Consider the following 142,968-nt stretch of genomic DNA (forward strand, 5'->3'; position numbering starts at 1 on the left):
CCTTCAGAACAGATTGCAGAAGCAGAATGACAAGGTAGGAAGATCTTTTATACCTGATGGAGTAGAGGGGTACTGATGGAAAACCTGAGATATCTTTGCAGATAAAATAATGCCTAAGCTACCTAAGGCTACCTTAGCTCCTCAAAGATTTGTGCTTCAAATGATGAGGAGCTGTTCCCAGGAATGGAAGGAGGCCGTTTCAAATAATGAAAAGTTCAAGGCAGGCAGTTTCCCAGCACAGATGCCCTTTCCCTCCCACAGAACAATGAAGTTATGAGGACGTGGATAAGGAAGGGGTGCTGTTTTTTAGGGGTGGTGGTTCTCAGCAGGGCACAACCTGTGCAAAGGAGCCCTCCCTGCAACAAGCTCCCCTTTCCCATCCAAAGGGGCGAATGTGAGGATATTGCTGCCATTACTTCAGTATCACACCCACCTTCCCTGCAGACAGGGTTAATCAGAACTGTTATTCATTACTCACAGTAATTAACAAACACTTTTTCCTAGGTAATCTGAAATGCCAGGTGCACAACACACTGTATGTTCCTATAGTGCAGGATCAGCAGTCTGCTTAGCTACTTTCACTACAATTTGTCAGCATCATCATATTATTTTGCATGCTAATTGATTAAAATCACAAGATACTCGGGGACATCAGGAAAATTCTGGGATCAGGAGAGTTTATGGGTGGGGAAGAGAAGCCTTATTTAATCCCCACAAATTGTATCTGAGGAAAACAGCAAATGCTTCAGCTTGCCTCTGAACACCCATTCAAATCCCATATTGGTGCTCAGTAGCCTAAAAGGTCAAAGGATGTTTTTTTATGTTGTACATACAGTTAGTTTCTGGGGTTGGACAGACACCTCCTCACCAAGGTGGTTCTTTTCCAGCCTGACTCCAAAGAGAGTCACAGCCTGGTTTTTCTTTTTTGAGAGCTGCACCCCCATTAACAGCTCATCAGCCTGGAAGAAGACAAGGGGAATTAAGGGAACTGGCCGAGGGATCCTCTATTACAAAGCTGGTGGGCCAGCCACGGAGGACGCTGAACCCTACAAGGAAACACTAGTACTCATTTACAAACAGAACTCAGCATTTTTATTCTTTGATTGACTTCCTGCTAGTTTTGATATTTGCTACCACCAGAGAAGAGCGTAAAAACACAGTACAACATTGTTAACCAGTTAGGAAGGCTGGAAGGGAAAGCAAATCCCAGTACAATTGCAAGTAACTTGGTGGAGTTTATAATTAAGATTTTTTTTGAACGGACCAGCAATGAAGCAATAAATATGCTGCTGCACTGAACCAACAACAGGATTTAATCACTAACTTTGTGGTTTATTGCATTACAGTTTAAAACTAAATGTTATCCATCATCATACATTCACCAACCAGGTAAATGACACTTTTTCATGTTTTATGCTAAATGGCTAAAATTATGCAGTAGCCAAACTAGACTAGGACTAGTAGAGGTAGATATTGAATGGGCAGTGCCAGGCAGAAATATTTTGTGAAAGTACTTTGTCTTTCATTATGAACAGTTAGCAGATTTAACACTTTTAATTAAAACAAACATCTTAGGGGTGCTATTCTAAGATGCTTTGGATTTTGTAGCAGTATTTCTCTTGCAATATTACAAACTCTTTCATATTGTCTCTCGTAAAGTGGACAATTTTTGTCCTTCCAGTTTTCTGCCACAATTTGCACGAAGACTAACACACAAAGCTAGTCTTTGTGAACATACTACTGGTTTTGCTTGTACCACTCCAGAACACACATTTACAGCTTCCTTGGCATGGGAAGACTTCATTTATAGCATTTTCAGCTCCAGTCATCTTCCTAGCAATAAAAAAGCCATTTTAGAGTTAATCTAAAATGGAATTTCTATTATGCCAGCTCCTTATAACTCACTTCAGTCTTCTTTTGGCGAGCTGCTCTATCAGTGCTCCTTGCCATTCTCACTGCTGGCTGTATGCTCCTTGGAAAGTGTCTCTGCCCAACACAGCCATTAAAATTAGTGTTTGTAGATTGCAGCTTTCATTTCCAGGAAATATAATCATGAGGGCATGGCTAGAGGTTCCGTAAAATCATACACCCTTTGTGCCTCACTTCATCCCAGGACAGCTGATTGCTGGAAAGCTCCTGGAAGCAAGAGCCTTTTCCCAGGCTCAGCAATGACTTTCCTCCGACTGGGAATTGACCTTTCATTCACGAGCTTATAGATGGCTCAAATCAATTACTCACACAACCATCTAATTACACTATATTTGCACCATTTTCCTTCACAGGACCCCAAAGCACTGTGTTACCACACCAGTAACTCTGACTTCCACACAGTTCAAGCTATTTTACATTACACTTCGGTAAAAATGGCATTTGGAAAGCAAAATTCTTTCGGGGAAAAGATTTCAAAGCTAGCTAGATACTCTGTACAGAACACTTAGGAAAACAATTAAAGCAATCACAAACAAGGAAAAATACAATTTTAATCTGGATCTATTGAGCTGGATTATGGTATCAAGTGGTTTTGTTGGCATTGGTAGTATGTGTCCAAAACAGAACCGTGGCACCAACATGTGAATGCTGCAGGAATGATGGCACCATTGCTCCAACCCTCAAAGGCATCACGTTAGACAGAGACCTTAATTCTTATTTATCTTGCTCACATGATACTGAAATTGTATTTGCACCTCTGGCTCTTCAGGCCTGATCTCACGCTGCCCTCATGGGTGTTTTCTTTCAGGGAAAATACAATTTTATCTCCGAGCTGCAATACCAACTTCCTGAGTCCACTGTTACGGCTGCAGCACCTCCAAACCTTGCAAATCCAAATGCTAAAGGAAGACTTGACAGGCTGATCAAAACCACCTCATCTAGCCCTAGAGAGCTCCCTGGGAAACTTGGAATTTGCTCCCCATGCTAGGGGAAAATCTGGGTGACAAACTTCCCTCTGTTCTGGCTGACACAGCACGCATCAGGACAAGCCTTCCCCCTAGGAACATGCAAATATTAAGAACACTACCGGGAAAAAAAAAAGTTCAATATAGCTTTTAAGGCATTTAATATGCAAAGAAAATAATTACTGAATAGGTAATTTTGAGGCTATTTTACCTGCTTGTTCACACATGCACCTGCATGCTTTGGTCTCTACACGGAGGAAGCAAGTACCTCACCCACCAGCACAGGGAAAACCACAACTTCCAGTTCCCTACAATTTAAGCCCATGAATGACTCTGGCATTGCTCCATGCAATGTCTACCATCTTCTCTTATCTCAGCAGAATTTATTGCCTGAACTTTTTTTGTACCCAGGAAAGATACCCGTATCACGTGTCGTCACCAGTGGCTCCACTGATGGCGACATTTTCCTTCTTCAGTGAAAATCATGAAGAATCACACTAAATTGTGTCATGCCAATGCTCTAGATCACTGACCACAACAGCATTCCCTGCTCACCTGCTTTGGCAGCCAAGCACCAGTGATTACAATTTCAGATCTCAGCACACCAAGGAAAGCTTCCATTGCAGCACAGGACTCTGTGCTACCGAAGAAGACTCACTGCACTGGATTTCAACTTCATTTCCAGCTCTAAAAGCTCTTCCTCAGAAGTTAGTCTTGCATCTAACAGAACAGATGTGAAGATGAAGGAATAACAATTTCTTTGCCAATTAAAGAGCCTCCATTTCCAGGCAAACTCTTGACTTAGTTTCCTGTCCTGGGCTTGTAGTCTTCTGGAAAGGGATGAGTAACCTCTTTAATCCAAAAGCACCATCTCTGAAGCAGTGTGGATGCCTTTCACCAAGGTTATGAAGGTTTTGATTTGGGGAAATCAAAATAGATGTGGAGATGAAGAAGCCTTCTGGAAGGCCCACTGAAGCATCCTTTTCCCCATTTGCACAATTAAAGACAATGAGTAACTTCCAGCTTTCAGTTCATCCATTTCAACACAAACACAGGCAGTGAAAAAGTAAAGGAAATGATCCCATTTGTAGGCAGCACCCAAAACCCCCGGTATCTGGAAAAAAAGAATTTGCTTGATGCAATTCACAACCTGTTACAATCTGAGCACTCATCTGCCTCCAGCTTAAGCATCAGCAGCCAAGAAAAGGGCAGCAGTACTCAAGAGACAGGGCCAGAAGCTCACAGCCCGTGTAGGGAAGACTGAACCATCTCCAGGAGGTGCAGAAGACATGCAGTCCAAGTATCTCAGGCTGCAGAAACAACTGAGATCAAGACATCAATACCAGAGTCGGTCAAAGGCTCTCTAGGTACTCTAGTCCTTAAAAGCCCAGCAGGTAAATATACAAATATAGCAACCCACACTTCTGATGGGAACTGTACTGCAAACATACACAAGGACAGGCTAACCAGGAAAAGAAAGTGGAGATAAAGACACAATAAAGAAAAGCCTGTTGTTCTGACAGTTAGAAAACTACAAACCCCCGTAAGTCTTGCAGGATTTCTTAACTGTACATGTCAATCACTGAATTCCATTATGTGGAAGAGGAAGGCTGTGTATCCACAAAACAGATACTCTGTAACTGAACTCCTGCAGCAAAGAAGGCACTCACTTTGTAAGCTGTAGTTTATTTCTGCTCTGTTTTATATGATGAGCCTACAAAAGAAAACATTTGAGTACTTATCTATATTATTAACACAGTAGACTTATAGACTGAAGCTCGACTTGGAAACACTGGTGGAACTCAAAAGCCGAGTAGCAAAGCATTGTGTTATAGGACTTCCCAGACATTCTGTATTTACAAAGAATGCATTTGCACTTTATACTCAATGACCATCCATCATCAGCAGTGACATTGTTAGCATGACTGGACAGCACAGTAAGCCAGCCCTGAGCTGCACTCCAGCAAACCCATTCACTGTCCAAGTACAACATAGATTGGTTTGAATATTCACACAGTTGTTTTTCAAAACGTTTTATTGCATTATATTTGGTACCTTATGTTTGACAAAGGAAATTACATCTGTAACTGCAGGAATAAGAAGCTGGTCTGTTATTGAAAAAAAAATCTTGGGCCCCTTAAAAGTTACAAAGTCTTGGGCTTGCCTGAAACAACTGAGCAAGAAATATATTCTTAGAAATGTAGGGCTTCAAGTATTACAAACCTGTGACACTGTGGAAAAGTTCCAGAGGTATCTAAACTGCAGCACTTTTTTTTTTTTCTGCATAACGTGAACAAGGCCTGCTGAGGTTTTAATCTATTAGTCTCTTGATCAGTCAAAATGGTAGTCAGGAGTTTTCCTCTTTGCAACTTCAAGCCATAGTATGTTCTCATTTTGTTTTCACTCTACGTGAAAAATGCATGCGATCTTTCTAATTGGTGCCACATCACAGTGCATAATTTTATTTGGTTCTTGCATTACAGTTTTAAAAAGTTTGGCCAACCTATGCCGATAGGTTCATCTCCAGAACAGCAACGCTGATTCTCCCATCCCCACCCCCAGTTTAATTCCAAGAGAGACCATTTTAACTGGTTCCTTCAGGTAAAAACTGTGGTGCAAGAACACCAAACTGATCGTGTACAGTGAATTTCAGAGACACAACAAGCTTATTGAACACACTATGTTTCTTAATTCTGGTTGATATCCGTATGTCCAAGCACCCCAACGTAACAAGTACGTTGCAGGTTTCTCTCTATATTCTGATTCACATTGCATACTTCCTATGGACACAATCATCCCCCGTATCAAAATCAGTCAGATGCTAAAGCCCCATCAACTCTTTGTGCTCAGTGAAAGAATCCAGTGCTAAAACAGCAGTTTTGCTGTCTGAGATAACAGTAATCTCACAAGACAAATTTAAATTTAATATTTCTGCCACACACCTGCTCTGAGGGCTATACACCTCCAGGTCTCATATAAATTAGTTTAAAAACATGGGTGGGTAGGTGAGGAAAAGGGTTGTTTATTTTTTCCTTTTTTCAATTTTAGCAGCTTTTAATTTTTAAGAAACCAAACAACCTATAACCAGTAATATGTTAGATATTTTATATATATACTTTGTCAGCAGGATAAAAAAAAAAGTAAAACTATTTGAAGGCAACGGGGTTTTTTTCCTTCTGTTCTTTGTGTAAGTTAGAACAATTCAGCAGGTGCGTGACAAAAATATTATACACCAGATATGGTCCAACGTCATTTTTTTGCAATAAAGTTGTTCATATTTCATTGGCCAGTTCTTCAGGTTCTGCAGAACTATCTCCATTAACTGTGATCTTCATATCCTCTTCATATCCAGGGGGCATGAAAGCCAAAGCATAAGGGAAAAGCTTATGACAATTTGCTCTGTAAGTTTCAGATGCTTCTTTACAGTCTCCAAGGCTACCGTCACATAAAGCTTCTAATACCTCCATACAAGTCTAATTAAAGAGAAAAATAAAGAAGTGTTATGGTTTCTTAAACGTTCAGCTGAACACTCACAACACAGGTTTAAAACAGCAGTTCTACTGTCTGAGATAAGAATAATTTCACAAGACACATTTAAAAGAGTATTTCTGACACAGACCTGCTCCAAGGGCCACACACCTTTCAACATCAAATGACATTCTATCTAAACAGCATGAAACATCAGTGCAGTCTGATTGGAAAGAATGCAGTTTAAAAAGGGATCTAAAACACAGCTAGGAATCTTGACTGTAAAATTAAATACTAATTTGTTACTTGGTTCTTATTTTCCTAAGAAAAACCCATTCTTGCTAATTGGAAACCAAGAAGCCCACCATTCTTGGGACACATTGACCATTTCAGCAACACATAACATACCTTTCAATCACATCAAATTATTCTGATATCACCACATTTTTCAGATCTATGTAGTTTCATGTCCATTTTTGGTCATGATTTAGAAGAGGAAAAGGGGATTTCCTGTGTAATTTTTTTTTAGTCTGCATTCCAACCATGAGACACCAACCTAGTGAGCTCCACTAAAGCATGGCAGCATTTAACACCTGCCCATGGCTGTGTGCAGGCATTAGCCTACCCAGACAGTCTTTTCCTGCTCCTCTGACATTTAGTGCTCTCCTCAAGGACCCCTTTTGCTCACATTTACTCTTTTTAACATTGGCATCCACCAAAGGTCAAATATATCTGGTTTTACAGCTGCAGCGTGCCCTGAGACAGCTGGTCTTCACTACAATGAAATGTAATAAATTTGATCTCTTTGCACACAAAAATGCCTTTCAGCAAACACTTAGACTCCTGTAGATCCTCCATTTTTAGGGCACTTTTAATTTCTCATCTAGAAATTCAGCAGAAGTCCAGCTCTTCCTTCATGTTGGCACCAAACATGCTTAAACTCAACATTTTCAGTTGTACCACAATGCACTGTATAGGATGTTTATGCACTGCTGAGTTGGTAAAAGCTTCTTCTAGTCTTACCAATTTTGCACCTCCAGAACAACCAAGCATTTTTGGTTACACTTAATCTTTCCCCAGTCCAATTTCCAGAATCCCACTCACAGGCAAAAACCAGCAAATAGAAGGCAAAATCATTTTCGTTTTCTAAATCTATTGATAATCTAGATTAAACTCTTTGAGACCACTCAAGCAGTAAGAAAACCTGAACACAAAATCTAACACTCAAACAAGATAAGTTTATGAAAAATGCTAAACATGTACTCAGAATATAAATGACATGAGTTTGTGTCCCATAGCACAACAGCTAGAATAGAGAAAGGATGTGAATCTTTAACATCCTAAACAAGCTGACAAATAAAGGCAAATTGTCTTGTTTATTGTCTCTTCCCCCTTCATCCCATCTGGTCCAAAAATTCTGCTATGAACTCAAAATTTTTCACAATTAAAGTTCTGTTGAAGCCACTATATTTCCTAGGAGATGTTTTTTGGAAAACTCCATTTTTTGTCCACAAAAGAATAATTTTAAAGTAAACATTTACCAAATTTACTTGCAATAGATCTAAAAAATTGAGTGCACAGACTCCTGTAAATTGTGAGTCAGAACTGACAAGTCCTCCCAGATGAAGGTGGGGGGATGGGGAAAGGGGCATGGAGGCAGTGTCACAGGGAGATTATTCCACGACCAGCAGAATGAAGCAAAGACTCAAAAACTGGTGAGCTTTTCACTTAACTACACGCTAAGGCAGAATTGTGCATATGCAGCTTTTATTAAACCTATGGTAATTCCCACAGCTTGTAGGAAGTTGACCATGGAAAGCCTTCCCAGAGTCTGTGACACTCCTTTTCTTGTGAACAGTTGCCTGTGTGGCAGCCAAAGCTCACACAAACTACTACCTTTTCTTTTGCCCTGTGAATTCTCTCAAGTTTAATAAGTTTTCTCATTTCCTGTAGCAATAATATGGCTTCCACCGCTGCTGTTTTCCTATTGTCACAAAGCTAAATTAATTTAAATGTGCAAAAAGGATATGGAATACTTCAGTTCAGATGAACCTGACACCAGTTTCTTTCACAACTCAACCTTTTTATCATAAGGCACAGCAATTATTTCAGCTCCCTCTTACCTCCAAAATTTGCTTAAAGCTTTCAGAGATAAACCAGAAGTTGTCTACAATTTATAAATACGTTACCTGAAGATTTCTGTTAATAAGGGATTCATCCAGGGTCATTGCCAGTTCCACTGCCCTCTTCTGACTGGAAGGATCTAAATAGTACATCATTTTGGCAGCTACAGGAGGAAAAGTAAGACTCATCACCCAGTGGATGACCAAAACAATCTTATATACAAACATAAAACAGAGATAATATGAGGAAGAGGGGGGACTGAACTCTCCAGCAGCAGTTCAAAATGGAACCAACTTGGAGCATAAAGCTTGATACCAAAGGAGGTAGAAGGGAAGCTCCAAACAAAGCATTAAAACAAACATTCTGCACACATTAGAAACAATAGGGCAGAGGTCCCCACATTTCCATTTCAGCAGCACAAAGAGAAAATGAAAGAAAACCACAGACAACCTGGCAATCATGTTGTCAGAAAAATACAAACAGAGAAGAAAAGCACTCCAGAGCAAAGGAGTGACTGTTACATCACTGGGGCTGATACTGTGATACCAATGCCAGAGAAGCACAGAAAATGCAGAAGAGTAAGGCAGAACAAGGAAGAAGGCAAAATACCTGATAACCTATGTGGCAGTGAGTCATAGTTCCTTTTAAGGAAAGCTTCATTGAAGTTCTTTGGATTAGTTGCTCCAAAAAGCCGATTCATTTCTTGGTTTAACACTGTTCTAACAGCATCAGGCAGATCCTTACTTTCAGATACTGTTGGAAAAAAGAAGTTGAGGTGAGTACAGGTAATCACAATAAAATATGATTTATGTATTTATTTTAGCATTTTTCATGTTTATAATATAACTGGAAAGTATCTCAAAGGAAGATGCATGAAACTTGAAAAGGTAAATACTGGATGTGGTCAGAAAAAGCTTAACTGTGGCATTTACCTGATACTTAGAAAAAGCCAGAGCTTTTTTACATTAATATACTCTCCCCTTACGAATTAAAACCTATTAGGCTCAGAGGTTAATGTCATACAAGTCTGTTCTTAAACATGTTTACTATTTAGCCCCCACCAGAAAGAGTGACCTTTGGGGCAGGGGAAGGGAGAGAATTCTTCCAAACTTTACCAATAAGGACAGAATTCTAAACCCTCTCCTTGCATGTTGAAACAGGTTGTCAGCAGAAAAGCCCAATTCCTCACTCTGCCATTTCCATTTCTTCACTGCCTCTCTCTTTCAGGCTTCACACACTGCTCACAGTCTTAAAAACTCTTAGCAATACTGGAATGACTCCTAAATCCAGATGCAGTCATAATAACCATACTTAATTTTAGCATGAATCAGTTTTCAAATATATGCTTTAAATATTTTGAATTATTTGGGCTAAAAATCAATGACTGAAGGTTTGGCATCACCTGGCAGTGTGCACCGATGGAGTCCTACAAACAGATACATACCACTGCTGAAAAGATGAATCATACACTCGTGAAGCCAAGGATGACTAGAATCAATAGCAAAGGCTCTCTTTACAGACTGAAGCATCAGAAGGAACTTCTCTGGAAAGAAAAACCAAGTGTTGACAAGTGTTCAAAAACCTGAGGACTACTCAGGTTCAAAAACCTGAGTAGTCCTGTTAACTGTGTTAACAGGACTACTCAGTGCTTGAAATTAGAACAATCAGAAGAATTTACAGCTGAGTGTGCCACAACAGCTACTTTTAATAACCTTAACCAGTGAATTAAGTGGATAATCAGCAAATGTTCAAACTTTGGTTTTCATATACTGCTCATTGCTGGAGTGTTGGTCCAGTGAAAAGTTCTGTGTCATGACAGGGATGGGCTCCTCACACCTCATCAATAACTGCTGCTTAAGTTCCAATATACACCTTTACAATTTGCTCGCTTTCATTAAGTGTTCTCACCTACCTTTTCGAAAATAAATCTCAAAGGCAAAAAGATGAGTCTCTATTTTGTTCTTCACTAAATTCTTCAGGGGTGTTAAAAATTTAATGGCTTCTTCCAAAGGTGCTTCAACCTACAGATTCAAGGAAGTGACACACAACTAAGTCAAAGTTGAAACCTAGTAACTACAACCACAAAAACCAGCTATTGCTGAGTCACATCAGAAAGTTACTCTCCTATGGCAGTGCAGAAGATGCTTAGAACCTCTTCTGTTACAAATTTTACAACTTTCACCCAATGTCTAAACACAGACTATAAAGTCCAAAATATTTGCTTTCTGATGGCTATAAATCACGTTCTGCTATAGAGACACACACATCTTTTCCTTCTATCATACACCGGCAGTGAACACAACTGGAGCTGAACCTGCCTGAAAAGGGCAGCGTGGCTGCCCACACCAACCCACATACATGGGCCTGAGGTGATGGTAAATTACTGATAGGCACCCATGACATTCTGCTCATGTGAGCTTCAGACAGGTTCCTAAAAGCTGCCAGGTCATGGTGACAGTACCAGCCAAAATACCAACAGCAAGCTGGAAGTAATTAGATATTGAGAGGTCTCCTGACCCTAGCTAGTGTAATCCAGTAAATGGACAGCTTCCACACAAATTACTTCTGTGCATAAGTTCTTTACAGACAACTATCTTGCACACAGAGGTTTGGGATTACTCAAACAAGAACTGTTGTCCTGATTTTTTATTAACAGAAACTACTCTCTAAGAAGCAAATACAATTTTTTGTGTGCCAAAACCAATTCAGCAATGATACACTCGAAGTGATACACTTAGTTGCAAATACTTTCCTGCTGTATATAACTACAGCACCTTTTATAAAAAACACTTGCATCACTTCTATGTGCCGCTGATTTTACACACACATTGTGCACATTAACATTTGGAACCTATAAAACCCCATTTCAAAGCCATGCCTTTAGTGCCAAGGATACATATCCAAACAAGTCTAGGGGCAGCTGTTTCAGGAAAACTATTTGTGACTATGTGAAAAATGGTATTTTGGCACCAACTGCATTTGGAAGTGTCTATACCATGATTGTGATATTGAATTTGGAATTATATTATGCTGACATCTGTATATTACAGACATAACTAGACTTGCCAGTGAAATGCATTATACAGCTGCAACTATTCCTTATAATCTTGGGGACTGGCTGGATTTTTCACAGCTATCCCATAACATCCCTCTACTACAGAACTCAATTTCAATACATGCTGTTGTTGCATTTCCATCTTGACTAGCATTGCAATTAGTTCTGCTTCTTGCAACCAGTGAACTACAAAATGGAAATACCAGCAATAGTCTTAGTAACTAGTCAAGTTTAAGTCACTTGTTTCCTGGCTACAGAGTGAAGTTCACTGACTCAACTTTCAAATATCCCTTCAAGAGCCTTTCCCTCTCTATCATTTCCTTATCTTTCCCTCACATTTTTTTTAGTGTTTTCCTGCTCCTTTGAGGTGTAACTTCTGCTAAAGGAAGAGTCTTCTGAGTCACCTCCCTTTTATATCTCTCTATAGTATGAAATCCAGATCTCTAAACATATCTCAGTCTAGTCTATTTACTATTACAGCTTCTTTATTCCTTTTTTTCTCCCATTCAAAACATATGCAAACAAATCTTGTTAAAGCATTCAGTGCTTCAATATCTCCTCTTTGACAGACTGCCAACAAAAGAGGATCAGGGGGCATAAAAGAGTGAATGATAATCACCTTACATACTGGATAGAAAGACTTCTACACAACCAACCAGAAATAGGGTACAATCAACAAGTTAGTGCAGCATGGAGATAATTCCACATGTAGCAAATGTTTATGACTTCAATTATTGCTTCTGAAAACTAGGCACAAAAGCTGTGATTTCCACACTACTGACACTGTATCTAACCAACTAGCCCTAGAAAGGAATTCTTTTTAAAACACTGCCTGTGAAGAGATGCCACACCAAAAAAAATTACAAGTTATTTGAATAGCTTTTAAGTTTTATGTGTGCTTACTACAACTTTTCTAGAAATTTCTAAGACTTTATTATTACATTGGTAAGCACCTTTGCCAGTTTCTCAGGGATAAGTTCCTCTTTCGGTCCTCCAATTTCTTCATCATCATCATCTTTCTTTTTTTTCTGATTCCTCTGTTGCTTTTCCTTCTCAGCATTTTTCTTCTCCTCCTCCAGTTGTGCTTTCTTCTGGGCTCTTCTCTGCTTATTTCGTAGCTTCTTTAGCTCCTTGTCAGACATATTTGCTGTACACACACAAAGGACAAAACCACACAACACTGATGTCTCGTATTAACAGCATCAAGTAGATGTCAGACAACATCACCTTTTTAAAACCATATCTACTAACAAGCAGTGCTCTCATTGCCTTTGTAAAAGCTTATTTACTATGGATAGATTGTTTTATATTCTATGCTGATGCTTCATAATTCACAAATTCCTTAGTGGAATCAGGGGACAGAAATTAAAATAATAGTATAATGAGATGAATAGTACCAAAACTTGACAAGTTCCTCTTAAAGGATTCTCTCATGAAGGATCCTTTATTTGTACCATTTGAGATGCCACAAGACATAACTGCTTAAGCTGCTCTCCAATCAGAAATGTGAGGGGAAAAAATAATAAATAGATGATTTAAACATTATTTTTACATCAGAAGCAAGAGATAAAATTTAAGTTGCTATCTAGTGAAATTTCTGTGATAAAATGCTTAGAAAAGCTACTACCAAGCACATCTGCTTCAATCTCCTATTCCACGGACCAACCAACATAAGAATTCATGTTTTTGCAGTCATTCTCTAACACAAACATTTGTACTTAAGAATTACAATTCTTACTACAAAGCCATCATTGTTTTGTAATAACCACAATAAAAGCACACATGAGTTTAATTTTCAGCAGAACATCTACTTTACCATGCAGTCCAAGCTGCAATTTGCCAACTTTGAGTTGTGTAGAACTCTGGTTTTGGCTACCACAGACCTTCATAAAATACCCACTAATTAGTGAAACTGCACAATGAATAAATGCTGAGGGTTGAATACCTGTATCAGCCTCATGTTCTTTATTTTCATCTGTTAGGGGATTATCATGAAGTTTCAAATAGATCTCTATGGCAATGCGCGCTGCTTTGAAGTAGAAGGGGTGTTGTCGAAGCACATCTTCTAGTTTTAACAAATCCACATAAGACCTAAGGGTGATCTTCCTCATACAGTAAGTATGGAAGTCAAACTGGTCATCCGTGATTTCTACAAAATGCTGTCACAATGTAACATAACATTAGTTAGCAAGTATTAACAATGAGCTACTAAGCTGGACTTTCAAAATAATAATTTAGTAAAAGCCTACTGTTTGACAAATACAACCTAACTATGACAAATGTTAACAAAACTCTCCAAAAATAAAGTTATGGTGAAAAGAACAGAAGGCACCTTAGCCCAGAACCAAAATACATTAATTTCAGTCTCTTAAAACTACCTACCTCTGAGAATTTCTGGTTTAATAGACAAAGGTTTTATAGTCATTGCACTTAAACATAATTTAAGGAATTTTTCTTCTATGAACTGGTCTAATTTCTTTTTCATTCAAAAAACATAATTTTGATTGCCACTAAATGGCAATAAATCCCACACAAATCAGACATGATGTGAGAAAGTACTTTCTTTTGTTCAAGCTCTGCTTTCCACACCATCCAATGTCCCTTTGTTTTTGTTTAAGAAGCAGTAAAAAAGTCATTCCCCTCTTGAACTTCTCCAAGTACTTATGATCTCATATAACTTTATCCTAAACTCAGCTTTGTTTGTCAAATCTCAGGATACAAGAGTAAGCACAACAAGCTAATTGTGGTCTCTTTGGAAGTTATCCCATAGCTGGTGTTTTACTAGCACATTTTTAAGAAGGTGTGACACTCAGATGTAAACAGTGTGACAGATTTACATAATGGAAGAAAAGCACTACTACTTTTGATTTCCTCACGTGTCCTTTCAACTGCTATTCCACACCTGCACAGAAGTTTTTGCAGCATTATCTGTAACAGTTCAGGATTCCTGAGCAGCATTATTTTAAGACCTTTTACTATTTATGCTTAGAATGACACTGACTACACTGCTGAACATTACATTTCATTGGCTGCTTAATCATTTACTGAGAGCAGGTGTTGTCCTTGCAGTTTTCAGTCTGTTTCTGTGATCAGGTATGGATGAAATAATGAAGACTCTATAGAGATGCCTTAGTAATCTCCATGATAAACTCCTTTTCTTGCAAAAGCTGATTATTTGCTCCTACTCTGTTTCCTCAGCCCTGAATCAGCTATTAAATCCATGAGATCAGCTTCCTTACTTTTTTTCTGAGACAGTTTAGATCCTTTACGGTGCAAAGTATGAGACAAAAAGTTCCTCTGAAAACCAGAACACATTTCATCAACTAGACTGCCCCCTTTGCATAACTGGTCCCTCTAAAAGATTTAGAAGGCACTGCTTTTTCTTACAAAAGCTTTGTTGATGATTTCTGAATTCAACATATTTGCTTATCTTATTGCTGAACTTTGCTACACCTTCCATTAATCCAATGAATAAATTAAACATAGCGACTTAAATCCTTAGAAATATTCTTTTTGGTGGCTTAAGTTATCACTTCATTTGTTGACCTCTTCTGGTACCCAAGACAATTTACAAGACTAGTAAGTTAATATTTACAAGACTAATAAGTTAATAATAACTGAAAGTTTCTTATACAAAAAAAACCTTACACTAATTTATTTAAAGGATTTGTGCAAATAAAAACACAATCCTGGCAAATCACAAACTGGTGTGGATTGGAAGGGACCTTAAAGGTCATCTGTTTCCAACCCTCTGCCATAGGCAGGGACACCTTTCACTAGACCAGGTTACTTTGATAATTTTACATCAATTTTTCAAATCAGAGAATATTGCAGAGCTGAGTCCTCCCTGCAGAAGAGCAGCAGTGCTGAATTCCCCTAAATCCTCTCTATTTGCAAAGAGGCACAGCTTCCTACTAAGTTCTGCTCTTTCAGCACTTCTTTTACATCCTCAGCTGTCTGGTCCTTTCTCTAGACTTTAATGTGCTTAAAAAACCCCAAATTCATACCTGCTTCTTTTTAAAGTTGTGGATCCAAATTTTGTTGTTTACCTCACTATGGATATCTATATTTAATGTGCAAGTGTTCCCCCTTTTTAATAAAATTTCTACTTTAAGAAGTCTTTATTTTTGTTATAGCTTCTTTTAAACTGTAGCTTTTTTCAAAAGGAGAACATTATTAATATTTTTGGTAATATTTTAAACATTTATCATGTACCTCTAAAACAGTGCCTTAAGAGTAACTGAGATCTGTCCTTTATTTTAAGGATGGGCTTATCAGCTCATCCACTTATTTTTGGACTTAAAGTGCACATACTCTTCAGTTGTATCTAAATACCCATTTCTTATGTACACTGCCAGAACTAAGATTATTTTTGACAGCTTTCTCCTCTTGTCTGGATCTTTAAGTAACTTTATAAAATCTTTTCATAATACATAGCTTACAATGGCACTTTTAGGAGGAAATGCAACTTTATAAACTTGCCAGTAACCAACATGAAATCCCTCCTGAAGCTACATGAAATGTACCCTTACTGCTCAGCACAGTAACATATCAGCACAGTAAACTTAAACCAGTGTTTTCCAACCTAAGCCGTTGAGCTGAATACGTACTCTCTCAATTTCATGGCATTTCTTAAGTGCTTCTCCAAATTTGTTCATTGCCTTGTAGGCTTGTGCACATTCTGTCTGAAACCACATGCACTGCATTTCATTAAGGTTCTCTACTGCCGAGGTTCCTTCCTAAAAGCAAAAACAGCATTATACAAAAAATAAATCTCATTGGAGTCATCAGCTGCTATTCCTTTTATCTTGTCCTAATTAAAAGCACAAATAAAGAAAATGAATGTTAAATCTCTGAACTGGAATCTTGAAAGTTGGAAATGGCACAGTTAAAACTGACTAGCTTTGTTGATTAATATAAAAATACAGATATAAAAATCTTTGTGACACCTATTGAAAGAGTCACGAAGACACAATGAAGAGCCAGGCAGCAACCATTTCACTGTGACAGTTGCTGATCCTTAGGTTAGCAGAGACCTTCATTCAGTGTTTTTAACACTGTGTGCACGTAAGTAACACATGGCAACATGGAAAAAATGGCAGAAAAGTTCTAGCCCACAACAAGACTGATACCTGCAGGATTTTTTTCCCCACTCAACTAAAACTGCCATCTGCATTTTTCAGGGAACTGCTGATTGAGCTGAGCATCCTCACAGTAGGAGCAGTGGTAGATGATTATTTCTAATGCAATCAGTACTGGAGAGTAAGGCAAGGCAAAAGGAACACTTAACTTTGACACCTTCTGGTTCAAAAAATGGGATTACAGTTGTCTTTCAAATCTGGTATAGATATATACTTGCACAGATCCAAAACAGCCTGATTTAGGCAACTGAAAATGAGGGAAAGAATCTATTTGCAAAATGAGGGAATGCTCTATTTGCATTATGCTTAATCTAGGACTCATCTAATTATTGTTTTTTTTTTTTAATTAAGAGGCCTGTATTTGAGCACGAGATATAAGATCAAATGGAAATAAATAAAGATTCTAAAGAGCAACTTCATCAAATTGTTTCAATATTTTTCAAGTTTAGTTTTGGGTAACTGCTATACTTCTTTTTTACCATCATCTTCGAGCTGCTTAAGGAGGTCAAATTAACCTGAATTCACAGTGGGTTTGCATAAAAACTCTGACAGCTACTGAGCATATATAAAACAGAACTTCCCCTCCCCTCATGTCTGCCTGCACATAGCCTTCATTTCAAACTATCAAACCTATCGAAATGGGGCTACTGCAGGGACAAAAAGTGATGCATAAAATTATGCAATTTCCATAACACAACATTTTTCTTCCAGATAACTGGTCATGTGTAAGAACATGGAAAAATAAAAGAGGTGTAACGTGCAGCTTTCCTTCATCCCTGATAAACAAGGACTTGGGGATGAAATGTTCACACAAGGAAGACACCTCAAAAAGGCTCTCAGCTGTTATTCACACAAAAATTATGTTCCAAGAGACATCTGAATTCTCTAACATTAGAAAAAAAGAGTCATGGGCAACTTTACCAGATCTTTCAAGTATCCTACAGAATCAACATTAAATGCAAAGATTATTGTGCAAAAGTTATTTTCTCAGAAGTTCACTTTAAAACAGGCATGCTGTATTTTTCCTACCTAGCAAAAATAACCAAACCAAAGCTTTATAGAGCCTTCACTTATTCCTATGGAATCGTGCTTATTCAAGATTAATTCAAACCCTCCTATGGATTACCATAACTGAAGCAAGCAACCATAGCTGCTCTGAAACAGAATTTAAATTTGATAGTAAAAGTGACTGCAAAGTTAAAAAAAAGAAAAAGTTATTCCCCAAGGGATTAGGCCCACATTATTCCAAAGACTTCTAGTAAAGTGCAACAAACCCGTGTAAACTTAGAACACATTTCTTCTGCTTCTTTAATGGAGTTTGCTTTCAACATATATTTTGCACATTTGGAGTTGATAAATCTGTCTGCTGTGTCCAAAGCCTGAGCTTCATCCATCCACCTTGCAGCTTCTTTAATATTTCCAGCATGCTATAAAGATAGAAATTTAAGTCAGATTGAGTAATTGTAAAACATGCATGTTTCATCTACCTACTGCTTGATATAAGTAGGTTGGTTTTTTTAGACTTTTAAAAAATAAATGGCTTACTTCAAAAGCAATAGATCTTGGGAAAAAAAAAAGCAGTTAAATACCTTTCCTCATTATAGAATTACTGGTCTTTTAGCACTGAATGTTTTTCCTGAAAATGCCTAAAGAATCAGTTTGGATAATTCCATTCTGATACAACATCATTGTGCACCCTGAGAAATTGTTTTAAGCAGCTAAAAAAACAGGGGGTAAGAACAGATGAAAGACTCTATCTAATTTATCAGTGTGATTTTTAAACTGAGAATTCCCATTTTGCTGTACATTTCTCCTTTATTAAGTTAGAAACCGACACAGTGGCTTTTTCATATGCAGCAGAAAACCCCATCTCAAATAGCTAATACCTTTACCTAGAAACTCACTAGAACTCCTAACAAATGAATAACCATTAGTCACTAAGAATAAAGCCAAACTTACCTTATAGATTTTTGCCTTCACAAGGAAGAGTTCTATCAAAGTGGGAGTACTTTCTATAGCAGCATTTATATATTCTAGAGCCAGGGATGGCAGTCCAATTTTATCATAATGCTGAGCCAAGTAATACTGGACCCAGAGTAAAGTGGTTGGAGGTTCTTCTTTACCATCATCTGGCAGGAGCAAAATGGACAGAGGTTGTTTGTTCAGTTTACTAAAACAACATACCTGAAGTAGAATGCTCTGAACACAGCCACTGAAGTTAATTCTGCCTCTCTATCAGACCTAGGAGAGCTTTCAAACAACTGGCTCCAGGTACATATACGAATTTTAAGTCTATCCAAGACCTAGGCATATACTGCTCCCCTCTCCTTCTGTGTTTTCAGGAAAAGGGAGTTGGTGGGTCAAAAGCAGTTGCACTCTGTTCCAAGTATTTGCTTAGGGCAGTCAGATATGCAAAACCTCCAAGAACACAAAACCTAGTCTCCACCAAAAGCTCCAGAACGACACCTCTCCTTGAAGATTGTACTATCAGTATATTGCCTTTTGTTTGGCATTTCTGTAGTCACAGATTTGACACAGCTTTCAAACTTCAGTTAAATTCAAGTCTTGAAAATAGCATACTTGAACTCAAAACTGCAAAGAGATGACTAAATTTGTGGATTCAGGAAAAAAAGCTTAGAACAGGTGACTATATTTTGAATACAGACTTCATACTTGACAGCTATGGTTCAGTTCTGCATTAGGGGAAAACCAGAAAAAACCCACATCACCTTTGTTTCTTCACTCCCTATTTCCCCACCTCTGAATGGACACACAGTGCTTACAACCAGGCACTACTTCCATGAAGCCCAAGAGTCTCAGCACTCACCATTTGGGTTAAATAACCTGCAGCTTCTTAGAGAGGTTTCATAACCTATCACGAGCTCTTCTATGATTGCCACCTACACATACAAGACGAGACACAGAAAAAATAATCTGTGGGCTATATAGTATTTTATTTCAACTTCAGCTACTTGGTGTTACCCAAACTAGTTATTTTGGTAAGAAAAGTCTGCAATATCCTGAATTACATTACATTTGAGAATATACTCAACCTCAGTTTATTTTTAACAAATTAAGACCAGGCCTCCTTTGGTGAACACTTACACAGGTTAGAATTACTAAATCTTAAGTCTTCTGCATTTGCCAAATTGGCAGATGTATGCCCTACATAGGTACTTCTTTTTTCTCTCCACTATATCAGGTCATCTAAAGCAGTGCTCATTGAGAGAGCACTGAATAAAAATGGTTTCCTTCACTTCTTCAATATACACAGTTACGAGGTAGAACACACAAAAACTGGTTAGAACACTTACCTTCTCCTTGTCTTTATATAATGACCTCAAGGTATTGAAGACTGGTGGGCAACCTTTGCTGAAATTCATCCTTAAGAACTTGTCCAGACATTCCTTAAACTTTTCACCTTGAGAGGAAAAAGACCTGTTGATTTTGTTTTACCAGACATTACTCATCAATTGCAGATTGTTTATACTGTAAAATCAGAATCTAAGAAACACAAATGTTGATCACTACCTGCTCAGCAAAAAATGCACTTACCAGACAAAAAGTTTAATGGTAATCTTCTTGGAACTAGTCCCCTTGGGTATTTAGTCCAGGCCTCCTCATAGATCTTTAGTCTCTCCATCATATTAGCTGGAAGAGAATTTTACAGTTTACTTTCCCCTTCCATTCTGGCAAGAAGGAAAACGGGGGCAGGGAAAGTGATTTATACCTGACTAAAAAAAGAATCAGAATACATAGCAACTATAATATAATATATATAATGGCTATATCCTTCCTAAAGTACAGAATTTCCTACTTATTCTTACTAAACTAATGAATTCAATGACTCCAAGGTACACAGTATCTGCTTAGTCCTCTTCCAGCTGTACAATACTAACTGCTTATCTCTCATCTTAAAAAGAGCTCCTGCCTTACTGCTGTCTAAAACCTTCAAAGAAGGCCATTCAGTTGTATTAGCTACAACATAAGATTAAGATAACAGAGGCAGTAAAGGAAAAATTCAAAATTAAAACTGTCATCTAAGAAATAATTCTCTTCTTTCAACCACACACAAAGAGTATTGCAATTTTATGATTCTATGATTTTAGACAAGACAAGGTAACAACAATTCAAGAAATATTTCCTGTCTTTCTTAAGAAACCCCAACATTATGACGGTATGTACACACTCTAAAAAGCAGAATTTAAACGGGGACTTTTTAAATAATTGTTTTAGTACTTAAAGCAATACAAGCTTTTCATACACATATTAATTTTAAATATATAGAAAAAGCTTATTTACTGGAAGATATCAAATAAATACCTGGCTTAAGTGCCTTTTCTAAGCCTTTGTAGTAAGCCCAGTTTTCAGGATTTCTTTCTTGCAGTCCCTTGTAGACTTCAACTGCTTCTTCAAGTCTGCCAAGCTGAAGCAGGAGTTCTCCTGTGTGAAAAACAAGAGGTTTTAAATTAAGGTAACAAGGTACTAAAACAGTGTAACATTTATCACTCTACACTAAAAGACTGGATAATCCTTAGCTCCATCCAGATTCTAATTTCATAGAAAAAATAAGCATTACATATAACATTACAAACTAGTTGACAGATATGCTTTTACTTTGACAATTGCTGCAGTTAAAGTAAGATTTTACAACTTGGCCCATAATTCCTCCAACTTACTTGAAAGTTTAATGCAAAATGCACGTGGTTTGTTTTTTTTTTTTTCCTCAGTGAAGTGACTGGTTACTTTAAGTGCAGTTTTTACTGCAGAAGGCAATTAAAAGCAGCACATGGAATTTGATGTATATAGCATCTTGAAAACCAAACAAACTGAAGTGCTGCAAATAAGAGAATGGTTCTTCAATCTGGTACTTCATGAAACTAACTTCAGTGTTCTTAACCAAGCCATTGATTAGATGAATGAATTTTCAAGGTTATGCAAACAAGTTTCCTTTTCATGATACTTCAATACAAATTAAAAGTGATAAAGTAAAGATTAGGTCTAACAACTGTATAAGCATCTTTGTTAATGCTGGAACTGCAACAGCAGTAGATTCCCCATTTCACAATAGAAAACTATTTAACAAAGCTTTGCTATTGGCAAATGTTAGGCATGAACAGATTACACATCAGAGGTGAACAATGTAAGTCTAGACTAAGGCAAGATTTTTTTACTCAGTTTAAAGAGGAAAATGCAAATTTACCTTTCTTCTTCCCTATATAACAAAATTAACATGCAATTTTGTCAAGAGATGCTGCTTTCCACAGTTAGAGTAACTTGAGGACTACACACAGCATCTAGTGCCCAGGAAAGCGTCAATAGTTCACTCACTGAGAACAACAGAAAATAAACCTTAAATTCTTTCCCTGAGGTGAAAGTTAATTTTTTCTCCTATCTAACAGCAGCAAATGCCAATACAAGTTTCAGTGTTTTTCAGTGGTACTTCATCCACAGTGGCTTTTGCATGTGTGCTTAAAATTTTTACACACTCATTTATTACAAGAGAGAATACACAGCAGCCAAGCCAGTCCAAACAACACAATGGGAGCTGTGCCCAAAAAAATATTAATCACTTGTACCCTGCTGAAAGCACACAGAGTGCAAAGAGTATTTCCATCCTTTTGTCTGGTAACTTTCTAGGATGTTTTGTGTTTTGCTCTCAGGTTTATTTTTAATCAAGTCCTATTTGCAAAACTTATTTTCATCCCAAACTTTGGACCTTCAAATACTAAGTATGTCACATAGTACATCAACACAGAACATAAAGTATGTCAAAAGATCCTTCAGATAAAAAATAAAGTCACAAAAAAACCACTCCCACCCCCAGAAGTCCCACTATTGCGTTTCAAAAATGATCTGTGATACTGTAGTCTCTATATCCATCTCCTTCTATATGCAAACTAAGATATTCAGCTACTGTGGAGAGTCAGCTGCAATCAATTTCCTTGAAGCACCACACCTCCCATTACTGTCACTACTCAATTCCTAGGTTCCTTTTGCAAGACAGTGAGATTACTATTAGCAGAAATAGGAACTTGCTACATGAACAAACTAGAGTAAAAGGATTTCTTCTCTTTAAACAATCATCTAAACAGATTCCAGTGTGGGCCGAGAACAAGCAGTACCTTCAAAAGTTTGGCAGTTTCACAGAAAGACTGTACAAGCATCAAACAGAAGAGGAATAAAGCATGCTTTAAGAAAGTACACCTGTTAATAGAGCTGTTAGAATGAATTTGTATCACTCTGCAATTCCATCTGTGGAATATAAGCTACACTACTGTATTGATCTGTCATAGTATTATACACCAGGTTTATAATAATACAACAGAAGCTACCCTAGCCTCACTAAAGAGCTGATTTCTACATGCTGCAAGGGTGACTGAGTACATTCAAAAGCCTTCTGCTGTAGCAAAGATGATTCTTCCTTTTCAGCACGTGGCATCCTTGTCAGGGCCACTATCAAAGCTCTAACAGCACGGGGTACACTACTCAGACAGAACTTCAGAACACCAATTTCAGATCTTCCGCCTGAAATGCGTGTTAGCTTAAAAGTTTCAGAACAGCATGTCTGTACCTCACTGATGTCTTACCAGCCTGGGACAAGAGCATGACAGGGACTCAATAAGCTGTGAGACAAGCAGTCCTTTACAACAGCAAAATTAAATTAATTAAGCTAAAAACAAATCTGAGTTCCAAAAGATGGGAAAAGCTGACAATATAGACATCCTATTGTATGCTATGTGTTTAAATGTATCTTCAGAAAGTGAGTGATTACCTTTAGTTTCTTCAACAGCCAGTTTATCACAGATCTGCTTTTCATAGGTACAAAGATGCTCCAAGGCTTCTTTAAAAAGCCCTGCTTCCCGGAGGACTTGATTTTGATAGAGCAGCAGTTCACTGTACTCATAGTCCACTTTATCAGGCGATGTCTACACAGGAAAGCCAGACACAGGATCAGCCTTGTAATTCTAAAATTTGGGATCAAATTCATTTGACTAAAGAAAGTTTAGTCATGCATGAAGTTCTCATCATGAAAGGAATGTTTTATTTTTGGCTTAAGCAGCACTCCATACAGGAATTTCATACTGTCCTCTTACCTGCTGTGTCTTCCTAAATTCCTCTAAAATTTTTGCTGCCATTTCATAGTCTTCCAGCAAATGGTAAGCAATGGCATAACCGATCCACGATGCTCGCTGTGCAGGTCGGAGCTGAAGCAACTGGTATCTTGTTTCCTGCAAAAAAGTAGCTGCTAATTTTCCTGACTCTACTCTGACACCCTGTAGAATCTATTAGGCAATACTCTGTCTTTAATATTTAAGTATTTAAGAAGTCACTGAGAAATAGTTTTCTCTATGCATTTTATTAACCAGAGAAAGAATAAACTTTGAATTGCAATGGTGTTCACTGAATAAAAAAGTAAGCCTTCACAAAATAACAGGTCCAACCAAATCCTGATGAGTCAGACTAATTTTGTTAATCTATGACACACATGTTTTTCCTGTCTAGCCACTTATGAAGAGAACATAATTAAGGATACTTGGTTTGAATTGCAGGAACATTTACCAGTGTTTCAAATTAACCTTGAAAGTACATATGTATTTAAATAATTGGAAGTGTTCTTAGGCAACATAGGTCACGCAAACACATCCCTATTCTTTGGCAAGAGGATAATTACAGCTGGAAAAGACAAGAGATTTGCTTGGTATCATGCAATTTTAATCTGAGGAAAATGCTATAACTTGTTTTGTTATAGACTGCTGAAAGGCATTTTCAAGTAACTTAAAGGAAAAAAGTTACTTCCTATTGAAAATGTCTAAACTGTCAAAAGTAGGGATTAACAAAGAACTAAAACTAGTTACAGCTGTTTTAATAGAATGATGATCACTCAAAGTTATTTTCAAGTAGAAGAGGCTGGAATTTAAAGCAAAGGAAAAAAACCCACAATCTTATTCCCAGTTTTGACAGCAAATTCACATTCTTCAGAGATCAGCATATGATTAGCCATGAACTACTGACTTCTGAGCATCATAACATTTACTCTTTAATGCATTTGGCAACCATGTGTTACTTGTATGTTTAGAGATTACAAAATTTGTATTCACATTTATCCAGAGGCCAATAAAATAGAAATTTGCAAACACATTTCACAAATGTGCATTTTGGCACCTACACTAAATTTCAGCTATCTTGTCTCAGCAAGAGCAAAACCAAATTTCTAAATGAAAAAATCTAATATCAAAAAATCAGTGATTAAGAATTGTCCTGACTCAGGAATAAGTTCTGTGACAACCTGTGCTAGCTGATGGTTCCACACAACTATGAGCACAGAACCTGCTTCTGGGTATAACTAATGTTACCCTAATTTGAAAAGAAAATATTAAATGAAGAGACCAACTTATGTGTTTTAAATAACACAATTTCAGAGGTGCAAGGGAAACCTAAAAAGATGAAAACCTGACAAAAAATGGAGCTGTCACTCACTAATGCCCAAGTAGGCAAGGAACCAAAATATGATGTGTCATGAAGCACACTGCTTCTTCTGTTATTACCTACAGCTAAGAGAAAATGGGGGGCCACTGATGTAAAGGTGGAGGGATATATAGTACAAAGTTACTAAAATACAAACTCCTTTGCCTGAATAAAAGTCAAATTCTGAACACATTGCCTCTTACCTACAGGAATCTTTTCTTGAAAAGAACAAGACTGGAGATTGTCTACAGCTGGGTTATACAACATCAAAAAAAAAAAAAAACAAACCTCAATAAGGCAAGCAATTCTGCACTGAGCTGAAAATGCAGTAACCCTCTGGACCTAACTATTTTTTTTTTAAGTGTCATTAATAAAATCTGCCACCTTTGCTGCAATTCCCTAGATGATAATTAAATGCAGGATGCATACTCACCCTGTACCCTTCAAGATCCCTCATTTGAATCTGTAGCAGAGAAAGGTCTCTCAAGATTTGAAGATTGTCTTTGTCCCATTTCAGTGCATTTCTATAGCATTTGATAGCTTCATCATACTTCTTGTCTGACCTCTGAAGAAGGCCATAGACATGCCAACCTGGAAAACTCTATTAAGGCTTCCTCTGAATTTGAGCAGGGACAAACGAGCTCTAACATGGCAGTGACAGAACAGCTGGCAACAAGCTCTCAAGTTGTTTTATAAGTCGACAGAAACATTACAATTCTTTTTGTCAGAACTTTCCAGATATATGTATACAGTCTGTATAATGTGCTGTAAACGTTACTTTTCATGTACTGGGGGAGGAAATAAAGCAACATGATCTCTGAAAACACTATTAGGCTTGAACACAATTTTAGACAACTGAAGTGCTGATACTTCCTGCACTTTAAGTATATGACCTGTCTTTTAACAGTGTCATGGTAACTACTCATGCTTCCAAAACAAATCACATGCTTAAATGCCCACCATGAGTTTACAGTTGCAGATTAATGATAAAAAAATACACACTACATGCCAGAACAATATGTAAGCTAACTGGGAGTGTAAGGACTGCAAAGCACCTGCCCTTTGAATAGCTTAGACAAAATATTTTTTGGAAATTGAAAATTCTGAGCTTCCAGTTTGAAGTTTAAACTGGCTTTTATTGCTATTCTATAAATCAAGTATATGCAGAAATCAACCTCTTCAATTCATCAGCAAAAGCCCTGTTTCAAAAAGGATACAGACATGACTCTTCAGGTCATTCCTCAGGCCTCTGCGCACAAGTTCATAAGCTTCCTCTTTCTTCCCTAGACAGTTCAATGTTAGTCCTTTCATTGCCAAGGTTTCTAAGAAAGAAAGAAAGAAAGAAAAAGATTAAGTTATTTAATTTTTTACTCATTTCATGAGTTATTCAGTTATTCGTTTTCATGGGTTTTAAGCTCCATATAGCAGCTCTAAACATAGTATAAATGCAAATTTAGATTCAGTTCTCACTATCAAGATTTCATTCTTTTCTCACATGGAAAACTCTACTGTCAGATTATTCACTTAAGTATATCCTACACAGCAATAAACATTTTATATTACTTCCATCAAAATACAAAGTAATGCTTTATTTTAAACCTGTCTGTTCTCCAAGCTTTTGCAGATTTTTTTTTAACTACTCAAGTATTTATTCACAACTCTGATATTTCCACACATCCACCCATATCAAAGTAGTTGCAAAAAACCCACAAAGCATTTCTGAACAGTGCAAAGAGACTTTCACTAAGTATTAAGAGCTGACTAAAAATATAGTGAACGAATAAACACCTTTTTCTTCTTTTAAAATACGACTATTCCTTCAGAAAAGTAGCAGCCCACAGAGCTGACAGAATACTGAACAATATTCAGTCTCTTCCTTTTGTTTTTCATTTTTATATGAGTGAATATCGATTTCCCAGGAAAAGTGATTTTATTAATGCATACTTGTATTAGAAACTTGCACCATGTATCTTAGACTTGAATGATAAAAAATGGGAAGCTCTGACTACTGGTAAGATCTGTCTTTAAAATGACAAATCTTACCAACAGTAAGTGTTTAACATACATGTTTCTGGATGCCCTTACTGCTTTATGGGCAAAAAGTTAACAGTGAAGGGATATAAAACATTAAAATAATGACTGTTAAGTACAGTGAAAAAGAAAGCACATGCCATTTTAAAACTTACCTCCATGTTCTGCAAACTTGGGATTGGAAAGGATCTGTTTACAGAACTTCAGCCCATTTCTATACTGCTTATGTTCATAACACCTCTATGGAAAAACAAAATAAGTTTATTCAAAAAATTTATAGAGTGGAAGTGTTTATGCATGCCTGAAACAAAGCAACAGTACAACTACAGATTTTAGAAAATGTACTTATATTTTAATGAATCCTGCTTATTGAGCTTCCTGTGTTTAAAAATTCCATCCATCGACAGGAAAAAAAGAAAAAGGTTTAAGCAACACCATGAGTTTAAATGAATAAGTGAAGACATATTATCATACAGCAGATTCTTACTTAAGACACCACAGGAAACTTAAGTGCCTGAAGAAATTCAACTCTCCCTTAACACAAAAGCAAACCTTATGCTGTAACACTGGTGAGCATTGAACCCACTTTGGCCAATTATCCTGAACAGAAACCCAACCTCCAACAACCATCCAAGCTGGAAAGACACACAAATCATTGGAACTTGGCTTAAACTACCTCTGGAAGCAACCTCTTACAACATGTATGTCATACATCCAAACTTTCAAAACCAGTATATAGTAACATCTTCCTATACTGGAAATTTAAACATTCTTTTATTGTTTTCTTAGTCCAATTGTTTTGTCTGAGCCTCATTCATTGTGGAAGGTGACCACAATGCACTGCAGCACACAGCATGACCTTTTAAAACCAGTTTTAGTATTTTATTTATGTAAATATACTTCTTGCGCTCATATTTAAATAAAAGCCAGAAGAAATAACATTATAAACACCAATTCATGCATTTTAGGTCACTTCAGCAAATGCTTGGAACCTCTTACATCTAATTTTTTTGTAATGAAATAAACATTTATGAGCCCAGGAGTACAGGAGCACACATTGACTGAGCACCAGCCCAAATCCCATTAATCCTGTTATTAATTACAAAGTCATTCATAACAGGACCTCCCTGACTGGTTGATCCATTCCGGAGGCAGGATGGCAGATGGGGGTGTAAAAACTGGGTACAGCTCAGAGTTTTCAAGTCCTTCTAAATAAGTTGTTGCTCAGGATTCCATCTTTCCTCACACTGCCCTAAAGTAATTATCCAAGAGCATTCATAAGCACATATGGACACCATGTGTCCTCAAACCACTCTCAATGAAAATATTTAGGAAAGGCAGACCCAAGAGGTCTTCCCTTCAAGCTAAAGATTCTAAAAATAAAACTTTAAAAAGCTACATGAATGTTAGAGGAAAGGCTTAAAAAAGAAAATGGCCTATTTACGACTTCTGTGTTTTATGCTGCTCTTCATAATGAAAGATGCTGTTTAATGTCTCGTTTTCTCTTGGAAATACCAACAATAAATTTCAAAGGTGTAAAAAAAATGGCAAAATAGTAAGTGCATGCATTATCTTCTAGTATTAAAGTCATACAGGTAAAATAATATGCCTGAAGACCAAGATGCATCACAAACCACCTATTTTGCTCCCCCCACACTGTCACCACCCTTAGGAGAAAGGGAATTGCTTGCATGGAAAAGGAAGGAGAAGGAAGATGCCCAGAGAGCAAGATGTACTCAAAGAGGAACAGATCAACAAAAGAATTAGATGGTTTAACTTGAGCAGACCTTCAAAGGCTATCTAGTTCCACCCATCCCCATGGGCAGAGACACCCTTCAGTATACCATGTTGTTCAAAGGCCCATCCAACCCTGACTTTGAACACTTCCAAAAGACAACTCCCTCTGTTCACCAAGGACAGGAAAAGTCAGCACTGCAAAACAACATTTTAATGGTTAGGTACGAGGAAATCTGAAAAGGCAACTTTTTTTTTTCTATTAAACTTGACTGGGTATTACTTACACCTTCCAGTCATTATCAGCTTTCAAGTAGCTGGCTGAGTCACTATAATCAGCCAACTAGTCAGAGCTGACAAGACTTTTTTTTTTTTTTAATTGAAACCATCAGTCATAAATGTTACCAGCCAAGCCTCCTCCCTGAAAAGTAGAGCCGCCACTTGCCCCCACCCAGGTAGTTGTGAAAGCAGCAGAACCTGTCACAGAAGTGGTGCAGCCACAAGAACTGCAGAATGTGTCTGCAGTGTACTGAGGCACTGACACAAGCAGATGGGGCACTCTGGGGTTTTGCAGTCTGGCTTTGAGTACAGCTTGCCCAGATGCTGGCTATGAACGTGACATCTTACCACTAAATGGTTCCATTTAATGTACTCTAACAACCAGGCTCTCACCTGGAAGTTTAATCAAAGTCATATGGGATATATGCTAGAGACAGGAAATATTTGCACATAAAATTTTCTAGGGCAATACAGAGCTTATAATGCAAGGTAGTTTGGAACAGAGCAAACTCACTGAGAATTGTAACAAATTCTTCCTTTAGGCTTCATGGAGGAAAGATTTACAAGTTTATATCCATTTACATCTCATAACCCAGAAACTACTTGGATAGGGCCAACAAATTAACAGGAAAAAATCTGGATATACTTTTATCTCAAAAATATTGCTCTATATATAGACATGGCTGTGTATACTCCCCAGTGAAGCATCAAAGGTCTCCTTTGACAAGCTAGTTCTAGATCAAGACAAGCTGGAATGATTTCCTGTATACAATTTCACCAAGTTTTCTAGTTAATACTTTCAAGGTTATTTCTTTCTGTTAATGCAAACACTTCAAATTGTGCTCTTTTATGGGTTTCCTTATTCTGTGTATGTGTTCTATGTGCATACTGTATGTTTTGACAAAGGAAGGAAGGGAACAAATGAAATCGAGGTCACATTTAGTTCTTCAAAAAAGAAGAGACTGTTTCCTCATAGTGGGCCCAACAGCATATTGAGATTCCCCTGCCTGAAGCTGTGCACATACTTAACTCATCCTCCAGAGAGATTATGGGCTAACAAGCTTAAATTAAGGTGTGAATGAGACAGAAGGAAGCCAGGATAGAAGCATATGCAACCATGGCTGGTACAAACATTAGTGAACTTATAGTTTCAAGAAACAGACAATTCAAACAAAAAATCTTTTAACAAAAAAAGAGACAGAAAATATATACACAGCCTGGGAAAGAAGATCCTTAAGCAAGTAAGTAGTTTCTGAGTGAGAGAAGAAAAAAGAACGAGCAATTAAATTAAAAGAAAGAAAAAAAACCACAGAAGCAGGGATGGTGACATGTCAAGTATTCTTGGGACATAAGGATACAGGCTTCCTGGAAACAGGAATTTTATTCATCTGGGTAGCTTGTTTCCTCCCAGATGAATAGTTTGTAGCAGTCATTCCTAGAGCTCCAACCCTTGCTTTAGGACAGATGTTCTGCAGAAGTAACACATTTCTCTGTTCCAGAGATGACTAGAAGAACACGGTTGCCTGCACTCAGCTAAATTCCTGCACATATAAACCTCAAAGCCAGCAGGGAAAGTGTGCTTGTGATGCTTGACAGACAAGTGCTGCAGCTACCTGTGACATCATGCAATGAGAAAACATAAAAGCTAAACTTTAAAAGAGTAAGGTTAAGAAGGCTAATGCTTCAGAAGAACAGAATCTGACTACATCAGTACTGAATCTATTACACATTTCCTGTCCTTCAAAGCTTTCAGTTTATTAAGTTACCATATCTTGAAAGATATCTAACAAGCTTTTCTATACATGCTGTGGCCAGAATTACAACCTATTCTAAACACACCAAGATTCTTTTAACATACCTTAACTAATTTTCCATCTTTATAGTAAGGAAATAACACCTGCTTTAATACAATTGCACAAAGCATTAGTAAGATGAGGCAGGCAAAGTTCAACTCCTTCAAAATCATGCAAGACCATAGGAGGTAAATGACAATTTGCATTTATACTGCTTTCCCCCCCACCAGGTACTTATTCAATGGATCAGAATGCACAGCAATTACTAGACAGACTGACACAGAAATTCTAAGAAAGAGATGGCCCATTCTCTAGAATTCGAAGTCTGAGGTGGAAGGAGGTGGAAGGAGAGCTTGTATTCTGATGTTCTCTAAATTGTATTAAGGCATCTGTGCAGACTCAGTCTCTGGCCAGCAGATGCCTTACACATGCACATGGCTCCCTGTGTCAAATGTCAGTAAATTCCTCCGCATTTCTTCTTTGGTGGCTGCCATGAAGAAAGGTGAAAAGACTCCCACTATTTATAGCTTACCTACATCTAGTCACAACTTGTGGTTACATGGAGTTTGTTCCCCCCTTGCCTCAGCTTTCCAATTTTGAATCTTCTCCTATCTACTCTCTAAACCTTGCTGCCAAACCTCCAGGTAGTGAACACTGACATGGATTCTTGAACAAGGTAACCATAAGGTTGTTATACAAAGGCCATGCTACTGATTACAGTAGCACTAAGAGCTGCTTACAACAGCAGAAATTATTTTCATCCAAACTTAATTCAGGACTGTTTTCTTTATAGACAGTATAAGCAAATACACTGTCACAAGAGCATTTTAGAGATTGTTATATTTTTGAAATTTACACAACTAGGCTCTCCAACTGTTGCTACTGTATTAGGTTAACACAATCTGGCTTTTAGTGGTGGCAGAGGAAGCCACAGAGGCTACTTCTGAAGAAGAAAAAAAAAAAGGTCCTTGAAACTTCTACTATGTCCAGCAGAGCCAATTCCTAAAGGCTCTGATGACTGACATACTGGCTGGCCCAATTAGAGAGGTTAGCAACACTGCTATGATGACATATTTAAGAAGTAAAAGAGGCACACTATTCCTTTCTTCTTTTCTTCTCCTTGGAGGGGCGGTAGAGAGGGCCACTGGGCTCCCGTCTAGCATGGCCACCAGGGTTATGCCAGCAGGGCCCATCTCAGCGCCAGGAGCGAGCAGCCCCATCGCTGAGGCTAGCGCCAGGAGCGCTCAGTGCGGCTGGGAACGGCCGCACAGCCAAGACTGGCAAAGCCGTGGTGGCTGCTGCTGTTTCAGCATGGCTCACAATGAACTAGATTTGCTTGGCTGCTTTTAGCCAGAAGGGCACAAGTGGCAGCGGCAGCTCGTCCTTTTTGGTGCCCTGCATGAAGAGAGGAGCTGAGTGGAGCGGGTGGTTGGCGTGGCTCACACGGTGCCAGTGGGGACCATGTGGTCAGCAGTGAGAGGCACGGCGAGCAATTCCCTGATGCAGAGGTTGGATGAGATCAACCTTTCAGTGCTTCAAAACTCTATAAAACTTCTCAATTGACAGAACTTGGGAATAAATGGGTGAGAATAAATGAACCTACAGACACCAATTCTCTCCCGAGTCAGAGAAAAAGAAAAGGTGAAAATATGTGAAGAGAACAACATGGTGACAACTAAGGCCGGTGCAAAACAGGGAGAGGGAGGAGGAGATGCTCTGGACATCAGAGCTGAAATTCTTCTGCAAGCCATGATGAGGACTATAACAGAACTGTTTCCCTGTGTAATTCATTAATTGCATGGGGGGGATGTAGAATTCACTGGCAGCCTGTGTAAAAAAGGTGCTTGCACTGAAGCATGTGGATACTGCAGAGCTGTGATCTGGTGAGAGGCTTGAACAGAGAGAAAGAACGCTTGCTTCTAGAGCTAGAACGCTTGCTTTTATACTAGAACAACTCATCTTTAAAAGAGTGTACCCCATGAACCAAATGGCCCATGGAAAAGCAGTTGTGGGAAGACTGCTTTGTCCGTGGGAGGGACTTACACTGCGCAGGTTTGGGTGGGACTGCTGCTTGTGAAAATTAGAGCCCCATTGGAAGAGTTCACAGAGAACTGTCTCCTGTGGGAAGGGCCCCATGGCATAGCACAAGAGACTCCTCTCCCCAAGCAAACTGAAGAAAGATTGTTTAGAAGTGACAAACTGACTAAAACCCCCACGTTTTGTCTCCCTGCACTGTCAGTAGGAAGGAGAGAAGGGCTGGAGGAGGGAATAGGTGTTCTAAAGGTTTTAGTTCTCATTATACTCTTTTAAGTATGTTAATAGATTTTTTTTATTTATACCTTTTTAAGTTTTATGATTGTTTTGCCCTTAAAATGCTTCTTCCCAATCCTTACCTCAACTCATGAACTCCTTTTTAATTTTTCTTTCCCTCCGCTCAACTATAGCGGAGGAGAATGGGTGAATGATTTTTTGTGGATGCACTGGCATTTGGCCAGCATCAAACCCATGACAGCTACCTATAAGTAGGGAGTGTATTTTACCTCCAAAGTAATTCTTCCATCTGAAACTAGACATTTTAATGGTCAAATACATGTGTGTCCAACTGAAACTAAAGGCTATTAGTCAAGAGAAGCATTCCTACATGCAGGTATGTCCCTCAGGTTCAAATACACAGCCCACAGCGGACTGGACTCTGCCATTTATACATGAAATATTTTACACATATTCACACCCAGGAGGGTAAATCCTCTTTTATCACAAAGCAGTCTTCACATCCTGCAAACATTTTAAACTAATGTAAATCATTTAATAGCCATCCAGACTTAAATGTGCTATTTATAAGACATTTTATAATAACTACACTGCAGACTGAAGCGTGTTGTATGTTCAGTAACACCAAGAGTTAAGATCAGCTCAACAGCTCTAGCTCAGCATAACAACAGGTGTTACCAGGAGCCTGATTAGAAGCTTCACAGTGAATCTACACTGCCACCAAGTACCACTCGACCTACAAAAAGAATCACCTCAATCACAACATAAAGTAGAAAACTCCCTTTCAAGCAGGAACACTTGAGAATCAATACATAGGTCCAACCTAGCTTATTCAAGAGTGTTTTAAAATTAATTTGCAGCAGTGAAAGAAAACAAAAACCCTCACAGGAGTCTATCCAGCCTGGATTTTGCAGCTGATTAAACAGGTGAGAAGCAGACCCAGGAGTGCTTCATGAGCAAGATTAAGACAGTCACAGAAGACCAACATAAAGGAGAAACCACCTTTGTCATCTCACCTGCAAGCATGCAAGAACTAGAGGTTTTTCCTCAAGAGTAATTATCAAAGACAAGAAGGTACCATCTACTCCCCAAGCTCACAAATGGGAGCACTGGGGCATTATTGACTGCTTTCTTTTTATTCTTACTTGAATCAGCACAAGAAAGAGCAGTGTGAGAATTAAATCAATACAGCAGAACCAGGTGGGTGGAATGGGATCACATTACTAATTGTTATGCCCTTTGAAATTGAAAAGAAACCAAAAATAGTGTGCAATTTCCATTAAAGAGACAGAATTTTAGAAAAACAGTTTGAAGAACTTTTAACTATTTTCTCTTCCAAGACTCTGTGTTTTATCAGGTCACACTTTACTCGAAACTAACACACCACATCTGCAATTTAACTGAAGTAAAATGAATATAAACTACCTAATGCCCCAGTGCTTAAAAACTATCAACCCAAACCAACCAAACAAAAAGCCCCACCAAAACCCCCACAGGAAATCACTTCTCACCCAGAAATATTGCTGTAGAATTAAGCACCTAATTTAGTCAGTGCTGTGACAGACCAGCTGAAGAATATTATTTTCTTCACCAAATGATTGCCAATATTGAGATTAAGCCCCAAAAGACACCAGAGCTGCAAACTGAACTCCTCTGTACTTCACTGTACTCAGCCTCTCTCCTTCAGCAAGCCAGTGTCATCATCAGAGGAAATATATTGCAGACTATTCCTCATCATATACAAGAGTTACCAGGAGAGCACAAAGGCACAGGTGAGCGTTTTACTTGCAAGGCCCCAGGAGGAAGTACAATGAAGAAGGGGCTGCTCAAACAAAACTCACAAATCTGACACTGTTGTCCTCTTCCCTAGGGTTTTGAGGCTTGAGCCGACCCATGATGGAGGAGGAGTTGGACTAGATGACCTTTGAAGGTCCCTTCCAACCAAAATTATTCTGTGATTCCACAACAAACCCTTTCAACTACAGCAGCGTGCTCTTAGAGGACCCCACAGTTTCTCCCGGTGGCAGTCATGGAGGTACACTTGGGGCATCCCATGGCAACACTGGCAACTATGATGCTGTGAGATCTCTGGCAGCAGGAAGCATTGGAATCCCTGGCCTTTGCATTACCTAAGGTGTGCACTTACAGCGCAGGACATACACATCTGCCACTCTGATTCTATCTATTTTTTCCAGCATGGTTTGGAGGCAGTACTTAAGAGATAGTAAACTCAGGTACTGGGCAGCTCAAGGCTGTTTTCCAGCACAATTCCTCTCTCTACAAGTAGAAGAGATCAGGTCAAGTCACTAAGGTGCACTAATTCAAGCTAAATGCAGCAAAGAAGATGCTGGAAGATGGAAGCATTAGGAGCTACTACTCACCATGAATTAGTGGGCTCTTTGAGCACTAACCATATCAAACAGCTCAGCAGCTCCAGGCAAAAGATACTCCACACCGATTCAATTTCATGACAAACACAAGATGTATAAACCCAAGGACTGAAGAAACCACACAAATCTTGCAGCTGTGCTAATGCTGAAAAGCTCTGGAGAAAAGGGGCATAGTTTTCTGCTGTCAAATTGAAACAAACTATCCTCTTTCACTGCTCTGAAGTGTTAATTAATTGAATTGTTCAGTGTAACAAACAGCTTCAACAATTGCCTGGTTCAAGGGATTAATAAATCCTCCTCTGCACAGCATGCTTTACCTTTTGTAAGTCACTGATATCTTCCTAACTAGCAGTGCTTGACAGCATACAACTAGAGGAATAGAAAAAGTTGAAATTCAAATTAGTTAGGAAGAATCTAAGAAATGTGTACCTTTTTATTTAATACTAAGGCAGAAAAAAAATCTGTGCTATGTCTATGCTTTTGAATTGGTCTCATTCCTTTATTTCAGAAAATTCAGCTGGAAACAGGGGTTGACAAATAGTTAACTACAGCTCTTCTAGAAGACTAGAAATCCTCACTTACTGAAGACAGACTTGCTGAAAAAACCCATTATTCAAAATGAGTTCTGTTGGCCTGTACTTGCTTACATTAATCTCCTCTTGGGGAGAGTTACCATGAATTTGGCCCTGTCAACTAAAATACACTGACTTCTGTTCACAACCCTGGAACCCCCACATTCAGGCTTCATCCCTGAGCTGACTGTGCCTCACAAGAGATCCAGTATGCACAGGATATGCTTGGTTTTGAACGATCATCTGAAACAACAAAGCGTATCAATTCAAATTCCAACATGTGGCATAAAAATGTTTAAAGGAGCCTCGGTTGTTCTGGACTCAGACCTGAGCTGAAGTATCCATTTATCTCGAAAAATATTCCACGATACAAAATAATCCAAGATGGAGAGGCTACTAGCATTTTCTACCTATGTATTACACCTAGAGTACTCCTCACCCTTAGCACTGAGGTATGCAAGATGAGGTCTGGTAGCACTGAGCATTGAGAAATAGTTAAATAGGTCTATTAAGATAAGAAAGGTTGTTCTTTAACATTACAAGGTTTGCTAACTTGATTCTGTGATATCACATAAGCCAACAGAAATCCCTGTAACAAGTCCCACTGACCTCCCTTTTAAGGGTGGCAATGAATAATTGTTAATTTTCTCTAAATTCTCTATCAGCAAAATCAGAAAATGCATAATTGCTTACACCCACTCCTGTTGCATTGACACAGTGCTGTTGCAGACAAGAGATTTAAACCTGAGACATCCAGATAAAGTCCAATCAACAAAATCTCATTAAGAAAACCTTTCAAAAACAGAAATAAACACAGCTTCATCAAATTCTAACCAAAATAAAGGGTAGTAGCATATAAATAATTAACTCCCTTGCCCCAATTAAACCCACTTTGGGTTCAATTAAGAGTATCTATAGCCTTAACAATGTAAGACTGGCTAGAATCTTACAGCTGAGGATGTTTTTGTTAATGAGTCTTTTATTTTCACCAGCGAAACAGATAAAATTATGCTGCTCCTCAGAAATTTACAGCAGTGAATCATGTTTCTACAATTTCTGACAGCTCCAGTGACAAAAAAATGGCCCAATTTCATGAACAGGCTTTAGTAACATGTATTGCTCAAGTGAATCCTCAATGGCATCCTAAAGTCTCAAACAGTAATTAATTTCTTAAGCAGCTTTGAGAAATAGTTCTGAAAAATAAAATCAGTGATTCTCCTTAAAGCAGCAAGTCTACCCTGTACTTCTATTCCAATGTTTCTGCCATGACACCATTTCTCTTCCTACTACTACCGAACAAGTAAGGTATTCCTCTTGGCAAAGAAAAAAGAAGTAACTGACATCTCAACAGACAAGCAATTGGAAGAGCCATGTTAGCAATTCTGTATTTCAACAGAAAGACAATATATGATAAAATTCCAGTAGTGATTACTGTACAGCCATGCAAATGCAACAATGATTGCAAACAAACTAATTTACTAGGTTACTGATAAAAGTGAAATTCTAGAAATCAAGTCTAATCTTGAATTATGATGACTTAAGAAGAGATTTCTAAGTCTTGTCACCTCAGCAATCTTAAAGTCAGCACCTGAATTTCTACAGCAGAACAATATTTTTAAAGAATTCATGCTGATGAAAGTATTAGTAAAGGAGAAGCACTGGTCTGTCCAGTTTCAAAGTGCAGGGACGGGGAGTAGATTCTGGAATGAAGAAACAGGAAGATGGCCCAGCATGAGGGACTTGGCATATTTACAGCAGAGGCAGAGAGGTGGTTCAACAGGCTTTTTATCACCAGGAAGTTCCTCCATCACTTAGTAGAGCACTTGTCAAAGGCAGCATGGAAAGGAAGACCACCAGCTCAAAGACACTGCCCTCAAGCACTGCAATGTTAAAGTAAAAATGACCAGGTGAAGGGGAAGTGTCCCCATTGCAGCAGACACTCTGATTAGTGCAATGCCCCACTGGAGCATATGGGTTCTGGCCATGCCCAATCAAGCCTGCACAGCACCTAAGGAAACTGATAGAGATGAAAGATTAATAGCTTCCATATGTCAAAACGGCCATGGCTAATCCCCAGTCCTGAACAGGGAAACTCTGATGTTCACACAATGCAATATACACCAGCTCAGACCAGTTCAGCATCTTCTTCCTTGGTATACTACTTCTACAGCACGGAATAGAGTTGAGAGCCAGTGGAACTGTTTAAACAAGGACTGAACACACACAGCTGCACTGCTTGTTTCCAACAAAAAATATGACTTTTCACTTCTGAAATGCTTGGACTTTTTTCCTCTTTGCTCATTAAAGGCTAAGCTCACTACACATGGTAAAAAAATACTCGGACCACCTTAGTCTGCCAGAACTCCAAGAACTTCATCCTGATGTTTCAAGAGACTGAAAAAAACTCTTCCACAAAATATATGGCACCCCTAACAGCACTATATTTAATTTTTCTTCAAAACCTTTTCAATAAATATATTTAAGTTCTACATCCAAAGAAAACTTAAATAAGTATTATCTTTGGGATTTGTGAAATAAAACTGAACATCACTGATGAATTGTACCTGATGAGATACAGCATACAAATAATTTGGCAAAATTCCAGGAAGGGTTCAGGAATGACTGATTTTTAATTAAATGTAACTGATGAGCAATCTTACATCCTACAACTACTAGTTCTACAGTTGATCCTAAGGGGGGTGGGGGGAGAAGCAAACGGAGTACACCACTTTTTCCATTACTTCACAGTGCACCCAGCCTTCTGTGTACCAAAATGCCAACTTAACCATTACTTCATTCTGCTTACTATTTTACCCTTTCCCTGGCCTCCACCTGAATTCTTGTCCAGTAATTTCTAACTGCCTAGGAATTGTGTATTCAAAAGAATCATAAAGACTCAATTATTTTACATGTTCAAATGTTGAGACCCACTTTTGCTCTAAATTCCTCAGAATCTCTGAGCAGTAGAACATCTACTTGTAGACCTAATAGCAAACAGTTTAAAACTATAGAAACTATATGAGCTAGACACTTTTTTTTAAATGGAAGTGCAAGTTTAAGGAGAATAGTGATTGCTAATCCTGTGGGTGTTTTTTTTATTCAGGCTAATTATGCAGATCTCTTTCCTGCTGTACTACAGGAACTCTGAGTTGTAAAATGTCTTTCAAATGGAAAAATGTTTCTATTAGAAACTCTACATGCCTGTAAAGTGACTAGGGGAGGTTAGTCTAGTTACAGTGTGTTGAACATGCAAAGACAAAGTGTACACACATCTGAACTCAGAATTTGTCAGGTAAGTGGAAATGCTGGCTTGTGAGCAAACCCATTCACATGAGAAAGGTACTGACCATGCAAGATGCTTACTACTGAACAAACAAAACAACCAAACTCTAAAAGCTAATTATTGCCCTTTGCTATGCAAAACTGGGCAGGTTGATAACATTTGTGTTACGGGTCTTAAAAAAAAAAAAAAATGAGGCTTCAGGAATTGAAAACACACACAAAACAGATTGAAAAACACCCCAACTTTATGCTTCACTTGCAAAAACACAAGGCAGTTATGCACTGAGCTCCTATGTTTATTATCTCCATAAGATTCAGAATGGGAATGGGTTTATACTTGTGTTAACAGCCTGCATACCAGCAATTACGTATCTGCAAGGTATTGCATCCTTTCAGTAACACTTGGGCCAGTTCCCAAAGCATCTGTTGAAAAAACCTCATCTAGGCATGCTGAATAGGACACATGGCCTGGCTGGGCCAGGAAGCAGCATGGGTTTACCCAGGAGCACCTCCTTCCTGGCAGGGGGCTCAGAGCTGCACAGGCAGCTCTTCCTACGGCTGTTCAGCTTCCCACAGAACACTACAAGATGTGGCAGAGATAGAAGTGCTACAGTCTCAGAAAAGATGTGTAGAATGAGGAGAGGCTGCAGGATGACAGAGGTGTGAAGGGAAGAGTGAAGGAATGGAAGAGAAGTAATTTTTCTTATGGCCTGCACTTAGGACTTCCTAAAAGATGTCTCACTGATTCAAGTCAAACACATAACTAAAACTTCACAAAGTAGGACCATTATCTGTAACAGGGCATACAAGTAGTTCATTAGCAAAATTTTCAGGGTGATGAAAACCAGCTTTGAGCCTTTTCTATCCACCACGTGTCATAAAGATACCACATCACAAGGCAGTTTTAAATACCAGACTACACATCTGTCTGCCAGGCTCATCCCTGTGAGACACAGGAAAAGATCACAATGACACAACAGCTTTTAGCTTATCCAGATACCTCAAACACCACGATTTTTATTAAAGACCTTCAGTTTAAAAAAAAGTGTAGAGAAATCTGCTTGCACTGGGGCACACCTTTTCTAGTCTGAATCAAGTTATAATGCAAGGGTGCTGAGCCAGCACTTTCTCCAAAGACACTCTTTCCTTATTTGTTCCTGCCCTCCACACAAATACTCAGACACATCCATGCAAAAGGAAAAATTAAAAAAAAAAAAAAGGAAAGAAATAAAAAACCAACCAAACCCGCTCCAACTTAAACATGGACAAGCTCCTTGATTCAGTGTACCCTGTAATCACACAAACCATCCTCAATGCAAAGGAGGATGGATCACTGAGCAGCAAGGCTAGATCTGTCCCAGCCCATAACACATGAAAAACTACACACTCAGTACAAGGTCATACCAACTTGAAAGCATGACTTTCAAATTTTTCAAAGCAGAAATCAGATTTATAATTCGTATTTACTCTTTAACCCTAACTGAAATTGCATGTCTCATGGCCACATGCCTGTGCATAGGGCTTTCTAGTTCTACATGCTCAATTTTCATAAAATATTTTGGAAACAGAAGTGACAGAAGACTGTACACATCCCTCCCACTTAAGTGGCAGAAGTTTACAGAACCTTAAGAGCGCTGTTGCTCCAACAGGACAACAGTACTCATCTTACTTCTGCTCTTTAGAATGACTCAAAATAGTAGTCTAAGTCTCTTTGAAAGACAGCATGAGATTTTTACACAAAACCGACTTCTTCTGAGAGAAAACAGCTTCATCTATATACAGAATCTTGTAAATAAATCCACTGAAGTTGCTCACTAACAAATTTAAGACACTTCTAATTCAACCTAAGCCCTTAGAAACACAATGTTCCTGCAACACCGCATGAAAGCTGAAACAAGTTCCTTAAGATGTAGCTGAATTGGGCCCACTCTGCTGGTATTTGGACTGTAGACCATCTTAACCTCATTCTGAAAACCAGGCTTCTTGCCTAAATTACATCTCATCTATACGCCAGCCGCCACCCAGCAAAATCGATTGACAAATTTCCACAAGAGTTGGCTGCAAATTAAACTTCGGGAAGACTTCAAAACCTTCATTCTTCTCCACTTCCTCCTTCGAAACCCATCTTCTCACCGAGCAACAAACATGGTTATTGCCTACAGCAAAACAATGAGTTACAAAAGAAAAAAAATAAATAAAATAAAGCGAACCCAGGGTGGGTGTTCGGCAGGACAGCGGCTGCAACGGCGAGCGATGAATGAAGCGGCCGCGGGGCATTTCCCAGAGCCCGGGGTGCCTCACCGCGGCCAGCAACGGGACCCGCTGGGCGAGCGGGCGGACGCGGCGGCCCCGGCGCGGCCCCAGCCGGGCGGGACAGGGTGCGGGTGACGGGCGGCGCTGGGGCCGGCCTGCCCCGCTCGTAAGGAGCCGCGGCCGGGGCGGTGGCGCCGGGGCTCCGCTCCCCGCCGGCTCGGGGTACGAGCTGGGGCCTCCTCAACCCGCTCCCCGCCGCTGAGCCCGGGCCTCCCGCTCCGCCACTCACCAGGATGCGCTTGAAGAGCGCGTTTTCCTTGGGCGGCAGGCTCACGGACGGCATCCTCCCCGCCGCCGGCTCCGGCGCCGCCGAAGGGTTCCGAGGAGGAGACTGAGTGGGCGGGCGGGCGGGCTACGTCCCGTCCCCGCCGCTCGGCCGCCGCCGCCGTGAGCCTCCCCGCTGGAATTTAGCCGCTCCCGCCGCCTGCCGCCCGCGGGCCCGGCCCTTCCCAGTCCTTCCCGGCCCCTCCGGCCGCCGCGCGCGCCGGGCTCCCCGCGCCAGCCCCGGGCGCGCTCACGTGGTCCCGAGCGGCCGCCGAGCCGCCGCCAAAATGGCAGCGCGGCGCTTCCCCAGCCGGGTCACGGCGTCCCCGCGCATGCGCCACGGCCCCGCGCCGGCCCCGCCCCGCCAATTGTGTGGGCTCCGCCGCGGGGCCGGGGCCGGCCCGGGGTGATTCCGGAGCGGCGGCGCCGCTGCCCGGTGGCGGCGGCGGGGGGGAAAGAGCGGAGAGCCATGGGGTTGCGCAGGGCCCGCCGGGTCTCACGCGGCGGAGCTCGCCCGCCCGGGCGCCGGGGCACGGGCGGGGCGGGGTGGTCCCACCCCCGCGGGCGGAGCCGGGTCCGGTCGACAAGATGGCGGCGGGCCTGAGGGCGGTGAGGCGCTGGGGGCTGGTGGCGGCACCGCCTAGCCTTGGTGAGCGGCGGTGGCGGGGGAGAGCCCCTTCGGGGCAGGTTGGTGGGCTTTGGCCCGGCCCGGCCCGGCCCGTTGACCTAGGGCCGCGGGAGCTTTGCTGCCTGGTCAGGCCGCGGCGTCCCCGCCAGCCAGTCCGCTTCTGGCGTTAGAGGAAGCTTCGGTGGTAGCTTCTTTCCTTTTACTGTTTTTAATCGAAGCCCATTAGTTATTTTTTAATCTTTTCTGTGTTTTAAGTTGGTGTAGCTTCCAGGCCGGGGGGAGGGCTCACCATGTCTCGCCGCGATGGTGGTGCCGGCCCTTCCCTGGAAGGCTGTGCCCGTAGCGCGCTTCATTAGCGGCGGATCAGAGGTGGGGAAGTCCCGGGGCTGGGGCTTTAGGCGGGGGACAGTGAGAGACATCCTTATAGAGCAGAAGACGCGGGGAGAAACTGTTACTGTGGCTGGGGAACGGGCAAAAAGCACTGCTTTTGAGTGGTTGGCAGCCCCCCTGTCCCCTCTCTCGCGGGTCAGGGAGCGTGTGCTGCGGGGAGCCTACGAGCGCATCGGCTGTAACAGTGTTATGGAGACTTCGTATAATGTAATGCATTTCATCATTGCATTCGCTCGGGGTTCTTGTGGTTTGGTTGTTTTTCCAGATGGCATGAATGTCAGTACGTACTTGGTAGTTTCACCCTGAGGAATGTTAATGCATTTGTAATCTTGTGCCTTTTTAGCTTTTACTCGTTCTGCATCTGCTGTGAGCAAAGCAAATAATGCCCAACCAAACTGGCTGGGAGTTGGCTTGGCATTTGGCACCAGTGCTGCCTTGTGGGCTCTCGTAAGTGTTTTCATTCGGTTTTCTTGAATTAACTATTCCTTAAAAATCATAATAGTGATATGAATGCAGTGACTGCAATCAACCGAGTAACCGAGTTTACTGAGATAATGGATGGTCATAGCAGGTGTCAAATTTGAAACATGATTATGTTCATCACTTATGTTTTCCCAGCTTTATGTTGTGCTCTTATTTTAAGAAATGAACAACTTCTTAAGCTTCTCTTTGTTGCAAACTTAAAACAGCCACAACAGAGTTAATTCTTCAAGCCTGTTGGATTAATGCTTTAGCATTATTTTCCCCATAGTCTTTCCAAAAAGAGAGAAGACTTAGGGATGTGCCCAGATAATGTTGTATTTATCAGACTACCAGTGCATTCTCTTCTCACTTTTCCTCTGGTTAAAGTGGTTTTAGCTGATTTCAATAGATTAAGACCCCTTTTTCCTGAGCAAAGTGCAGATGTAAGATACTCTCTGTTTCAGAGAACTCACAGACTTTATGGTGTTAAAGCAAGCAGAGTGTAGTAGCTCTCGGGAAGAATCATGCAGGATCAACAGCACTCTCCATGCTGACAGTGTTTTCAGGGTGGGATGGATTCCCTTTGGGGTTTCCCCCTTTTTTGGCTGTGGTGAATTATAACTGGTAGTGGGATTCCCCCCCCCCCATGTGGTCAAGAGAAAATGTCCTATGAGGCATTGTTTTCACACCTTTTTCAGTTGTTAATTTAGATATGTTGTATTCTGGACGGTCCCAGTTACATATTGGTTTGCATTCTGATAACAGGTATTTGACATTCTGTAGAACTCTCTCTGTTGTCTGGATCCAGCTGTGAATTGGATTGCTGTTTATAATATACTGCTCTTTTATAGCTTATCAAGCAGCATAGTGAAGATGTAATGGAATATGAAAGAAGAAAAGCGAGAGCGCAAAAGTGTACACAGTGTTTATAGTAAGTATGCACATACAAATGTTTTTGACTTAGCTGAACACAAATTCTGAAGATCTTTGACATTTTTTAGGAGTCAAGATACTGGACTGACTTATAGTCTTCTTTTCTTCCTCAGTACTTTGCATTTTGGCTTTTGCTATTCTTTTAAATCATTCCCAGCTTTAAAATGATAAGGTGGCTGATCTGTATTTTTATATATTCACTTGTGTGTGTATTCCCTCTTAGCTTTCTACCTTAAACATGCAAACTCTTAAAAAATAGTACATCTCCTACAGCGTCTGCAATAAGTAAAGGTTGTAAATTGAATACCTTGTAAATGGCTCAGTGGCAAGGAAACAAGAGTGACTAATGATAGCTTATCTTTCCATCTTGTTTTTTTCTTTTAACATGTGTGCAGTGGGGTCTGTGCCTGTAGATGTGCACTATAGGGCAAAGTATACATAGTCATTGTCCCTTTTCAGTATAAAAAACATAATTTGTGTTTCTGCCAGCTAAGAAGTCTTTGGGGATTATGGCCTCAGAGGAATTAATATGCCACATGAAAAAATCCTTATACTATAGAAAAACTTGCAGTGCTGTGGTTATTTTTCCCCGTAAACATTGCTCTCCAGATAAAAATGCAAGATGTTATGAGATGTTTCTTGCCACTTTCATCACATCTATTTTTCTTATTGCTAAGAATTTTTTCTTTTCTTTCTTAGGCTGATGACATGGTCACGAAGAGATGTGCACTACAGAGCCAAGTGTACGTGGTCATTGTCCTATGAATAAATGAGAACAGAAGAAGTAAAAAGTTATCTAATTACTTGTATGTTCATACATTTCATGTGCATAGTTAAAAATAAATTATAAAGTCTAGAAGAAACCTGAAACTACTCTCTTTACCATTAATATTTCATTCTGTTGGTCTTGAAGTTGTTTTATGTTTTCATTTCCATTTCATAGTTTATCAATCATATTTTCAAAACTGTTTTTGCTATTCTGGAAGGTATATTACAAAATTAAAGATCAGGTCTGATGAAGTTCAGTAAATATTCCAGAAGTGTAGTCTTGCTCTGCCATCACTTTCACTGCTAAATTTTTAAAATAAGCAAATACAAAAATAGGATCTGTATAAATGCTAAAATATGCATTTTCCTGTGAGCATTTTGGGGACTGGCCATGGCTGAAAGGTGCCTACAGGAGATGGACTGCACAGCCCATGTCAGTCTTGGGTGTGAGCACTGCCTTCTGAACACTTCTGTCCTCTTTTCGTGCATCAAGGTCAGTCAAGGACAAAGACTGGAAAAAAGGCATCATGGCAGAATATGATGGCATTAGATGATCATTAAGGAACAAAGAAGCTCTGTATAGAGAAAGGAAGAGAAACAGGGCTGCTGCCTAACAATGTAGGTAGGACAAGGATAGCTGCACAGGTTTGACCCGGAGACGCCCATCACTGTGAGAGCCGACATGATCCCATAGCAGCGATTCACTTCGAGTGGTTCACTGCCAACGCCGAACGCCTTTGGCTCCGTGCTTAACCCGAGTGCCCTTCGCCGTGAATTTAGTTGATTTCTTCTTCTTTTTTTTTTTTTTTTTCCTCCTTGAGAAATTCCTTTTTAAGTAAAACAGTAGTTCCTCTCTATCTTCCCTCTCCTTGGTAAATGCCATCCCTACTATCCCGGCTCTGTTGTTGCGGTCGGTACCGAACGGCGTTTACTTGCCGTGGGGCAGGTCGCTGTCGGCAGCGCCCGGCCCTGCGCAATGTGCGCTCCGCTCCAGAAAGCCGCTTCCCCGTCCCGCCGCAGCCGGAGCTCCGCTCCTACCGCGCCGTCCCCGGGGCACCCCCGGCCGGCAGCGGCGTCCAGGTGCGCGGGGCGGGACTGCGGCTCGGCCCGCCCCCGCGGCACCGAGGCGGGACCGGTGTCTGCCGCCGCATCCCCGCCGCGACCGGCAGCTGAGAGCCGGCTTCGTTCCGCTCCGCTGCTCCGCCACCATGTCCCTCTGCAGGGCCGCCTCGCAGGCGCTGGCCGCCCGCCTGAGCAGGGCGCCTGCCGCCGCCAGCCGCCTCAAGCAGCGTGGTACGCGGGGCCGCTGCGGAGCCGGGCCGGGTAGCGGTGCCCGGGATGGCGTGACGGGGCGCGGGCCGGGTGGTGGCGGCGGAGGGGATGCGCGGAGGTCGCGGGCGGGGGCGACGTGGGGCTGGGACAGGTGCGGCGGGGGCGGGCGGCCGCCGGGCACGGCTGCTCGGTCATCCTGGGCTCCGGCACTGGCTGCTTCAGACCTCCGCCGCGACCCGCTGGGCAGCCGAGCCAGCCCGGGACCCCCTACCCCCGCCCCAGGGCAAAACGGTGGCTGCTGCTGCCTTCCCTTGCTTATAAAATAGCGGGGTTATACCCCCTGGTAGAGCAGCCGGGGCGGCGGTGCCTCGGCAGGGCTGCCGGCCGCGGTAGGGAACGGGGGCAGACCCGGTGCGCCACAACCATGGCTTTTGGCGCATCACGGGTTGTGTAACCACTGGCAAAAAAAAAAATCTGCCATCCTCGTTGGGCGATGGCAGCTTGCTGATCACTGTCCTGCTATAGCTGGCTGCCCCGGGGGGGAGGGTTAAGGACACACTGCTGCTGAACGAAAATATAAACATATGCAAATCCATGAGGATGCCCGGCTATCGGAGAGGAGTCTGAGAATTGTGTCATGAGACAGATGATGCTAAACATTACCTAGCACATGATGGCAATGTTTTGACATCGCGACTATTTTTGCAGCTGTCAATTGCAATGCTCAGAGCCATTCTATTTTTCATGAGCGCTTTTTCAATGAGACATTTCTCATCTGGGATCAAGTCACAAAGTTCTGCAGAAAGCTTTGTTGACCAAGAGAATTATGTGTATTTTTCATGGTTCTCTTTTTGAGGTATACAGATGAATCCAAGACTGTAGTAAGAATCACTTTATAACAAATGAATGGGTAGCACTGCTGTTAGAGTTAATATGTATCCAGTCGGGTAAAAAACTCTGTAGTTCTACCTCTCTGCCCTGTTCACCAATTCATGAGGTGAAGGGTATGGATCAGAGTATCAGCAGTCTGAGTGAAAGAACATGAATTCAAATGAAAAAGCTTTTAAAAAAATTCCCTGTTATTACCCTGAAGAGAGAATTCATTACTTCTGCTGGTCGTAAGGAATAAGGACAGATAATTATTTTTCCTACCTTAGTCAGGAGTCAATTTTACATTCCTTTTTTTCTTTTTAAAACATTTCTTAGTCTATATAGACTGTGTCCAGTACTTGGAAGCTGATGGCAGACAACGTAGTTCACAGAAAAACACCTCTTAAGAAGAGCTCAGCCATGGAGCACCACACCCTGTGTTACTGAGTCATAGGATACATCAGTATATATCAGCATCTGTTTTATAACCTTTTTTAATCATCCTTTCCCATACAGAGTTCAGATTCCATAATTCTTTTTTGTGATAATATTTTAGCAGCACTTTACATCACTTTACCTAATGGTTTTTGTAGCGCCTCCTCGCCAGATGTCATCTGGGAGTGTTCCTGGCTCTTCTAGAGACAGCATGATGATCTATCTCCTTGCTGGTGTTGCTGCTTTTGGTGGTTTATTTTATGTAAGTGTTTGGGGAAGGAGCTGTTTGTGCTTTCTGAGCTGGCACGGTGTAAGGTGTGTTCTGGGTTAGAGTATGGCCAAGATTCAAACCATCAACGAATGCAGATATTGTAGCTTAAGTGCAGCCTAACTTAGAAATCAGCTTAAGAGTATTTAGTGAAGGTGAAAGCCTATTGCTTGCCTGTTTTACTGTTACTCTGATAAGTAGTGCTGGGTCACTCTTAGTGGAAAGCATATTTAAGACTATGTGAAATGAATGTGTCCAAAGACTGAGGAAGGCACCTGTCTCTAACCCCTTGCCTTAACTTTTCACCAAGAAACATTAGCAATGTTTCAAGTGGGCGAGGCAGATGTGAAATAAGCAATCTGAAGCTGCAAGGGGAAGATACGAACCTTGTAAATTTGGGCACAAAGAAGGAAGATAACAGCATTAGTTACTTCAAGAGAGCATGTTAAAGTTTTGTAAGCATCTGGTTTTGTTAAGCTTTTCGGTAACCATTCTCTTCCCTGCTTCTAAATGTATCTGATTCTGTGCTTCACATCCCTAAATCCTCCATTCTATAGCTTACCTCTCCCCCAAGATCTGAGGTAGTGCCTAGCACACTCCAGAGAGGTACATATTTCCCTGTCCCACAAAGTAATCCTCTTGAATTGTAAGTAGTTATTTGTTCAAAATATCAAACATGTATGATTGCATTTCTGGATGAATAACATAGTGTCTTCCTATCACATTTTTACCACAATACAAAAATAGGAATCTTAATGTAATTATCTTTTAAAATGCTGTTTTCAATTCCTGAAACATTGCAGCACTTCAAAAGCTGTATGGTATACTGTATTTGCTTTCTAACAATGGAGAAATATAAAATACATAAATATATTAGTTTAGCAGATTCTTTTTTTAACCTTGTTTAGAATAAATTTTATATGCATTTTAAGATGGGCAGAGACACTAGCTTAAAATCCCTTCTCTCCCTCCCCCCCTTTGTGTTTGGTAAATTTGTAGGGATGCAGCTGTAAATTCAGGTATAATTCCCTTTCAGGCCTACAGAGTAGTCAGTTCACCTCGCAGCAGGTTTGTTGAAAATACAAATATTCTTCGGGAGAGAGCCGAGGAGCAGAAAAGCAATCCTTGGTCAAGAAAGGGTGAGTTGAGCTCCTTTCTCTTGTTCCCTGAGGATTTGGAACAGATTTCTGAATTGTCTAATCAGGCTTTAGCACTGTCCACGTCCTTGTCTGAACTGTGTGAGTGGGACTGAAGACAGAGGTGGTTGTACAGTACTGTTCTGTTACAAAGCTGCTGCTGCTGCACGAATTTAGGTAGTGGCCTTAATGTTCAGGCATTAATCTGGTCTTTGATCCACCTGTGGAGTCTCTTTGAATGGAAAGAGTTGATGTGTGAATACTATTAATTGTATAATAGGTATTTGATTTTCTGGAAGCTTAATGAAACTTGACTGAATACATAATGCTGTCAAAATCAATTTTGTTCTTTTGTTTTCAGTGGGGAGGAGAAGATAATATCTTTTCTCAGTCAACAGATTGGCTTCAGGCCACATGCCATCAGGAAATACAGTTCAATAGGGGGAAAAAACCTACATTTAAAAAAATTAACTTGCATCAATTTTTTGTCCTACAACTTTGATTTTGTCTTTTCTAATTTGGGGTTAGATGAAATGCAGGCATTACCTAAATGTATAGTAAATCCTTACTTAGCTCTTCATGCTTGAATAATTAGACTGTGTTAGTTCAAATACTTGTAATGGAATGTTGTCCCTGTCTACATCAATTAGTGTTAATTGATGTTAATTTAGCATTAATGTAAAAGGTAGAACTTTGGCAAGCATGGCCTTGCTAGGAAAAGCAATTAGGAAAATTTCTTAAGGATATTTAAATTTTTTTTTTGGTTGTTATTTAAAAAAATAAAGCATTGAAGCCAGAGGACTTGAAGCTCTTCCTTTTTTTTTTATACTGTTGACTTCTAAGAATTGATTTAATATATTTGCATGCTCACAAAGAATACATTTGAATAAAGTATCTGGAGTTTAAATTTTGTCTTTAGTGTGAGAGCATGGTTTAAATTGTCTGCCTCTATAATTATTTCTTTAGAGGTTGTTAGCCTTGAACTTCTACAACACGTGCTTTAGTTTCACAACATTAAAACTACAGACCTTAAGATTTAAAGTAGTAAAATACCTCAATTTCCAAAAAAGAAAGCAGTTTAGCTTTAAAACTCAATTGTTTAACTAAATGCTGAGAATTCAGCCACAATTTGCGATCCTTCATTGTCCCTAAAATAGAAAATGTAATGAGGACCAAAGTAGATCTCTCCTAGGGACCTGGTGTCCTGCTGTTCAGGGCAGAAGTGAGGATTACCCTTATTACATTCTGACTGCCACAGTTGGGAGAATGGGGAAGCATTAAGCAAACCTTCCAAGTGATGTCAGTGTATTCCCTCTTTTCTCCAAAGGTGCTCATCTGCAAGGTACTGAGTTTTGGCCCTGGCCTATCCACATGTTGGAGTGAAATACCCACAGCACAGAGTGCTCAGCAGCTGATCTTGGGTACTCTTCAGACATCCCATCATCTGCTGCTGAATAAGTCACATAAATGTCACAACCAGTGGCAGATGATTGCTGCCTCCCTTTTTATTGATAGTAAGAAGTCCAAAATATTTCTAAGGACATTCAGGGAATACAGTTAAAACTTGTTTCCTGTATTATTTTCAATATTTGACTTCTGAATAAATGCTCAACCCAGAGTTTTTAGTTGGACTTCTGAGTAGTTCATTCCAATTCACAATACAAAACCACCGTTGAATCAGCTCCTTTTAAAATCCTTCTTCATTCCCAGCTGTGTACACCCAAAAGAACAGAACATATAGAATGAGCATCAGTTCTGTTCTTACTTTTCCTACAGAATCCTCTGTGTGCATTCTCAAAAGAGTTAACACCCCTCTTCCTCCCCTGTTTCTCCTGTTCCCTGCCTAGTCATATTTTTGTGTTTATCTTGTCACAGTGTTAGAATAGTATTGCTTTTCCCAGAAGTGCCATTGCAATTTCTTTCCCTGTTCTTTAGACTCAGTCCTTACACTTTTTTCCAGTAAGCATTGCTGATAAGAGCACTTAAAAATTCTGTTCTCAAAGTATTCTGATACTTTTTTAGGTGCACATTAAACCAAGCTTGAAATAAGCTCTAAAACAGAGCTGGTAACCTTATGAAGTAGTGGATAGAAAAGCAGTATGCCAAGCAGCATGTTCATGGCATATTTGCTGCCTCTGGTGAAAGAACTTCCTGTGTGGAAGACCTTAATGCTGGAGGGCAGCTGATCAGAGATTCTTTCAATAGGATTTTTGTGATTCCTCATGTGGGGCAAAATTCTCCCCTTATGCCTGAACCCAAAATGTCTACTGCAGAGAGCTGTGCATAGCAAACAAGTCTGTCAAAACAAGAGAAAGAATCTTACTAGGGTTCTTTGCTTTTTAGAGGGTTGAAATTATATTTAATGATATTTTAATGATATTTAATGATAATGATATTTTAATTAATTATAACAAACATTTAGAAAGAGATAGCAGATAGCAGATTTTCTGTGGCTCTTTTAAACTGAAAGCTATTCTGAAAATAAGAGGCTTCTGGAAGAAGCCTGACTCAAAGTAGCAGTAGAAAATCTGGGACATCATTTCAAATGTAAAATGATGTTTGGCTTGCAGGATGTTCTCCTTGCTTATTTAGTGAGTTTTGTCTTCCATTTGTTGTTTGTGTCCTTTAAGATTGTTCCTGATTTCTTCCTTTTTTAGCTATGACTTTTCTTTTTAACTCATTGCAAGCTGATTCAATCTTTCTAATCTATACTCTGCTTTTACACTTTCCAGGCTTTCTAATCTATGCTCTGCTTTTACACTTTCCAGACACAAGGGAAATCTCTTTCCAAACCTGAGGAAGTTAAACACAAACAAAGGACAATCGTTTACCATTGAGTACATTGCAGCCTACCTTGGGATGACTTTGTACCTTCTATTGTAAAACTCCATTTGTGTGAGACTTTTAAAGAACTACCTATGTCTGCAAGGCCAAACCATATTGAGCTTATTACTGACTCTGCTTTGTAGAAGGCAGTTCTGAGATGGGGAAGCTGGCTGTTCTGAATTAATGCACTCTATATTTGACTGTCCAATAAGTGTACTGAATGCTGATCTTGGCTGTTAGCCTGTTCTTTGTGTAATGAATTAAGGGGTTTTTTAAAACAATGTTTTCTTAAAGGGACATGATCAGGTTGCATAATGCAAAGTTTTGATTTTTACTGAGCAATGAATGGACTTGTCTCAAAACCTGAACACTAAATTACAGGCTTTCACTGGCATAAGAAGACCAAGAAATGAAACTGATCTGTTTAGTTTTTAAACAGATACAAAAGAATCAAACAAACTCTGACTATGTCTCTTTAAGCCCTTTTGTTTCAATTTTCACTGCGTTACAAACTTATTTCCAGTTCTATTTTTTTTTTTTTTTTTTTTTTGCATGGTGAGTTTCTAGTGGTGAACTTGTGATGAACAGTTGGTGTATAACTTTTCCTTTGTGAACTTGATGTTAGTGCATGTTTGCATGCTGGTTGAGCACCTCTGTTGCTTTATGCTGTTAGTTTTTCATGACTTGTCTCAGCTGAATTTGAAGTGATGCATGACTGGGAAACTGTTTTTCAGGTTCTAAGGAGTTGGACCGATAGTGGTGTAAACAAGTCTTTAAAAGAGAGTTAATAGTTGTAAAAAGAAAATAGTCATAAATGGTCATACATCTAAGAAAGTGAGCTCTGACCACTTGAAATTAGCAAGTTTTTTTCTTACTTATTTAAGACCAAATGTCTTATTCCCCACGTGGTAATTCCACAGAGTCGTGCTCCCTCTGGCACCTGTGTGTGTACCTTCACTGGCCCTTTCAGCACAGCTGTTTGAAGCAACACTTGACAATGTCCTTTTTTATCCTTCACTGCACCCCCAACCCTTGCTTTAAGCCTCAGTTTCTTTCCTTATCACACTGAAACATGGTTTGAAACTCAGTAATTAAGAATATGGTTTCCTCATTTTATAAACATAGTTTTTTGAGGCCACATTAGACAATAGGAGGGATTAACTATTGATCTTTTTGTTAATTCTGATCCCAAATCTTAGCTTCCCACTTTAAATTTAAATGAGGATGATGATAAAAAGTAGTTGATGAATTTTTTGTTGCATGCATGCATTTTACTCTCTTTATTGTATTGAATAAATCCTTAGAAGGTGATGGAGAAGAGGTGGATGAAGTCACTGGAGCAGAGAAGGCCACGGAGGAAGCTGATGCAGCAGCTGCTGTGGAACCTGCAGCACAGGATGAGAGTGCTGGACCCACAGCACAGGATGAGACTTCTGAGGCATCCCCAGAAGCTGGAGGGGAGAATGACTTACTGGCTCCAGAGGAATCCCATGCTATGGAGGAAGCACAGCAGGAAGCTGCTGCAAATTCAGAAGCTGCTGCTAATTTGGAACTTGCTGCTAATTCAGAAGCTGCTGCAGTTCAAGGTTAACCTATGAATGTGTTTTTTGAGTGTGTGTGTGTGGTGGGTTCTAAAGCTCTGCCTCTTACAGAACATTAAGAATGAGCATCAGTGTTCCTAATGGAGTTTGTCCTGCAGTGAAAACTAATTCAGGCATTAACATTGACATATCATGAGCATAAGGTAATTAAGTTTATTAAATCAGTGTCTCTGAAAGCATCCCGCCTCTGGCACCAGAGTTACTGTCTAAAACAAGCAGAGTCAAATGTTCATTTCCCTACCCCGTGCTATTTCTTAAGATATTAAGTTGAGCTTATAATGTGATCAGTTAAACAGTTGTTTTAGTGATCTAGTTCTCAAGGGTGTGTTAAGGAATCTAAACACTTTAGTTCACTAACCACTCCAAAGATATTCACACTGAATGATTAAATCTGTTCTATCAATGTAACTTAAACAGTATCTTGCATAGCAAAGAAAATGCTGTCTTGATTTTAAGGATATATTAGGCTAAATTTTCACAACACAATAAAACATCAAATTGTTGTTAAACACTGAAATTGGTAAGTGGCAAAACATTCACTATTTTGAGCTGTCAGGGTGTTTGAAATATTTTTGTTCATTGTGCTTTTTAAAAAATTGCAACAATACAAATGTAAAACTATCCATAAAATGTGCAAGATACAGGACTGGAATTTAATTTGGCATATTTTAAAGGTTTTTTTTTTTTTTTAATTTTCTTTTTACTACTGGTCTTGAGAGGATATATCTAAAACACAGATCAAACTATGGGCGTTTATCACAGTACCATCAGTACCGCTAATCTATAGGTGTTTATCACAGTACCAGATTTGGAATGATTTTCACTTTTTTCTTGGTGACTCCAGTGAGGAATGGATGCATCTTAATTGCCTTTTTAACAAATAAACTTGAGAAACAGTGCAGCACTTCTAATTGCTGAGTTTTATGAAAGGTCTATGTATGAATGCGATTTTAATTCAAATATTATTAGTTCCTGTGCTTGTCTCTGACACCATCTTTTTAAAACAATATTAGTCTGATTGCTGTAATACAGTTTATAGAAAGTAGAAGTAAGTACCTTGGGTGTGATTATTACTGCTTACATATAGAAATATTTATAAGGTAGTAGTTAAAATACCTAGAGCCCTAAAAATTTCCATTTCTATGGAATATGTAGACCACTTCATTTGGAAAGGAAGTAGTCTGTTTTATGTTAAATTTGGTGAATTAGAGCCATTATGAGATATGTTTAAAAATGTATTGCAGCATTTCTTGCTCTGCAGAGCAATTGCAAAATTTCCCTTTAATTTCATAAGCACTTGCTTGTGTTTGGAAGTGGTTGTGTATTCCTTTGACAATGCTTATATATGAATAACTGTTCATTGTTGGATAAGGTAGGCTCTTCTGTATGGTAAATATTTCTGCCATTTTACTGAACAGGCTCTTCCCTGAGGAAGGGAAGCTAGGATTTTCCCTGAGAAGCATGGTGTATAAATTGATTAGATATTAGGAATAAAGTCTTTCCTGTGAAGGTGGTGAGGCCTTGGAATGGTTTCCAAGAGCAGCTGTGAATGCCCCGTTCTTGGAAGTGTTCAAGGCCAGGTTGCACGGGGCTCTGAAGAACCTGCTTTAGGTTCTGGAAGGTGTTTCTGCCCATGGCAGATGGCTCAAATGAGATGGTCTTCAAGGTCCCTTCCAACCCAAATCACCCTGTGGTGATTCTGTGGTTAAGTCTGAGGATCTCATTCTGGACATGTTGACGTCATGTACTTAGTGACCATGATTTGATGAGAAGAAATATGGCTTGTAATTGTTAGTTCCTGCTGGTATTTTCTGGAAGTGCAGCAGCTCTTTAGAAATGACTGATTTCTAAGATCCAGTATCTTTGGCAGCATACTTACTGAGGAAAACAGCACTAGAACCAGACTTCTGTTAAGCTCAAAGTTGTAAGGGAGCCTGAGGGTCATCCTAGGTGCCCTCTACCAAACCTTGCTGCAGTGGTTATTCTTGGCTGGGTGGTAAAGCTAGCAGAAACAAACTTTTGGGATGTAAAATTGTCAAGAAATTGAAGCAAAGGAGTGTTCTCCTTGCCTGATCTCTTGGGTGCTCCTTGGATGTTATATCTTGCTCCTGAGCATCGCTGTCCTGTGCCACCGGACCCGAGTGCAGATTGCTGTCAACAACTGCTGGTGACAGGTGTGAGCAGGGTGGGGACCCCTGGGGACCTCCCCATGGTTCACATGAGCTTACACCCAGGGTGACCCAAGTCCTGGCTGGGGAGGATGATCAGGCTCCTGCCCCAGGTCACCTTAGCTCTCCCTGCTCCCTATCCTGCTCCTGCCTGCAGAAGAGCTGCAGGGCCCCCAAAGCAGTTCCTCCCAGGAATTCCTGACCATGGCAGGAAGGCCACCAGCAGCACATGGTCTGGCACATGGGCCTAAACCAACATCCCTTTCCTCTAAGCTACTTAAGAACAAGTTTCCATTGCCATCATGCTCACAAGAAGATGAGGGTTTGTTTCAAAAGTTCTCTGCTTTCTCTCTACCACTTTGTTCAGTGTCTACGTGCAGCCAACGGCTATTGTGCTTAAAAAAATTCTAATTAAAATCCTTCTGGATGTAACTTTCAGTTTTGAATTTAACCATCTTTATAATTCATGTTATCTCCATTTAGAGGAAAAAAATAGCATAGCTCCACTTGTAATGACGTAGAGAATTATGTATTTAAGTAACTAACTACTTTTGTTGGCAACTTGGTGTTACTTCTGCAGATTTTTATTGTTACCAGTGAACATCTGCTTTTTTCAAATGCCATTGTTTCTTTTAATCTATAAAGCTTTCTCTAATGTTTGGAAGTGCAAGCTGTGAAGGGGTGCTTGTCTCCAGCTCCTGTATACAGATAAAGTAAATGTATAATTTTACATGGATGTGCAAAAAACCCCTCACCTAAAGCAAAACAGGTAACAAACAAACAAAAAACCAACTCAGCCTTGGAGGTGGATGCTTAATGCTTAATCAGGATAATATCCATTTGAGACAGTTAAGAATTGTACCTGCCTGGAATGTTCTCCTTGCTTCAAGTTAAGCAATTTACAATCCACAATTCCAGTCTGGAATTCTGTGAAATACTGTTACCAAAATAAGTACTGAATTATGTTACTCTGTTCCCAAGGTTTTAACTTCCTCTAAATTCATATTCTCTCTACTTTACTATTGCTTGAGCTGTCACTCTTGGTTACTATCTGTTGCTGGTTAAATTCCTGTTGTTCTCCTTCTAGTGTACACTGTTTCTGGGACCATAAATTAAATTTTTCTCCAGACAAACCAAATGCTGTTAAATTCACAGACTAGCAAACTGCTATTTGGATTAGGCAAGGTTGTTCCATCTGTGACTTCTAGTGTTTGGGTTGCCACCATAAACTCTTCTCCAACTCTGGTATTGAGGCTTGAGGTTTTGGCATTATCAACTGAGATAAGAGAAGCAATTAGCCCCAAACCGTGCTTTTCCAGACTTCCTCCTGACTTCTCTAGCATAGGGATTTTTCTAATCTTTAAAGTATCGAAGAGCATGGTCTCTCTGTTTGTTATTTCCAAGGCCATTTGAGTGAGTGGCTGGGTTTGGGGAGGATTAGTGTGTGAATGTGCCAGTGTTTTCCATGCTAAGCTTCAAACACACTGCAGTGGCAGTTGTCTGCAGCCTAGAGAAACAAATGGAGGCTGCTCTGGACAGGAGCTGCTGCTTTCAGGACAGGACTTTTGCTGACCCCATCATGCAGTGATGCCAAGCAGACAAAAGCACCTGATATAATCAGTGCATGCCGGCTTGGCTTGGTACACCACCAAGTTCTGGGTGTGCTGACACTGTTAGCACTTAGAAAATGACTGAAGAGTCCTCAGAGTGATTTGCAATTGCTCATACTTATTCAGAGGCTTTCAGAATGACATTGCTCAGTAGAACAGGCACACCATTCTAGGCATCTGTTTGTGTGAGATGGAGGAATGAGGACTTTACTCTTTACTGATTATGATAGACTGATCTAACTAAATTAGGCCCTAAAAAGTTGAATTATGCAAATATTATTCTAGAGGGGAAGTATCTGTGTCTGGAACTTCTGTTGGGTATTTCTGTTTCACATTTATCACTTTGTTTTATCTGTCTCTTGGACTGCTGCACTTATCTGATTGGCCACTAGTCTCTTCTTCCTCCTGTTTTTCCTTCATAAAACTGAGTCATCATAGCATATCTGAAAAATCTCTGTTGGAAGAAAGTGAACAATATAAAAATAAAATTCAGTAAAAGTTGTGAGCGTTGAAGAGCTCAAGAGAGTTGAGAGTTGAAGACCCCAGCTGGTCCATGGAGAGTCTGTTGAGTTTTGATCAGCTTAGCCAAAAAGAATTTTACAGCATGCAGGGGGCCGGGGAGGAAGGTTTTGCTAAAATGGAAAAAACTGTAGAAGTTCCCAGCTGAGTGCAAACAAATAAGTGGGGGAGAACTGACTGAAATGACTGTCTTCCTATTTGTCTGTTCTAGAACAAGGGGGCAAGTAGCTTCTCAAAAATGGCAGAAGGACATACAGTGAATAATAATGCCTAAATTAATGTCACTATTAATGAGAAAATAGATGTACAGCTTTTACTAGTATTAATAGCTCATTGTCAAGACTTTAAAAAAACCCTTAAAATGACTACATATATGGAAATATATATATTATATATATATTTCTCAAATTGGAAAGCAACAGCTCACTTTGTACAACAAAATCTATTAGCATTTAATTTACTGTACATAGTATTCCCTGTGTTTGAAATTTTCCTGTAAATACAACAACCACAGGAATACTGTTAGTCTCCTACTTTACAGAAAAGATGGCAACAGACACCCCTTGCTGTTTTCCTGTGGTGGCAGTTCAAACCAGAATGGGAAAGATGGGGATTTTGAAGTTAATTTTTGGACAATGTTTCCTATAGCAGAGAAAATCTTCTTTTTCAAACAACAACTTTGCTTCTTTAGAAACTGTGGATAAAGTAGATAAAACTTGATGCATTACTTTGTATGATGAATGTTAAAGAAAATTTCTTAATTAGAAGTGTTTTTAGAACTCCCAAAGGATTTAATACATCAAGTTATTAGGGTGTTTTTCATTCATATGGTTTATATTAACTTGTGCTAGTTTTCCTTGTGATCCATTCCAATCAGTAACTAAAGATTGTTCCCTGTTTAAAACAAACAAACCAACAAACAAACAATATGAGTTGCTTCTCATTGCTACAATTCCATGCCACAGAATATAAAACAATATTCTTGAAATTTATGAGGTATTATAAACTATTCTGGATTAATGTGACATGCACTGTTATGCTTTTATTTTGACTATTATAGGCATCTCTGAATCTTTTTCTAATCATTGACTGTAGAATAAGCTCTCTTCAAGGGAATCTTCTGGTCATTAGTAGGAACTAATGAGGCTTTTCTTGGGAACTAGTGACCTACATCAGACACAAACAACCTGTGACTTGCTTGGCTCATTGAACACGTTTCTCTTTCTGTATGGAGTGATGAAAATTCTTATTCTTAATAATGGGCTTCATAATGCCATGTTTTAGGTTCTCAGCTGGACCTCATGGATTTTTATCTGGATTGCTTGGGGATGGCTTGCAAAAAGGAAAATATGTCATATTTGTGTAGTGGCAGGTTTATTAGAAATCCCAGCTTTCCTTTGCTCATCAGTTTCCCAAAGACCTTGGGCTCTGAGGCTTTGGTTTGTGTTCATCCTATGGAATAGCTGGAATGCCAGAGGGACTAAAGTCCTGATGCCCGTGGGCTCTAGTGAGGGAGGGCTGGGTTTGAGGCCACCTTCATGCTGTGTCTGAGTAACAGCACAACCAGGCCAGGGTGGTTCCACAAACAGGTCAGCAGCTGCCAGCCACTAGTTCCTATCCTGGAACTCAAGGATAGGAACGATCAGACTGAAAAATAATCGGTGCTTTTCTAAGTAATTGTTCTTTCCTTGACTCAGTTTGGAACTAAAAAGTTTATTTTTTCCTGGGTGGAGCTCAAGTGCTGATTTCACAGTATTGTAGAGAGGCATTAGTCTGTGGTCAACCACCCGGGACCTTTTTCTCCTTTTTAAGGCCAATGTAGGCATAAAGTGCTTTTCCTTTCCAAGCAGTAAGTTGAGTAGCTTGCTCTAGCTGGTTGGAATCCTAAATGTTCACTGAATAAAATGCCAGAGAGGAGAGAGAGAACATTTCAGATGGTCCTGAGATTCATCCCTGGTGATGGGATGTTCCTGGTGGGCATCTGCAAGCCCTCCATGCTGAGCTCCCTGGATCTTCCTGGCCAATGGCACCTGAAGCACTTGGTCTTGTTACAGGGACAGCTGCATAGCTTTGCCTGTTCTGTCCCAAACTGCCTCAGTGATTATTATTTCCTCCTATTCCTATTGATGTGGTTTAAGCCCCCATGAACAGGGGGAGAAAGTATGGAACCCAAGCCAGCCATGCCTGGGTGACAGGTGGCTTCTGGTGAAAGCATGTGTCTTGGTTTGAAGAGACTGGTGTCTGCTAAGGAAGGCAGGAGCCTCTCTTGAAATGGAAAACATAAACCCCCTCCCTCCAAATTATTATAATTTTGAAATTAAGGGGCTCTCAGGCAAAGATGTAGGAGTAGGAATAACAGTTCTTTATTAGGAAAATTAAAATACAAATGCAATGGTACAAGAAAACCACCGACAGAGTCAGGATACGAGCTGACACCCTGTGGGTCAGGGTGCTGGCAGCAGTCCCATTGAATGGTGGCTGCAGCCCTCCTGCAGTGACAGCTGTGGTTCTGTTGGAGCAGGGATCCTGTAGAAGGGTGGAGTTTTCCTAGGAAGGTCTGGTGGTGGTGTAGATGGGCCTGGTCTTCCTCTGGAATGCAGTGGAGAAGAAAGCTGCTCCTCTGGGAATGCAGTGGGAAAAGGCTGCCTGTGGTGTTCCAAATCTCAGATTATATCCAGGTAGGAATGTTTGGCTCCTCCCCCTGGGCAGAGCATCTCACAATGGATGATGTAATTTTATCAGTCATGCAGTGACACTCATGGCCCACTAACAGAAGATATTTCCTTGGAGGGAGGATGGATTGTGAAAGAGATAAAGCAAACTGCCCAATTAACAGAAGGCAACTGCCCCACCTCTAACAGATGGCAAATAGAATACACACATATCTTACAACCCAGAACAGCATGGAAGGGAACCTTAGCTGCCATCCCCACCTCAGCAGTTGGAACAATTTCCCTTTCCATTTTCCCTGTGGCTGATGGAACCAAAACATGTGGAGTTGCTCTTAAAGGAAATGACAGTTTCTTGCTGCTACTGCTGTCTTCTCCCCTGGATTAGACCTGAGTGAGCCAAGTACCCCTGCTTCTTGTGCTCTATTTTCCAGGTTTTCTCAAAGAAATTCTTGAATTACTTTTCCAATGTGACAGAATTTGATTGTTTAAAAGTCAATTCTACTCCACTGCCAATTTTCCATTAGCAGGTCTTTAAATTATGAAAATGAACCAGAAATACTCTGCTCTGCTTATCTTAACATTTCAGGGGTCATCCTGAGACCTTCAATAGACCTGACTGAGGAAGCTTTCTGTAAACAAAAGCATCACGTTCTATTGGTCTCTAAAAGACTGTAAATAAAATACTGTTTCTAATTTCACAATTAAATTTGACTTTCCCCCTCCTCCCTGCCCACCTTTGGAATTAGTGTGTGACATTGGTTATCTTATAGGCAGCTTGAAATATCAAAGCCTTGTTTTGTACTCTAGCTTTGGTTTGCGTGCTCCAGGTGGATTCCATTTCTATGATGCTGGCTAACTTGTGTTATTTTAGCTTTATAAAACCAAATTCTTCTGCAAAGAATATTTTTAAAGTAATTGAACCTGGTGTTTGGCATTACAGATACCAGCCTCATCTTGACTGCCTAGAAAAAAAATTCATCATATGAAGGATACTGCTTCAAGTAAAGTGATTCACTCAGAAAAGTGTATTTTTAAATATCTTTTAAAATGGCAGGATACCAGTGCCTGTTTAAATTTTTTGTTGTTGTTGTTTCTAACTGGAAAGATCACTTTTAAATAAATCAAAGAATTAGGATTAGAATCAAAATATGTTAGCTTTAAATGTATTGGTAAGGAAATGCAAAACTGAGGGAAGAAGTACAGACAATACTCCTGAAAAGGCTGGGGTTATCTTGTATAACCTTGTTGTAAAATTTCTGTCCTGCTGGAAGGAATCCCCACCTCTCCCCAGGCAAGGAAAAGACTGAAAGACTGAAAGCTCTCATTTTAAAATCTGGAACAGCTGTCTTCTTAATCTCTATTGTAAATCAGGAAAACAGAAAACCAGTTGAAAATACAAGGTAGAAGTTTAAAATGCAGTAAGATTAAAAAATATAATATACAAATTAGTTTGTATCTCTTCCACCTCCTTGCTTCAAGGTCATCTTGTATCTTGTTTCCTACTAGGTAGTAGGACATGATTGCCAGTGTGAGCCGGCCAAATTTTGCACTAGTGCTTTACATCCCAGCAAAACTCCAGTCTGTTTCTGCATAAAAACTACCCCAGGAAACTTGGAAAGCTTGTTTTAAAAGCTTGAAGGCTTTTGGGGAAGAGGGCTATGCAAGCAGTGGGATCTGGGCTCTGGAAGTCAATGCACTTGCATGGGGTTTCCTTTATTATTATCAGGAGAAAGTCAGTCTGGGCGTGTTGTTTTTTATTATCAGCTGCAGCAGAGATGAGTCAGTCACACAGGGCACACAGGTCCCTGCTTATCTTGTCACTCTGTTCTGCTGAGCTCACGAATATTCACACAATTCAAACTGACCATCATGAGCATGCAGAATCTCCCTGTATTTGGACTGCTTTCTGCTCCAAGTGCACAGAAGCGTACAGCTCTGCACTCACTCTCAGGGCTGCACATTCAGCACTTGTAAAAATTGTCTCTAAAGACCGCAGGAATTACTACTTTACGTAGAAAGCAGGTTTTGGTGGATTTTCTTTCACTGAAATGATAGGGATAGTTTCCTAAAAATGACATTTCTAGGTGAAATGTTGGATATTGTGCTAATAAGCTACTGGAGCTTTCTAAATCTGATGCCTTAATAAAAAACCAGACAACCAAACAAAAAAAAACCCCAAAAAACAACTAAACACAAGCTTTCAGAACAAATCCACAATTTTCTTTTGTCTGTAAAATCAATTTCCTGTTCTGTATTTATTCAGCTCAAGCCAGATGTGTTTCCACAGCAGAAATGCTTTGGTATTGCATCAGGTGGATGTGTCATGTTGCCCAGTCACGTTCTGTTCCTGCAAGTGCAATTTGGGAGGATGCATTTCTTCTCCAAATGGTTATCTCCTAAAGCAGAGGAGCTAAGGACTGCCTGGGAGTGCCTGTAGCTATCCTGGGCAGGAGCAGGAAGTGTTTGGGTTGGGATTCCCTCTAAGGCATCAGCAATGGATATTGCACAGATGTTACACACTGATGGCTGTGTAGTGCATGCATGTTGTGGCTCTAACTAACCTTGGGGATGCTTGCCCTCAAAATCCCTGGTGTGTCCAAATCCTTCTGAGTGCTTTGGCAACAGCTGTTGATGCAATATGCAAAGCCCCATGACTGCAGTTGGTAAATGTGATTAGTTTGATTCCTCTAAGGCTTTAAGTTCTTTTATATTGTCTTTTGTTGAAATCACAGCAAAGTTAAGGTCCTAATTCAGACCTGTAAGTGCTATGGGATCTATAAATGCCTGGCAAAATTGAAGAAAGCTGTTGCCAGCAATACTGGGATGCAGCTACTTACCCCAGGAGAAGACTGAAAATTGACAAATAACCTGTGAAAAAGCTTAAGAAAAAAAAAATCAACTTTTCAAAAAAAAAATATACACAGGGGCTGAGATTTTTTGCTACCAATATAATACCTTATATGAAACTGTGAAGTATACATACTGTAGAGTAATATTCTGTATATTCTGAAGAGTAACAGATCCTACTAGGATGGGGGGAATCAGCACAACAAATGAAGCAGGAAAATTGTGAAGCTTTAACTCCAGTGCTTTTGATGAAGGATATGTGAGTGCAGGGGGAAGTTTCCCCCAAAGAATAAAGAAAGAGCCCAGTGAGCCCCACTTTTGTCAATATGAAGTGAAACAAAATAATTTTTGGCAGGATTTAAATTGTATAGGTCAGGATGGAATTATCCCTTGAATGAGATCCATTTGGCAGGAATGCTGCAAGTGGGTGTTTTGGTAAAGTGTCAAGGAGCTGGAGTGGTATTGTTCTATAAGGATAATGCAGCAGCTGGGCATTCAATGGAAAACATAATATTAAATACCACGTGTCCTCATCGCAGAGAAGCAGTTTCACAATTCAGATTATTTTATTCACTTACAGCCTGTGGAAATTTTAAGGAATCTGGCATAAATAGACAAAATGAATCATAATCATCATTGCATGAAGAAATGCAGGGATTTCAGATTTTCAAACTAATCATCATTCAGGAAACAACACAGAACCAAGTGAAGATGCTGTAACTCCTCTACAAATATTTTGAAAAAATAAAGAAGCTTAATATTTTAGCATTTGAACTAACAAAAGTTAGGAGTGATTTTAGTTACATCCATTATTTGCTGCAGAGTTCATGACAGGCTTATTAACAATAATTGAACAGACAGAAAATCCTTCATCTGAGGATTATAGAAAATGAGTCACCATTGTACCAGGCAGAGATTAAAGTATCTTGTATGAAATAGGGTGTTACTGCAGGATTTTACATGGAGCAATTGCAAGAGATTAAACTGGATTGAAAAAATATGAAATGCATGCAGATTAAAAAAAAAAAGAGAGAGAGAGAAAGAGGGTGTGAATAGCACTGGGAAACAGGGAAACACAAAGGAGAAATGCCTAAACTCTGTCACACTTTGTGCCACCAGCTGATCAGTAGGGGAGGATGTGAGGCCTCAGGCAGTATGCCTGATGTTCCTCATGCAGAAAGTCCCAAATCTGAGATAGGCAGGGGGTTCATCCTCAGCTTGCCAGGGCATCATTCATGCCAGGGCTTTGTCCTGGGATGGCAGCAATTCCCTTGGACAGAGAAAAACGTGTTGGCCTTGTGAATGGAATACAGAGTGTTTGTTCCAAGACGTGTCCAAAGCACCCAAAAACAGGCTGAGATTTGTGCTCAAATGAATGCTCAGGGTAGCCATCAGGAGGCTGGAGACTGTTTCCTCATCCAAAAGACCAGGAGACACTTGGACAGTATGCAATATGACAAAGAGCCAATGCCAAGATGATCTTCACCAGCCCGTCTGGGACTTTGCTGGAGATAAAGCTGGAAGGAGAGTGACCCAGGGCAAGCTGCCGTGAGTGTGTGCATTGGCACCACCAGCTACTGCCACCTCTCTCTTCCCCACAAGACCTGTGGCACCTGGAAGGGGATTCCAGCCACATGTGCTCAAGGAATGGATGGGAAAGCCACTTAAATACAAGATTTGTGCCCTAAGCAAGGGCAATTTTGTATATAAACATACTACACGCATTCTACAGACACAGGTTTTCAAAATGCAATGCCTGCCACAAGACCCTTTGTATTTTAGGCAGAGACATGGATGAACACTTTGGGAGGAATCCATGTTTTTTTGCATTAAATTGCCTTTCTGATAGCCATAAGGAATAATTCAGACCAGAGACAATTCTTTCAGAACCAGTGGTTAATGTTTGATTTTAAGGCAGGTATTCATGTAGAAGACAAATAAACACAATTCCCATCCAAAGGAAATGAGTCTTGTTAAAAAGCAGAAAAGAACATGGTGCTCCCTCTAGTTGTCTACTGATCTACTCTTCTTAGTGCAAAGGAAATTAAAACACTCAAAAGGAAAAAAAAAAATTAAATATTATCAGCCAGAGAAAGAACTTTTGGTAATATAAGCTGAATGTTTGATGTTACAAACTGAAACCTAGCAGCTTGTTACCATAGCGATAAATGGCATTACATCAAGTATTGCTTGCTGTAAAATATCAAAAGTTCCAAATTTCAAATGTACTATTTCTATTGCATAGCTTTTCCCTATAAAGGCAAAAGTGCCAATTCCCGAGCACTTATTTTTCTGTTGCTTCTTCAAAATCCAGTAAGCATTCTGAAAAGTAAAGTGCAATAATTGATGTTCAGAATATGCTATATTTAACTAGCTGTAAGGTGATATTTGGGGAAAGGTATGCAGTGCTAGCTCTATAAAACTCCTATTTGCTGCTTTTATTGAACTCCTAAAGAAGCTGTTTACTTACTGTGTTTAATAGACATGTAGCTTGGTATAGGATGAAAGAAGAAAGAGACAAACCTCCTACTGAATGGTTAGAGGGTGATGATGGAGACCTCTGACAGGAAAGTTAGAAGAAGAGGGTATGAGAGAATTTACTCAAGTGAAATTTAATATGCAACTGCAGAATGATGTGTTCAGTCTTCCTGCAGAGTGTATCTGTACAGAGACTGCCTACTACTAAATATTACCTGTTACAGGCTTTTTATAGACACAGATTGCTTTATGCTTACAGGAGTACTGAAAAATGGCTAGTTGGCCATTGCAGCCTGAATTGCAGCCTGATGCTAGAATATTTTTATTATAACTACCCATGATGTCTTTCCAAGGTTAGGTGGAGTGTAGATGCAATGTCCTGTGAATTTGACAGAAATCAGAAAACAAAGCAACAGTATCTGCAAGAGATAATATCTACATTAGAGAATATTTGCCTGCGTCCATATACATGAAAATAGCTCCAGTTTATAGGTTTCTGCCTCAGGGTTGGAAAGAGGCAGACTTTCCCTGGAATTCCATTTGCAAAGTTTTATTTGCTGATAAAATTTAACCATCTGATAGATCCTATTGTCTTCAGCTACTTTGAGTGTATAGATTGGGCAGGTACTTCATGCTTTGTGAGCCTTGGTTGCTCGCCCTCATTTATGATGGTGAATGGAAAGAGAAGACAAGTATCTTTTAAGTCAAGTCTTGGGTGTTGCACATCCTTCTGCCCATGGGGAAAACTTAGTGACAAGGAAGGGGAAGCCTCAGCAGCTCAAGAGATTTCTGACAGACTCAGAGAGCCAGGACGACGATGCTGAGGAGTTGTGGTGAACTTCAGGGGGTGTGAGTCCAGCTGGGTCTGAAATGTGTGTGCACTGAACCAGCTGCAAGAGCATGCAGAACTCAAGTGATGCTGTGTGGCTGAGCATGATGGCTGTGTTTGGTATCACAGTGCTAGCAGAAAATCTAATTTTCAAATTATCTGTGGTGCAGTAGAAGCAAGTTGCTAAATTTGATGGTGGTAGTGTGATGAGCTCAGTGCCCTGCTCAGTAAGTGGCTGGATGTGAACTTCATTAAGAACAAAAAATTCTCCTTGTGCTGCATATAACACATTTTTTTCAACATCTATCTTGGTTTGAAAGACAGAATTTTCCTATTGCATTGGTGTAAAGAAGACTATAGCACATGTGGTATGAATAAAGCCTGCTGCTTTGATGCAACTACAAACAATCTCATATTGCTTTTGAAGTTGAATGATGTAATTGAATGCAAAGAAAAATGTGTCTTTAAATCATCACTGTGGAGATTTTAAGTAGGAGTTTAAAAGTTTGCCCTCTAAACTCTTTTGAAATTAGAATTAAAAAGCTAAAAGGAAAAATGCCTGCATACCTAATACAGCTTTGTAAATTCTATCCCTTAGTCCAAGGATCCTTTGGACTAAGGGAAACAACTTATTTGACTATTTGTCATTGAATAAATAATTTCCAGTGTTTCTCATTGGTGTTTTGTCTCCATTTGCAGTTTCTGAGGAGGAGAAGACAACTGAAGAAGTTGCTAAAGAGCCCTAAAGGTACACAGTACAGTTGCAGCATGTGGTTTTCTGCTCTTCACCTATATTTCGTTCTTAGTTAGTGGCTATTGCAGCATGTGGTAAATGCACATGCACTGTTATGGTGAATTTGTATTTCTGCTCTCAAGAAAAAAGAATTTTATTGAAGTATTTCTTATTTTTTGGGAACCACTGCTGGCATCTCTAAGAGGCTATGGAGCAAATCCTATATAAATTGTCACAGTGCATATTTATTTATAGCTTTATCTTAGTCCCATGCAAAGTGGATAAAGACCTGAGAGCTGTAGCTTTCTTACAAGCAAAAAATATTCTTTGGATATTTGGGTTAAATTATATGTGTCTATGGGACTTCTGGATTATTGTTCTATACAATAAAGCAATAGCCCCCTGGACTGTTCTATTTTAAATAAATTTTTTTTCATTATTAGTCTCTCTGCACTTTCAATTGGTGCTAATGAAAAATACTGAATATAATATTTCTATTTTGCTAGTGTCTTTCTCATGTGACTTTATTTATTATTTTATTGTCAGAAGAGTTGCAAGCATGTGCTTCTCAAGGTTTTTATTTTTGCTGAAATTGAAAGCTAAAGGTACCTGAGGGTACCACATCAGAAAACCAAATAACCAAGAAATTCTTTCTGCTCTGGTACATATAAATGCTGTGGTATAGACCAGGCAATTGAGTTAGGAATCTTTTTTTTCCTGGTAAACATCTGGCAACCCTAAAAATTGTTGCTATTCCAGATTTTGATTTAGACAACAAATACCCTGTATAGCCAACTCAGTTAATGAAGGCAGAGATGGGAGCTGAAAATGGTGGGGGTGGCAGGGAAGGCAAGCTGTAGGAAACATCTTTGATGTAACAAATTGAAAATAGGTCAAAAAATAGATTAATCTCCTACTAGTGTAGAGGTTCACTTAATTCTGGTTAAACTGCTTGGATTCTTTTTGACAAAAAAATTACTTTTTATGAGTATAGCAACACAAGTTTTAAAAAGGGCCTCTTATTGAGTTTCAATTTGATCTTGTTGGCAGGGGGAAAATGTTTTATGAAATATTTTACTATTTGGTGCTGGAAGATTACTGGCTGTCACTTGTCCCATTTGTCCAATTTACAAGTCTAGAACCACACTGCATTCCCAGTCAGGAAAGAATTCTGTCTTCCTTTTTTTTTTTTTTGGTGTTTTGATTGTGAACATTTTGGAGTATGAAGCTTAACTCTGACTTTGCATTAAAACACAATATGCTTTTTAAGGAATTCAAGGCAAAGAAAATGAAATTAAGAGAATGTTGAGGTGAGAATCAAATCACGATCTTGTTAACTTTTTAAAAGAAATTACTGATTATTTGGTGAAGGACTGGAGGAAGTAGTAGTGGATTAAATCCTCAGATAAAGCCCTGGGCTGATGCTCAGAGCATGCCTGAGTAAAGATGTTCAGCCATTCTACTGAGTGTGGCTCTTGGGCCCAAATTGATGCTGCTATGGAACTACTTGTATCAGTCATCTCAGCAAATAAAATTGGTTTACCTTGTGCTTAAAGTCAAGAATGTAACTATTTGTAGAAGTCCAGCATGCAGGGGAATTCATTCATGCCTGAGCAATGTGGATGAACGTGAGGGATTCATTGAAACTGGGCTTTGGTGATGGCAACAGAGCAAGTTTCCAAAAGCCATCAGATCAGCATGATTGACACCTCAGTGCTGTGTGTACTCTGCAATTCACTTAACTGGTAACCTCCAGTCAAATTCACAGTGTGCTTTGAGTGTTTGCACAGAAAATGACCTGCTGAATGGTGTCTGTTGCTAAACATCATGTATTATTGTTTCCTCTAAATCAGATTCTTTTTTTCTTTTCCCCCAGTAAACAGTGTGGACGCCTTTGGAAAGTTTAATGCAAATATTTGTGGCAATCAACCAGCTAATTCGTGTGTGAAACCTCATACTCTTCCTTGAAGACATAAAAGAAACTGTGCAGTTTGTCCTACCACACATTGGTCATTATGGCCAGTACTCAGTGCTGCAAGAGATGATTGCATTGCCTAGAGAAACGCTTCTGTGACTAACAACTCTGCTGTAGAAAGTAGCATCCAGCCAAGCCACTCAGCATGTCCCAAATACATGTGCTAAGAGAAGCAGTACGAAGCCAGATGAACTCCTTCTATGTCGTTGTTGTCCTGATATGTACATTGGTTTCTTACTTTTGGTCCAAACTGCTGTGCATAGTTATACATTTGTAACATTCCATGCTAAAACATAAGCAAAAGGTTTTAAAATCAAGACAAAATATTATAAAAGTACCTGTTACCTTTTTAAAATTGGATCACAGGGAAAACAACAATGTGTTTGCTCCTGAGTTTGGATTTGGGATTGTAAGCATGGGACACCTGGCTGCACATGACCTAATTTTACCCCTGAAAAATAAACATTACAGATGCTACAAATCCTTGCACAGTAACATCCAGGAGTAAACATTTTAAGGCTCCTGCTTTGGGGAAAAAACCTGCTTGCTATAAAGTATAGGTACTTTATAGCCTGACAATCAAAATAGCACTGGTTGGTGTTGTCATCACGTCTCCAAGTGGTGGCTGGCTCCTGCCTTGGGTGTGCTGGGCTCTGCTCCTCCCAAATCTCATGCAGCTTGCTCTGCTCTTTCTGTGTTGCTCTGTCTTGGCAGTGGCATGTAGTGGCATTGTAACAACACAAGAGTTTGGTATAAACCTTCAGGCTGGTACAAATCCCAAGCCCTTTAGGCCATGGCAAAGCCTGTCTCTAAGCACTTGCACACAGAGAGCAAAATCCCTGTGAAGGGCCATGCAACAGGTGTTCAAATGGACAGGCATTCTTGGGGACTAAGAAAGAACCAAAGAGCTAAACAACCTTGTTTTCTCAGTATTAGCTTCATAAAAATTACATTTATGATGAATAACAGGTTTGGATGCCACTGTGCTCCCAACTCTCCATTGTGCTACGTGCTCGAGCATGCCTCTAAGACTGAGACCCCATTGCAGCCATCAGAGAATGGCAATGGCTCTAAACCACAGCCAAATAAGGTATATTATGTACTATTTATGTAGAAAGTGTGTTTCATAAGGTGTGTCTGACTCTTTTCTCTTCAAGCAGAAGTTTGGAAAATGTTGAAAGAGAAACAACAGCATTGTGACATTCCTACACGTGGCACAAAGAAACACATGCTCCTTCCCCCATCATAAAGCAAATTGTAATAGTGTTCCAACAAAGATATAGCCTGTTGCTCCTGGACCTACTTAGGAATAACTGGAGGCAAAAGCTGGCTCCTGAGCTTCAAGATGACAAAGCACAGCCTTCTGCTTAAAGGATAAAGTCTCTGTGATTAAAAGCATTTTCTGTAGACCAAGCTACTGGAATAAAAATCTTAGGCTGATGTTTTGTTGGATAAGAGTCTATATTTATTTTGTAGATTAAAAATGCTTTGATGGATGCATGCACTTAAATGTTCTATTTCTTAATTTTCACTAATTCCTAGTAAAAGAAGCTGTTTTAACTGCATCTAACAGTAGGGTTTCTGATATGGTAGGCTTTTCTGAATAGCTCTTTATCTCTGGAACTGCTCTGGTGCATGGCAAAACATGTTAGCCCTCTGGAACAGCTGCCTGAATGATTGAATTACAAACTATGGTTTCCAAAGCTTTTCATCCTTTCCATTTCAAAAAATTGTGAGAGTCCCAAAACAGCCCATAAATGTACTTTATGCCAGAGCCCCTCTTTTTTTTTGCTTTTGTTTTGTTTAGGTTTTTTTAAGTAAAGAAAAAAAAAGACATGGAACACAGTATGGTCTGCTTCAGCACTCGAATATCTTAGAGTAACAACAGTGATATTTTGCAATTCACAGATCTCTGGCCATTGTTGATTCAGTCTTGCTAGTATGGAGTCTGAATACCACATAAAAATTTTCTGTCCTTCACTTTCAAGAAGTGACTTTTTGAGTTGCTACACAAAGGCTGTGATGGAAAATGTTGAAAGATATTGTTGAAATGGACCTTTAAGGAGAGCAATGCCACAGCAGAGAACAGACATAATGCAAGACTAAAGGAGGTCAGATTGGGCTTGAGAACACACTTCACAGGCCAGAGCAAAGCTTGAGGTTCCAGAATTTCTCCAAACTGCATGTTGCTCCTTTGCTGTCAGCAGCTGTCTGTGAAAACAGCTGGGAAGGATTTTCACCTCCCTCTAGTGCCAGTTATACCTCTAGTTCACCTCTCTGAAGGGTGACAGCCTGTTGCTGCTGGCAGCTGTTCACAAAGCTGAAAATCCTGGAGATGACAAAGTCCATCTGACAATTTCAGGTTTACTTTTTGCCTGTGTTGATGTAGGTACAGAAATTAAATTTTATTTTCGTTTGCTTCTTCAAAACATAAGACAATTGCTAAAATTCATCATTCAAACCGCAAGCTAGTACTCAGCACTTAGAAAATCTGAGCGTGAAATACTTTAATCAAGATTTCTTCTGTCTGTGCAACAGGCTTTGATGTTTTGATACTACTTTTTTAAAATCTGTTTTTCTGGAAAAGAAAAAAACCACAAAAACCCCCAAACAAATACAAAAATCCCAAAAAATTCCAACCCAGCCAAGAACGTGCTGTGATTCTTTTCCTCACCTGGTGGGCTCTTTCTGTCAAAAATTTTGAGCCAACTAGCCACCCCAACTTCTGCTTTACCAGGCAGGTGGGAGGAACACACAGTTCCAGCTGTGTGTTGTGATGAAAGTGAGTGATGAATGAGGAAATCAGCAGCTACAATAAGTTACTTGTAGTGTTTGGCAGCATATAAGGAAATATATGATGCAGCTCTATGGCACTTTTGTGGCTGCAGTCACTGACTGTAGGTGCTGTTTTCTCCCTGTGGGTGGTTTGGAACGAGTGAGAGGAGAGCAGAGAGGACAGAGGCACAGAGAGGGTGAGGGCACAAACAGAGACAGAAGGAATTTTATGCTAAAGGACATTGGAGCTCACTTTGTGTATTGCCCACAGGTTGGCACATTTCCATGGAGTGCCATCCCTGCTGTGACACAGATAATTCTGTTATTTGGAAAGGCATTACTTGGTTGTGTGCTTTCCTTGCTCTGCTCACCTGCTGCAGAAGATGGAGGCTGTGCAGGATGATGGAAGTGAATTCCATTCCCAAGCAACAGGCATCAAGCATCACCATGGGTAACTGAATTCTCCTGCATTCTGGGTGTTACTCCTTTATTTGGGATGCTGCAGGAGATTTTGTTTCCTCCAACTTTACTGGAGGAGGCAAAATCTCCAGCATGTTTCTGGGCTAGAGTTATTCCTGCTACTCGCTTGAATTACAGGTAATTAAACAGTGTGTTGAAACAGCGGGGTTTGCTTGTGGTTTACTGAGAAAAATCAATTTAACTTTTATTTATGCCTCAACATATATTATAAATCCATTTTATGACATGGGGTTGATGCCTCAGGTTATGCTCTTTATATTTTTCAGATTTTGTGCTGCTTTTGTGTGTGGGTCTGGGCTTCATATTAGGGGATAGTGAGCTCTCTTCACAGAGTAGGCAGACAAAACAATTCCTTCTCTAGCTGGGGACCCAAGGACAACTGATCCAGATCTCAGGCTCAAGAGCATAAACAACAGTGGAATGAAGAGAGAAAACAAGAAGGATGGGACTTCATAGGCTGGAGCTGTAACTGGACAATTAACTCCAATATGCAAATGGATCAAAACTTATAAAAGTGTGAGACCCCATGACCAGTTGTCCATTTTTGTGACCATTTTGGGTTCATCTGGCTAGGCTCTTTTGCTGCCCAAGGTGGATCTGTTGAGTCCTCCTAATAAATCCCTACTTTATTCTTCAGCTCTGTCTAGCCTCTGTTCTAGATCAGCCTTCACAAGGCATCAGGGTGAAAAACACTAAAGGGGCTGTACACATGTGGGGAGCCTTAACACCTGCCACATGGGAAGGAGACCTCTGACTATACAACCTCTAAACAGGCAACCCCTTTGAAAAATAGCAGGAAGCCCTATCTCTGAGGGGACTTAACCTGACAGCCAGTCAGAGCAGAGACAGCTTCCACAAAAGGGCAGCTTCCACAAAAGGGCTGCTTCCACAAAAGTGACCGACCGACTGACACCATCCCTGTGCTGGGACAGACCTCTAGATACCCGGGAAAAATGCCCGGGAAATTGGGCTGTGGGTGGAGTCTTAGCCCATAAAAGCATTTAAGTGCAACACATTTTGCCCTGCCATTTTCTTTCTGATTTCTTGAAGGGAGCGGGGTGTCTCCCAGAGGTTGAACTCATTCAGGCCCCCTCTCTCGTGCACGTGCCCCATCTGCCACGCAGACGCTGGCGGGGTGTCCTGAGTGGGATAGGTGAGTAATGCGATGGTTGACTCTCATAATTAAAAGGCAAATATTATGTGTACATTAAGAGAAGTTTAATAGATTTATAGTTATGTTTTACCCCCCTGTCCTAGGTTACCATATTAAGATATATTCTGTTCCCATCCTCAAGAGCTGCTGAAACCAGGAGGGGCATTGTTTCTTCCTTATCTCCTGTTAATGGGCCCATCAATGCCTTTCTGCATGACTCAGAGGTAACTCCCTCCAGGAGCCATCTCTGTTTAGGGGACCCTCCACATCACTCAGAGAATGATATCAGCCCATTGTGAGATGCTCCACCCAGGGGGGAGGAGCTGAGCATCCCCGCCTGGATATAATCTGGGTTTTGGGACACAACAAGCAGTCTTTCCACTGCATTCCCAGAGGAGAAGTCTTCTTTTCCACTGGATCTTCAGAGGAAGACTACACCCTTTCCACAGGATCACTGCTCCAACAGAACCACATCTGCCACTCCAGGAGGGCTGCAGCCACCAACCCAACTGGGCTGCTACCAACACCCTGACCCACAGGGTGTCAGGTTGTATTCTGACTCTGACAGTGGTTTTTCTTTTGTATTATCGCATGTATTTTGGTTTTCTTTCCCCTTTTCCTAATAAATTGTATTTCTGACTTGGAGTGTCTCACTGGTTTTGCTTTCAAACCAGAACAACCCCCTGCCCTTGCATTGTTATTATGGGATGGCCTGGGTAGTCAGGGCATTTGGGAGGGTTGGCTTCTTACTATGGCAACACCTGACCTCCAATCAAGATGTAAGAAAGTGATCTCCACCATCAGACAGCAAAGAAGGAGTCAATTGACAAGACTTTGGGAGGGGCTAAAGGGTTAAAAGGTGAAACATCCATTGTGTGGATGAGCACAAGGCGGGGGCTGGAGGGGGAATCCTTTGCTCCTGGCTCTGTAATATTGTCTCTATTCAGTCTTCTGTTGCATTTTTTGATAAAATTTTAATAAATCTTTTAAATTTTTTGGAAGTGAGTATCATTTCTCACACAAAGTATAGTGGTGATCCTTTTCCACTCTCTACTCCCTTTTCTATTCCCATTTGGTAGGAACACTTAGCTTTCTTTATCAATAAACAGTTCTCAGATATAATATTGCTGTGTTTGTGCTTTATGTCATCCAAAAAATCTATCGAAAAGAATCCTCCCTGACTCCCCTTGTAGCAATATGGGACATTTCTCTAGCTGCAGATGTTACCACTTCAAATTTTACCCAACTAAATGATGGCTTTAGCAAGCTCTGAAATGCTGATTTTGATTAATGCCCAACAGTTCCTGTGTAACAAATGGTAAACTTCTGAGCAATAGAAAACTCTTCTTTGTGTGGTCACTTAATTATTTGTATAAGATTTCATGTGCAGATCCAGTCTCTTACTTACCTAAAAAATCTTGCTTCTTTTAGTGATAAATAGTTTTCCTTTAAAATTAAAAACCTTCATGACTTAGAGATCTTTAAAAAAAATTATGTGTGAGCTCTGCCCTAGGAAAAGTGTTAAAATAGTTGCTGTGTTTCATCTCAGGAAGTTCAGCTGCCTGTGCTTTATCTTCTCAGTTCAGCATTGACTGTGGTATGCATACCAATTAAAGAGGGAAATATAGAGAAATGGAGAGACAGTAATATGTATGAAAATTATATTTTCTCTATAACATAATTAAATTACTGGAGCCCATGGGGTTCATTGATCACTCCCCCATAATGTGATATTTTTTTTTTCCTGGCTTCCTTCTTCCTGCATAAGGCTATCTCCTCCTTTCTGAGTAGTTTGTGGAAAATATTATTATCCAGTGAGGGCTAATTGAGCATAATTAACCATTGGGTAACTCACATCATCAAGCAGAAGAGGGCAGTAAATCAAAAGCAGTAAGATTACTAAAACCTGGGACAGAGAAAGAATCCCTCATCCCCAAACCCTGGAGCTGAACAATACAGGAGAAATTAATAATGTATGCTTTTCTCCCGCTGAAGAAAATTGGCTTGAGTTTTTTGTTTGTTTCTTGTTTGTTTGGGGTTTGTGGTTGTCTGTTTGTTTGTTTTTATTTGTTGTTTGCAGAAAATCCAAATCATACAAAAAATACTTTCATTCCGTTCATTTAGTAAGTAACTAATTTCCAATGCAACATGTTCGCTGCTGAGGCACTTGTGAAGTGAAAGGAGCCAAACTGGGATTAAGTGCTCAAGGCTTGACAGTTCTTGCCTCTGGGAACACAATGAGACTGGATGTGAGTGTCTTTGCTACCATTTAAATTATTAATGAAGTTTCACAAAATCAAAATCACGTCAGTTTCACCTCTCTTCACTTACTACAAGTACTGGCAGCTGCAAAAGTTACACAAAGTACCAGTCCTAGTTATAAACAAAGAGAAAGGGACACTTTAAAGTATCTGAAGTTGTTACTTTATCATGTTTTTATGTTTTACAGTTGCTACTGTAAAAACTACATGTTAGGAGCTATTTCTGGATAAGAAAATAAGCTTTGGGACCAGAAAGGTATCAAAACCTCAAAGAAGCCTAGGGATCAAAACCACATGAAGGCTTCCACTCAGAGAGACACGACAAATTCAAGCAACATGGCTACTGACTGCTTTATCCCAACACAGAGTAAGGATAACTAAAATGCAATCAGTGCAGTTTTTTCTACTTTCTCACACCCCATGTTGGGCATCAAAAATTGTATTTGTCCTGGTCTAGGGCAAATTTGGGAGAAAACCTCTAAAGGGCTTCCTCTAGAAAGCAGATTTAAGCATCCCCTCCCCCAAATGGTTTGGGAAAAAAAGATTTCCTTGGAGAAAGTGGAAGAAAAACCTGTTTATTTAACAGGCAAAGCATTCACCATCACAAAAAATGAACAATATTAAACAGTAAAACCTCTTGTCAATCTGAAGAGATGACAAACTCAGAAAATCCTTTTCATAGGTTGCAGCTTGTCCCACCCAGTCTGTTATCAGTCCCTCCAGTGTTGGAAATACCACAGCCCAGGCCCAGCCCGGTGGCCACAGGTGCGAGCTGCCAGTGCTTTTCTGGGTGTTCAGTCTAGAGCAGGTTCAAACCATTCTAAGGAAAAGAAAAACCACAGCCTAGGGAACTTCTCTGTCTCAGCTAGGTAAAAACTAACTAAAAGCAAAGGAAAGCTCTCTGCTGCTGTTGGACCGTGCTGCAGACAACACAGTCCAGGAGAACGATGCAGAGGAGCAAGTGCAGCTTCTGATAATAAACTCTGCACTTCTTCTCTCCCCTGCTTTGCTCTTGGAACCAGTCTTAAAAAGGCAAAAATTAATATCCAATATAAACAAAACAGACAATTAAGGATACAAGCATCATAAAGTCACCCCAAAACGCAGGCTGCAAAAAAACTGTCATTGAGGGTTAAAATTCCCATCCAGTGTTTCCAGTCTAACAAGACAATTTTTGCCAGGAAGTATTCAATATTTTCCTCCCAATACCCCAACCCTCTCCTGACTTGCTCTTTTCTTCCATTTATTTCATAGTTGTCATTTGCTATCTTCCATCATCCACTGTTAATGAGATTTTTACTCTACATCTTTGACATATTTTTTTTACAATTTACATGCCAGACTATTAAAATAGTTACATTTGCTAATGTGCAAACACTGAATACTGTAATTTCTAGCAGCAACTTGGATGTCAGCTATATTGTTACTAAATGACAATGGTTTTTCCCATACAATTTGAGTCTTGTTTTTAAAGGCAAACAAAAGACCTATAAGTGATACCCCTAACATTTTAAAGAGCAGACAACTGAGGTTTTTTTTGTTTATGTAAACTAGGAGCAACATCTGTAACTGACAACATCAAAGAGTATGCCTTATTACATATCTAGCAGGCTTAGTGTATGGTAAAAGCTCATTTTTGCTATGGTGTGTGCTTTAGCAGAAAGCCACAGCTCATTTAAATTTACACCTCAGTAGTGGCTACTTACATAAGAAGCTGCTGGTAGCACCATCTATTATTAGTATTGCCTGACATGTTTTTGGAAAGAAAGAATCACTAATGTTTCCATGCTTCGGGGCACAGGACTGGTATTTTTAGGGCTACTTTTAATCTCAGGGAGATGTTTGTGCCATCCTTGAGTAAAATAACTGCCCATGTTATTTTCCTGGAAAATTCAAATTGTGTGTAACCTGTAAAAGCCAGTCAGATTCTAGAGCCTAAAGACCCCTGAAAGATTTAATTTCCTTAGGAAAGGAAGCTGATGCCCTGAAAATGCAGAGGGAAGAAATATTCAGTTCAAATGTATAAGGAAGAGGAGCCAGAGCAGTACAGCAGGGTGGTAACATGCATAAGGGAGTTGGTGAAGCAGGAGATGCCGAGTGCCAAGGAGATGTGGATAGTCAGATGGAAACTGAGCTGTGGCAGCGGAACTTTTGCACGCAGATGGAGGTGAGGAGCAGATGTGAGTGCTGAGCTGCCTGTCACAGGGGCTGGGCTCTTGTCAGAAGCGAGATCCTTAAATCAGACCCTTGCAACGTACAGGCACAGGGGGCACAAATCAGTCTGAGCAAAACCAGCATCCTAGAGCTCCTTACAGCTCCTTACGGCTTTTCATTGTAGAAAATCTCCTTGGCAATGTAGGGGTTTCTTTCTGTCCGTAACGAAAACGAAATGCCTCCTCTTCAGCTAAAGCTCTTCTGTTCATTTCTGTGAAATGCCAAAGGACATAATGCCGAAGCCCAAGGCTCGTAAACGAACCAGTTCTGTTGAAAACTTCAGACGAGGCTAGATCAAGGCAGTCTCGATGCACGCTTGCTTTGTGAGCAGAGTCTGACAGCGCATCTCGTACCGCCAGGGAACAACAGAAACTGGATTATGGATTTGTTGGTTTCAAACCCATGCGCTCCGTCAGCCGGAGGGGTAGAACTGGGGGCCGGCCGTTCATCACTGCCCTGACAGGACACTGCCTGGGATGGGTTCCGCACGTCCGAGGCTCGCAGCCGGCCAGACACGGGCGCACGGCAGCAGCACCGCGGCCGGGACAGCCCCGCGCCCGCGGACCGGAGCGCGATGCCCGCGCAGGCACCTGCTCCGACACAGCGGAGGGGCAGCGACACCCTGCTGGTTCCTCCCGTTAGCTTCCTCGCTACGGGCTGCTGTCGGCTCGGGACGCGGCGGCGGGAAGGGGGGAAGGATGAGGGGACGCTGAGGGGAGGCTGCTCGGCGGGGACGCTCCGGGCCCTCCCGCGCTCCGCAGCGCTCCCGGGCCCGGGCGAGCCCCGCGCAGGCGCGGAGCGGCCGCGCATGCCCGCAGCGCCCCCGCGCGCCCGGCGGCGGCGGGGCGGGGGGGGCCGGGCCGGGCCGGGCAGGTCGCGCGCTGCGCCCCCGCCCCTCCCGCGCGGGGCGGCCCCGGCCCGGCCCGGCCCCGGCCCGGCTCTGCCCGGGCGGCGCCGCCGCTTCCTGCTCCCGGCCCGGGCGGGCGACAGACGCGGCCTCCCGGCGCACGGCCACGGTAAGGGCGCGGTGTCGGCTCCTGCCGCCGCCGCGGCGGGCGGGCGCTGACAGGCGGCAGCCGCCCTGCCCAGGGGCCGCGGGGCCGTGGCGGCTCGGGGGAGGCCGCCGGGGTGTGTGGGATGGCCTGGAGGTGGCGGGGCTGGGGGCCGCTCCGGCGGCACCTCCCACCCACCGCCCTCCGCAGCTGCACTTTCGCTTTCGCGCGGGGCGCGGCGGAGGAGCCGGGGCCGTCCCGCTCCCACCGGCCCCGCTGCCCGCGGGGTCCGCGCCCGGCGGAGGGGGCGGCGGGCGGTGCCTGGCGCTGTCAGCGTACACAGCCCGGGGCAGCGTGGCCTCCCGGGCCGGGCGGGCCGGGTTGTGCTGCGAGCGGGGCGGCGGCGGAGCGGGAGGCGGCTGGGGCAGCGCCAAGGGGCAGCGCCTTGTTTACACAGGGCGTCGGGAGAACATGGCAGCCCGGGCGTGCTGGACACTCGCTGTCATGCGTGATCGCTTCTCCCGTGCCTCGTCCCTGGGATCGCTGTGCACCCTGCGCCGCTTGCACCGCTGATAAACAGCACAAGTCTGGCGTACTTTTCATTATACCGCCACTGTAAAACGTCGTGCTGGGTGAGCACAGTTCGTGTTTATCTGTTACCTTTTTGGATGCGTTCCCTCTTGTCTCTCCCCACTTGAATAATTCAAGCAGTTTTTCATTCTGCCTGCTTCCCCCCTTATGGCTGGTCGCTGTTACCTCTCTTGTGACTTTTCTTTTGTCATTTAACTTCTTTAGCAAAGACAGCACAACCTTATTGCAAGTTTAAAAACAGATTCTGGGTCTAGTCCTTATTGCTCTTCCTTCTCCACTCATTTCGTCTCATATAGTGGACAGGATTAGATGCTTTCAGAAAGGTGCTGGAAAAAGGATGGTTCTTTTGTGTGGTGCCATCAGTGAATACTCTTCATCTCTCAGGTTTCAGTAGTATCTGGTTCAGAAGGTGCCTGAAGTTTAGACTGTTACATACATCTTTATGTTCAATAGTCTCATAAGCAACTCAGGGGCTTTACCTTCGTAAAGCAGTCTAACTTAAATCTTACAAGTTTTTGACCTCTAGAATATGCTGCCAAAGCTAATTATGGAATTTTTGCACACTGCTTCTTTTTAGAGTGTGTGTTGGGGTTTGTTTTTTAAACCTACATCCTCCCCGTTTAATTTAATTTAATCGTCTCTGCTGCTTTATTATGTAAAGCGATGAATAATTCCTCCCTACTCTGGCTTGTGGGGGAGTGCAAATGATTGTTAAGGACCAACAATCAATTCGCTGGAAAGAGAGGTACAAGTTAAGGGAAAGTATGCGAGACTTCTGTCAGAGGGAAGAGAAGGTTACAGGGTATCTTTAAATAGAGAGCGGTGGGAAGAGAGCCTGCTAATAGGATGAGATGCAGAAGGTCCAGAAGCAGCCTGCCGAAGCCGCAAAGCTTTTTGCAGAACGTTAATAGTTTCTAAGTGATTATAAGCTTACATGTTTTGGGGCTCATCAGCTTTAGCTTTTGAGGTTTCAGAGCAAACTTTGGATGTTCAAATTATATATGTATGGAAGAAGGTCTTCTAGTGTTTTACTGGATTTGATGCCTCATTAATTTGATCCAGCATAATGGTTTCTGTGCATTCAGGAATAAGTTTGCTGGTTTTTTTGTATGAAAACTTCTGAAGTATGGTGTGGCTAGGACTATTTTGCCCATCCCTTATTTTTGTTTGTGTTTTTTAAATTTTAGTGCTCGGTCTAAATTGTGAGGTACTGTAAACTGGGTGGATTGCATGCTCCCCTGACCTCGTGGATGCAAAGATTTACTTTGTATCCTAATTTTGATGTAACCTGTGCAACAAACTTTAGCAAGAAGTTTAGGAATTTTCTTCTGTTCAGACAGCTTTTTCAGTAACTTTTCAGTTCCTAGACTCATTGAGTTTCAGAAAAAGAAAGCAAATTTGCTATTTCTTCTGCACGTGCCAGTGTGAATCAGTTAGCCAGAGCTGTAAATATGATCTGGGAAAACATCTTTAAAAAGACTTTTCAGTCAACATGAAATGTTTTACAGAGTGTGCTATGGTTTATATGTATCAGAGTGATAATGGCAAATACTGCTGTATTTGAGGCTCTATCTATGAGAGAGCACCTTAGTACCCTTAGGAAGCCTTGTTCCTCTTGATGGGATTCTGCAGTGGTCTTGGCCAGTGTATTTCTGCTCGTATAACTAAATTAATTTTCAAGCCAACTTTCTTAACTTTTTTGTTTTTGATTTAACCAAAAGAAGCCTGTTTTGGAAAAAAAAAAAAAAAAAGCTGTGTGTGGTGCTACTGCTAGGTGGAGTCCTGCACTTGTACTTGCATCTGTTAGGTATCTGCATGAATCTCTCCTCAGGATTTAGGGTGGGACCTGAATAAAAGGGGGATGTTGTTCCAAGTACTCTTGTGGTGGTTCTGAGTACTGGAGGAGCAGCTGCCTCTGGGCACTGCTGCCCAGACTTCTGTGTGTTTGTCTTGTTTTTGTGTATGGGCATCTTTCTTCAAGCATTGTGTTTTGAGGGTTTTTTTTTGCTAGTTTCTTTAATAGTTAAAATGAAAGTGTGCTAAAGCTATTAGACTTATATTTAGAGTTTTGTTTTGAAATCAGTCCTGAATTACTTCACTTGAAGTCTGGCCTAGGAGAGATGACCTTCTCTACCATCCTTTCCACACTATTTTTCAATTATTATATTTTATTCTGTTGATCTGCATTCCTGCTTGCTTTCCTGTTAATTTGATAGGTAGTTATGCACAGAGGAATCAACAGTTTGGATTTCTTTAGGCACACAGTTGGATACGTAATGTAGGTCAGATAAATGTACTCTTCAATATGTGAATGAGCTGGTGTTTTGCAGCCTTTATTGCAAGTGCCCTGTAGCCAGAGAAGACTTGCTCGAATTGATTGTCTTGGCCAGTGAAAGTTATAAAAAATGTGTCTTTGTTGTGTGTTTTGTAGTGGTAAATAGTTAAAAACTCTTTGCTGCTGGGGCAAAGTATTCAAGATGCAGAATTTTTCATTTGATTGGGGTTTTGCTTTTTATTATTATGTGATGAAAGCATGTAGATTTATTTTTGTTTTCCCATGAGATATGTATAAAAATAACAGCAAGGATGTTTTTATGGTTCTAAGGGGTTTTCCAAATGTTTCAGAACTAGTTTTTCTCTGAACTTCCATTACCAGGAAGAACAGGAGTGAATGTCAGAACTGTGGCAACATTATTTGGTAACTTCTTTTGGAAATGTTAAATTTATTTTTTTCTCCTCTGATGTTATTCTGTATTTTGCTTTATTGGTAAGCATCTATCCAGAGAGGAATTAAATTCGTAGTGTGCATATTTTTGGTTTTATTTTTAATCTTTCTGCAGGTTGTTCTGTAATTCAAAACTAGTTGTACTTTGAACCAGTTTCTGTGCTTGCTAATTGTATCACTGGGGACAGCATAGTCTCTTATAAGCCTGAATCATCTTTTACTTTAAGAGTCTGAGTCTAATTGTCTTTTGGCCTTTTTGGCTGACTTAGTCTTGGGAAATGTGAATTTCTGAGCTGATTCCTGGAAGTGACCAGCCAGCATTTTCTTTTTAGAGGAATCTAATGAGTTGGGACTTGCTAGAGAGAGGATGGGGAATAGATTCAGTGTCCTACTGAAATTTGAGGGAGAAGGAAAAAGTCTTCCATTGAGATATACTCCTTAGGGAAAGGGAAGAAGGGAAATGCTGGTTCCTTGAGAAAGGGCTGTGTCTGTGGGAATCTCACATATATGTAGGTGCATGGGTGTGTTTGAGTGTCTGCTTTAACTTAGAACTTCCAAACCAGACTGAACTGAAACTCTTTTACCTTCTCACTTGCTGACGAGTGGGCTTGTTGTTTTCTGTACCCTGGCAGAGTTTTGAAAACATTGCTGACTGAATGTCAGTATGAAGTTCAAATCCTATTATATAAAGACTTGGAGTACCTTGATGGACTGTTCCACATATTCATTCTGAAGATACAGTTTTGTTAATGAATGCTGAGATTTAGCATCTCACACATTCTGTGTACTTTCTTTCCTCTGTAAGGCCCTTACTATGATTTCTGCCCCAGCTGGAAAATGAGGATTATCATTTACGTTTCTGCATCGCCTTCACTTCATTTATGTAGGAAATCAGTGATTCATGTAGAGATAGACCAGCATAAAAGTAATTGAAACCTTTTATAACCTAGGAGACAGAAAGAACATGTTTTTGAGAGAACCTGATCTTGTAAATAGTATTGGGTGTTTTTAATTGATGCAATTTAGCAGCTCCTTGGCCACCTGTGTGGGATTGTAGTACCTAAAATATAAACATACAGTAGATATGGTCTAGTATTTGATTTATTTGCATTGATATTTATTATTATTGATTGTTTGTTTGCATTAATATTCTGCATGAGAATGAAATTAGCTTTGTGATGTGCTTAAGCAGAGGTACCATATGAAGCACTGTATGTTCACTAAGCTGTGAGTCTGAGTTGCAGGAATAATGCTGATGTTTGAAACAGGTTAGAATGTCTGTGTTTCCAAATTAAAATGCAATTTAATTTCTTTGGACTTCTATTTTGGGTTATGGTTCATTGGCAATATTTCTATTCTGTATATAAATGGAAAACTGTAGAAGAAGAAAAGATTTTTTAAAAAATTAATTTTTTTTTTCTGATTGATTATTTTAGTGTATTCATAAGCAATTGTTTTTCTACTTAACATATTTTTTGAATTTAAAGACTTTTGGATAGGTAAGGAGTAGGCTTTTTGTTCTAAAAAAATCTAGAGGGTGACAGGAGTATATGGCTCCAAGGGATGCCTGTTAAAGGCTTTTCAGCCTGAGTCTTCTGTAGGGAGCAGAGGAGCTCTTAGGTTTCTTCTTCATCAAAAAGTGATGCTAGCTTTACAAGTGAAACAATGGAAAATAAAGTAGTAACTTTAGGGGGGTTATGTGCTGTTACAAATAAAATATAGTTCGGTATGAGTCATGCTTTGTCATGTAAAGTGGACTGCCTATGTGAGAAAAAAAAGCCTTTTTTTTTTCTAAACTGTGTATATTTTTTCTATCATTTGAAATGTATCTTGTGCTTATTCCTTGCTTAGTTTGCATCTGGCTGGGGAGATCAGCATTTGTAATGTTTGTTAGTGTAACCTTGCCTGTAGGAAGCCCAGTTACCCTGCATGAATCCAAACAAGCATTTCCCTAAATGTGCAAGATTAGTTTAGTTTAAGCCAGCTTCCTGCTATTGAAAAGCAGACTCTTTGAGCTTGCCCATTGGAGTATTGATGATTTCTTTCCTCAATGTGTGCTAGATGCTCCTGTTTTCTTGCAGAGCTCAGTGATTCTTGTAGCCTTCTAATGGATGGATTTTATTAAAATGTTGGGCCAAAATCTGTCTTTCGTTATAAAGCACTTATCTCAGTGTTTGCTGGTGCCCTATCTTGATGTAGAGATGCAGCATGCAAGAGATTTCATAGACATTGGATGACTTTTGAGTATAAATTATGCAAATAACTTAAAATTATTTTGTGTTTCAGCAACCTCTGCCTAGCTGTTTAAGAGCAGTGGACTGTGAATTCAAGCCTTTGATATCCTGAGGTTATCAGCATTAGTATCTTCAAGAGAGATAACAGTTCTCAAAGAATCTTCGGGGGATGCGCCATGACATCAGTAGTGATTGACAATGGAGGCCCTGCCCTGGAGTTTGACAGCAATGAAATAAAAAATCAAGAGGTTAGAAAAGTAAATAGCACTTACTTACTATCAAACTTAGAAACCTTTTATCTTAATTTGAAAGAAAATTTCGCTGTAAATTTGCTGTGAAAGCAGATGAAATGGATCTGAGATTGTTGTGTAAGGAGGGAGACTGCAGCCATTTTTCAAATACCTTTTAGTAGAATTTTTTTGGCACAGCAGTGGAAGCAGGAAGTTTTGAAGTCTGCAGTACAACTGTAGACTGAGTTTACAAAATTATATTCTATACTAAGCTTTCTTTAAACATCTCAGATGTGAGGTATAGAACAAGTTGAGCAGAACAATTCACAGGCCTCTTTTAAAGTTAGCCAGCACAGCATATTTTATTGTATTTTGCATTGTTATCAACAAATAATAAATATATTCTACTCTTCTGTAGTTTTTAATAAAGATAGTCTGGCACAGTTCTACTTCTGCAACACTAACTGTTATTTATGCTTTTACAGACATTTTGATCCTTAAATAAGTAGAGATGAGCATATAGGCTTTGAAGTAGTCAGTTCTTCTGTAATAACTTAGGCACTTAACCCAAAACACATGTTTGAAAGACACAGGTCAGATGTAGGTACCTTGCAGTGCATAGTCAAAGCCTTTGTTACCTTTCATCAAGCAGAGGGAGGAGAAACACATCCCACAGCTGAGTGTCTTCATTAGAAAGTGTGCTCTTTTCTAATATCTTAAGCTGTCTGGTGCTTTAAATTTTCCTTAAACTCAGGAAAACCTTGTGATTTAGAAAGCCCACTCTAATGGCTGATAACTATCTGGTATTCTTTTAATCTCTTGCTTTGGAGGAAAATTTCCTTTAAAAATATTTGGAATTATTATCATTATTTCATAGAGAATTTAAGAACATAAGAGGAAAACATTGACACAGAGTTCAATAGTGCAGTATTTAGAGCATTTTTTTTCTTTTCTTTCCTTTTTTTTCCTTTCTATAGGAAAATGAGCCTGTCTCTGAATTCCCAGCAGTGGTTGTGGAGCCAGTTCCTAGTGCCAGACTAGAACAGGGTTACGCTGCTCAGGTCCTGGTTTATGATGATGAGACTTACCTGATGCAAGATGTAGCAGAGGAACAAGAAATTGAGACTGAAACTGTGGAAACAGGTAGACTTACTTAATTCTTTTCTTCCATGAGGTTTTTGTACTTTTAGAAATCCCCAAGAAATGTGTCTATCCACAGGATGGAGGTCTTGACATGGGGTCACATCTCTTTCCTCTAAGCTTAGTTTGGTTAGGTTTCATTGGTGACAGAATTACCTAGGCAGTTGAAAATATCACATTGCATTCAGGATGCTGTAACATTGTAGCACTGTGTCTCCTTCCTCATGAGCAGGCAGATCTTCAGTTATGTCTTTGCTATGTACTTATGCAGGGAGTTTACTGGACAGCTAAACTTGGGAGTTTTTAAAAATCAGCTGAGCCAGGAAGTTAGAATTCAATTTTACAATGTGTGTGAGCCACACGAGTGCAGGGCAGCTGGAAATAGGGACTGTATGGCTCTATTTACCCCATCTTCCAACTCTTGCCCCTTCCTGTCTGTCCCTTCCTATCCTGCCTTTCTGGTGCAAGAGTTTGTTATTGCTGGTTTGGTTGCAGGAGTGGGTGGCTAGGGGGAATGGAGTTGGGCTGTCCCTTTATGGGTGAAAAGCCTAACAGATTGAAATTAACACATCTATCTATAAAATAACAAGTTAGAAATGAAGAAAGGAGTGGAGCTTTGCTGTGAAAGATGAACTGTTTAGTGATAAGCACAAATCTTTCTGTACCCCCTCTCTCCAAAGAACATGATCAGGAGGTTTGCATTTTCTGAGGGGCACCAAAATGTGTTTAAAGTGTCTGCAGAAACAAAAACTGTGCTGCTATAGCAGCCTAATAACCTCTGGCTGTTGGGCTGTGATTCCTGCTGTCCTTCCCTCTTGCTCTCTTGTGTTGCTTCTCACACTTCTCTGTGCTAATTTTGCAAGACGAAAAATAGCAAGGAGACCCTCAACTGTTTTGTATTTTTGTTGAGTTAAATTTCTGCTGGATTAGCAGAGTGTTGGAGTAGGGAGTACATAGAACTGCAACCAAAGGACAGGTCCTCTTAGGCACTCCATACATAACTAAGACTTGACATTGGTAGCATATGCTTCTATCCTGCAGCTCCTTATTTAGAGCTGGAGTTTAAATTCATGATGTCAGGAAAGCAAAAAAAGGTGAGAGACCGTCCCAGCTGCTTAACTTGGCATCCCATTAAGACTATATGCATTCCCATCAGATTAGGTAAGTTTCAGTGCAGATTTCTCAGTAAACAGTGGATGCAATTGCTCATACATCCTTCTCAGGTTGAATGTTGTCCTGTAGCACTGCAGCAAAAATTGCAGGCATCAACTTCAGAAGGTGAGCATGAGCTAGTGATGCAGGTTTTGGGACAATACTTACAATTCCACTTTACTGAAATGCATTTTGAAAGAAATGTGCTAATTAGAAGTTCAACAAATAAATGTAGAGAGAAGTTATGAAACAATGTATTTCTTAAATTTAATTTCTGATTGTGATAATAAAACTTTTGAGGATAAGGTAAATGAGAAGTGAGAGGGTTCTTTCCCAGCTGAGTTTTACAACTTAATTTTCTAAAGGAAAACCTTTAAGAGCTTATACTTCGAAGGTTTTTGTATTCAGAAGTTGGTTTTAAAACATTAAATATGCTGTTTCTAGTAAGGTTTTTGTAAATGGCTAAATTAATGGCTAACAGAACAGCTCTAAAGAGCTGCTGCAAATGAATTCTTTATGTTTTTAAGCGTAATTTTACGACCATAATAAATGAGGGGAAATTACAGTTAAAAACTTGTAGCTCTTCTATAGGAATAGTTTTATATAAGATGCTGTTCAAAGAAAGGGACATTAGTGCTTCCAAGCCTTGATGTTTAAAAATACAGTCTAAAATTTATAGGGCAGTTGATCTGATAATTTGGTGTCTATAGCTGGAGATGGTCAGAGATGTGTCTTGACTGCGTGTAGTTTGTTGATGTTTTCTGTGTTGCTTTTGTTATCACAATTTGACATTAATATGTTCTTAAAAATTTAATATGATAATTATATATTTAAATCAGTTCAAATATTTATTTGTTTTAATAGTTTTGATCTAAGAATTAATGGACAGTGAAAAACCAATAAACAGTGGAGGAGAAATTAAAATTAATGAAGATTTTTAAAGCTACGAATGCACACCCATTCCTATAGTCCATCTTTTAAGTATTACTTGTGTAGTGTATACACTTATTAATCCAGTGTGGTTTTCATGGTGTAATTACACATGACAGTGAGTAGTGGTCTTTGCACAGAACTAATGTCCAGTGTTGGTGTAAGGAGTGCTTGGTTTAGGCTGTTCTGAGGGAGGCAGTCTTGTGGGGGCGTGTGTTGTGAGCGACAAGTTTTGACACAGCCAGGAGTCTTTCTGAATTGTTTCTCATAGACAGGTAAGATGGGCAGAGAGAAATATGAAAGCACCAAGAAACATTCATTTTGGTAGTGCACCATTATTAGCAGCGAATTGCAGGACAGTGAATCTGAGTGCGCTGGTTTTAAATTTTAATTTTGTAGTAGAGATATTGGGCTGTGGGTAGGTAGCAATTTACTGTAGGAGAGAGGTGGTAACAGGTGCCATGTGGTAATTGTTAATGAGAAAGCAGGCTAAGGCAATAAACAAGGTACAATGTTTAAAGAGTATTTTAAGGTGCTAATTTTGTAAAGTATGTGCCTTTATTATGCTAATGATCCCAATTTAGAGAAGTGCAACAGTTTGATTTCTGAACATCTTAGAAGAAAAATCTATTATTGCTAAAGTAGTCTCAATACATTCTACTTCATCAATGACAGAATGAATTGCTACAAAAATTTTCATGTTATTTGATAGATGTATCATTGTTGCCCCAAGAATGAGTAGACTTAATACCTTTTGTGCTTCTAGGTTCTTCAGACAGCATGGTAAATACTAAAACCCATCTTAAAGAATCCTTGGCAGTACTTGAAAAGGATCCCTTTTCACATAATACACCCCCCCTTTGTCAGTATCTTTCCTGTTGGCCTTGGACCTGATTTTTTTCTTTTTCTTGTGACAGTTCATTGGCAATTCCAATGAACTACTGATTTACGTGGTTTATAGCATTACAACAAACATTTAAATAGCCTTGGGCTACTTTGCAATTAATCTAAAGCTTCATAATTTATTAAAATATAGCATTATTCTAGCCTCCAGAGATAGGGATTAGTACCCTGTATGAAAAATGTTGTAGGGAAGCTGCTGTGGGAAAATTTGCTTAGGACACTGAAGAGATGATCTGTGCTGTGCACTGAATGGTTCTACTTGTGGTTTGCTGTTTTATCAATGGATTTGAGACTGTGTGGACTATGACAGTCAGTGCTGAGCCAAGGGCAGAATCAGGGTCTGCATTTTGTTTTTAATTAAAAAACTTCTCACATTTATGAAACCACCATTTAAATAAAATATACTATATGATCATTATAAGTACTCATGAACTTTTAGTTAATTCTAGTGGAGTATGGGAGTTTTTGCCCCCCATCAGACTCTTTCCAACTAATCTATCTTGATTCATGAATCAAGGATAATTTTTTATAATTAATCCTTTAACTGTAAAATTAATCCATTAACTACAGAAGTAAAACCCAAGTGTTGTTCAGCAAACAAGAAAGACTTAGTGGTTCATTGGTTTTTAGACTTAGTGGTTTTATTGTTCATTCTAGAAAAATATGCCTATTTGCTTGGAATAGAAAAAAGGAGTTCTCTAGAAAAAACAAAAGATAGAAATCTGGGTCATTTCAGTTGACCTTATGACATTCTTTGTGGAAGCAGCGAGTGCCTTTTGTAATGATTGGAAGGGGAAATAAAATCATTAGATTGACATAGTATTGAAATTTCTTTCTGTTTTTGTTTGATGTTTGTGAAAAACGCCAATCACTTGTTTTTAAAATTTTAAAGGTTTAATAGTAATAAAATGGTTATAAAGAAAATAATACAATTAGAGTAATAATAATTTGTACAATTTGAATTAGGACAATATGAGGCAAAAACCAAAGAGTTACGGACGTCCGGGTACCTTTCTCGGGGCAGCACAGGCCCGGGAGAAAAGGACCCCTGTTAACAAAGGACTAACCCTTAAAAACAATAACCTGTTGCATATTCATACACTTCATACATGATGCATAAATTCCATTCGAATAAAGGATTCCGTCTGGTCATCGTCAACTTCTTCCTCCCACTCCTAACGGTGCCCTTGAACAGGGAAAGAGTTCGTTTCTCCTGATAAGGGGACAATAAATTCCTTTTCTCTGAAGGTCTTTTCTCTGAAGGATTTAGGTGTCATGTAGCTGCTATCTCGCTGCAAGTTCTAAAAAAATCCTACATAACATAGTTCCTATTTTAACATTTTGTTATAACCCAAAACTATATTTAACCCACTACTTAAGAGAATTAATACTGCATTACTTTCTAACACAACACATATAATATTCATTTTAATATTTGCGAAAAGCCAATCATAAAATATGCATTTTTCACAATGTTCTTGGGAGTGGTATCTTTAGATCATTGAGAACTGAGTTACTGCCTTAAAATTTTGTTTACTGGAGCAGTGAATATGTTTATATCATAAAAGACACATCCTTCTTAACAAGTTTTTAATAATACTCAAATTCTATTGGCTTTAATTTCCTGCAGTTTTTTTTTCCTAAAAGTAATTAGCCCTTCAGTTTTAGGATTTATTCAACAAAACATTTGTAGTTTGCATAATACCGGAAGCTGCTTTCTTTAAAGAAGCAGTGTGTCTGAAGTTAACAATTGCTACAATTCTGTTTATTTTGTCACCACGCAGAACGTAATGTGGATATAAGGGAGTAATCTAATTTTGGAATTTACCATAGGAGCAGTACGGAAGGTAACAGTCATGGTCTTGGATATGAAGAATGCCTACTCTTTTAGTTAACTAAGATATGTATTTAAGTATTGCCAGTGTAGACCCTGATTTAATTGTTTTAGTGACTCTAACATCTTGTATGAATAGTATTTTTCCCCTTATTTTTTTATTAATCATCAAAGCACAAGTACAAGTTTGGGATTTTTTTTTTCATCACGGCTTTAAGATTAAAGAAGAAACAAAACTACTATTTTCTAGAAGCTGAAGTATTCAATTTGTGAGCTGTCACCAGATTTTTAAATTTTATGTCCTGTCAGAAATCCCCCCTGTGGTAAAAGCTGTAAGTCTGTTTGGATTCTAAAACTCGTATTGCCACAGGGGACTGGAAGATCTGCATAAAAAAAAAAATGTGGATCTGAAAATGACCCTTTCCAGGGTGGAAAATATTAGGCTACAAAGACCAGGAAGTTCAATTGAAACTATCATCTAAATTGATAGCCCTTCTTAAGGAGGGAGGATGTTGAATCAACAGGGAGTTTAGGCTTAACTCTCCCCCAATTAAAACAAATGGATAAATAAAATACATAGTTTAGGGAAATCATCTTCCTCAGAGGAAATTTCAGCTTACTGGTTACACAGTTATCTCCATACAAATCAGCTTTGCATCTCTACGTCCAGTCTTTAGTTACTACCTGTTCTTTCTGTCTTTATATGTCCTCCCTTATGATTAAAACTGCTTCCTTTTAATGTCTCTTACAGAAATTTGAGCCTGTGAACTCTATGGTTTTTCAGATAAATTTTCCTCAGTTAAATATAATCTACTAAGAAGTTGGTATTAAATCTGGTTAGAATTTAACTTTTGCGATTATGGTATGTGTGTGTAAGGGATAGACAGAGCAGTGTTAGAATTCATTCTGGCCAGACATTATTTGATAAAACTGCTTCTTAGAAAATGAGTTAAAACAGGCATCTGGTGTACTTCTTGCTAGTGCTGACATACCCTATTGACTGAGTGTCATTTCCTGACACTGACAGCTCAGTAAGAACTTCACACATGCAGACAGACCATTTGCTTTAGAGGACAGTGCTGACTACAAAAAACCAAAGTGTATGGACATTCAAACAACTTGATTAAACTCTCATTTTAAGTTCGCGCTGTCTTCCTCTATTATGTTAGGCTGCAGTTTGGAGGCAGGCACACGACTGAACACACTGAGATCCTGCGACAACAGCTACTGTTTATCCATGGATGCCCCCTTTTATAGTGGGCTCAGAGTTCCTGTGCTTGAACAACCCATTAGTCGGGGTCTCAGCACCGCCCAGCTCAGTGGCCAGTGCTGTGTCTGCATTCAGGGTTGAATGGGATTGGCTGGGGTTCCTTGCTTGAGTTCCAATCCAGCGTATCATTGCTTCACCTGGGGGCTTGTTTACTTTTATTCTAGAAGGAACAGGCTAGCTGAATTGGGTTCAGTTATGGCCAACTTTATCTGCAGCTTCAGACCAGCTGCAGCTGTGACAACTCCCCCTTTCTGTTTTAATAAATGCCAAGTGTTCGTTGTTATCCTCTGCAGGTATCTTTTGCAGACAGGATGACAAAGACAGAATGAACCTAGTTCGAATAAGACTTTCTACCCAACTCAAGGAGTCTAGTATCCTCCAGCCAGTGATGTATCCCATGTATCATTGGAGTTGTAACATTCACATCCAGGAGCTGTCAGGTGAGATCTCCAGTAATACAATCTTTCAGGCTAGCATGCTGCAGGTTCATTATTTTGAAGTTAAAAATTACAACTTAATGCAACAAACAAGAAACAATTCAACTCAAAACCATTAAAAACACATATCCTTCTCTCACTGATGTCTCCCAAATATTTGGGTATTGGGGTTCAAGTAGGGTGATGGGCAGATTGTCTTACCATTGACAGTCTTCTGCCTCTGACAAGCTGTTGGCTTCTGCCTCTGACAAGCTGGGTTAGTTGGGACTTGATTGAAAAACATGAGAACATGATAGTACCCAAGACTTTTGAGGGGGATACACACCCACTCCCCCTTTCTTTGTTTTAACAACTTAACAGGAACGTAATTCAATCCTAACAAAACATACACTTTTGAATGAAATTAACAAGGGGAAACTTATAACTGCCTATAGGCTTTGCTATCACCTAGGGTCTACCAAGGAGGCTTCTTTTCTCAGTGAGGACTTGGGGAGCCTTTTCCAGATAAGCTTCCTATGTCTACTTCAAAGGAAAGTGGTCCAGCTTCTGCAAAGCCAAATTAGCCAGTCAAAGTGACTTGCTTTTAATTTTAGCACAGAAACACCTGGGTCTGGTGGCATACTTTTCCTGCCAGTCAAGGCCATAGCTTGACCCAGACTGGAAGGGCTTCCCTATCTCCAGCCACTCATCACTCCACAGCTCCAGCTGAGGCTGCATCATGCAGGGTGGCGTGAGTTCTTTTATGATACTGTCAGGGTCCCCTCTAGGGTTAATTGGATCGGGGGACCAGGGGCCATTTTCTGGTTCTCCTCCCACAGCTCTGGCAAACGTGGGGCTGTCCGCTGGTGGCCGCGTCTCCCAGCCTCTCGGGCACTGACTGCCTCAGTGTTTCTCAGGCTTCTCCAGCCCTGGCTCTGTTACGGTAGGGCGCTCTGTGGATCCAGGTTTCAGCAAATTTTTGCTGATGCTTCTGGGTTTTGGCACTTGCAGCTCTGTGCTGGCACTGATGGTCTTCCAACCACCCCAGCAAATTTGAGACAAGCCTCCAGGGCTTTATAACGTCCATAGTAGCTTCCAAAGCTGGTTCCACAAGCCTCTACGGCTTTATAACATACATAGTGGCCTTCAGAGCCTGTTGCTCATGCTTTACCTGCTGTTTAGGTGAAAAGAGGGTCCATACCTGAGCAACTGGGTTTTCTTCCAGCGAAACACATCCTCCCATATTTCTTGGCTCTGTTTTTCTATATAGAGGCGTGTTTACAAAGGGGGTCCAGGCTTTGGTCAGCTCTTTACGCCTTGGTCGGCTCTCCACTGTGTTTCAGCAGCTTTTTTGGCAGCTCTCCATGCTCACCCTCTGTCTCCCTCACTGTACACAAGGATTGCTGTGTCAATCACGTTGGGTTTCACCACTTACTACCTTAGGGTTGCAGTTTGGAGGCAGGCACACGACTGAACGCACCGAGATCATGCAACAACAGCTACTGTTTATCCATGGATGCCCCCTTTTATAGCGGCTCAGAATTCCTGTGCTTGAACAACCCGTTAGTCGGGGTCTCAGCACTGCCCAGCTCAGTGGCCAGTGCTGTGTCTGCATTCAGGGTTGAATGGGATTGGCTGGGGTTCCTTGCTTGAGTTCCAATCCAGCATATCATTGCTTCACCTGGGGGCTTGTTTACTTTTATTCTAGAAGGAACTAGGCTAGCTGAATTGGGCCAACTTTATCTGCAGCTTCAGACCAGCTGCAGCTGCAACATTCCTCAAAGAGCTAAGATGAAGCCTATTTGCTAGATTAACAAGATGAAACTTTGCTTGCTCTACTGCAAGAATTAGATGCCTCCTACACACTAATGGGGTAAGAGTTTGTCCTTTGGATGGCAATGAATTTTATTTTACACACCATGCTGCTACTCCTGTTGCATCCTTGTGAACCCTTATTTTGCCAAAAAATCCATTGCACTTTTAGTAGTTAAATGTTGATGACACTGAGGCAAAATTATTCCCCTCTTATTGCATGTGCTATTGCGTAGTGCTTGGAGCAGTTATGCCAAGGATATATACATCTTTGTTTTCAGTAACATTCTTAATTCAGAAACAAAATACAACTGCAACTTAGATTTTATGTCATCTTTGTTGGTGTTCTCTTTTCTGAGAAATTAAGGAAAAGTGCTCTACAACTGCTCCATGGATAATAGTATTTTAACATAATGGTAACAGCTGGGTTATGGTGTCCAGTTCTTTCTAGATCTTAGGTTTCTGCCTTATAGCATTTAGTGCTCCATTCATACTGAAAGCATGCTGCAAGACTATTTTTAAATTAGACTAATAAAGTCTAATTTAGCTACAGATTTCAGGCATAATTTTTATTTTCCGAGGCTGATGTGAGGCTAATTAAACGATTTGCTGGTGTGGGGCATGATGAGTTGGAATTCAGATGTACAGATGGATTCTCCTCCAACCTCCCTACTCCAGTTGCAGCTGGGAGTGCAAATTTGTAGGCTGTTACTGTGAAGACCCAGCCATGGCATTTTACTAATATAAGCTGAAATATTTGGGGGATTTTACCTTGAAATTAGAATGCAATGGGGCATCCAAATCCATTATAGTATGAGTACACAAGAATGTGTTTATTGATCAAAAAAGATTGTGAAAAACTACTGACAGTAATAATTTTTAAAGGTGATCTGCATATTAAAAGGGAGATTGAATTTCACAGCAAACTGTAGGATGAGAATAAAGCCGTGTTTGTTAAGGACATTTAGTCCTTAGAAACATTCAGTGGACTAATAGAAGAGATGTTTGTTATCAGAAAAGCCTTAAGGACTTCAAAATGATGCATCTGGGACAGAGAAATTGCTCAAGTGTGACATAGTTTATATGCCAGTCTATTACCAGTCTCAAATACTGTTAATTTTGTCAAATCATATAGAGTGCTATACAAATATCTGACCTATCATTGTCTAAGAGAGTCCCCTGGAAAGAAAGAATTTCCTTATAAAGTAGGGAAGTGTAAATATTGATTGTTTGTGAGTTGGTAATTTGTTTGTAAATTTTTTTTCAAGACAGCTGAATTTTCTTACTCTGCATGCACAAGTAATAATGCTGGAATGTAGACACTTGCTATTTTGATTAACTCTTTTTCATTTTGTCAGAAGTAGTGCCAAATCCTGAGGATACATTTTTTTTTCTGTTTGGAATCATTAGTTGCTCTATGAATAGTGGAATCAGGACCCTGAGTTCACTCAGAGGTGCAGATTGTGACAGGCACTTGGCTTTGGCATTGGTAGACTTTGGATGGTGTAGTCAAGGAAATGAGCTTGGCATAGTCATGGACCATTTTCCTCAGTATTTCCCTGTATCTTCCAGGGACACTTTGTGGTTATTTTGTTATTTGGACATTTTCTACTGTCAAATCCACAGTGGATGGTAATGATTATGTTGATGTGCTGATAAAACAGATGGCTGCATCTTCTTTTATGTTTTCTGGCATTTAACTGTTAAAAATGCTTCTTTCTATTGTTACCTTTGCAATAATGCAGTTATAACTATCAACAGTGATGGCCTGCTGTTGAAGACAGCAGCTACTTCTATAATTACTAGATAGGAATTTCTTTAGGATCCTAGGCAAAACTGACCTTTCTGTAACTTTAAAATTAGTAGATGATTTGGGCACTTGGGACACGGCATGCCTGGACTTCTGAAATTGCTTGCAGCTTTTTGAAGTGGTTGGTATTTCAGGATTATCTCTGATATCATTTGAATTATCTTGTGTAGACTGCAAATGTTGCCCTCAGACTATGATAGGTTGATGCTGGCCAAGTGCCAGTACACCCATGAAAATAATTTATTCATTTTCCTCTGCTATAGTTAAGCAGAGGAGAGGGAAAGAGAAGTTGTGGGGTGAGATAAGGATTAGGAAATAACACTTTAAGGGCAAAACAGCCTTAAAATTTTGAAAGCTATAAAGAAAAAATTATTAACAAAATTGAAAGAGGATGATGAAAACTAAAAAAAAAAAGGTTAAAACACCTTCACCCACCCCACCCCCCCAGCCATTCTTTCCTTCCCACCGTCAGTGCAGGGAGACAAAACATAGAATTATTAGTCAGTTCCAAAATTGTCACTTCTAAAATTCTTCAGTTCACTTAGGGAGAGGAGTTCCTTGCTATGCTGTGGGGGTCTTTCCTACGGGAAACAGTTTTCAGTGAACTTTTTCAATGTGGTTTTAATTTTCTCGGCAAACAGTCTGCCCAGAACCTGCTTGCAATGTGAGTCCCTCCCACGGGCAAAGCAGTCTCCCCATAACTGCTTTCCGTGGGCCATTTAGCTTATGGCGTGCAGTTTTTAAGGGTAAGTTGTTCTAGTATAAAACCAAGGGTCCTTTTCCTCTGTTTCTGAAAGCAAGGGTTTTATTTCTCTCTGTTCAGGCCTCTCACCCGATCACAGCTGTTCAGCATCCACATGCTCCAGCACGAGTGCCTTTTTTCAGGGGCTGTGGGTGAACGCTGTATCCCTGCACGCACTTCATGAATTACAGGGAAACAGTTTGTTCTGTTGTAGTCCTCACCACAGCTTGCGGAAGAATTTCAGCTCCGACGACCGGAGCACCTCCTCCCCCCCCTCCCTCTTTCGCCCCGACCATGGTGTCACCATGTTCTCCTCACGTGTCTTTACCTTTTCCTTTTCTCTGACTCGGGAGAGAACTGGTGTTCGTAGGTTCGTTTGTTCAAGTCCTATCGGTTGAAATGGTTTTCATAGAGCTCTGCAGCGCTGAAAGGTTGATCCTGTCCAGGCCCCGCAACTGGGGAATCGCTCGCCGTGCTTCTCTGTATTGGCCAGGTGGTCTCTGCCAGCGCTGCACAAACCGCACTGGCTGCGGGCTCCGCTCCGTGCCTCTTCTTCATGCGGGACGCGGAAAAAAGAAAAACTGCTGCCGCTGCTTAGTCTTTCTGTCCGCAGCATAGCTGCTTAAAAGCGGCTGAGTGAGTAAAGTCCATTGCGAGCCATGCCGAGACAGCTGCAGCCGTGCGGCGCCACCCTGGCCGCACAGCTGCTCGCGGTGCCAGGGTGGCCCCGGCGGCTGCACCGGGACAGGGTCCAGCGGCCCCCCAGCCCTTTTGAGAGCAGGGAGCAAGACAGCTTCCCGCGGTCTTTCGTTCTTAAATATGTTATCATAGAGGCGTTATCAGCTTTTTTCTAATTGGCTTCGTAGTGTGCTAATTCTCAGAGCCAGGCAGCGATTGGTTTTGCCAGGCACGGAGGGAGCTGCTAGCAGCTCCTCACAAAGAACCACTTGCGTGGCTGACTTTTTCCTTCTTCACCACAAATCAATTAATGCCAAACCAGTACACAGATTGCCATCTACCTTCCACTTACTTAAGTTAACTCAAACAACTCACCTCTGTAAGAATAAGTAAGTGCTTTATGATAATTGCCTTTTCCCAGGGTAGCTTTGTCTTACTAGAATAAAACTGGAATCCTCTGAGGCTAAAAGTAATTAAATGCACACAGTTTTTTCTTTCTGGTTAATTATTTACTGTCAGTGGAAGGAAAAGGTGAGACTGGAAGGCTGTACTTTTAGCATTTCAAGCTACAATGCTTGTGGAGTATTTTTCCAAGAGAAACTAGTCTGTTATCAGAGAATGTTTTCATCATATTTGTGGGAATTGTAGGAAACACGACTTTGCGTAGGAGACTGTGGGAGTGGAGATGACAATTCCTCTATAAGCCCTGAATGCTCTGTTAGTTTTGAGAACTGTTCAAGGAGATGCTTAAGATAATTGATGATTCTATTCCAATCCAAGTCTGCAAATCTGATGAAACCCACTAGTTTTTCATATTTTGAATTTACATTTGCTGTTTTGGATGCAATTAGTCACATCCAGCTGTTTTTCTTTAATGGTCTCTTGTTTTTTCAAAAGAATCAGAATGAGTTTTAACTAGTGTATATTGCAGAGAAGAAGTGATACATTTCCTTTATTGTGAACAAAGTTGTTCCATAGCCCGTAACCAGAAAGGATGAGCTGATAGATATTTTACTCCTGTGTTTATACAAGAATGAAGATACAATTCACTTGTCTTGAAGCTACTTAAAGCTTATGACAAACAGGAATGTAGTAAGTAGAAGCATAATTTTGAATGGTAACTTTCTAGCTTATTAAACATTTTGACTGTTTTTTTTTTCCTGGCAGTTAGTAAATGTAGCATGTAGGTCTACATGGCTATCTTGACAGCTGAACTTGCGAGTTAAAAAATTTCAATAAAGTTTATTCTGTGTATAGTAACAATAAAAACAAAAACCAGTCAACAATAAACTAGGGTAAATAAACACGTTTCTGTCTGACAAAGAGTGATGCTGGTCCAGAATCTATTCCTCTGCTTTTTTTTTTTTCCCCACTTTTTTCATGCCAAAGAAATAAAATTTCTGCAATTTCCTGTGACCCTGTTCCATTACAGTATTTCTTGCTTCAGTGGGCCACCCACTGAGTAGATTTTGTAGCCCTCTTTTTTAGCCTAGAAAGGAGGCTTTAAAAGAGATTAAAAAGTTAAATGCATATTTAATTTTTTCCTGTTGACTGCCTTTTTTTCCTCTGAAATAATAAGATTTTATTAATATGACAAAATCAATCACCATTCATAGAATACTAGAAATAATAGAATTTAAACAGATGAAACTGCAGGACTTCTGGAGAAAGTTGCCTTCCTCCTTAAAGACAGTGTTATGCTTTAATACTAATATAGATAAAGTATGCACAGGTCACTTCATAATTTGTTGTGGCTTTTTGCATATTAATCTTGAAAGTGCAGAGGCTCAGATTCTTTTTAATTCTAAGTGATTGGAATCCCTTGGGCATCTAATGATATTCTCTCTTGTGTATGATCAGAGAGAGGGAACAATCAGAGCACTTGTGTGCAGCTGTTCAAGTCCGTTTCATGTGCACTGGCAAACATTGTGCTAAGTCTGTGCTTGCAGTAGTAAAGAAATGCTAGTTAAGAAACTGGTGTTAAACCAAAACTTCACGTTTAATACTGTTTTTTGGTTTTTTTTTTTTTTTTCATTTTGGACCTATGGGGTTTGTCAAAAGTTACACAGCGCCAATTACTTAGATACACTTACTCAAGGAGTCCACACATGTCAGGCAGAACTTTTTTGAGTATGAGTCAAAGACTTCAGGTTTTGACTGAAAGTGCAATCAGTAAACAATCCTCACTGAATTACACAGCAATCAAAAAAGGAAAAAACTATGAGTGCACCTTTTCCAAAGTATGGTAGTGTGAATTCCTTTTGACATGGGTGTGGATCTTCAAAGGCATTTAGCATCTCAGTACAGCTTTTGATCTGGATCTAAACTTTTAAACTGTATTTTAAACTGACTTTTAAACTGTATTTTATTGCTTAAAGTGTGGGTAAATTATAGTTTTTTAACAACAGGAGGTACACAAAAGTGTACAAAATGACAGGACTACGCGGTTCTTCCAGTACTCTGTATGTAAGCTGAAGCTGTGATATTGCTACACTACACCATGTAAGGCTTCCGCTTCAGTCTCAGGATGTTCTAATGAACAACTATTAAATTTCATTGCACATCTAAGTGTGTGCCTACCTAAAATGCCTTTTCTTGTCCTTGGGCTTGTCTCCACTAGGAAGATTTCTGCTGGAGAATACAGCAGAGTCCCCTAGTGGAAATATGCTGATGGGAGGAATTCTTGTTAGCAATGCTGTTCCACCTCTCTGAATAACAAAAGCTGACAGGAGCACTCTGCTGTTGCCAAAGCTGGACCTGCATGAGAGCTTTTTGCCCTCACAGCTGGCTAGGTGCCTTTTTTGTCCGTGCTCTGGCTCTGGAAGAATCTTGACTGGCAAAATTTTAGCACAGACCTTAGATATCATGGCCTCTCATAAATGTGAGAGTGAATGATGTTGCTTGCAGGTCTTGCTCTTTATCTGATGAGGCACTGAGCAAATTTAATTCCTTACACCCAGGAATAGATGACTGCTATCTACAAAATGCCTCATTTTTTATTTGTATATTACAAACATTATGTATAAATACAGTCATGAAAATGTATTCCTATAATGTCTTGAGAGTTGTAGTGGAGGAATAGTATTTGTCAGGAGTTTGAAGCACTGAATTTACCAGCTGGAATTGATTTTTGCTGGATACTATATTGTGATTTTGGTGCTGGGGAAAATTGTTTCTAAATTGTTGCTTCCTCTCTAGGTCCTAGGACTACTGAAACATGAGAGGGGAAGAGATTGTATAGTCAGATTGCAGCTGGATCCCTTCACCTTCTTTTAATGGAGCTGTGAAGATGATGTGTTCAAGGAAGGCTCGGTAGGCAGCAGGTGTTTGCTAGATCTTTGACTTAACAATGTAGGCCTACTCAGGTGTGTGGTGTTAATGAAGGAATTCCTGTGTGTCATTTCCATGTGTAGCTCTGTGTGAGACATACTTGGCTTTTCTTGGTGCAGCTGCTATTTGTATGCAGCTCTCAGGTTTTTACCCTGGGAGTAATTAGCACATGGATTGGGTAGGAAGTGTGGGGAATGTGTTCTCCTGACTGGTGCCTCTGTCCAGGGGCCTGGCAGGTAATGCTGTGGCCTTACTGATACAGGTGGTCTTCAGGGGAGAGAGGATGCAACCCTAAAAAGTGGTGGTAGTGGTTTTTTGGTTTTTTTTTTGTTTTTTTTTTGTTTTTTTTTTTTTTTTTTATTAAGAGGCTAATGAAAATTTTTTCCCCCCCAAAGTCTTTTCAGAGATGAAAGACCTCTGGCTAACCGGAATAAGCCCTGTTACTATAACGGAGATAAAGTGGATTGCAGGCACGGAGCTTTTCCGGCAAGGTGTTACTAACATAGGTGCTCCAGGGACTTGTCAAGGAGAAATCTTGTTAATGCGTCAGCGGTCGCCTCGGTGAGGACTTGTCCGGCTTATAGCGGTAGGCGGTTTCCCTCGGTGAGGACTCTCCGGCTTATACCGGTAGGCGGTTTGCCCCGGTCAGAAAGCGTCACCGGGGCACGGGGGTGCGGATGGCCGAGGGCTGCGGAGAGATGGAGCGGAAGACGTGCGGGGCCGGCCGGGCTGCGCTGCGTCCTTGCCCTCGGGCGCCTCCGGAGCCGTGCGGGGAGGCGCTGCCTGTACGGTGTGGCGGCCGGCGGTTCCCCCGCCCGCGGGCGGCCCCGCGCTGCGGCGGGAGCCGGCGCGGCACTTCCTGTCTGGGGCGGGCAGCGGAAGGACCGCGCGCGCCGCCCCGCAGGAAGCGCTCCCGCCGCCGCGCGCCGTGGCGGTGAGCGCTCCGCCCGCCCGCGGGAGCGCGCCTCGCCGCCGGCCGCTGCGCGCGCCCGCCCGTCAATGTGAAGCCGCTCCGGCAGCGTAAACATGGCGGCGTCCGTGCATGAGGGGCCCACGAACCAGCTCGACCTCCTCATTCGGGCCGGTGAGCTGCACCGCGCCGGGCCAACGCGGGGCGGGAGCGGGGACGGGCCGGGGCGGGGGGTGAAGACGCGGCGCACGTCGCGCTCCGGCGGCGAGCGGGAGGCAATGGAGGGCAATCAGGAAGTGATCACCTTGGTAGCGGCCGGCCCGCGGCACTTGCCTCCCGGCGCGGGCGGCACCGCCGGAGTTGCGGCGGGGCGCGCGGAGGAGTTTAGCGGGGTTTTGGAGGCTGGGGCGAGAACCAGGAAGTGCGCGAGGCTGTTGTCCTCCCGCCTTTCCCGGCCCTCTCCTCGCTCCGAGTGCTGCCGCCACGCTGTCTGAGCGGGCAGGCCGAGTGCCGCCGCGCACCGCACGCAGGGCCGCGGCCCGGTCTCCCCGGGCACCGCACCCCAGCGCGCGTTCCCCGCTATTCCGGTGCCTGCCCCCCGTGCCCTTTTAAACTCCGCTCTGGCGGCGGGGCGGGAGGAGGCGCCGCCGGCAGGGCCGCGGCCCCACGTGTGCGACGCGGGGGGGCGGTGGCGCCCCCTCCCCCACGCGCGCCGCGTAGCGGAAGCGGCGCGTTCCCCCGGGGCCCCGCGCGGGGGAGGGGCCGCCGTCGCTGGCGGGTGGGGGGCGCTGGCCGCCAATGGGCGCGCGGCGGGCGCGGGAGTGGCGGCGCGGCGCTGCAGGCGCGCGCGGCACCGGGGGCAAGCCGACTGTAAACACGGAAGTGGCCGCGCGCCGCCGCACGTGGCCGCACCTGCCTGCGGGCGCCCCCGACGGGCGGGGGAAGGGCGGGCGGTTGCGCCGTCCCGGGCCGAGGCTTCCCTGCGGGCAGCCCCGCCACCACGGCGGGGTGAGGAGGAGCGAGGCCGCGGGAATTCCGTTCCCTGCCGCCGGCCCGTGCAGGTGCCGCGCTTTCTCTGGCCGCTTCTCCGCACCGTCAGATCTTGCAGCCGCCGGGCGCAGCCGCTGCCGGGACGTGGGCCGTTTACCCGAGCTGTAGCCCTTGTTCGGGGATGTGTTTGAGTACTGCGTGGTTTGGCCTCTTTCCGTTTTGTTATATCTGTCTGACAGCAGGATACTCCAGTGATTGCAGGACTTGTCTCAAAGCGTGGTAAAGCCCTGGAGAACGAGCAAGGTTACAGTTGACCCAAACCCCAAATGCAGTGTCAAGCATTCAGTTCTCCATCGAAGTTGTACTAGATCTGATTTTATTTTTGCCTTTACAGCATGAAGCTCAACTTCTAAAAGTAGTCCTTGGAACCATAAACAGTACAGTGTATGGCACTATAGGTAATGAATTGTGCAGTATCTGCACATGAATTTTCAGAGAGAGCTAAGCTTAATAGTGGCTTTGCATTGACATGGCAGTGGGTTTTTACAGGCCTAAAGATAAATGCTCTGTCGTTTATCAGTATATTAAGATATACTTTCAGAAAGGGCCAAGTCGCATAGTCATCATCGTTTATTTTACTTAATGTGGACAAAGACCCAGGGTTTTAGGAGGAGAATAACCCACACCCCAGACATGGAACAATACTCTACAAAGCAGTGAAGAACTGTTCCACTGTATAACAGAAGGGGAGTAGGTCCTAAGCATTTTGATACTTGGGTCTAGGATGGAGCAGTATCTTGACTTTGCCAGTAGAACAACTTTGATTTCTGAAGGTCTCACTTCTGCAGGTCTCAGTGAGTTGTTTTTTACTTTTGATTGTCCGTGAATAGAGAACGTTTAAGTAGTTGATAATTGTGTCAACACCTTCTTAATTCACTGTAACTGGGTTGCTTGAGAGGGAGCCCTTAGATAAATAATGAATGACCTTTTTATTACTCTTTTTGATGTCCTTTGTCATACTAATCTCATTAGCCCAACCAACTTCATTCCTTTTTTTCCATATTTGCATTGCAGTGGGTGATACCTATGCATATCTAGTATTCCCATCATCATACTATCAAGGTACCGTTTACTTAGTTTTGTATGTAGATATCACGTGGATTTAAGTAAGGAATTCTTTATCCTAAGGGATTACAATAATTGTATGTTGCTTTTTCCCATGGTTGCTGGTTTCAGTGTTGACAAAACTTTAGTGTTTAATAACTGTGGGAAATAAGATGGACCAAAATTGTTACTGCTTAGTGTTATCTTAATTGCCAGTTGTAAGAGCAACTCCTAAATGACTTTACAAGGATATATTTTGGCTTTGTAGTTAATATTTCTGTCACTATTGGGCTGATAACATATGGCTCACAGTGAAACATCTTTGTTATTGATCTGCCTTTATGCAGTGGGTTAGGCATCAGCCTTAAATTGTGTGCAGCTGGGAGTCTTGAAGAGAGGCAGGCTTAGGGAAATATTGAAAAAACAAGAAATTGGTTTTTGGTTTCTGAATAAATGTCTGCTGTGAAACAAGCAGTAAACTGAAGAATGCTTTCTTTTCCAAGTCAAGTTTTGCATACAGAAAGATTTCTGGGTATTACCTATAGAGGCAATTCGACTGCTTTTAATTAAGATGTCGTTTAGCACTGTTACTAACTTCCACTGCTGTTTTTAAATGCTGAAATAAAACAAGCACGTGAACGCCAGTAAACTTTAATAACTTTAATGAGGTTTGTTAGTGTATAGGTAGTCACTCAGTTTCATGCTTGGAATTGTGAATTCTTCATTAAAACGTTGCTTTGGTTGCCTGATAGTATTAAAGGGTAAGCTGTTGCAGGGGCTACTGTAGTGCAGCGCAAAAGAATACCATTTTGAAAATTTCAGTCCCATTTTTTCAGTCTCAGAAATTGCTTTCATTAATTTTGTTAGTCTTAGTTTAGAAGGGGGGGGACATTGTTACCAAATGAATATGTCGCCACTATTTTTTTTTTTCTGTTAATCCAAAGTACAGCCCTTTCTTTATTACTTAGACTCAGTTACCAAGGTTAGTATTTTGTAAAAGCTGTTGAGAACCTTGAATAATCTACTATGTACAGTATTTGGGTAGAAAGTGGAGTTAGCAAACATAAGGCCAACAGTGAAGATAGACATCAACTAGCCTACTTATCTATTTACACTTTGAATCTGAATTTGTTTCCTGAGGTGTTTTTTCTATAAATAGATCAAAATTTTTAAATTAAATGTTCTAAAAACGTGTGCCAAGGACTCAGATTCTTTCATAAAAGCAGTAAGGTGAGATTTGATTTTAAAGAATGGAAGGTAAGTGGTGGTGTTAGCTCTGATATGTTCTAGATCAGTAAATGGCAGTTCTCTTGTTACTCAGTTACCAAAGTGTGGAAAATTTTCTTCCATCCACATAAACTACTTTGCTTCATTTGGGCAAGTGACAGTTCTTTCTGAAATGATTGTATAATATAACAGACCTACACCTTATATTGTTTACTGAAACAATACGGTCTATTTTAGCTTTGGGGTCTTGAATATAGTTGATAGCAAAAATAGAAGAGAATTGGGCATTTTAGAGAAACGGGTGATACGCTTAAGTCTTTGATTAGAAATGTGATACTTGTGTATCAAAGTCTTGGGAAGTTGTCCTTTTTTAATTGTGGAATCCTACTTGTTTTGTTTTCCTTTTCCCCCTATCTTTTTTGTGATAACTCTTGTGCTACAAGCATAATTTAGTTGATGACACTTGATCTAGTCATTTGCAAGAAGAGCTGCCAGTTTTTTTCTTGTCCCTTCACTGAGAGAGCCTGTTTCCTCACTTCATCTTTTATGATGTGTTTTTTAGCTGTTTTTGGGTACCATGTCTTCTGTCTGAGCACTCTGACATGGTGTCTTCTGTTAGACATTTTCTAGCATGTCAGAAAGATATTTTACATAAATTTGTGCTGGGATACAAATTTCTCTTTTTTTTCTTCCCACTGTGTTGGTGCAGTAAACATTCCCTGTGAGAAAATGCAAACTCCTGATGTTCACTGGGTAGACAAATGCCTCTAAGGCTAAAACCATGTACTGGGTAAAGCAGAATTAGTTAGCTGGGAAGACTTGAAACTTGGTAATAGAACTGAATTTAGTAAGGGTTTTAATAGCTGTCCTTTTGGCAATGTTGGATTACTTTGTTAACTGTCGTGATAGACAGACAGCATGTGTTGTTCAGCCAAAGCCAGAAGTGTTACTATTTTTTGCTTGATATTTTTTAGGTGACAGTTTTAGTGGAGTCCCAAGTAGCTCCCATGGGAATAGTATTCGTGAAGTATTTTCAAGCATCAGTGGCTTTTGTGGTGTAGATAGTGCTGTTTTTATTGGAAATGGAAGAGCTGCTTAGAGGAGAGGTTGAGTGGCTCCTTTGCTTTTTTGCTACAGTTTTGCAGTCCTAGTCCCTAATGCTGGTTGTATTTTCCTTTTCCTCTGGTCTTTCAGCAGAATATCCTAGTACTGGAAAAGTACATAGATGGCTTTCTGCTATGTTTCATGCCTGGTTCCTGCCCTCTGCTAAGTACCTCTTAGTTGTGGTGCAGCATCTAAACTGTTCTCTGTAGGAAAATTTTGCATGCTTTTAAGCATTTAGGAGGTAGTGAATTCAGTACCCTCTTACAATTGAAGTTTGTCATTTGAGTTTGAATTTCTTTACAAAAGTCCTTTATATACAGAACCTAATGGCACAGAAGCAGTTATCTGGTTGGAGAAGCTTTGCTGACATGCTTTTACTCTTATTGCATGCATTAGAATAATAACATATTAAATACTGATTTGGACTTTCTAATTTCAGTAGTGTTGTAGAATTTATACATTTTTTTATCAACTATCTGAATATTGTTCCCGTATTCTGATAATCAGTGAAAATTTTTATCAGGTAGATGAAGGAAAATTAGTAATCAAATTCTGTGCAACTGAAACTTTTGTTTAGAAAGAGAAATGGTTAATAGGAGGGTTTCCTTCTACAGGAGGGCTGCTCTGTTACAGTGCAGGTGGTCAGGACTTTGGGTATGCCCAAACAGCTGCTTGGGAAGGAAATATTTCGCCAAGCATGGGGAGCATCCAGGGTTTGCAGCTGGGGAAAGGGGCTCGTGGTGCATAGTTCGTGCTGGTTGCCACTGGTTATCCAAGGAACAGAGTGCAAAATAAAGACCCTTTTCTGATTGTCCTGTGCTCTTAGGTAAGCTTTTATTGTTCGCAGCCTGAGGTGGAGCAGTGTTGGAATGTTGGCCTTAACAGGCATCTACTGTTCCAAAAGATAAAGCCCTCTAAATAGCATCCCAGGCCATAGCTAATAGGCTGTGGTGGGAATCCCATCAGCCAGTCAGCAGGTGGGCAGCAGGCTGATTCAGCAAGAACTTTGTCACCTGTAGTTTTGCATTTGTGCATCTTCCACATTTCATCTGCTTTTAGCTTCTGGTTGATATGTTTAGTCTGCTGGGTAGTAGATTTTTCAGGTTTTTAATCCCTGCATTTGAAAAAACTGCAGTTTGCTGGAAGGCTTCCCCATGTGAGCCTGCAAGGAATCTGTATGTGTCTGGTGTTTCCTTAAGTCAGAAGCAACTCTGGCATTATGGTTCCCTGCTTTTCACTAAACAAACCTCGAGTTATTTCTTAGACGTTTTCAGTAACAGCACACGTGCCTTGAAGTTTTTTAGAGAATTATTCCCAAATCCTCTTTAGTTCTGTGATACTAGAGATAGGTGACTCTGCTTAGGCTAAAGATAGATCTCCTGGTTGCTGGCTGCCTCGCTGGAGTGGTTCAGCTTAGAGCAGATGGCCATAAATGGAAAGAGCAACTGAAGAGAGACAGCTACCTTGGCCAGAGTGTGGATAATGGGCAACAGGTGTTTCTGCAGTCACCACTTTTCAAAACCTTTACAAGGGCGAGGAATATGGAGGTAGCTGTGCATAGGATTGTAGTTTTACATGGTACATGTTGTTTTTTAGTGTTGCTGCTGTGTTCAGGGTGCTGTGATCTGCACTGTGTCAAACTTAAATGTGCTTTCTTGAAGTTACATTATTTTTGATTAATTAGTTTTCCTAAACTTTCAGAACTTGAAAAAAACAATATTTTTACCTTCTTCCCTTAGTTTTTGCATAAAGCACATCCTTTTTACTGTTTGTTGTGCTTTGTGGTTTTTTAAGCAACCAACCTGCTAAAATGAACTCAAAATTAATGTCAGAAATCAAAGCAGGGTGTATGTTTTGGAAGCTAGTCTTGTATTTACATATATGGAGGTGTATATATATAGACATGTATATGTATATGTATATATTTATCCAATAGACTGAAATTTTGAAGAGAGGTGACCTTTAGATTTTAATGGGATAACAGTTGGAGATGGTACTACTTCTCTGTTCTGCTGTGTTAATTTATAATCATCCTCATCACAGTCTGGTTTTTTCTGGTTAATTTTGAAGGCAGAAGACAAATCTCAGTCTCTTTCTGAAAGCCTTTGAACTCTTCATGGAAATGAGTAGCTTGCTTGTGAACTAGAAATCTAATCTAGGAAGTGACAGTGTCAGTTCTGCTTGTCTTATGTCTTCCCTAAATATTTCTGTTGACAGGAAGGTATAAAAGGTGTGAAGACATCTGATAATCTTGTGTTTTTCATGTTAAACATTGAGAAGTATAGTTGTACAGGGATACATGTGGACTTCTATAAGTAACCTGTTCTCATAATTTTTTTTTTGTATCCTTCTGCAGTAGAAGCATCGGTTCATGGCAGTAATGTGCACTGCACAGATAAGACAATTGAAGCTGCAGAGGCCTTGCTTCATATGGAGTCTCCTACCTGCCTGAGAGATGCCAGGAGTCCTGGTATGTCAGCCACAGTCTCTGCTCTGGGAGCCATTTCTCCTTCTACTAATCAGTAAGACAAGCAAAGTAGGAAATCTGTTTCTGTGGAGAGCTTTATGCTGTTTAAAACATTTGCTGCATATTTAAAAACTACTGATTTGTTTGAGTTTTACATGATTTCTCCACCCTGCAACACATGTACTTACAGATTAAATAATTTACTGAGAGGGATTGTTGGGAAGAGATAGCTGAGTAATGACATATTTAAAATTAATTTTTCCCCCTAAACATCTTGGAATAGTTTTTCACTGTGCAGGTGACAGAGCTTTGGCACAGATTGACCAGAGAGGACATGGAGACTCCATCCTTGGGGATACTAAAAAGTACAGGGTCCTGGGCAACCAGCTCTAGGTGTCACAGCTTGACCAAGGAGTTGGACCAGGTCCCCTTCTAACCCCAGCCATTCTGAGTTCTGTGAATCTGACATTTAAAATTGCTGAAATAAAGAGTTATTTTAAGGGAAAAGTATATCTATTCATCTTTCTATTTTATAAAGAATACCCAAAACCAATGTGTTGCACAGTGTCACCAGTCTGAAAAACCAAACCTTAATGTTGATGGTTCCTTTAACTGATGTCCCTTCTGAAGTTATTTAATATATGTTGGATGAAATAATGGTCAAACTGAAATGCACTTCCTACAAAATAGGAAGTGGAGATCAGAGTAATGATCAAAGACGAAGCTCTCATTTGTTTAAATTAAAGTTGAGTTTGGTTCTGAAGAATATTGGCATGGTACTTGTTTTTGCCTAAAACTACTGACAAGTGTGCATGTTTTTGGGACTTGGATTGATTTTCAAGGTGACAGGATTTTGGAGAAACTTAATACACTGTTGCATATGCTTTGTTTAAAATAATTTTATGTAAGATACATTAAAATAATCAGGTAGAAACTTCATCAGATATTCTTTTTTTCTTCTCTTATAGTGGAAGTTTTTGTCCCTCCTTGTGTGTCCACCCCAGAATTTATCCATGCAGCCATGAGACCTGATGTGATCACAGAAACCGTGGTGGAAGTATCAACAGAGGAATCTGAACAAATGGATGTGTCTCCCGTTCCAACTTCCCCTGATATCCATGAACCAATGAAAAAGAAAAAGGGTACATATGGCTTTTCATAGGAGCAATCTCAAAATTTAACTTCTGTTGTCCACTGCCATGGATGGTGCAGTTGATGCAGGGGGGGGATGGACTGGATGGTCTGATCTCTTTGCTCATACAAACAGATTGATGGGAGTTTGAAATGTGAGTTCTAAGAAAAATGGGTCTGCATCAAGAAAAAGAGGGAGCAAGAGAATGGGCTTTGACAAACCATAAGGGAAGATGGTTTCTGTGTTGTGTATTTTAACACAAAGTGGAGGAAAGATAAGAGTATTCAAAGAGGACTTTTGTGGGGGGTAGCCTCTGGTGTCTGAAATGTGGGTGTATTTGGTGAGATGGCAGACTTGGGATTCGTGCAATGAAGCAACAGGGTAAATACTAACTTAAAAAAACATAAATCAGTTTACAAAATCATTATAAGATCTTCTGTGTGAAATTTTTGTCTTTCCTGTCTGATTGGCATGATTGGCATGTTCAGAACAGTGTTTGATTTCTGAGCATTTTGCTATCATGTTGAGGTTGGCACCTGGTAAGTTTGCTCTCTCTGGTCTAGCAGTTTTGTTAGAGGCATCAATACAGTTCACATAACTTTAGGAACATTGATTTAATAGTTTCCAAATGTGTTGAAATGGAATATTTACTTGTAATTTAGAGGGAAACAAATGCAATGTAGTGATAAAATGATACAAGTCCATGATCTATTAGTCTTAGAGTTAATAAAAATGCACATTAACTTGTCTGCAATTGAGCTAATTCTGCCTATGAAGTAAGCAACCAAATGATAATTACACTGGATGTGCAGTAGTAATCTAAGAATCTAAGTTTATCCATACCTGTGGTGAGGAACCAGCAAGGGGGGAAATACACAAACTGCTTTTTTCAGCAAACTTCAACATTTTACTCTGCATATGATTAATACTTCTTTTTTCCCATATATTGTGTGCAGCTGGCCGTAAACCCAAGACCCAGCAATCAGCTTTATCTGATGGGTCTCCAGATCTAGGTATAAAGAAGAAACCTAGAGAAGGCAAAGGTATATTTTTCCATTCATTGAGTCTTTAAACATAAGCAGTGTATCTGCATGGTATTTATCACAGGAAATGTACATATCTTTAAAAATGTGATGGATGAGATTGTATTGACTTTATTAGAGTTTTATTCAATGTCTTTAAATTTGTTTGTACAAGATCTAGCACAAGGATGTATGCTCTAGGAGTCTCCTCTAGTAGCCTCCACAGTTAATAGGCTTTTCCATTTTTTATTTGCTTTACTTTGTGGTTATTGACTTGTGATGTCTTTTGTGTTGTGCATCAGCTTAGTGCTACACACATAATTTATTAAGCTACTGCTGTAAGACTTGCTTTCAAGTAGAGGCAGCATATGAGCGTTTAGGAAGGTGATGGTTGGAAGTAAAGGTAATGAGATTGAAAATATGATATCTTAGTTAATTGACAAACTTCAGTGGGAATATATTCCTTGACTAATAGGTTCAGTTCAGTTTAAGGAGAAAAACAAATGATGATGTGTTTCTATATTGGTTAAGTGGAAAATTATGTGCAAAAGAGTTCTAGTTTCCTAATGTTTCTCCTGATAAATAGAGGCTCCTTTCTTGCACTCCAAGCCCCTGCTGTTCATTCAGCAAGAAGACAGACTGGGACATTTGCTCACAGGTTACCTTTGGGGTGGGGTGCAGTGTATTAGCTCTTCCCTGGCCACAGGTGAAAAATCTGGATCTCGCCTCCACTTGGTGCACTGAAAGTTGTTCTGAGATGTTGCTATTGCTGGGAGTAACAAAGTTTAGTGACTTGGAGTAGCAACATGCTGGCTGAAAGAGTGTGCAGTGGTCAGCTCCACTGTTACTTTGACATTTGTTTAAAAGCAAGGTCTCTGCTGTTTACGTAATTCCTTATCTAGCTACAGCTCCTGAGTCATCAGGTTTGTCAATAAGGCAAGGAAGAATGGGACTGACTTCATGGAGATGTTTGCTCATGGAAACCAGTGCAAACACTAACTAAACTTCCCTGCGGTCCCCAGAGTTGCTTTAGATTTGGTGTAGCAGTGGAGTTCAGTGGAGATGATGGATTTTGTATCTGCTATATTTAAAAATACATCTTGTTTAATTATTTCCTTTTTCTGCAGTCTTCTTGAATCCTTGTCTTTCTTTCTATTTTAGTATTACAGCTTTCTGTTACCTGAACAGTACTTTCCAGTTGTCCCAAGTCCTATTTTCCTGGACAAATAATTTGAAAAAGGAGGCGTGTATTTCTCTCTGTTCTCCTTTTTGTGCTGGTGAATTCAGCTCTATAGCTTCTTGTTTTATGAAGTGGGAGATGGTACTGCTCTCTGGTTTTCAGGAGATTTTTTTAGCTTTCTTTTAAATTTATTTTATTTCTATGGCCCTTCCTAATGACCTACATATATATCTCTTGTTCTCATGAATTATCTCATTCCATTTTTTGTACTACAACTGGAATAAATTAATTTTTCTTGATGTAATATTCTGCAAAATATTTTGTTAACTGGATTTAATTTTTGTTACTTATTTTTAAAAGTACTTGCAAAGGTAGGCTATTTCATATGCAGCATGGGTTTGGAAAACCAGGAATTACTCTGCAGCTTAGTATTATCAGAGTTAAGTCATGGAGAAGGAGACATGATTGTGCACATTTGGAAAGGGGATCCCTTGTTGGCATTCCTTCCTTTGTGCATTCTGGGTACTTGCTGGTGCAAAGTGAGTCAGCTGTAAATCTGATTTAATTGTGCTCTTCAGTTTATTCTCTTGAAGTTCCTGTTTGCTTTCTAATCCTGAAGCACACTTATGTTTTTGCAAAAACTCTGTTGCAGACCTACAGCATTTGGTGGTCGACCCAGAAATTCCCTTTCTAAGGAGTAAAACCCCCGCGATTAATTCCCTGAAATCGAGGATGATTTAAAGATTCCTGAGTTCTCTTGTTGACTCTTTAGATCTTAATCAAATGTCTCTGAAATCTAGTTGAATTTTGGTATTTCTTGAGTAGGTATTTGCTGCTGTTTGGAACACATTGTAAAGTACAATTTTTCTCTATGAGGTGCTTTTCCAGAAAATGGAACCTGTGATCTTTTTTACCCTTTGAGATTTTCAAAGATAGGTGACTTCTCAAAATCTGCAACAGTGGTCTCTAATCATCCTTAATTTATTTTAATTATCTTTGCATGGCATAACAAATGCTATGGTAGGCCATTAAATCTCAAGAATTAATGACCTTTTTTCACGCACACGTAAAAATACAGTTTGGTCCATGTCCTCGGAGGTAAAAAATTGTTATTAATGTTCTTGCGGATCTGTCTTAGTTCTCCCTTCTCAGGAACTTGAGGAGTCTTTTCCAGCTGTACAAATTGGAATGTGATCTGCTTTTTTTCTTTGGGTTCTCTTCCCCTCTTCCTAGATGCGCATGGTCTGGTCAGAGTGCAGACAGACCCTGTGTTACATTCTGTGTCGCTGTCACAAACTCCTTCCTGGGCCTTCTCCAGTGAAGAAGGTGCACCTCTTTGAATACCTGACAAGTGCATTAAATTTTTAAGCCACACTTCATTTTATATCCCCCTAATTACAGAAAGGTACATGGGATTTCTGCCCTGTGAGTACTCGCTTTTAAGAAGTTGGACTGGGTTTGCACCTAGAAGGATGTTGGTCACTCAGCAACATACACTTGGGAAGGGTTAGGACATGGGGTGCCACCAGTTAGTGTGAGAGCCCCAGATCCTGGACAGACTTAAACACAGCTGAGATGGTTTGTTGCTGTAGGTTGTATGCCTTTTAAAAGTTACTTATTTATATCCTCCTGTTCTGCAGTGTCATAAAATGTACTGGCATTTTCATGCCCGTTTAATCAAATGTGAGAAGAAAATTCTAGCGCTCGTCCTGCTGAATAGATAGGTTCTGACTTGGAACACCCTCCCATGCTTCTTTTCAAGAACTGAGAATGGGTGCGGGATTGAACAGGCAGGCTCCTGTGCTATATAGTTGATCACTTGGATTAGCTCTTTCAGAATGTAAATATTTATAGAGACTTCATTAAACTTAACAGAATGAATGAATATGTGCAGGTTACATCCTCTGTGTAACATAGCTTGTAACGCAGGTCATGTGGAGAACTTTCTGTTCTTTTTAAAAGTTGTTTTCTAACACAAAAATGCTTTCTGATTGTAGGAAATACAACATACTTATGGGAGTTCCTGTTGGACCTTCTTCAGGACAAAAATACATGTCCTCGATATATTAAATGGACTCAGAGAGAGAAAGGAATCTTTAAACTTGTGGATTCAAAAGCTGTCTCCAAACTCTGGGGAAAACACAAAAACAAGCCTGACATGAACTATGAGACTATGGGAAGAGCTCTGAGGTAAAACCTCTTAGATCCTTAGGTTATCTATTACAATTTAAAATCTGATTCTTATTTTTGCCCATAGAAGTATAAAGGTTATGAAATTTTAAAAACTTGGCCCTTTTGCAGATTTAGCCTTCAGTCTTGCAGTCCCTGTAACTTTTTATGTTACCAGTAAATTTGCATTTTAACTCCTGAAGTATGTATTTGAAAGGTAAGATTTTTTTTTCAGGTAGATCCTTCAGATCATTTGTCAGTGTGTTCTAACAGCTTCTTTCCATACCTCCTTACACTGTAGATTTTACTGTGATTACTTCAGGTTTTATTGTTAGCACAGAATGAGGTTTTCTTTAAAATGTTGCTTACTACTTAATTCTACTTTCCTTGCAGATACTACTATCAAAGAGGAATCCTGGCAAAAGTTGAGGGACAGAGGCTTGTGTATCAGTTTAAGGAGATGCCAAAAAATATAGTTGTCATAGATGATGACAAAAGTGAGTCCTGCAATGAAGATTTGTCAATGCCTACAGATGAAAAGTCCCTGGAAAGAGTGTCTTTATCTGCAGAAAACCTTTTAAAAGCAGCAACCTCTGCACGTGGAGGAAAAAATTCCTCTCAGTTAAGCTGTACCAGAACAGAAAAAGCAGTCACTAGAGTTGTGAATATTGCCTCACCAGCTCATGACACATCCTCATCTCATCCTTCTACTACCACTGCTACTGTCCCAGCAACAACAGCTCCCAGGTTTGTGTTAATGGGGCTGTTAAATTTCCAAAGTCCTATTGCTGGATGTGCAAAAGGTTTGGGGTTGGGTTCTTTGCTTGCTGGTTTGACTTTTTCATTTTTTTGTTATGGTTTGTTTTGGGTTTTTTTAAGAACCAGACCTGTCTTTCTTAGAACTGTCTGTACGTGTTGTCATCTGTGATGGTGCTCTGTGTTTTGGCCTAAACACACACGTTTATTTTGTAGGACTGTTCGTGTGGCAATGCAAGTGCCCGTTGTCATGACGTCTCTGGGACAGAAAATCTCAACTGTGGCAGTGCAGTCAGTAAATGCAGGGTCACCGTTAATAACCAACACAAATCCAACCACAGCAACAACTCCAAAGGTAGTAATCCAGACAATCCCTACTGTGATGCCAACCTCTGCTGAAAATGGAGACAAAATCACAATGCAGCCCACCAAAATCATCACAATCCCTGCCACGCAACTCACGCAGTGTCAGCTGCAAACAAAAACGAGCCTGTCTGGGTCAGGAAGTATCAACATTGTGGGAGCCCCATTGGCTGTTAGAGCACTAACCCCAGTGTCCATAGCTCATGGAACACCAGTAATGAGACTGTCGGTTCCTGCTCAGCAGGCCTCTGGCCAGACTCCTCCCAGGGTGATTAGTGCAGTTCTCAAAGGCCCAGAAGTTAAATCAGACACAGCCGCTTTGAAACAGGAATGTGAAGTGAAAACGCTGCAGCTGGTAAAAGAGGAGAAGCCAGTGGATGGAAGCAAGACTGTAACCCACGTAGTAGTAGTTAGTACACCCTCAGCTATTGCCCTTCCTGTAACAATGAAAACAGAAGGAATCATCACGTGTGAAAAATGAAGAATAGATTTCTTCCAGCATGGACTTCTAACTGTTACGGTTTTGAATATACTGACGTGATTGGGGGAGGGATGTGGATGCCGCCACCAAGTCATAAAGGAGAGTTTTGGAATGTTAATAAACATGCTTATGTTGAAGACTTATTGGAAAAAAAAATTATTTTCCCGTGTTTCAGTGGGAATTAAACCACACTGATACGCTGATAAAAACTGCCTCTTCCAGTTGGGAACCAGCTGAACCTATGGAGAATGAAAGAGAGAGGGACTGAAAAGGGACCAAACAATTTCACTACGCTACCGGTTACCAAGCTACACTAAGACCTGAAACACTAAGAGAGAGCTGTGTGAGAGGTTTGCCTTGGTTTTTAGTTTTCAGGGGGAGAGGAAAGTCTCATTGTTACACAAATGGCAAATTTGATGCATTTTATGTGCATACCAGCGATTACTACTGTGTGCCCACAGTACTCAACTGGTGCTATGTGAAAAACTATGCTACTAGGTGTTGTAGGAAGTGAAATAAAGGAGATTAAAGAGCTTCTAAAAGAAGACAGAGGCCTGGAGGGATTTTTGTATCATACAGCTTAAGCAGATTCAAATTGAAAGCCTTAGACTGATTTTCAGTTATCTTTCTTGAAATAAGCTAATGGCTTGTTTGTGTAAAGCTTTTTTATTAAAACAGATTTTTTAAAAACCTTGTACCTAGCACAGTATTGTTATAGAATAACATGTAACATATTTTGTATGGTAGTTAAAAGTCTGTCTAAATTTCTTAATCGTGGACAAAGTAGCAGCAGGTTTTCTGCCTTCTGCTGTACCATGCCTGTTTCTCTCACTTAGCCTTGACATCTGTGCATACATTTCAGTTTCAGCTCTACTCTCACTTCAAAGGTCACGCCCAGCATGAGCTTTTGTCAGGTAGTTCTAAACCTGTAAATTTTTTTAGTTGAAGTTAAGAGGGAAGTACCAGTGTTCAGAACGAACTATAATAGTTTGTATATTCAACATTTGAAGTATATTCTATTTTGTTGTACTCTTGTTTCAAAGTGTATTCAAGTAGGTTTTAATGAAATACAGAAAGAAAATTTAATGGTGTTTGGTGTGCTGTTTATTTTTTCCTTCTTCCTTTCTGCTAACCTGTTAACCTTCTTTTCTTACTTGAAATCTTCAGGCATTCATCCTAATATAGAGGATAGAATGTGAAATTTTGGGACTCCTCCCTGCTTCAAAGGGCTGACCAGCTCTCACTCATTTGTGTAAATACCTGTGAAGCTTGCTGTATCTGGTGAGGTAACTTCTGGCAGGGGTCTGCTTCTTAGACGTTTTCAGGATGGTGAGTGTACATGTGAGCTCTGTGAACTACTTAACTGCTCCTCCAGCCACACCAGATACTGGCTCCATATTTCCAGTCCATCTGCATGGCTTGAAGTGTAGCTTACTGTGATTTCAGGGGCATCACACTGGCACATCAGGCTGTGGGTAGTCAGGTGCCCAATGGACCCCCAGTTCCTAGTGATATGCCCTGAAAAGTCTTCAGGGCAGGAACTTGGGTAATCTTGAAATTTAATTGAAGGCTAAATCATCATCCAAGTACTTCATGCCTGGAGGAGCAATTTTAACAGCTGTCTGGAACTGAGGTTTGTGTAATGCTGAAAGACACCGGAATTAAATACTTTACATGCTGAGAAGCAGGTTACTTGTAGAGTCCTAGCAGCAAGACCCATTCTTCCCTTCAACTGGCAAGAAAAGTGGAAATAGCTCCACACAGCCAGGCCAGCAATGGGGGACTGTGAAAGGCTTCTGGAAAAGCTATTATTTTTCATCCTCTTGAGCAGGGAAGTGGAGTTTAAGAACAAAGTGAAGCTGAAGCAGATAAAAAAGCATGTGTAAGGCAGCAATACAAAGAATCAAAAGTTCTTGCACATGAACTGTGTTTCTGGTATGGGGTAGAGGACTAAGACCCCTTCACAGAAGGAGATGGAGAGAGAAGATGATTTTTTTTCTGAGAAAGAGGTAGGAAAGGGAAGTAGGGGAAGCCGGGCAATCACTCGATTAATCTGGCAGTCTGAGAGGCACTAATGCTCTGCGTAAAGGGAAATGGAGCAGTGCAAAGAGAGGCAGGTGGTACAAATCTGAGCCAAAAGACAAGAAGAGAGAAACAAGTGTTTTTAAAGCTACTGTTGTAAGTCCAGTCTGTGAGAAACCCTATTCTAGATGGCTGTTACTTGATTGTATCTCAGAGCATGAAGTATCTATGTTGAGTATTTGTAATTGAGACCTTTCCAACACCTAATTTAGATACACTGGAAGTCAAATGGGGACAAACTATCTTCCTGGAATTTGATAAGGATCTCCAGCTGATGACCTCCTTGTAATGCCAAGACTTCATTATGTAATGGCAAAAACTGGAGGAATGAAGGCACCCAACTCCACTACTGCTGGGGTGGTCAGCTCCTAGCCAGTTCTGAGACACGGCCAGTGCTCTGTCTTGCCACGGAACCAGTGATGGTCCTTTGGCTCTCTCCCCTGGCCATCAGTGAGTGGCACATGGTACTGGCTGCCAGAGGATACTCACCTGAAGTTCATGAAGTGCTGTGAGAGTCTCAGTCTGTGTGAGGATGTGCTGTAACTGAAATGGAAAGGGGACTTGACCTGATTCTGTAAATAAGTATGTTTTTACTGTGGTATTGGAGGACATGACATCAGGATGAGGGAGCTTTGGTCAGGTTTGTGACATCTGAAACAGATGAAAGGATCACAAGAATATTGAAATAGTTGGTATCTAGCTATACTCTCAGGCTTTTGAAATCCCATTGAAAAATCTGTTGTTTTGTACATGGGTGAAAGTGGGTTTCCCTTTTACATGTGAATCCGGTGGTTTATGTAGAAGGATCCAGGCTTAATTCATCCTTGGCAAGCAGTAACTCGTAGATGTGTGGGTAGAATGAAACTTCTGTGAAGTGAGTATGCTTTATACAGAAGGCATTGAGACATACACAGACTTAGTACCACTGATTTTGCAGATAAGAACTACTTTTATTTTTCAAACCCACTGTTTTAAGTTAAAGAATGAAAAGGGTGATGCTGTGTAATCCAGAGGGGGAAAAAAAATCTCAGCTGTAGATTGCAACTCAGAATAAATGTGTGAGTATCAAAAATGAGAAAAGTTGAAAGGAGAATCCCAGTCTAGAGACAACTACTTTTGTTAGCTCTCTCTGGCATATCTTTCCTAGTGAAGGGTTCTGGGCCTTGACACAACTCCAGGTAGAGTGTGCTGAAAGGAAGGCTGAGCTCTTGGGATCCTCTCCTAATGGATTTCATCAACTTTAGGGCTTTGGAGAGTTACATCTGAGGTGATCAGAGATGAGTGAGCCAGGGGCAGTCAGAAGTTGAGGAGAAAATTGAGGGGTGCCTGAAGCCTCAAGCTGGTACTCAGCATGACATGTGCAGCAGGGATCTCAGCTACATGTGAAGGTTGTTACTGCCAGAACAAGCTGAGTGCAATTCTGCCTTGTAGAGACAGTTCAGATAGCAGGTGTTAAGCTTATTAGGAAGATCCAAATGACACAATGTATTTGGGATCTAATTGTTCTCCAGGAGAGATAGTGTTTTAATAAGCTTGCAACAGCTCCTGCCTCTCAGCACATTAAACAAGTGGGTCATTTCTTCCTGCAGCTTGCTTGAGAGTGAGGGAAAAGTGCCACTGCTAAAGCTAAGGCAGCCTTTATTCAAGATGAAAGCAAGGGATCTGTGGAGCCTTTTTTTAGCCTTGGTGTGCTTATAAGGCATACATTCATAAGAAGAGCTTGGAAGACATTCTTTATTGTTAAGAGTCATACTGCTACACAGGAAAAAAAATCCTTTCTGCTTCTTCTGAAAAATATTTAGTGTACTGATATTTATAGCTGGCAAAACTATTTCAGTGCTGCAGGATTGCCTCTCACTGCATAAAACAAAGCAAGAGCGATAATCCATTTAAGTTTTCCAAAAGAGTCTGTCCTCAAAATAAATTATGGCAGGTACTGGAATAAAAGGGTGAAGCTGCCTGGGAACTTACCAGTTAATTTCTGCAGCCTATTTACCTTTTTATTAAAAATCCAGCAGAAAGGGTTCAACAATGCACTGTAGCAGGGATTTTCTGAGTAGGACAGTATTAAGAATTGCCTTGAGATGGGAAGTCTCCAGCCTTTTCAGTTATTCCACCCCCCCTTGCCTTCAAAATTACCCTTTAAGGAGCTGAAGCAGTGAACATCTCATGTAACATTTCCAGGACGAAAGAATGCCAGCCCTTTCCACTTCAGAAGAGGTTCTGCAGTGATGGCAGTATCATACAAATCATGCTCTTTCTCAACAGTTTGATTTCCTGTTTAGGAGATATGAGCAAGGGATGCAAGCAAGGGTATAAATTAAACTGTCTTAAGAATCATAGAGACCATATACTCCACTGTGAGAGTGACAGTGGGAATTTTGCAGCTGTGATCATTCAGTTCCTGCTGGTGAAAAGCCTCCCATAATCAGGTCTGTGGCTCTATGCTCTGGCAGTGGGAATGGTGCCACGCTGATGGACACCTTAACTGGCCTGAGGAAAATGAAGCTGGTTATACAAAAGTGAAATGAAATCATAGAGTGACTTCATTTTTGGTGGGAGCAGTGGGGTGGTTATGGTTTAGTTTGTTTTTAAATACAGACTTGATCTTTACTCTCAAGTCAGGGCTTTCTACCACAAGTATAGTTTCTTCCAGAGAAAGAAAACTGCCAAAAGGAGTCTGGATGGAAGCTCCAGCTTCTGGTGGTTTTTTGTGGTAGATGAGCAAGGATTTCACCTACTAAAGATACCATCTTATAGGTCTACATTGTGGTGTTCATTTTAGAAGTGTTTAGCTGCAGATGACTATGGATGTTAATTAACGGGCACTTGTATAATTTCTCCTCCCTGCAAGCCCATTTGAGGGAAGGTCCCAAGAGAAAATAATTGTAAAGGAGAAGCTCTGCATCTCACCCCCTCTGCACTGAGGGCAGCTAGCACCATAAAAAGGAAGCTGTCAGTGTCTAGTTGGTGTGAAATATGGCAGCAACACTCAAAGGTCTGTCTTTTTGTGGGGCATTGGCAATGTTGCATCTCTTGTCCAAAATCTCTCCCTAAAGTGCCACCCTTCTGGCTTCCTGGGACACAGTTTGCTCTTTCTGAAATTCTAGCCAAAGGAGGTGCTGGCATGCTGCACGTGCCTGTTAAGAGTGTTCACCAAGGCCACTGTCTCCTTGGTTGTAAGATCATTTCTTCTGGGGAAAGTCAAATCCACATAAATCCCAGGATAGCTAAAGCTGCCTCTGCTTGGAAGCAGACCATTGCCCTCATCCTGCAAGGGTCAGGAACACGTGCAGAGTGTGTTACAGCTGCACAATGGCACTTCATTTGTTTGCCTGATGAGGAGTGTGTTTGTGTGAGAATTTGGGACTTCTAGTCAGACTCTGCATTTCCCTTCTCAGCAATGCAAGTGTAGTAATTTATGGGTGGTGTAAATCTCACACCCGTGGTGCTGCTTCTCTTCAAATGAGGTTTTAGGAGAAAGTGGCAGATACAGCTGCATCTTGTAAGGGGCCAGCCTTCCCAGCAGCCCTCAGGAAGGAATTCTTGCACCTCACTTTGCAGGTTTGTAGCTCCACGAAACTGTTGGAGAGGGGAATATTTACAGTAATACAGTGTAGGTTTCCTCTCTAACTAGAAGAGTGAGCAGCTTAACAGCAAGCATAACTCCCTTCCTTTCAGACTTGTGAAACGTGGATATTCCAAGCTGGAGAAAGAGTTTGTTCTGTGAAGGCAAAGCAGACATGCCACTCTGAGGTTAGGGGTGGGGGAACAGAGGTCAGGAAGGGAAAGCATCAGCAGCAACTTGAATCTCAAACTGGTTGAGACAGGTCACCTCCCTGGCAACAGGAACTTGGGTCAGCGAAGTGAGAAAGACAGCAGCAGAGATATTACTTTTTTCCAAAGAGTTTTATTAATAAACGCCTGGAACATTGAAGAGTTACTATGCACCCTACTTCACATGGAAATACTGCTTTATTTGCCTTGCCATATCTTCCTCAACTATCTAAGTGTCAGCAAAACTCCAACTGTTGTCCCTCTTCCCCCCTCTCTTCCTATGCCATTTTCTGGCATAATGGCATGTTTACTACCCATACATGCAATTCCTATGTCACCAGTGAGCAATCACAGGAGCTACTGTACAAACACACCATACTAACACACCTGTGCTGTAGCCCAGATGCTCTGCCAGAGTTTCCCTGGGTCACAGGAAGAAGCTCCTGAACACTGTCACTCTATGATTTCCACTCAGATGCAGGATCACCAACTTCTCTCAATAAATAAATTTTATCTTATAACAGGTTCCAGTGCAGCTTTAGATTCTGAAGATAAATAAAAGAAAATCTTTCAATATTAAGACTGGCCTTTTACTGAAACAGCAATATTGACAAGACTACAAATTTAAACCATTTAGAAAAGTAATACTCAGAGGAAGAAATAGTCCCTGGTTAGCTGTGTCCTTCCTTCCAGAAGGAAGCACAGAAGAGATGAAGGTACAGTGACTGTACAGCCTACAGGCTGTATGTGTGTGACAGATACATGCACATGTTCTGGAAAAGTGAGGGTATTACTCTAGGTCATAGTCAGCCTCTCTTCCCTCACCCGCTCTTACTGGAGGGGTCCTTCCTCACACTTCTAATGAATTTGTCATCTCAGGTCATGGAAAAATGACAAGACCACACTACTATGAGCATAGCTTTTTGTCTAAACTGCATTAAACTTCCTTCCCATTGCAACAGAAAAAGATTTAAGATAATCTCACTGGGTAGTTAAACCTCACTCCCTTTGGTACTTGCAGAAGCTTAACATGAAATAAATATAATCAGCATGCTCTCAGGGCAAGATGTTTTACAAACATAAGTGTTTTGATTTAAATACTAAGGTCTCCACATTCATTACAGGATTAAATCCTTAAAACAGGGGAATAGTGAAAGAATAAAGCCATTTGCCTTCTAGTTTTCAAACCCTGATGCGGCAAGAAGAGCATGATGAGAACAGTGGCTTCCTTCTTCCTGCCTCGAAGGCTGCACATTAATGAGGGCTGAACAGCAAGTGTAACTCCAAACAAGTGCCTGACATAATGGTTAGTCAACAGTATTTCCTCATCTTTCAATAGCATCTAGCTTCAAAGGTTTTCTCTAAAATAAAAGACTGTAGAGTTCAGACGCTGCAATACCAGGTGGTGTTCCAAGACATTACAGCAGCCTGTCAGGGTCCTGATTAAAACTAAAGTCACACACAAGGGACAGGTGATCGGAAGGGTAATTGAATGAGGGCAGCCTGTTGGGCCCAATTTGCTCTTCAGTCAGCAAGCCCAGGGCCGAGTTCACATTCAAGGCGTGCTGGGAATACCAGATATAATCCAGCGTGTGCCGGCACTCTCCAGAGGGCCGGATCTTCCAGGTGGTGTAGGGGGGCTCCGACTGGCCATCGGGGCTCAGCAGCTTGTACGCACTGTTTAAATTGAGGCTGGAGTTCGAGAACTCCCTGTAGACCTCCTCGGTGGGCTCCGCATTGAAGTCTCCGCAGACAATCAGGGGGATCTTTGCTCCTTGGGTGATGTTCTTCAGGTTCTGCAGGAGGTCACAGCCCTGAGCAGAGCGGAACCTCTCCCAGCCCGTGCGGGCTTTCAGGTGGGTGACGGCGATGCAGAAGAGCCTCCCGGTTTCGTGGCACTTCAGCGTCTGGGCGATGGCCACCTGGTTGGTCTTCAGCTTCATGGCGGTCAGGCGGATGTTGGCGCTGCTGACGAGCTCGAAGCGCTCCTTGAGGAAGAACATGGCGCAGCCATCCGGCCCGTTGTTGTGCTCCACATCCAGGCACGGCGACCACGGCTTCGGGAAGAAAGTGCACTGGTAGCCCAGGCGGCTGAGGAGCGGCTCAAAGGTGTCAAAGTAGTGGTCGACTTCCTGAAGGCACAAGATGTCGGGCTTGTAGGCAAGGATTTCCTCCAGGATGAGGCACTTCCTCTCCTCCCACTTCAGGGCTTCCATGGGGCACTGAACAAAGTTGTCCTTGCCTTCCCCGAGAGCTGGAATTAGCAGGGAGGGTAAAGAAAAAACCCGAAAGTTACTGATAGCTGAAACAGCCTGTCATGCTCCAGGATTTATCAGTTGACATGCTGGTGACTTTAAGGGTACCAGATTTGCCAGTAGGTGTGAGAACCCCTCCTCAAGTCACTGGAGTCACTCCAAAAAAATTAAGTTCCTTTCACAGATAAAAGATATATTAAGACTTTCATCCCCTCTGCAAACTACACACGGGCGAGTACTTCCACACGTGGCTGCTGCAGCATAAGCCAAAATAAAATGAAGTGGGTTAAAAGAGACTGCAGAAGGTTAAGGCAGTCCCTATGAGGGAAATTTCCCACACCAAAAGATTTTAGGATGAGGCTGCTGCAGTTGTTAACTTACAGCCTTGATTCAAAACTAGCAGTTAAAATTATTTTTAAGCATCAAGAATTCCCACATGGAATTCTTAATGCTTAATTTATGGATAGCTCATCAATAAGGTAATCAGAAACTGAACACAAACTTTACAAATGAAACTTAGGAAAAGGATGAGTCTTCTCTGGGGTTAACAACCATCTAAAACTGATGGGTCACAGCTTTTAGAATACACTATATTCAGTTAAGACAGGAATTCAGGGCTACCTTTGGCATCAGAGTTGCAAGGAGAGAGCTTTTCTTCCTTTCCTATAGGACAGAAGGAAAGCCACTATTTCAAGCGCTCAAAATATTCCCCCTGGCCCTCAGTCAGTTGTGTCTCATGTAGTTCATTCCTCTCCCTCTGCTCTGCCAGGGTTTTCATTGCTGCATTTGGTCTCGAGCTCACACCCTGAGCTCACAAGCATCTCCTACCTTGGGCGAGGATGTTCCACTGCATGACCCGGATGGGGCGGTGGTTACTGCCCGTGTTTTTCTTCAGGTTCACGAAGTTCCTCTGGAACCGGGGGGGCCGCTTCTGCAGAACAATCTGACATTCCTCCAGCAAATCCTTGGGGTCTATAGGATCCAGTTGTGCTGAGTCCAGCTGCTCCAGGCAGTCCTGGTGCTGGGACACGGCACCACTGCTCAGCGTCTTGGCGAGCACGCTGTAGAGCCGGCTGGTGCTGTTTCCCATGGAACACACTGCGAGGGAAAAACTGGTGTTAGAGATGGTGCACCACAACTCTCCTCCTCACTCAGGGACTTTGTTGCACTGCCAGCCACTGCTGGTTTGTGCAGGAGGCTGCTCCTGAGTCTGAGACAAAATAAGAAGGACACAGAAGAGGGTTAGTCCTGAGCAGTCTCATGTTCTGCCTGTCATCAGGGGCTGCAGCCTGCAAACAGCCTGGTTTAAGACATCATGCTGGGGTCTTCTAAGGCAATAAAGAAGTCTTTCAACCAGAATACCAGGGCTAAGATTAACTCTGCATATGTTGTAGAAAACACAGTAGAGCACACTTTTTCCTTGTTCACAGAGAGCCCAGCAGGTGGAGAAATGCTGCCTGCTCATTATTTCATGTGCAGCAGTTGCTTCTGATGGAGAGGGACTCTGTACGGCCTGGCACCTTGTGTCCATATGGGATGCTTCCCAGCTGCAGACTCCAGTTAACCTGACTAAACCTCAGGTAAGTATTTAATAGGAATCTCTGATCAGTGCCATTTACCCCCAAAGCAGTAATGTTGTCATGAGCATGAAGCAGCCAGATGCTTCTGCAGGCTTAGACCTCCTCAGGTGGAGTGGACAAGGTGGTGTCTCCCAGCTCCACATCCCTATGTTCATTCCCCCCACCCTCCTTTCTCCCTTTATCTCCTCACTCTCTTGTGCTGTGCCCCAGCTCAGCAGTTTCCAGCCCTCCCTGGGCCCCAGCCACCTCCTGTTCCTCTGGCTATCTTACCCACATGACCTGCACACAAGATGCTGTCTCCAGCTCTCCCTGCTAATGCAGCTGGCCCTCACCCAGCCCTAAAAGGGAGGTCCCCCATTCTGTATGGGCTTACAGCTGGCACAGGACAGGGATGCACGTATGTCCCTGCTCTGTTTTGCCCTTATGCACATTTTGTGGTATTTCTACACTGTGTGTGCAAGAGCTCTCCAAACCCTGTCTCAGGGAGGAAGGGCTTTGCTCCTTCAAACATAGGCAGGAAGGGCAGTGCTTGCACCACAGCCACTTGCATAAGAGGCAAGGCTGACTGAGGTTTGTTGTTGTCTAACTTACTTATTTACTCTGAATGCCTTTTGCAAAGGGAATCTTAAGCAAAAGAACCTCAGTGTTGCACTGCTGTTGGCCCACAGTGGTTTTTAAGTGGGTTTATTTGTACATTTCAGTTACTTAAAAAAGGAAGAGGTTGAAATAGTCACCTTGTGCTCACATCTTGCAGAAGATTTGGCATGCTACCCAGCACACCTGCATGTTCAGACTGAACTACAGCACCACCAATTTTAAGAGCTGGGGACAGACATACAATAATGACAGGCTAGAGGGGCAGGCAGTAAGATGGACACCCTTACAGTTCAATAAACACACTCAGGAGGAAAGAAAAGACTCTCCAGTCTAAGCCCCACATCCGTGTATTTAGGAAAATGGATACTTTTAAAAGATACTAAAGATTACTTGCTTTAATATGTGTTTTGTATGTGTAAACCCATGGAACAGTTCCAAGAAAGTTGTGAAATGGGAATTTAGATTAGATATAGGATGTTTCTCCTCATCTCCATCCTTTTAGTTAAAGTAATAGGAGCTCCTCAAACTGAGATGTGATCTTAAGCTCACACACATCTCTTTCCAAGGAAGCTATGTATAGTGTTTCGGTTTCTGCAGTCTTTCTCAGTTTACAGAGAAATTTACTTCTTCTCAAGAAGCCAAGTACTGCTGAAGTTGAAGAAGTGGCATTTAATAGTGAGGGAAAACACAAAATCCCTAAGCAGGATCCTGCCACAGCTGTGAGGGGAACAGGAATGAAAGCAGGCTCTGTGCTGGATACAGAAGGGCGCAGTTTACACACAACCAGGGCTGCCAGGCAGCCATGCACAAACCCAAAGAAATCAGCAGAACTTTTAATAGATGCTCCACAGGGAGCCACTCACCTATTTTTAGGACAGGTACAACCCATGGCTAAGTGCTGCAACTGGAGATAAGCACAGTGTTGTCTGCTGCATCAGGGCTGCTGTCAGCAGCTGAGTACAGCCCCTGCCATGCCATAGATGAGCATGGCTCATGTGAGGCTCTCCAAAGGAATACTGGGAAATAATAACCCCCAAGAAGCCACTGGCAAGCTCTTAGGCTGCTTGTGGCTTGACCTGAGTCAGAGGGATGATGTTGAAAGGCACAAGGTAGGTGTAACACAGCTGGAGTCAAAGGCCTGCTGGCAAAGCCCCGAGCAGCTTACAGCTGTTAGAGCAGGATCAAGGCTAAGCTCAGCCTCCACCTGCCAAGCTGCAAACAAAGCCAGAGTATTGTCTAAATCTCATCATCCCTGGGATTGTGGCGTATCCAGCTCTTTACGGGGTGTAAAGCACAGCCTGGCCTGTACTATGGCCAAGAACTATCTGACAGCTTTTAAAGTCAGTCATGTCTCTGGAAGGAAAAAGAGCTTCAGTCTTCTTTTGAGGGCCCAGAGAGGATTGTGTGAAAGAGGGTCTGGACTGTAAATTAAGCACTTTCAGCCCTGGTACAGGTGGCTTGAAAGTTCTTGGCTGAAGGAGGGGGCTCCTTGGGAAGATGCCAGCTTAAGATGACTGCTTATCTGCACAAGTTCTTTGTACCTGAAGTGTTAAAATCATGACAACACAGACTGAGGTGTTCTGTAGAACAGGGGCCAGACCAACAACGTGAACATGAAAACTTCAACCACAGAATCCATCTTGTTATTTCTGCAATGCTGAACCATGTCCACAGCTGTACAATACAAGATCACCACTCTGAAATCTAACAATGCAATTTAAATGACCTGTAACTTGCTGGTAGGGGGAGAGGCACAAGCAGACTTCTGAGTTTGCACTGTAGCAGTGGATAGCAAACATGAAAGTGATTCTCTTGGTGTTATGTAACAGGGAACACCAACTCAGCAATTACTATGCAAGGTGCTTATATCAAAAAGTTCCTTCCCCTCAGCAAGGGTGGTACCTCAGCATAGTAAGGGCAAGGGAAGAATTCAAACTGTGAATTAAATGTAAGAACAGGGTGTAAAGTCAGAAGGTTTCTTGCATCACCCAGCACGGAAGAGATGAACTTTTAGGATTTCAGGCAACGAGCCATCAGAGACTTTACTTTAAGGACTTTGCTGCAGAAGGGTATTGGGCCCTGACCTTTTGGGTAAGGTGAACAACATTCCCATTTCCCTTCCTTTCAGGTCATACCTCCCAGCACCACTTTCAGGCAGAAGCCGTACCCTGTTTACCACAAGGCTTTCCCTGCCAGGTGAATGACTCCACACACCTGCAGTCTGGAGTTGCATCAGCCTCCAGGGCCCCAGAGGCTGGCAGCAGCTACAAGTGCCCTCCTTGGAACCCCAGTTCCAGGAACAACGTGACAGGCACCATCCCCATGTGACAAAATCTACGCTACCAAGGTATCATACTACATGTACAACCTTGCCTGGGACAGCAATGAGAGTTCATCAGAGCAGGGCAGAAGCTGCCTGCTCTCAACAGGCAACACCATTATGAAGAGGGAACCTCAAATCCTGCCTCCAGTAATACAGGGAATCAGTACTTGGCACAAGCTCTGGAAACCTTTATCTGCATGAGTGCTTTATTAATCATGAACTCGATTCTGCCAGCTCTCAGATGTATATGCTCCTCTTCCTGGTAGAGCCATGAAGCTTCAATCCTGCCATATGGCATCCTGGCCTAGCTTCAACAGGAGGAACAGAAGCACCCGGCCCCAGCCTGGCTTTTACACTCCTCCTGTAACAGCAGCAACAGGGAGTGAACTCACCCCAGCTGAAGGCAGTAGGGCAAAGTGGATCTCCTGCATGCCAGATATGTAACACAGCCTCAGACATACTGCCCAGAGAAGCTGTTCTATCGCTGGAAGTGTCCAAGTTCAGCCTGGATAGAGCTTTAAGCAACCTGGTCTAGTGAGAGGTGTGCTTGCCCGTTGAGGGAGAGCTGGAACCAGATGACCTTTAATGTCTCTTCCAACCCAAGCCATTCAATGATACAGAGTTGGGCTTATCACCCCGCCCACAGCAGCGGTCCGGAGCACGGTGGCTGCTGGCCCGGCTTTCAGCAGGAATGGCTCCGGGTGGGCATTCTGAGCCGCGGCCAGAGTCAGCAGGAGCGGCTTAAGGCTGGATGTGAGCACAGGGGTGCGGTGGGTGCAGCACACCAGGGTGGTGTCCGCACAGGCATTTTCCAGGTCTCACGTGGGGAATGAAGAACGGGGTGTAATTATTTAGCAGTACAGGCGAACAGAGACCTGATGGCTGCCTGCTGGAGGGTAACCTGGGCTGTTCCCACACGCTGCCTTGAGTGGAAAGGCCTCGCTGTGAGTCAAGCTCATCCTACACAAAGTGCAGCGCTAAAGAGAGCGGCTCAGCCACTCGAGCTGACTGCGGCACATGGACACCGATCCTCTGGCTCACCAGACAGGTCAGCCCACCGATGCCTGGGCTAACTCCAAGCACCCAGCCTGGGTGTGGGTGCAGAGGGTGCCCCATCCCTCACATGGAGGGCATCGAGCCAGAAGCGCCTGCGGCTCCGGCGGGCTCTCCGGCAGCGTCTGCCGTGATGCTGCTGCCCGCTCACCCCGGGTGGGCGAACGCCACGGCCGCTGCCTTAGCGCCCAAGGGCCGGTGCAGTCCCGGAGAGGTGGCTGGCGAGGGGACAAGGGACACGCTTTCGTGGGCAGGACAGCCCAGATCCCGCTCCGACAGCGGCAGCCCGGCACCAGCCGCCCGGCTGTGACCCCGCGCGGTTCCCGGGGTGGCTGCGCACCCTCCTCGGCCAGTACCCACCTGTGCGGGGCGGCGTCCCCGGGGCGGGCGGGCCGCCCGCTGCTGCCCGCGGGACGGCGGGGCCGGGGGGCGGCGGGTGGGAGCGGGGCCGCGGCAGGCGGGAGGCCGAGGCGGCGGCGGGAGCGCAGCAGAGGGCGGGAAGGGCCGAGCAGAGGCAGCGCGCGGAGCTCTGGTACATGCTCCCGGCGGGACGGAGCGGCACCGGCAGGGATCGGGCGGGATCAGTGGCGCAGCTGCTCCCGTGCCCGCCCCGCGGCCGCGCTTATAGAGGCGGCGGCGCCCCGAACGGCGCGTACATCGGGCACTACCACCCTCACCCGATGGGGGGGGAGTGGCAAGGTACAAACAAACCCTCCCGGCACCGCCGCCAACACACCGAGCCCGCCCGCAAGACCGGCGAGCCTGCTTTCCGTGACCGCCACGCGGGTCCCGCTGCCGCTGGCGGAGGACGCTGTGGTAGGAAGAATGCGCCCCGTGGCTGCTCCCGCCTCCCCTATCCCGCCGTGGAGTGGTCCGGCCCGGAGGAGGTTTCCCGCCGGTGATGTCAGCGAGGGGCGCCCTCTGCTCCCACGGACGTCACGGCCCCGCAGCCGGCCCGGCCCGGCAGGACCCCAGGGAGAGGCACTGGGATTCCTCGCTCATACACGAGCATCCCCAGGCCCGCCACGACCCCAGCACCACGTGGAGAGAGGTGCGGGACACTCCCGCAGCGCGGCATCCCGCAGGTGCCGGCCCTGTGGGAGCCTGCGAGGCGCTGGGCTGGGGGGAAAGCAGGGGAGCAGCGCCCGATAAGGGGGGTCTGGGCCCCAAAGCAGGGAGGGGGGGCGTCTCTGCTGGGTGCTCTTGTTTCTTGTAGCCCCCCGCTCCCCGTGTCAGGCCAGAGAGGGCAAGGGCAGCCCCGAATTCCTGTGCTGAAATTAGGGCAGTGCCCGCAGCTAGTCTGAACAGGCTTCCTTCTGAAAATGGCACCGTGTGACTTTCCCAGCCCCAGGAATACTAGATTCCTTATGTGTTTGATAAACTACCGAGGGGGCCTGGGGGAGGCAGATGCCTTCTGTGAGGGATGCTGCTGCAGGAACCAGGACACGCTGGCAGCATGGCATTAGACCTGGGTCTGCCTAAGCGCCCCTGGCTCATCCATCTCTTTCTTAGCTTTCTCTTGCCAGAAAGATGGCATTCAGGCACAGCAGTTGAGCCCTGTGTTCCCTGTGTTTTGGTGTTCCAGTGCCTGCTGTCAAGGTTTTTTCCTTCAGCTTGCTGCCTACTGGGCTTAGGGTGGTTACAGCTGTCTTCTGGAGACAGGAAAGATCAGCAGAATCATTTAGGTGGGAAAAGACCTCCAGGATCATCAGGGTGGAAGGTTTTGTTTGGGTGCTGGGGGGGGTTCTTCTCTTGGTGGGCTCCCAAGCCCCAGCAGCCCACTGCACCAACCATTCAACAGGATGGGGGACACCCAGAAAAAGGGGCCCTGGGGAGGCTAAGGATGCTTCTAGTCCTGCCACATTAACCAGATGGAGCCAACAACCTGCCCTGCAACTGCCAGATAGTTCAAGAACTGAGTGGATGAATGGTGTTCCTCAAAAGTATGGTAAAAGCATTAAAAAAGGCTATTCCAGAGCACCTCAGAAGAGTTGCCTCAGTTCAGGAGCATCACAGGCTGGGCTCCACTGCTGAGCAGAAGTCAAGCTTTGGAGAGGATCTTGCCTCTGTTCTTTGTGCTGTCAGGATGAATTACCTGCGGGCTGCCTGTGTGTGTGATGTGTGACCTCGTTCTAAGCTGCAAGTGAAGGGGATTTCACAACCTCCCTGAGCTTCCAGAAAACTCCTGTCTGTTTTGGTTTTGGGCACATATGTAGGCATGCCTCTGGGGACAGGGGAAAAGCAGTTCTGGACCTTTCCAGGGACTAAATTGGCCTTCAGGGCTGGAAGTAAATGCAAGGTGCCATCAGAAAGATGGGACTTCTCTTTTCCCCTGGCATGTCATAAGATCTCTGACTTTCTAGGTGCTTATCTTTCATAAGCATAACAGTTTTCCCCAGTGCAGAAAGTGCATCTTGGCCTGGGCAACACTGGTTGATCCCTGTCCTTGTTCTAGCAGTCTTTTAATCTTGCAGACTGTTTTTCATGGGCCTGGTGTTTATTTTCCCCTATAAAAAATAAACATGCTTCTTTCACATCATGTCTTCTAAATCTTTTCTTATTGCTATCTCCTCAAGCCTCTCCTTGCCTCAGCTCTTCCCCACTGTCTCCTGCATACAGCCCACCACAAATTTTACTCACCTTTCATTGTGTTATTCTCCATTCCAGCCACATTTGTCATTGTCAGGTCGTTCTTCACAACAATTTTCATAGTGCAAGGAACTTTCTTTCCCCTTTGAAGGCAGGTGCATTGTTTGTCTTTCTTTCATCACCTGGTGCCACTCTCCTATGTTTTGGAAGGGCTTGTTAGGGGTTCAGAGACAACTTGGAAGAATATCTAGAGTCTTCTGGGATGATGGAGTTAGCTTTTCTTTCTGCCCATCCTCTACCTGATTTGCTTCCTTGTTCAGACTTTTCTGTCTCATTTCTGTAGCTGGGTTTGATCCCTTGTACCATTTTGATGCTTTGAACCCTCTTGGCTCTGACTGATTGCATCCCAGTTTTATCCCTGGAGGCTTGTGCTAATTCTGTTATTCTCATCTGCAATTTTATTTGTTTGTCTTTTTTACTCATTTCCTTTTTGATTATCAAAGCATAGATTGTGATAGTCTCCCAAGCCCTCTGCTGATGATGTTTTTCTCTCAATGCTGCTTTTCTCTTCAAAAACACATCTATAGAGCAGCTGCAGTTTCAGATGTGGGTCCTAGATCTTCGTGCTTAAACTTACACCTGGCTGTGTGTAGGCTCATCTAGCCCTCCATAAGCAAAACACTCTAAGATAAATGCTTTCAAACAAACTAAAAACCCAAGGAAGAGAATTAAACAACAGGTAGGTAATTAGTACCCCACTAACTTTTTCACTTTTGTTTTCTGTAAAGTGAAGTAGCCTGGCCTAGGCAGACAATGCTGGGAGCATGGGGGAAAAGCAGCTGGAGAGCCTGGGAGGCAAAAGGCTGGAGCCTGTATTTCTCAGCTTTCAAGCATGTGGAACATTCCTTGTAGATCTCTCAGCTCTGATTCATATCCTTTCCACTTTAAATACACAAAGAAGAGACAGAGGCTTGACTGCAGGACTGGGAGCCCTGGTTCCTTGCAGGGCTCTGCACCTGACTGGGCTTGTCTGCTCTCAAGTCTGGGCACCCCTGTCTCAAGGGCAAACCTGTGACCAAGGGTTTATTTCTATGCTTGTTGTGCATGAACCTCTGTAAGCAGCTCTTTCTTCCCTTTTCAGGTGACCAGATACTTCTGGAAGGAGAGAGTGGTTGGTGATTCAAAGAACCATGAGCTGTCCCAATAGCCCTGCTATTTCTGTGGGGATTTGGCAAAGAAAATCTCTGACAATAGTGGCTAAGGGGATAGGTAGCCTGGGTTTTGCTGCTGACAGATTGGAGACTTGGTGACAGGGAAGCTGCTGGCTTTGTGTCCTGCTAAGGAGATGAGGCAGCTGGGCCCATCTCTGAGCTCCAAGTCCTCAGCTCCTGTCAGGCATTTGCTGGCATTCAGGTGCATCTTGTCCTGATGGCTCTTTGTTCTGCTCTCCTGCACCATGGAAAAAAACTTGGGTTTTCCACAGAGATGGCTGCTCATCCTCCTCATCTCCTGTTCCAACAGATTTCTTGGAGCTGCTCACACCCTAGCAAGCTTAGCAGTCCTTAAGTAAATAATGAATGGCAGTGCAGTATGCTTGTTATTAATTTTATTTTTCTGGTGACTCAAGTAGTTGGGTTTTGGCCAAACCACCTTTTCATGTGATCTCCAAGGAGGAAGGACAGAAGGTTTCCTGCTTCCTGCTGTACTGCATGTGTTTTTCTCTGCTCTTTTGAGTGTTGGCTTTCCTTAGCCAATTAGTGTGCCCATGCTTGCATGACAATAAAAGAGGAGTTTGTAAAAGAAAAAGAAGTCCCTGATGAAGCTGTTTTCAACACACAGGCTCTGTTCCCAGGAATGGGAAGAGTGGTGATTCAGCTCCAAAATGTGACTCAGTAATTGCTTGGCATTCCTTGGGGGTGATTCAAAAGCCCTACTAGCCTTCTATGGAAAATAGAATCCTTCTGAAAATACACAAAAGATATGATTAATTTTAGGTGCATGTGACTTAGTGAAAAGAGAGAAGTTCCTTGAGGAATTGATCTCAGCTATCCCATGTGCATCTGACTGACGTTTCCACAAGCTGGGAACAGTGAGCAAATGGAGAGAAAGGGTCCGGGTGAAAGGGTGCATAGGCTGTGAGAAATCCTTTTTTCTTAGGTTTTTGACCTGATCTTACCCTGGAGATGCTTGTGTTTCAAACATCCTGCCCAGACTGTTAATCCTTTTCCAACGTTGTGGAAATTTCAGGACCATCAGGCTGTTGTTACTTACTAAAAAATATGGCTTTGACTGAAGTTTTTCCAGCATCTAATAAAAGCAATGATTCTTTCAAACTCCCTTTCCTTGGCATTAGTAATGATCTGAGGATAATGATCCTTCCACCTCCTCAGTCACTTCCTCCTGACCGCTTGCTCATCCCCGTGTCGGGAAGGCATTTGTGCTACGTTTGGTACTGCTGCTCTAACTGCCAACATTTTCAGCTTGGAAAAGCATGCTCTGAAGCTGCCATCTCTGGGGAGAGGGACAGCAATCCCTGGAGTGTCACAGTGGATTAACAGGAGAAAGTCTGTGGCAGTGAGGTTCTGCACAGCACAGATGGCTGTGAGCATGGTGGGTTTGAACTTCCTGGTGCACACACATCCCAACACCTGATTTCTCCCATGAGCAATGCCATCACCTGGAGTGCTGGATGCTTCCCTGTGGGATGCCCTGTGCCCCCCAGGATGCCCTTTTCCCCTGTCACGTCACCGGGAGACCTTCACTTCCCCACCATCAACCTGCTGTGGGGCTTCCTCCCTTCCTGGGCAGCAGGCTGGGAGTGCTTGCCTGCTCTCCCCTCCCTGCCTCACCTTGCTTTTGGGCACCTGGGAAGAAGCTGTGAGCCAGCACTAGTGGCAAACATAGGGTAGATGGGTTTGTAGGGAGGCTGCCCTGAAACAAGTTCACCCGAGGTGAGGTAGGGCAGAGATTTCGGTGTTTGGAACAGGTGGCATTGCCATAGATGGCCGAGAGAGCTTTCCAAAGCATTTCAGTCACTAAAGCATTTCACAACGTGGAGCTCTGCCACTTGAACCCAGTATCTGTCTTGCTACCCAGCAGCAAGTCTGGGTAGCAGATGGTAAAGTGTTCCAGGCAGTTAAGGAAGAGGGAATGATAGTGACACTTCTGACATCTTGTTAAAGAAACATGCATATCACTTCATCTCAAATATGAATATACATTACAGTGGGGATGATTAAATGGAGTACTTCGTATTTAGAAATAGGTGTCTTTCTAAGAGGTGTCTGCCTGTGGAATCAAAATTTCCAAGACTTCTACATGAGGTAGCCAGACTTTGTCTTAAAGTACCTCTCTGAATCTACTTTCTGACACTTTGTAATTTTTTGAATACTTATTTATGCTCCAAGGACCTGCTATGTACCTTTTTTGGCAAAGCCATTTTATTTCCCTTCTATGTGTATTGGGGATTTTGAAGGGAACCAGTGAATAGCTCTCCTTGGAGCCAGTGCAGCCACTTGGCTGCAATGCTCACCTGTGTCTATCTGAACAAGGGGAGGATCATTAATTTCCATTTAGCACATTAAACAAGCATTTCCATTCAGCCATTAGCCTGCCTTTTGAGAGACAGGAATGGACACATTTTCCATTTAGGATGTTGTTGTGATGTGGCTGTAACTTTTGAGCAGCTGTCAGATGGTGACATGATTTTCAGGGGTCCTTAGAAAGGCTGGCCCTGGCAGGGCTTTAATTTCCTGACCTGCTGGAAAGATCTGGAACACTCTGTGATGCATGAATGGTTCACCTGCCTCTGCTCAGAGCCCTGAGGCAAACAGGAGGCCAATGGAGTGGGCACCCTTGAAAAGCCCAGGATTTGCACAGTCTTTCCAGAGCCCACATCAGTGGAGGTGCTGCCCCTGTGGAGCTTCTGGCAGTGATGCAGTTCCTTGCACACAGGCGTGTAGAGGCAACAGGAGTGAGTCTGAGGCTGTGCAGTAGCACCATTCATTGTCACTGGTCCTCCCTGGTGCCCTCCCTGGTGATCTGCAAGTGCTGCTCTCTGACACATGCTCCAAGGGGCTGAAGATCCATCCTCCTTCCCAATGACTGCTTTGGGATATTTTAGGCTAAGATAAGGACATTCTTCATGACATCATTTTTCTTTCATTGCTGCTGTCTGGGCTCCTGTTGAAAAGCAAAGTGATGGAGAACTGTAGTATTGACATAGGGATGCCAAGGACCCTTGGCTGGGCACTGCAGTTGTTATGTAAAACGATGCCAGTTTTCATCTTTGGAAGTAAATGCAACTTTTATTTTTCACACTCTGTTACCCTGGTTTCATGGTACCTTGGTGCCTCAGTAAAGAAACCTGCCAGTCATCAGTTTCCAGACAATAAATTTGTAATTGAAGAGGGGCTGTCATGACAGAGCTGGCAGCCAAGCCCAGCACTGGACTTTCTCCTGGGGGTGTGCTCAGTGGAGGCATGCTGGTTGGGCAGCTGGAGGTAGGACTGCAGGCAGCTCCCACCTCCTGGTGGCCATCCAGCCCTGGCCAAGAGCCAGCTGTGTCTGCGTCACTGGCCCTGCTGGTTGTGTAAGTGCCCCTGTTACCGGAGTGACCCGCGGTGGCTTTCGTCACCCCGCTGGCAGGGCCCTGTGGGACTTTGCCCTCTACCCAGCCTGGACCCTGGCTGGCCCCAGTGCCTTTGCTCCTCTCTCACCAGCCTCAGCAGGAGTTGGGAAGCATGAAATTCAGGCTGGGAAGCTCTTGGTGCTGCTGGACACACTAAATTGGAAGCTCCCTTTTGGGCATCTAATGGAATTTTTGGCTTCTTGTGCTGTCTGCAGCCACCCTGACCTCAGTGCACCAGGCTGCAAGTGGCTGAGCAGCCCCTGACCCTTCTGCCCTGGCCAGGCAGTGAGCTGGCAAAGCTTGAGGTTTTGCCAGCTCCCAGTCACAAAAACAAGGGTTAGGAACTGGCCACTTCCCAGGTGGCCGGCTGGGCTGTGTGCCGGAGGGGCTGCTTTGCTGAGGTAATGGAAACAAGTCATAGCAAAGGCCACCTGGGCTGTGCCTAGGTTTATCACCCTGCAAAAATGAACTGCTTATTCAATAGCAAATTCCTCTTAAATTCCCTACTTGAATTGCCTCAAACATAGATTTAATTATTATTAGATTTTTGTCCTCCCAGGGCAGCTTCAGAAGACATGTAAAGGTTTTCTTTCTTCCAGGGGTACGCCCTGGAGTTTGGGTGAATCTGCTGTTTTTCTCAGAAAACAGCTGTACTTTCTGCCTTTATTGTGTCATAGTTTCATTTCTTGAAAGAACTTCTAGCTTCACCTCGATCCCAGGGGATTGATTAGGGCTCTCCCTAACAGACTTTTTGTAGCTCCAAGTCCAGAAAACAGTTTGCAGAGAAAGTCCGACTGGGAGCTGATCCCTGCAGGGTGAAAGCGTCGCTCTGCTTGGCAAGGCATGCTTCCTGTCTTCAGGGAGCTGTCACGGCTGTCTTCTGAATCCCTTCACTGCCATGTGTCAGTCACCCCCAACTTCTCTTCAGCCTGTTTTGGTGCTTTACCTCCCTGGGGGTCACTGTGTCACCACAGCTCAGACCTGGCTTTTGGAGCATGTGCTACCTCCATCTCCTCCTGCTCCTGGGTGTATGGCATGGAGCAGCTCATGACTGGTCTGACTGATGCCAGAGAAGTGCTCCAAGGCAGCAGTGGTCTGAAGAAATACTGGTTTTATTATCTCTTGGCTGTTTGGTGTGTTGCCCAGGACCCTTCTGGGATCCTGCTGAAATTGATATTTCATCCTTTCCCTCTTGACATAAAGTAGGGATGCACTCTGTGATGGACAAGGTGAGGGCAGTGAAAGAGTCATGCAATAGATGATCCACGAATGTGATGTTAAAAACCCCCCAAAGATACTTCTGGGGTAATTTCAGTATTTCTGTCTGTTGGATGGAGAAGAGGCAGTTTTCAATAACTTGTCCTTTGCAAGGGAGCAGAGACTGCCCTATGAAAGACCCTTCATCTCAGGAAATTAGGAGCTTGTTCAACACTAAATCCATTTCCCCTCAACTGAGCTGAGTCAAGGTCAGCAGAAAATTCCTCCTGAGATGGACAACAAGCCCTGGGCACTAAAATTTACGGTGGAAGGACTGTCCTGGCAACTCAAAGGCAGCCCAGTGACCTAGTCCAGCAGCAAGGCAGCACAGAGCAAAGCTGTGAAACAAAAAACATGCTTGCAAATGCAGTGAAGCCGGGGTGGTTGATCATTAGCAACTCCAGCGAGGCTTGAATGTGTGTCCTGGAGGTAAAAGGCTGTTTTGCAATCTGTGACCTAACTGAGCATCCCTCCTGTGGTGCCAGTCAAGATCCAAAGTCTAGCAAGGCAAAGGTCTGATTTTCACTCCAACTTGGGGTTTTAGGGCACTGTCAATGGGCAGCATCCTGGACTGGTGTCAGGATATAGAAATTCTGGAAGCATTTCTTCTTTGTACAGTGAAGGGCAGACATATGCAAGAAGAAAAATGCACTCGCCACAACTGACTGAAAGCCTGTCTGGCTGCTGGTGGTAGCCAAGTTCACATTATCATCACAGCTTCTGTAATTGCTATGCTGACTGTTCTTGTGAAGGTAGGAAATGACCATTTGATTGTCCTCATGAAATAGTGTGCTTGCACCACTCTCAGTTGTTATGGCCTCTCTCAGAAAATGTACCTTCTGTGTTATCACCTTCATTTAAATGGCTGAGAGTCATTATGAAGACCAACTCCATTTCCAGGTCCTGAGACATGGTTTAGAATGGTGTTCCCCAGTTTGATGTTCCCACTGACACACCCCAGACAATGTGCTGCTTTCTCACTTTCTGCTGCTCCTGCGATGAAACAGAGAGGAGAATTGAAGGTACAAAAAGCTAAAGATCACAGGTTGAAATAAGAGCAATTTACTAGAAACAGCAATGGAATGAGAAAATTAAGAGTAGCAACAAGACACTCATAGCAGAGTTACAATAGAGGCAAACTATTCACATGTGATTGCTCACCACACAATTTAGCATTCCTGCTGTAACACCCCAGACCACAAACTGCTCACTCGCTTCCTTCCTTTTCCCCATGCAGCAGGATAGAGAGGAGAACTGGAGGCACAAAAAATTGAGATAAGAACAATTTACTAGAAAAGGCAAAGAAATAGGAAAAGCTGTAACAACAATTCTAATAGCTGAGTGTGCAGATTGGTGCACAATTAACATGTGACCACTCACCTCGTGGGATCCAGGGTGATGTGACCATGCACCACCAAAGAAACACCACCACCCTATGTCCGTGGCATGAGGTGGCATCAAATAATTGCAGGGCTATGCCCTTCCTGGCTGCTGCAAAAATTAACTCTGAGACAAGCAGGATAAATGAAATGCCACTGCATCTCCAGGTGAGGTGTCAAGCAAAGGGCAGAGCTGGCCTTGCTTACAAAAACTCTGCATGTATTTATTCCCTCAGCTAGAAAACAGTGGAATTTGACAGAAAAATAAACACAGCCCTGGCCTTTTTGTGTCACCCAGTTCTTCTAAGTTCTTCTAAGCCTTCTAATGTTTACTGTAGGGGGGTACAATATAAGAAAAGAAAGGCAGTATAGAAAGTAATCTTACCCCTTAAGGAGTTGCAGCTGAGCCAATTATTTGAGATAAGGAACAGGCCTGACTCTAACAGGCCTCAGCTGTAGCCCATAAGAAGAAGAGTGGTATAAAAGAGTGGAGTGGTTGGCTGCTATGAGAAGTTGGAGTAGTCAGTGCTTAGAGGGGCTGCCTGTGAGAAACATCAAGGAGGTATGAAAATCTAGTACTATGGAACCTTTGTGATATAATAACAGCAGTTTGCCTTTTTGTAATCGAGTTTCTCATGCACTTTTCATGTAAGTAATGATTGTTTTGCATTTCTTTCTGGAGGAGGAGAAATTTGATGGACTGTTGGTTTGACCAGTGTGGCTGTAGGGGTGGCAATCCATGGGGACTTTTGAGCATCTTGGAGTTCAGAAAGAAGCTTCCTTTTTTTTATCTTGGATGTTTCAGCTTGTGTGTGTTGTTCATTTTGTGTCCTATTATGATATTTTTGAATGGGAAAAGCCTCATTCTGGCTGGATCACAAATTATTCCCTTGCCTCAGTTAACCAGAGGAACTTTGCCACTGAACAAGCAGCAATGTGGTGAGGGTAGTTTTGGCTCCACAGGAACAATGGCTTTGTTAACAGTGGACTTAAAGCATTGTCCTAAAAAACATATTGATGTTCAGTATCGAGGTCCCACCATCACTCTGATTGTGCTCCTGGACACCGGCGCAGATGTCAGCATCATAGGGATGCAGAAATAGCCACCTCAGTGGCCCACCCATGCAGCAGATGCTACTGTGGCAGGAGTAAGAGGACTCACTTGCACAGACATCCCCTCTGCTGAAAATTCTTATAGAGGGAAAGGCTGTCACCTGTGCAGTTTCTGTAATAGCACTTCCCGAGGGTGTCCATGCCTTGCTGGGCCGCAATGTGTTGGCACAATTGGGACATCTTACCACAGATCTCCCTTTCTAGAGACTGCTGATGGAAAACAGAGGACCTGGTGGACTTTGCTGATGGAAAACAGAGGACCTGGTGTATAGCTGGCTGCTATGAGTGACACAGAAGATGATGACATGGAGTTAACGCCAATAACTCTAGGACCATCCATAATCCTGAATCCTTTTGATGCTCCCAGTGATTTTTGCACTCTTTGGGAGCTGATGGTTTCGAGTCCTTTGTCCCTTAAGCTAACAGCATCCTCATCTACATCAGGAATAGTTGAATGGTCCCTTAATCAGCTTACTTGGAGGAATCCTGTGGAGATATACTGCTTGGAGTTGAATGTCTTCCGAGCCTATTTGAGCCGTGCTGGAATTGACAAGGAGGTGGAAGACCGAAGGCAAAAACCTATTGAGGAGTTTTTAGCAAAAAACCTGATAGTTCCTTCCACTTGGACTGAACATGGAGTCAAGCAAGTTTCTCAGTTTACGTCAACTCCACAGCTATAAGTGACATTTCCCAGATTCGACAGCTGAACTTTCAGCCTTGGAAAAGGAAAAGCAATGCTGCTTGTCAGTACTGTCTTTGCCGGTAGATTTTGATTTAGAGAAGATACTAGGTGCATATTTTAGAGCTGATGAACAGGCAGGTGAGTCTGAGGAAAAGCTGATCACTGCATTTATCAGAACAAAGCTGTTTCCAGGAGACGATGGCAGTGAACCTTCATCTTTCTTCCCCTCTCTGCACAGTCCATGTGGTGGTCAGCCACTTGGAGTGCCTTGTTCCACAGAATTATCTCCAGTCAGGGGCAGGGGCCCCCTGGCCACATCTGGTTCGGCGTGTTCTGCTTTGAACCATAAGGACAATCAGTTGCAGGGAGCAGAATCTCCAGAGAAGCAATCCTGTTTTCCAAAAGCCAAAAGACTTCGTAGCACAGTATTTGGTCAAAACGCAACTTGGAATGTTTTTGCTCGGAAACATAAAAATGAAAATAAAATTTGGGGATTACACAAAAAAAAGTGATATGTACCACAAAAATGGTAGTTTTCTGATGGAGAACTCAATCTGTGGTTTCTAAGAAATTTTTGTACATATTTTTGTATTTTCATTTTGTATAAATAAATAAATGCAACATCCCACACCCAAAGCCTCTCTCCCCCCACCCTCTGGTGTGAGGGTCTGTTTGAGCCTGGCAGCTGATAGCCCTGGGGCTGTTGTCTCCACCTGAAGGTATTAGGGTTGTGCTTTGTGAATGTCCCCATCCCTGAGATGCTCTGAGAGGCTCCCTGGGACAGAGGCCAGACAGTGTTAAAGGAATAAAGTAGGTATTTATTAAAAGGCCCTCAAAGGATTCACCTTGGGCAGTGCAAGAGCCTGGCTGAGGCTACACCCAAGATGGACGATGGGTCATGAGTTTTCACACTTTTATAAGTTTTGGTCCATTTACATATTGGGGATAATTGTCCAGTTACAGCTTCAGGTTGTGAAGTCCCATCCTCCCAGATTGCTCTCCTCAATTCATTGTTGTTTGTACTTTTTGGGTGTGAAAGTGCAATGGTGTCCTTGGTTCTCAGGCTGGAAAAGGATTGTTTTGTCTAACTTAACTGTGAGGAGAACTTGCTAACACTTTATATGAAGTTTAGAGTTATACACTAATGCAGAGTGGAATCTGATAAATAGAAATAATATTAATAATCTGGAAAACAACAATAATATTAATAATAATAGTAAACTACTTAAGGCATCACCTGAGTTTGTTACTTTATCTTCATCAGGGAACAGTGTAGGCCTCTCAAAGTCCCATTCAGGGTGGGGTGACATTCTCTGGATGCCCATCCTCTGATGTGCTTTTGAGCAGGGGCAAAGCTTACCCAGAGCAGAGGGGCTGTCATGGCCCACCAAAACCCCCCCCAGAGGGGTCTCCAGACCCTGCAGCAGAGCACTGCAGCATGATATCAGCAAGGGGCCCTCAGTATTCAAGGGACAGTGTCAAGTTGGCCCCCTGCAAGGGGTGTGTGGGTGTTCCCACCTGCCCAAAGTGTGTACTGATCCCCTGGGCTCTGCACTTTGTGGTGTGGGTGACAG

General features: G+C 41.8%; 5 protein-coding genes across 11 annotated transcripts; 3 read left to right on the top strand and 2 right to left on the bottom strand.

Moving 5' to 3' along the window:
• Positions 1 to 6,130: 6,130 nt before the first annotated feature.
• NAA15 (N-alpha-acetyltransferase 15, NatA auxiliary subunit) lies at positions 6,131 to 42,354 on the bottom strand. The gene is made up of 20 exons (XM_084204663.1): positions 42,046 to 42,354; positions 27,338 to 27,422; positions 26,369 to 26,473; positions 25,585 to 25,742; positions 23,780 to 23,914; positions 23,458 to 23,611; positions 21,006 to 21,125; positions 20,238 to 20,333; positions 19,997 to 20,103; positions 19,510 to 19,582; positions 18,642 to 18,811; positions 17,957 to 18,109; positions 16,152 to 16,280; positions 13,487 to 13,700; positions 12,495 to 12,688; positions 10,399 to 10,507; positions 9,931 to 10,029; positions 9,096 to 9,239; positions 8,552 to 8,649; positions 6,131 to 6,367 (listed from the first exon to the last, which is right to left on the bottom strand). The coding sequence occupies exons 1-20, from the start codon at positions 42,097 to 42,099 to the stop codon at positions 6,167 to 6,169; spliced, it is 2,598 nt and encodes an 865-aa protein (XP_084060789.1). The 5' UTR covers positions 42,100 to 42,354; the 3' UTR covers positions 6,131 to 6,166.
• A 215-nt stretch (positions 42,355 to 42,569) lies between these two features.
• NDUFC1 (NADH:ubiquinone oxidoreductase subunit C1) lies at positions 42,570 to 45,380 on the top strand. The gene is made up of 4 exons (XM_084204664.1): positions 42,570 to 42,729; positions 43,442 to 43,545; positions 44,412 to 44,491; positions 45,193 to 45,380. Coding segments are annotated over exons 1-4 (246 nt in total). The 5' UTR covers positions 42,570 to 42,668; the 3' UTR covers positions 45,194 to 45,380.
• A 1,046-nt stretch (positions 45,381 to 46,426) lies between these two features.
• Positions 46,427 to 70,909, top strand: MGARP (mitochondria localized glutamic acid rich protein). Its single transcript, XM_084205229.1, has 6 exons — positions 46,427 to 46,554; positions 47,997 to 48,100; positions 49,143 to 49,245; positions 53,373 to 53,654; positions 67,492 to 67,540; positions 69,402 to 70,909. Exons 1-5 carry the CDS (start codon positions 46,470 to 46,472, stop codon positions 67,536 to 67,538), a joined length of 621 nt encoding a protein of 206 aa, XP_084061355.1. The 5' UTR covers positions 46,427 to 46,469; the 3' UTR covers positions 67,539 to 67,540; positions 69,402 to 70,909.
• An 8,369-nt stretch (positions 70,910 to 79,278) lies between these two features.
• On the top strand, positions 79,279 to 117,155 carry ELF2 (E74 like ETS transcription factor 2). 7 transcript variants are annotated; one of them, XM_084205172.1, is made up of 9 exons: positions 79,283 to 79,399; positions 84,978 to 85,182; positions 86,133 to 86,298; positions 108,864 to 108,977; positions 109,943 to 110,116; positions 111,063 to 111,149; positions 114,306 to 114,498; positions 114,871 to 115,224; positions 115,450 to 117,155. In XM_084205172.1, exons 2-9 carry the CDS (start codon positions 85,102 to 85,104, stop codon positions 116,075 to 116,077), a joined length of 1,797 nt encoding a protein of 598 aa, XP_084061298.1. In that variant the 5' UTR covers positions 79,283 to 79,399; positions 84,978 to 85,101; the 3' UTR covers positions 116,078 to 117,155. The 7 variants fall into 7 exon arrangements, with proteins under 7 accessions (XP_084061304.1, XP_084061298.1, XP_084061299.1 ...); XM_084205173.1 differs by having other exon boundaries at positions 84,978 to 85,173; XM_084205178.1 differs by lacking the exons at positions 84,978 to 85,182; positions 86,133 to 86,298 and having other exon boundaries at positions 79,279 to 79,399.
• A 4,939-nt stretch (positions 117,156 to 122,094) lies between these two features.
• Positions 122,095 to 130,353, bottom strand: NOCT (nocturnin). Its single transcript, XM_084203868.1, has 3 exons — positions 130,105 to 130,353; positions 125,020 to 125,289; positions 122,095 to 124,190 (listed from the first exon to the last, which is right to left on the bottom strand). The coding sequence occupies exons 1-3, from the start codon at positions 130,280 to 130,282 to the stop codon at positions 123,355 to 123,357; spliced, it is 1,284 nt and encodes a 427-aa protein (XP_084059994.1). The 5' UTR covers positions 130,283 to 130,353; the 3' UTR covers positions 122,095 to 123,354.
• Between the last annotated feature and the right edge of the window lie 12,615 nt (positions 130,354 to 142,968).

This window comes from Fringilla coelebs (genome assembly GCF_963513975.1).
Source record: "Fringilla coelebs genome assembly, chromosome: 4".
In the NCBI taxonomy this organism is placed as follows: domain Eukaryota; kingdom Metazoa; phylum Chordata; class Aves; order Passeriformes; family Fringillidae; genus Fringilla; species Fringilla coelebs.

Coding starts and splice junctions, on each gene's coding strand:
- NOCT (XM_084203868.1), bottom strand. CDS start 130,282: ATGTACCAGAGCTCCGCGCGCTGCCTCTGCTCGGCCCTTCCCGCCCTC. Junction 125,290..130,104: donor GGGGACGCCGCCCCGCACAG/GTGGGTACTGGC, acceptor TTTCCCTCGCAG/TGTGTTCCATGGGAAACAGC. Junction 124,191..125,019: donor GTGGAACATCCTCGCCCAAG/GTAGGAGATGCT, acceptor TGCTAATTCCAG/CTCTCGGGGAAGGCAAGGAC.
- NDUFC1 (XM_084204664.1), top strand. CDS start 42,669: ATGGCGGCGGGCCTGAGGGCGGTGAGGCGCTGGGGGCTGGTGGCGGCA. Junction 42,730..43,441: donor GGCGGCACCGCCTAGCCTTG/GTGAGCGGCGGT, acceptor GTGCCTTTTTAG/CTTTTACTCGTTCTGCATCT. Junction 43,546..44,411: donor GTGCTGCCTTGTGGGCTCTC/GTAAGTGTTTTC, acceptor GCTCTTTTATAG/CTTATCAAGCAGCATAGTGA.
- ELF2 (XM_084205172.1), top strand. CDS start 85,102: ATGACATCAGTAGTGATTGACAATGGAGGCCCTGCCCTGGAGTTTGAC. Junction 110,117..111,062: donor ACCAATGAAAAAGAAAAAGG/GTACATATGGCT, acceptor TATTGTGTGCAG/CTGGCCGTAAACCCAAGACC. Junction 114,499..114,870: donor ACTATGGGAAGAGCTCTGAG/GTAAAACCTCTT, acceptor CTTTCCTTGCAG/ATACTACTATCAAAGAGGAA.
- MGARP (XM_084205229.1), top strand. CDS start 46,470: ATGTCCCTCTGCAGGGCCGCCTCGCAGGCGCTGGCCGCCCGCCTGAGC. Junction 46,555..47,996: donor CAGCCGCCTCAAGCAGCGTG/GTACGCGGGGCC, acceptor TGGTTTTTGTAG/CGCCTCCTCGCCAGATGTCA. Junction 49,246..53,372: donor CAATCCTTGGTCAAGAAAGG/GTGAGTTGAGCT, acceptor ATAAATCCTTAG/AAGGTGATGGAGAAGAGGTG.
- NAA15 (XM_084204663.1), bottom strand. CDS start 42,099: ATGCCGTCCGTGAGCCTGCCGCCCAAGGAAAACGCGCTCTTCAAGCGC. Junction 18,110..18,641: donor TGAAGGCAAAAATCTATAAG/GTAAGTTTGGCT, acceptor CTATCTTTATAG/CATGCTGGAAATATTAAAGA. Junction 12,689..13,486: donor AGAACATGAGGCTGATACAG/GTATTCAACCCT, acceptor GTGTGTGTACAG/CAAATATGTCTGACAAGGAG.